The 133,658-nt window shown below is 34.3% G+C and overlaps 13 protein-coding genes and 1 pseudogene across 21 annotated transcripts; 5 read left to right on the forward strand and 9 right to left on the reverse strand.

Moving 5' to 3' along the window:
- The first annotated feature begins 1,257 nt into the window (after positions 1–1,257).
- Positions 1,258–4,019, forward strand: LOC142548889 (fe(2+) transport protein 1-like). Its single transcript, XM_075657517.1, has 2 exons — positions 1,258–1,906; positions 3,285–4,019. Exons 1-2 carry the CDS (start codon positions 1,274–1,276, stop codon positions 3,738–3,740), a joined length of 1,089 nt encoding a protein of 362 aa, XP_075513632.1. The 5' UTR covers positions 1,258–1,273; the 3' UTR covers positions 3,741–4,019.
- Positions 4,020–7,200: 3,181 nt separating this feature from the next.
- Positions 7,201–10,850, forward strand: LOC142548890 (E3 ubiquitin-protein ligase RSL1-like). Of its 3 annotated transcripts, none has more exons than XM_075657518.1 (4): positions 7,201–7,406; positions 7,801–8,302; positions 8,564–9,318; positions 10,170–10,850. In XM_075657518.1, exons 2-4 carry the CDS (start codon positions 7,913–7,915, stop codon positions 10,549–10,551), a joined length of 1,527 nt encoding a protein of 508 aa, XP_075513633.1. In that variant the 5' UTR covers positions 7,201–7,406; positions 7,801–7,912; the 3' UTR covers positions 10,552–10,850. The 3 variants fall into 3 exon arrangements, with proteins under 3 accessions (XP_075513633.1, XP_075513635.1, XP_075513634.1); XM_075657520.1 differs by having other exon boundaries at positions 7,890–8,302; XM_075657519.1 differs by having other exon boundaries at positions 7,893–8,302.
- A 4,177-nt stretch (positions 10,851–15,027) lies between these two features.
- Positions 15,028–19,018, reverse strand: LOC142548891 (ras-related protein RABF2a-like). The gene is made up of 7 exons (XM_075657521.1): positions 18,856–19,018; positions 17,634–17,711; positions 17,352–17,519; positions 17,095–17,143; positions 16,560–16,633; positions 15,736–15,829; positions 15,028–15,352 (listed from the first exon to the last, which is right to left on the reverse strand). The coding sequence occupies exons 1-7, from the start codon at positions 18,892–18,894 to the stop codon at positions 15,252–15,254; spliced, it is 603 nt and encodes a 200-aa protein (XP_075513636.1). The 5' UTR covers positions 18,895–19,018; the 3' UTR covers positions 15,028–15,251.
- Positions 19,019–19,737: 719 nt separating this feature from the next.
- LOC142548892 (E3 ubiquitin-protein ligase WAV3-like) lies at positions 19,738–22,863 on the reverse strand. 2 transcript variants are annotated; one of them, XM_075657523.1, is made up of 2 exons: positions 22,552–22,863; positions 19,738–21,807 (listed from the first exon to the last, which is right to left on the reverse strand). In XM_075657523.1, exons 1-2 carry the CDS (start codon positions 22,741–22,743, stop codon positions 19,960–19,962), a joined length of 2,040 nt encoding a protein of 679 aa, XP_075513638.1. In that variant the 5' UTR covers positions 22,744–22,863; the 3' UTR covers positions 19,738–19,959. The 2 variants fall into 2 exon arrangements, with proteins under 2 accessions (XP_075513638.1, XP_075513637.1); XM_075657522.1 differs by lacking the exon at positions 22,552–22,863 and adding an exon at positions 21,909–22,528.
- Positions 22,864–24,386: 1,523 nt separating this feature from the next.
- LOC142548894 (delta(24)-sterol reductase-like) lies at positions 24,387–32,701 on the reverse strand. Of its 4 annotated transcripts, none has more exons than XM_075657524.1 (3): positions 32,606–32,701; positions 25,377–26,643; positions 24,387–25,042 (listed from the first exon to the last, which is right to left on the reverse strand). In XM_075657524.1, exons 2-3 carry the CDS (start codon positions 26,622–26,624, stop codon positions 24,584–24,586), a joined length of 1,707 nt encoding a protein of 568 aa, XP_075513639.1. In that variant the 5' UTR covers positions 26,625–26,643; positions 32,606–32,701; the 3' UTR covers positions 24,387–24,583. The 4 variants fall into 4 exon arrangements, with proteins under 4 accessions (XP_075513639.1, XP_075513640.1, XP_075513643.1 ...); XM_075657525.1 differs by having other exon boundaries at positions 32,511–32,639; XM_075657528.1 differs by lacking the exon at positions 32,606–32,701 and adding an exon at positions 32,570–32,592.
- Positions 32,702–42,211: 9,510 nt separating this feature from the next.
- Positions 42,212–45,275, reverse strand: LOC142548021 (dihydroceramide fatty acyl 2-hydroxylase FAH2-like). The gene is made up of 7 exons (XM_075656390.1): positions 45,038–45,275; positions 44,534–44,592; positions 44,299–44,391; positions 43,609–43,805; positions 43,418–43,523; positions 43,178–43,324; positions 42,212–42,493 (listed from the first exon to the last, which is right to left on the reverse strand). The coding sequence occupies exons 2-7, from the start codon at positions 44,582–44,584 to the stop codon at positions 42,377–42,379; spliced, it is 711 nt and encodes a 236-aa protein (XP_075512505.1). The 5' UTR covers positions 44,585–44,592; positions 45,038–45,275; the 3' UTR covers positions 42,212–42,376.
- A 643-nt stretch (positions 45,276–45,918) lies between these two features.
- Positions 45,919–48,529, forward strand: LOC142548896 (tubulin beta-7 chain). The gene is made up of 3 exons (XM_075657529.1): positions 45,919–46,439; positions 46,988–47,257; positions 47,637–48,529. The coding sequence occupies exons 1-3, from the start codon at positions 46,046–46,048 to the stop codon at positions 48,308–48,310; spliced, it is 1,338 nt and encodes a 445-aa protein (XP_075513644.1). The 5' UTR covers positions 45,919–46,045; the 3' UTR covers positions 48,311–48,529.
- A 1,364-nt stretch (positions 48,530–49,893) lies between these two features.
- On the reverse strand, positions 49,894–52,836 carry LOC142548897 (AUGMIN subunit 2-like; annotated as a pseudogene).
- Positions 52,837–57,313: 4,477 nt separating this feature from the next.
- LOC142548898 (protein ALTERED PHOSPHATE STARVATION RESPONSE 1-like) lies at positions 57,314–64,299 on the forward strand. 2 transcript variants are annotated; one of them, XM_075657531.1, is made up of 6 exons: positions 57,314–57,451; positions 60,502–61,818; positions 62,215–62,399; positions 62,608–62,828; positions 63,267–63,603; positions 63,682–64,299. In XM_075657531.1, exons 2-6 carry the CDS (start codon positions 60,999–61,001, stop codon positions 64,108–64,110), a joined length of 1,992 nt encoding a protein of 663 aa, XP_075513646.1. In that variant the 5' UTR covers positions 57,314–57,451; positions 60,502–60,998; the 3' UTR covers positions 64,111–64,299. The 2 variants fall into 2 exon arrangements, with proteins under 2 accessions (XP_075513646.1, XP_075513645.1); XM_075657530.1 differs by having other exon boundaries at positions 57,360–57,509.
- Positions 64,300–65,378, reverse strand: LOC142548899 (photosystem I reaction center subunit psaK, chloroplastic-like). Its single transcript, XM_075657532.1, has 3 exons — positions 65,125–65,378; positions 64,946–65,026; positions 64,300–64,744 (listed from the first exon to the last, which is right to left on the reverse strand). Exons 1-3 carry the CDS (start codon positions 65,212–65,214, stop codon positions 64,517–64,519), a joined length of 399 nt encoding a protein of 132 aa, XP_075513647.1. The 5' UTR covers positions 65,215–65,378; the 3' UTR covers positions 64,300–64,516.
- A 5,668-nt stretch (positions 65,379–71,046) lies between these two features.
- On the forward strand, positions 71,047–73,323 carry LOC142548022 (protein kinase PINOID-like). Its single transcript, XM_075656391.1, has 2 exons — positions 71,047–71,866; positions 72,419–73,323. The coding sequence occupies exons 1-2, from the start codon at positions 71,298–71,300 to the stop codon at positions 73,176–73,178; spliced, it is 1,329 nt and encodes a 442-aa protein (XP_075512506.1). The 5' UTR covers positions 71,047–71,297; the 3' UTR covers positions 73,179–73,323.
- Positions 73,324–79,933: 6,610 nt separating this feature from the next.
- LOC142548311 (protein BREAST CANCER SUSCEPTIBILITY 1 homolog) lies at positions 79,934–86,082 on the reverse strand. Its single transcript, XM_075656619.1, has 15 exons — positions 85,929–86,082; positions 85,775–85,828; positions 85,609–85,679; positions 84,958–85,071; positions 83,737–84,197; positions 83,492–83,593; positions 82,517–83,411; positions 82,438–82,484; positions 82,233–82,333; positions 81,672–81,858; positions 81,490–81,590; positions 81,233–81,359; positions 80,986–81,151; positions 80,617–80,735; positions 79,934–80,371 (listed from the first exon to the last, which is right to left on the reverse strand). Exons 1-15 carry the CDS (start codon positions 86,018–86,020, stop codon positions 80,027–80,029), a joined length of 2,982 nt encoding a protein of 993 aa, XP_075512734.1. The 5' UTR covers positions 86,021–86,082; the 3' UTR covers positions 79,934–80,026.
- A 423-nt stretch (positions 86,083–86,505) lies between these two features.
- LOC142548900 (CSC1-like protein ERD4) lies at positions 86,506–90,672 on the reverse strand. Its single transcript, XM_075657533.1, has 6 exons — positions 90,083–90,672; positions 89,284–89,432; positions 88,899–89,174; positions 87,687–88,531; positions 87,353–87,608; positions 86,506–87,041 (listed from the first exon to the last, which is right to left on the reverse strand). Exons 1-6 carry the CDS (start codon positions 90,351–90,353, stop codon positions 86,664–86,666), a joined length of 2,175 nt encoding a protein of 724 aa, XP_075513648.1. The 5' UTR covers positions 90,354–90,672; the 3' UTR covers positions 86,506–86,663.
- A 20,969-nt stretch (positions 90,673–111,641) lies between these two features.
- On the reverse strand, positions 111,642–116,000 carry LOC142548901 (CBL-interacting serine/threonine-protein kinase 23-like). 2 transcript variants are annotated; one of them, XM_075657535.1, is made up of 15 exons: positions 115,180–116,000; positions 114,703–114,765; positions 114,513–114,584; positions 114,309–114,416; positions 114,135–114,215; positions 113,967–114,020; positions 113,754–113,879; positions 113,479–113,568; positions 113,156–113,275; positions 112,940–113,065; positions 112,723–112,839; positions 112,565–112,621; positions 112,384–112,458; positions 112,219–112,297; positions 111,642–112,004 (listed from the first exon to the last, which is right to left on the reverse strand). In XM_075657535.1, exons 1-15 carry the CDS (start codon positions 115,384–115,386, stop codon positions 111,988–111,990), a joined length of 1,392 nt encoding a protein of 463 aa, XP_075513650.1. In that variant the 5' UTR covers positions 115,387–116,000; the 3' UTR covers positions 111,642–111,987. The 2 variants fall into 2 exon arrangements, with proteins under 2 accessions (XP_075513650.1, XP_075513649.1); XM_075657534.1 differs by having other exon boundaries at positions 111,642–112,012.
- Between the last annotated feature and the right edge of the window lie 17,658 nt (positions 116,001–133,658).

Here is a 133,658-nt window from a genome sequence, read left to right on the forward strand (position 1 = left end):
GGTGAAAATATCTGATGTCATGCGAGACATCCCTCGAGTTTTACTTTTATGTGTCATCGCATTTCTCATACTTTTTTTAAACTTTGATGACAACGTGTTTTTTAGCCTCTTGTTTACGTTCTCGATATTTCTCATCGAAAAAATCAAGATTATAGGCATCGACATTGAATGGAGGAAAATTGTGATGTTCGAACTCGAGTGACATAAGGCCTTTTTTATTTCCTTTGTCACCCCTACAACTTTATGGGATATCAATATAAATATGAAAATAAATTAACATTTGACAATAAACTAATAATTGAGACTTGATATTTTGATAATGAAGAAAGAATTGAGAATTAGAGATTGAGAGAAAATTGTGTGATAAAAATGAAAAGATAGAAAAGTATTTATAAAATAAATTTCAGTAAAAAAATGTAACGGTCAACCATCACACAACAACCATGTCGTCGTGATCGTTGCGCATTAATAGTCACAAAATTGTGACCTTTGATTTCAAATGAATTATTAAAAATAGAAAAATGTAAAACGGTCGACCCGACTAATTGACATGCCGGAGTGACAAACAATCACTTAATGGTGGTAGTAGATCTCCGATTCCGATTCCGATATAAGTTGACCCGATCTTTGGCAAGTCTACGTGCACGCAAGCTTGATATAATTGCACATGCGACAAATTATCAATACCAAATTTAATGTTTTTTTAAAAAATTTGTTTGTCGCTAATAATTGAATCTCCAGGTAAAAATATTTAAGCTGGATTGTGATATTAAATAATATATTACAATAAAAATGTTTTTTTTTTCCACATAGAAAAGCGTGCTATAATTTATTATGCATGTGTTGTAATCATTTAGACCATGTGTAGCTCCATGGCTTCATGGATCGCACCAAGTGAAGTCCACGTGCTGTCAAATTGAAGTAAAAATCTGTGTGCGACAATATTACAGGTCGTATTTTATGAGATATATCTCTTATTTGCGTCATTCATGAAAAAATATTACTTTTTATGCTAAGAATATTAATTTTTATTGTGAATATCGTTAGGGTTGATCCGTCTCACAGATAAAGATTCGTGAGATCGTATCAGAAGAAACCTAATCTAAACTCAATCAGGATTTTTTCATATCATTATTACATTTATTAAACTTGGGTAAATAATTTTAATTTGTTCTTTTTTTTATATTGGAAGGATAGATTTATTTTTAATATTAAGAACTAGGTCAAGGGTATATATATAGTTGGAAATAAAATATAGTTATTTTCCATAATCATGGCTTCAAGAGGACCACTCTCGAAGCTACTACTCTGCTTAGTCTTCCTCTTCGCTTTCGACTTTTTGATCCACCGGGCTCTCGCCGTGGTGGAGAGCTGCGGCGCGGAGCAGGCAGATGCATGCGTCAACAAGAAGAAAGCTTTACCCCTCAAGATCATCGCCATCGTGTGCATCCTCCTCACAAGCATGATCGGCGTCTGTCTCCCGCTCGTCACGCGCTCCGTCCCCGCGCTCAGCCCCCAGCGTAGCCTCTTCGTGATCGTCAAATCTTTCGCGGCGGGAATTATTTTAGCAACTGGGTTCATGCACGTGCTGCCGGATTCCTTCGACATGCTCACATCCAGCTGCTTGGACGATAATCCGTGGCATAAGTTCCCGTTCACTGGATTCGTTGCCATGCTCTCTGCTATTGCCACGCTCATGGTGGATTCGTTAACCACGAGTTTTTATTCGAAGAAACAGAGCACGGGGGTGGTGCTGCCTGAGAGAGCGGGAGCCGCCGCCGCAGGAGATCAGGAGATGGGTGCGGCGGGCGGCGGGCATTCTCACTTCCATGGTCATGGCCACCACCACGGATCCAAGCTGGAAGTGGTGGGCACACAACTACTGCGTTACCGAGTGATTGCCATGGTTAGTAATCAGAGATGCTACGCATACACTTAATTGGTTTAAACCGAATGAATGCACCCCCACCCACACATGTATTGACAAAACCCAATTGAATTCATCGTACACGAAATCACGGATGATGATATTTGAAAAAAATCATAGAGATCACAAACATGAAAAAACATATTATTTGGAAATTAAGTGTTATTTGTTCACGAATGCATCGATATCTGCATTCAACATTCTAAACTATGTTTGTTTGCGGTAAGTTATAGTCCACATTCCTCCCCCATCAATGTCCAAACAGATAGAATCGAATAATTGTATCTTTATATGTGATTGCTTAAAGCTTACATTTATTGGGTCGGATCAAGTTTTTACCAAAATAACTAAATATGTTTGAATTCTACTTAAACTCAATAAATTTATATGCCAATGAAATCTTTTAGAAACCAGCTGTATTTTCTTTGAATCATATGGTCTTATAAAGAGTACACTTGGAGAGGAAGATTTGACAGAAACCAATGCATGCGAGTTAGGTTCTGAGGAGAATTAATATCCCATTGAAGTAAATACAACAATATGAAAGCATTAATTAATGTTGGAAGGCAGAGGTCAAGATTAATTTGCTAACCACTACCCATCTCATTATTTACTCAAAGATTTCTATTGAGAGGTCAGGCGGAGACTGGTGTAGGCACATTCTCTGCCGCCAGTCGTAGTTGTTCTAATAAAACAAAAAACATTAGAAAGGGACAAGGGTCTCTGTGCTTTTTGTGTAGTCTAAAGTCTTCCATGTGTCAACTTTTTTTGTTAATGGTTAGGACCTCCAATTCCACTAGGGCTTCGTATATTCTTGGTGAAAGTGAAGTCCAATGCCACCTATATGTTTATAAGTTTGTGTAATTTATCCGAATATAAGCTTTATTCATCAAGATACTTCAAAACTTCGCCTTGTTCTGCTGTAGTCTGTAGATATGATCAGAGTGTGAGGTTTGCCTTAGAGCAGACCCGAAATTTAAAGTCTGTATCAAGCCTTTATTAAGATCCAATTTCTTCGTCGACAATAACCTGTGATGAGTGATGACTATGGATCACTAGTTCTCTAAAGCAGTGAAGTTGGAGCACTTTTGTGACTTGTTAAATAGAACAACTCAGAGGGAAGTTCTTGGGTTAAAAATATGCTCTACTAAGTTTAACATGGTATTTTGTGCAATCTTTCGCGATAGAGAACTAAAGAAAAAAAATCTTGTATAAAATCTCCTCTGATACCAATTATGTGAGTGGTATTAAAAGAATAGAATTACGTGTCGATAATATTAAAAACTAGAGAAGTTCAAATTAATTCATTTGTGAAGAAGTGACAAAAACTTAAAGGATTCTATGCTATTAATTGCAGGTTTTAGAGGTAGGAATCATAGTCCACTCGGTGGTGATAGGCCTCTCCCTCGGCGCCTCCAACAACACCTGCACGATCAAGGGCCTCGTGGCCGCACTCTGCTTCCACCAAATGTTCGAAGGTATGGGGCTGGGTGGCTGCATCCTACAGGCGGAGTACGAGTTCATCAAGAAAGCTGCTATGGCGTTCTTCTTCTCCATAACAACCCCGTTCGGAATAGCTCTGGGGATCGCGCTATCCACCACTTACAAAGACGACAGCCCGCGAGCCCTGATCACGGAAGGCTTGCTGAATGCTTGTTCTGCCGGGCTCTTGATTTACATGGCTCTGGTTGATCTCTTGGCAGCGGATTTCATGGGCCCGAAGCTGCAAGGGAATATCAGGCTGCAGATTAAGTCATACGCGGCTGTTCTGTTGGGGGCCGGGGGTATGTCTCTCATGGCCAAATGGGCGTGATTGATTTAGTCGGATCATGTTAGAACATGCATGGGAAATTAAAAAGGTCATGCTACATGTAGAACTCAAGTCACGTGTTATGTTATAAAGTGTACTTGGAACGACAAAATTATCCCAAGTATATTTTTGAAATAGTGTTCCAAATAAAACGCAATGATAATTTTGTCGGTTCAAATGCATTTTTTAATTCAATTTGTAACAGTACTGATCACATGTTCCAAATAAAAATCAGACAAAAATTTGTGTGAAACGGTCTCACGGGTCGTAGTTTCTGAGACGGATATCTTACTTGGGTCATCCATGAAAAAGTACTACTTTTTATGCTAAGAGTGTTATTTTTTATTATGAATATCGGTAGAGTTAACCCGGCTCACGTATAAAGATCGTGAGATCGTCTCACACGATACCTACTCTGAAAATTAATATTGTGTTTCGGTTTTGTTTAGATATTAATCTCAAATTCATTTCAAGTCATTACCCCGCGAATAATGATTGTAATATCTATAGATTAATCACTTCGTTTGTGCGTACCATCTTATTCTAGATAGCATCAAACTAACGTAAACATTGCCTTACTCTTCTATTTCCGGATTTGTCGCATCGAATTAGTCCCATTTGATACACAAGGTAATTTTATTTATCATATAGTAAATAAATTCAACATTAATAGTAATAAACCATACCAATGTTGCACCAATTTTAAAAATTGTCAAATAATTTAAAGAGTAAGTATCATAAAATATGATTTTATGGATCTATATTCATGCGACAGATCGATTTGGTCTATATTTATAGGTTTCTGATATACAAAGAATATTTTTTTAAAAAAATTAAATCAAATAAAAATTTATCTCATAAAATTGACCCGTGATACTATCAAAGTTTTTACTTAATTTAAATCGATAGAAAATTCCTAAAATTGACTCGCGATACTATCAAAGTTTTACTTAATTTAAATCGATAGAAAATTCCTTAAAAAATTTGAAATTCAACCAACTAAACCTGCCCTGCCAAGCAATAATTGACACATTATCATTAGGGTCACCGCTCACCAGCTTTGGTGGTACAGATTCTTGTCAATATGCGGATAAAGTTTTTCTACAATGGGCCACATCCTTGAATATTTCAACACCGTCGCTGCAGAAAATTTTGTCCGATTATATAATATTAACATGTTTTTTTTAAAAAAAAAATTACAGAAAATTCTGTCCAATCATATAATTTCAAATGTTTTTTTAAATTTTTTTATATATATAGAAAAAAAATTGAATAAATTTATTTTTGAATTTAAGGATGATGTTCGGCTTTGCCATTACCTTATTTTTTTATGAAATCTTTTGCTAGATGAGTGAATCTATCTCCCCATATTAAAGTCCAAATTTTGTTCATATTATTAAACTATCAAATGAGTAATCTATTTTGGATTTTATTTCATTTTCCCAACAACAAACTATTTAATCAAACTTTTAATATTTATTTAGTTTACTATCAGAGAAGGTCTCTTATTAGACGATCTCACGAATCTTTATATGTGAGACGGGTCAACTCTACTGATATTCACAATAAAAAGTAACATTCTTAGCATTAAAAAAAAATAATTTTTATGGATAACCCAAATAAGAGATCTGTCTCACAAAATATGACCCGTGAAACCGTCTCACACAAATTTTTCTGTCTTAATATTACTGAGTAATTTTATTTCAATGTCGACTATTACATTATGAAATTTGTTGGATTGTCATGTGACTCATGAGTCATGTCAACGACAAGAAAGGAGAGGTTAGTTACGAGAAATTGCAAAAGATTAACCCAATTTATTCCAAGCGAAGAAAAAATAGTTGGGGGAAGGGGGTGTGTGTGCGCCATTTAATCACATGAATGTATATGAATTTTTTTTGGGTACAATTTTGTGGTGGACGATGAATGTTGTTCGACATAAGAATGATAAATCAATGTATATGAATAATATATAATAATTTGTAACTCTGATTTATTGTAAAAATTTTAGCTAAACGTCGGATAAAACAAATATATATAATCAACTAATGTCTTATCATTTGTATAAAAAAATTTTGTTGATATTTTATATCGAACAACATGTTTAAATGAGATATATAAAAATGTTATTATTATGTTATTGTCCATGCCCCAAAATAAATAATCCGTACAATTTAAACAAAAATTCTTATGAGACGATTTCACACGTGAATTTTGTGAGACATATATTTTATTTGATTTTCTCATGAAAATATTATTTTTTATTATAAACATGAGTATTGACTCGTCTCACAAATATAAATTTGTGATAGCATATCACAAGATATACTCACAATTAAAACGTGAAAATTAGTTTAAATTTAAATGATTAACCTTGTCTATTAATATTTTAACAAATTATTGTTTTTGAAACAAAGCTTACCACATGACAGCGCCCTGACACCAGGGAATAATTTAGAATAATTAAGTTATCTTATATAACACAAATTCTCACCGTCTCATGTATTAATTTTATTATATAAATATCTAATTCCATTCATCTAATGAAAAAACATTAATTTTAATGTTAGATATGACTCGATTCAACCTATCTCATAAATATAGACTCGTGAGACGACCATCTCACAAGAAATATTAAATAAATTTTAAATAACCCTCTTCTTTAATAAATTAAATTTACTTTAATTACTGAATTAGGACTGAATAAAGTAACATTAGGTGGAGGATAAATAGACAGTGGAAGTGGGATTCTCAAGTTATTAAAGGCTTAAAACAAACGCAAACCCACGTGCTATGAAGAATCTTTTTCTTCTATACATTTTTTTTTTGAAATGAACTTCATTGATAACGTGAAATGTTACAAAAATCCAAATGTTCAATTAAACAATCCGGGGTCTCAAAATAAATAGATGGACTAGCATAGAAACGAGCAGCCTGGGCAAGAGCATGAGCTGCTACATTTGCTTGTCTATAGACAAACTGAACCGAGATCGAGGTTCTTTGGTGCAAAAGATATTTGCATTGGTGCACAATAGCTCCAAATTCCGTACAGTCATTGTCTATATGAAATTGGAATGTTATTATTTATTCATGCCGGAATATTACATAAATCACTAATATTCACAATAAAAAGTAATACTTTTAGCATAAAAAATTATACTTTTTCATAAATGATCCAAATAAAAGATTCGTCTCACAAAATACGACTCGTGAGACCGTCTCACGTAAGTTTTTACTATTTTATTATTTACTTAAGAAATTATATATTTATAAAATATGTATCAATTTATATATTATAAAGTATTAATCTCTTTATTTATCAAGTAGTGAGATGATGGATATGGAGATTAATTATCGAGATTAAATATTCTGTCGTCTTCTAATATAATTATTATTATAATTAAAAAAAATTTATATACAATATATAATTTATAGAATAATATAACAATAATGGTAATAATCTTAATTAAATTAAGCAATTAATAAAGAGGTGAGTGCCAATGGAAGACCAGCAGGAACTGATGATCTCTCCTCCCTCATTCCTGCGTACAAAAATGCGTAGCAGCCTCCGAGGAGACACCGATAAGCATTTGTCAGATTAGGGTTCAATTGGTCTACTTACATGTAAATAATAATACTAAAAAACCATTGGGGGCCGCAACAAGTCAGGTGATTAATTCTTTCAAGCATGTTCTTGATTCTTCTTCCTTTTTTTTTTTGGTTCCAAATTTTCTGTTCACTGTATTTTTATTGTTTTTATTTAGATTTATTTGTTGGTTAATTGTGTGAATGAGTGCAAGTGTTGGTGATTATTTGGTGGAGGTGGGGATGTGGGATTTTGCTTTCTTGGGCTGACTTTTTTGTACGAAGGAATTTTGTCTCGACTTCTTTTTCGGCTGGAGGGAAATTTTTTTTTCTTTTCTCGAATTATGTTTCAAGTTTTATGATGATTTTGGATGTTGAAGTTGATGCTTACTTCAGCTTAGTTTAGAATTTTCTTGATGTGTGTATATGGACGGTTATTATTATTATTATTTTTTGTGTTTGTTTATGCTGGAAACAGGATCTATATTTCAAGAGCAATGATTGGATTTTTGTTGGATTTTTGAAATCTAATCAGTCATTAACTTTGAGTTGCTTCGAATTTTTGAGTAGTTTGGGAAAAATACTTGACGATGGAGGATCAAAGAGTGATTGTCGATGGTTCTAATGTTAATGAAATTAAAGCGAAGCTTGACGAAGATGAGTTCAGAAGTTGTTGTGAGGATGATGATGAATTGAAGGATTTAGAAGTCGAGAATCTTGATGAAATTACAGTGAAAATGTATTTCAAGGGTATATCTGTTGCTAATCTTGGAGATTCTGGTTCTGGGATTTCTGGAATCGGAGTGGTGATGGAGAAGTCTGGCGATGCTTCTCCGCTTCGAGTCCAGAAAAAGCTTGATTTCTACGTAGAAGAATCCACCGCAGATTATTTAGCTTTACTGGATGGTCTCTCTGTTGCTGTGGAGAAAAATATCACACGGGTGCTTGCCTTGACCGATTCTCAAGCCATGTATGATCAGGTGAGTGATCCTCAGCCAGAAATTCTAGTGTCTTCGAGCTATTGTAGTATTGTTATTATTCAATTTATCAATGGTACTGACTCATCATCTTGATCTTTAATTACCTGAAAACTTTCCTAAAATCTACTTTTATTACCACGATTTTGGACATTTATAATCTAAGCATGGCTTGGTGTATGAAAACAAATATCTTCCCGAGGTCTGATTTCCTCTTTTCATTTCATGCTTTTTACTGTTAAAATTGGTATGAACCTATTCCAGATCACCCGTGGAGAAGTAATTGCAAATCCCCTTTTGTTGGCGCTGAGACGAAGGATCCTAGAACATGCTGATAGTATGGAATCCTTTGTTCTGAAAATTGCCCCAACGGTAGACCAGGCGTTACAGCTAGCACAGGTGGCTATTGGTGTTGTCTCCTTTCCTACAGAGGGAGCGAAAGTTACAGAAATGTGTACCATCTGTTGTGAGGAGAAGCTGTCTTCTATGATGCTTACAATTAAATGTTCCCACACATTTTGTTCTCGTTGTTTGAGAACATATGTTGAGGAAAAAGTGCAGTCTTTCCAAGTTCCCATTAGGTGCCCTCAGCCGAAATGCAAGTACTGTATTTCTTCTTCTGAATGTAGGTTTTTTCTTCCAGTTACCTCTTATGAATCTTTGGAGAAAGCCCTTGAAGAATCCAAGTTTCTGATCTCAGATAAGATTTATTGCCCATATCCTAATTGCTCGGTCTTGCTTGATCCTAAGGAACGCTTTTCAACCCTAGCAAGTTCATCAAGTCAGTCAGACGACATTTGTATGGAATGTCCTGTTTGTCAGAGGTTTATATGTGTTGATTGTGGGGTTCCTTGGCATTCCTCAGTGACATGCGAAGAATATCAAAATCTGCAACTGGAGGAGAGGGATGCTGGTGACATAACCTTGCATCGATTGGCACAAAACAAAAGGTGGAGGCATTGCCAGCAGTGCGGGGGAATGATTGAGCTCACTCATGGTTGCTCCCACATGACATGCTGGTATAAAACTTGTTTCATTATTTTACATTCGAGATGAAGCATAATTCATTTTTGCATCATATATCGAGGAAAGATAATTCTCAAACCTTTTGTTTTGGGAACAATTTAACAACATCTATCAAGTTGTTCTGAGGGTTGTATTTAGTTTCCTTTGTTAGATCTTTACTGACATCCCGATGTGGAAAATATTATCTTAGATAGAATTGAATTTTCACGATCATCTTATGTCTCTTGACCGCCTGGAAGGAGAACCCCTGACCTATGTTTCCTTGATTAGGAAAGACACTTTCAGTGCTGAAACTAGGTATTATCAATAGAATTCAGTAATAAAGTATGAGATCTCGCGGGGCATAGTGAAGGGTTCTTGAATTGTTATGGGTTTAACCATTAGCTGGTTGAAAGAGTTTGATGCCCATTTAGATTCAAATCTTTCTCTGATTGAATCTTATCCCATCTAAACGTCCCTATGATGATTTCTTCTTCAGAGCTATTCAAGGATTCAGGAACTTTAAAACTGGGATTGAAAGTATGGTACAAGTTAAAAAAATTTCAAGCATGCACACAATTTTATCCCCAACAATATACGTCTATCTAGATTGGATATACATGGAGTCATACTTCACCAAAATGATAAATACCATCTGTGATTCATGTCATGTTGGTTATTTATTTTGACTTTCTTGTGTTGTACGTTGTCTTGAGCTTCATGACATATGCGGTCAGTAATAGCATTACAAAATGATAACATTAACCTGCAGAAGGGTTAAGCGGATGTAGAACCCAAATCATGCCCATGGATATAATTTATCACCTCAAAGCTCAATACACTTACCCCTTGTTTCTTGCTACAGGTGTGGTCATGAGTTCTGCTTTTCTTGTGGTGCGGAATATCGGGATGGCCAACAGACGTGTCTGTGTGCATTATGGGATGAAGATTACTCCGACGAATTGGCAACTTATCAAACTCAACACTTTGAACAATGGGCTTGGGATTCATTCGAATCACTTCCCATGACGATGGATGCATATTCAGAGCAAGAAAGATCACAACTGGCACTTATCCATAGGTTTCTCGCTGGAGGTTTCAGTTTGACCGATCACCAACCTTCCCATTCCCCACCTCGATGTACAGATTCTTACGTCGATGCCATGAAGGATCTGAATCAACTGCCTTGGCTCGAAAGATTCGTGTCTGTTATTAATGATAATTACTATGAAGACCTTATCCAATGAATTGTGGCCAGCTTGGAAAGTTCATTATTAGCCTTCTCGAAAGGCCATTAGCGTTGGAGGTAGAGTACCTCACTCTCACACTCCTCTTTTAGCAAACAGAGTTTTCTTCTTCTTTATATAGTTTTCATGTTATATCCAGTGCTCATAAGTCATAGCCTATGAGCTTGAATTACTTTGTTGTTGGATTAATTTCCATCCACTATCAGCATCTTCCTTATTGAGGAAGAGAGGAAAGAAATCAAAGGTAAACAAGATGAAAACATTTTCTTGACCAATTTAAGGTACCAAAATTTGGATTCTATCTCTGTAATATGCGCTATATTCTGTTTTATACATTCTAGTTAGTGTTATTTATACTCTAAAAATAATCAACAATTTAAAATATAAAATTTAGATTGATCACCCGGACTGCAATACAGTAATTTTCAAAAATAACAGTTCAATTTTTTATATTTAAAAATGTAATACCAAATACCAAAAAATTAGCTCTTGTAATCTTTATGTTTTATCTGTAGATATTACAGTCTACAGGTGTAAAAACAAAATGGTCAAATAAGAATTAATATGGACTGAGTGAAGGTGTAACCATTCCATATATTAATGATTTTTTTTTAAATGATAAATATGGAGGTGTAATCAATCCAGAGATTTAATGATTTTTTAAATGATGGATTTTTGTAGATTCGACATATTTTTACTGAGTTATATAAAATTTAACAGATTTGCAAATAGAAATTCATCGACTTCGGTAGATTTTCGCAAAACTTTTATAAATATTTGTTAGTTTTTCATATGTATACGTGTATTTATACCTTTAATTGTATCTTATTATTTTTCATTGATTTCTTGGAACTAATAATTATTTTATGTAAAAAAACATCTTTAGTTTGAAAACAATCAGATAAGATATATGTATATATCATGTAAAAACAATTCAAAACATTATTTAATAGTTTGTAAATATAATTTTTGTATAAAAATATAATAGCTAAAAATACTATAAAATAATTAAAAAATCAATTTTGAATCATATTAATTAAAAATAATTAAAATAAATTTTTATTCAAAAATTTAATAAATAATTTAAATTTTATTTATTACAAATTATTATTACTTTCAATTTTATGGGCAAAAAAGCCTTATAATATATGAAAATGAAGAGATAATAAATTTGTTATACATAAGGATGTTTTTGAAGATGAGAGAAAGTGAGATAGAGAATTGATGAGGAGAAGAGAGAAAAATTTATCTAAATATTTAGGTTTGATCGAAGATATTTTTTGACAGATTATAGTTATATTTTAAGCTTAATATTTGGACAAAAACTTGTGTGAGACGGTCTCACGTATCGTATTTTGTGATAAAGATATTTTATTTGGGTCATCCATGAAAAAATATTACTTTTTATGCTAAGATTATTACTTTCTATTGGGAATATCGGTAGGGTTGATCCATCTCACAGATAAAGATTCGTGAGAACATCTCACAAGAGACCTACTCTAATATTTGTATGTAAATGAATTCAACTGAGTTATTAAAAGTTTATTGACATTTTGAATACTTAGAGACTTTTGCAGAGTTTTTAAAAATAAATGTTGAATAACATTTTGACTTTTAAAACTCTACAAAAGTCTATTTCGAATATCATTATACTTCTATAGAATATATAAAAGTCTTGAATACTTTAAACTTTTAAATTCTATAAAAGTGAATAAAACTCATCAGATCTCCAACATTGAATACACCCAAGTTAATTGTAAAATTTGATTTGGTTATCTACGCATAATCTTATTATTGATTTTAAAATATAAGCTGTTTTATTTTAATTGATTGATTTTAAAAATTTTGATAAAAAAATTAAATAAAATGTTATCGATTTTCCCCAAAATGTATCTAATTATTTTTATATACTAGAATGCAAACACCTAAAAGGGCCCCTAAATTTGGTTCAAATGGACGGATCCGAGCTCACACCTAAAAGTACCCTAGCACTATCAGAAGTCAAAACCCACGATCCCTAGCACTGTCCGAAGTCCAAGCCCACGATCCTTTAGCTCTGTCAGAGGCCCAAGCTCACAAAAGGCCGGAAGACCCGAGCCCACCAATGGGTCAGGAATTCGGAGCCCCGACTTGACAAAGAGATATAAAGATATTATCATCAATAGATAAGGATCTCGATGAATCGAGATTCAGGTAAATCCAATCAAGATAAGGCTAGAGTCATATCCGCCGTTGGTATAGGAGTCCTAGTGTTTGAAGTTTCTATCTCAGGTAAGACTCCATATCACTATGAGTCCTACTCCAGCAAGGTGACAAATCCCCCTTGTAAATACTATATATTTATCATATTTAATAAGCAAAATTATAAAGAAAATATTATGATTCTAACTAATATGATATGAAACAACAGTATTAGGTTGACATCGAAATATTTCAAATTTTAAAAATTGATGTGGGATTCTTGAATTTGAAAATGTGTTTCAACTTTTACTCCAAAGAGAAGAAAAAACTGTGTTTCATTATCTGTGACGAAGTTAGACATATCATTTTGAGTAATAAAATAAATAAAAAATATTTTTATTCCAACCCATATTTCTTTTTAATTATGTTATGTGGTTCAAGAACATGGTCATGGATAAACTACAAATTAATGGAATTCAGATTCTTTCTTAACATATTTTAGGGGTGAATATTTCATGAAGATGTTTATTAAGTAATCAGTTAATTGGAAATAAAGTAAATGTAGAATACAGTAGGAATGCACTCAAGAATTACATGTGCAGAATGAACTTCCACCGAGAAAACGAATGGGGGATTACAAATTTAAAGCTAGTTAAACATAATACAGATGGAATCATTGACAGTACAAAGCACGACTAGTTGCGAAAGAGTCGACTCAATCATATGAATTGATTGTCATGAGACATTTGTACTTGTTGCCAGACAACACCATCAGAGTGCTACTCTCAATTGCGACAAACCTTAATTGACCCTTATTCCAACTGAATGTCAACAACGCTTTTCTGAATTGTGATCTTGAAGAAGAAGATTACATGGATATACCTCCAGGTGTTATGCCAGAGCAATGAAGAATAAAGTGTGCAAGCTCATAAACATTTGTATGTGCTGAAACAATAGCCTCGAGCATGGTTTCATCTTTAGTATGATCATTCTTCGTTTGTTAATTTTTTTGATGGAAATGTTATTGTTCTCATTGTCTATGTCGATGACATTGTACTTATTGGAAACCATAAAAGAGAGAGTAAAAATAATATTTTAAAAAAATAATAAGGAAAAGACCTTACCTCATAAATATTTTATGGGCATGAAAGTAGACAGATCATCATATGGATCTCAGTTTCTCAAAGAAAGTATATCCTAGATTTGTTGAAAGAAACAGGATGTAAGGTCGCAAACCAACTGACATCCCAATGAACAGAATGTCAAGATAGAAAATGTCAAGATAGAAACTAATGGAGATTGTGCCCCTGCTGACAAGGGAAGATATCAACATTTGGTGTGAGAACTCATATACCTTTCTCACATGTAAACTCGTATATTTTTCTCACACCTGACCTAATATTGGATTTGCCATGAGTGAGATCAGTCAACACATGAATAGTCCATCTGAGGAACATACGGAAGTAGTATATCACGTACTGAGATATCTAAAAAGAATCCCAAAAAAAGTTAACTCTTAAGAAAAACTGCTGTCAGGAATATCAATATTTACTGTGATTCAGATTCGGCTTGTTGTTCAATTGGCAGACGACCTACTTCCAAATACTGCTCTTTTGTATTGGGAAATCATGTGACATGGAAAAGAAAAATACAACCAGCTATAGTTCGCAATATTGCAGAAGCAGAATATCATGCTTTGTTCAATGGAATTTCAGAAAGAATGTGGATTAAAATACTACTCAACGAATAGAGATTGGAAAACAATCTTTCAATAAAATTGATGTATGATAATCAGACAGTCATACAAATAGCTAGAAATCATGTGCATCACGATAGAACCAAACATTTCGAGATAGACAAACACCTCTCATGTGAAAAGATCGAGAGTAATATAATCCCTCTTCACTACTTTCTTTTCTCACTTGCTTGTTGCAGATATCTTGGCAAAAGCTCTTGCTTAGCCTACTTTTGAAGAGTTGAAGTCCAACCTGGGCTTGACAAACATATACCACTCAGCTTGTGGAGAAATACTGAATATTCTGTTTATTAACAACCAAGACTCTCAACATCGTATTATTAGTATGTTATAAAGGTAAATTAAGTTGAGATTACTTTCCATATGATAGGACTGATGTTAGATTTATAAATTAGATTGTATTATTCATTCTTTAATCAATAACACGTTCTATTTAATATATTCTTTCTATATTCTTCTACACTCCTACGTCCTAATCTCTATAAATATTCAGATAATATCACACTTAAACAGTAAATATATCGGAGATCCAACAGAAATATAAAATTCAAATTTATTGATTAACAGAAACACTAGACACATTGAAGCCAGTAAGACGACAATTACTTGACCAAAGTCCGACCCCTATACATACATTTCGAGGAAAGTAAAAACAAAACAAATGTTTCAAAATACAAAACAAATGGGCAGACGCGGCCGAAGTAATCTGCACAATGACGTTCTTTTTGGATACATTTGACTCTGATGGGAAATGACCAACGCCTCAAGAGCAACAAGAAGTACCAGCTGCACTCCCCCCTGTTCGATCTACAAGAACCATGCCCGATGGGTTTGTTGCCGGCTGCAGATGTGGCAGTTTCTTTGCTGTCGATAGATTCAACCAACACATGTAAACGAATATGCAAGACAATATTGGCCAACAAATAACACAGAAGCAATGTTATTCTGACTGAAGAATTAAAAGATGAAAAGATGAGCTAAGGACGGACTCAAAACTGTTGACTGCAACTTGATGCAAAAGTACAACGATAAAAAAAATCAATCACAAGGAAAAACTAGAAGGAAAAAGCAATCGACCGAGACCAGATACTGTAATGTTCAGTGTGTGTAAGCAACTGCTCATTATATAATAAGTTATCAAGAATATATTCTGGCTATTCCATTCAGTTCAAAATAGTTACTTTTGGTTGTTTTCACACTGTTTCTGTCAAGGAATTTCACAATATTCTAAGAAATTATGAACCTACCTATTTCATAAAAGAGGTCATTGACATTAGTTGCATCCTTGGCAGAGGTTTCCATGAAGAAAAGACCATTCTCTTGTGCGTAAGTTTGTGCCTCCTGCATTAAATATTCACATTTTACAGCTGATAATGGTGGATTGATGCTCAAATAAAGGTAAGTACTATGCCAGAGAAAAAAATTTCTTGTCAGATAGTACATTTCGGGTTTGAGATGGGATTTGATATGGTGTGCATGATTATAGGCTATTCTGAGGCCATAGAATGTGGTGGGCAACCACAATGTACCAGTAAGTAGGAACACATGTCGAAAAAAGTGAAAATGCTAGTTAATTGAGAAAGAAAGAAGTTTCACGTTACTGAACTAATGATCACAAAAGATTCGTGTTGGTATAAAGTTTGGACCATACATCAAGAACTGAAGAATTTTCATGCAAATCAATCGCCTCATTTATTACTACCTAGCTATAGGTTCAGTTATAGTGTTCAAGAATGGAACCCCGCAACAGTGTCGCTTGTGTTGCTGTGATGACCTGAACAACAAAATACCCGTGCCTCTGGAAACACTTGTACCAATTGTATTAAGATCTCGCCTTCCTCACAGCCAGGGTTTGCTGGTTAACATATAGTATAACCAGTTTGAAAATTTTAGTCCAAAAAAACACTACTTATAAATTACACATGACTAAGGCTGCACAAAGTTCATGAGCATGCTCAACAAAATATTAGCTTATTCTAAGCAGAAATGCACGAGACCAAATAAACATTCAAGTAAATCGAAATCAAGGAGGCAGACACGATAACACAACAAAAAGCAAGTGACTCCTTGCCTCTGCTGCCACCTTCCTTGCTTCCAATAAATCCACTTTATTCCCAGTAAGGGCCATCACCATATTTGGGTTACCTTATGCCACAAAACGAAAAAAAGTTGACACAAAGAAATAAAACTAAATAAATAACAAATGAAAGCAGAAAACCTACGGTAAATAGATAGATAGATATATAGATAGATGGCGAGATTGAAATCTCTCCAAGAAACAGATACTAATCAGTAGCTTTTATAAAATCCTGTCTCCCATTTCCACTTTCAAAATTTTAGACAATATTGTGGTCTTCTGAAAAGAGGCTTTCTCTTTCCATAGACCATAAGAACCCTTTCTAAAGTAAATTAGGGGATAAAGAAAGATTCTTCTCGTAGGTAATGAAGAAAAAAACAAAAGGTTTAATCAATTCACTTTTTTCAGCCATCACTCTGATCCGTAAAATCATGAATATTAACACTTCCGACACAAGAAAAACCCACAAGTGAAAAAAGGTCACAATAGCTTCCAGCCAAATTAGCCTACTAGGTAAAAGGGAATTTACCTTGTGCTTGGAGCTCGTGAACCCATTTTTTGGCCCGATCAAAGGATGCCTACAAAGTCGACAGACTATTAAGACGAAAAGCATCACAATGTGCAATTTTAAATAACAATTTGTCAATTCACAACGAATAAAATCTTCCCTTTATAATAGTAAAAGCATATTGCTTTCCTAAGTGGTTCAGATCAAATTGTAACACAAAACAGAATAATTCATACATATCAACCAGCCAAATACAATTATGGCAGCAGCATCCTTACTTGATTTGTTATATCATAGACAATTATGGCTGCTGCAGCTCCTCTATAATACATTGGAGCTAAGCTGTGGTATCTCTCTTGACCTGCTGTATCCCATATTTCAAATTTGACAGTTGCGTCACTTACAGCGACAGTTTGTGAAAAAAAGGCAGCACCGATAGTTGATTCCTACAATATCAAGAATGTAAATTCAATCTCAAAAATAATGTAAATTCAATCTCAAAAAGAAAAGTATAAGTGCACGAATTACTATGAAATCAATGAAAATAATTTTAATCAAACCTGAAATTCGACAAATTGCCCTTTCACAAAACGTAAAACTAGGCTAGACTTTCCAGCTCCAACATCTCCAAGAAGCACCTAGAGGCATAAATAAATATCTAAAACTGGTAGATGGTGGTAAAATTAAAATAGGGATAGAATATAAGAATAATATAAACTAAAGTATAATATGCAACCTAATCAAGAGAGAGAAACAGATGGATACTTAACCATATTCTCATTGAAAAAATAGAAAAAATCAACATAATTAAAGGCATCAGTGCCTAACAAACCATAATAACTATTTTTTTTCCCTGGTTTGATCTAACTACAAAACATCCAATCCAATCGATCAACATCCTCGTTAAACAACAAAATACAAAATTATTCATTCTCACTCAAACATTTATAACTAACACGCGATGTCATCCAATCTTTCATACCAGAATCGTTGATCATGGTGAACAAATAGAAACTGATACACCACCAATCAAAGTGGATAAGAATCTACTTTAAACTAAGGGAATTTAGCTTCATACAGGTCAAAATGTGCGTTACCTTGAGCTGTTTATTAAAGTTTAATCTCAATAATTTCAAAGTCGACTACTTTGATTTCTTGATGAGACTGTAAAAATTATTTTTTTCAATCTTGGGTGACCAAAGTGAAGAAAAAAAGAAGAAGTTTACCTGCTGTTAGGACTCGTGTAACCTAAGCATGAGAGTAAGTCTCGATCTAGAATCATATTTGGTGACACGGATAATATCGAATACACAAATCCACAATTTAATGGGTCATTCAGAGTGATAAGAACTGAATTAATTGATTGCATTACCTACCAACAACTGACCCACAAATTGCATAGAAACAAAATCAGTAAAATATTATACCATCATCGGTTTATCATCATCATAGAAAAAAATTTACATATAATTGCCAAAGGTTGGAAATTAAGGAATCATGATTGATCAATCCACTGATCAAGAACTAGTGCGAACATAAATAGTCAAACTAAACCCAAATGTCTATAATCTATTTTTAGCATTAGCAACAATCCTTGTCGAGATACATACGATTTCAATTCTCGAGGTCAACAAATTAATTATATTCAGAAGAAAATAAAGGAACCCCATACAATTTGAAGCAGATAAAGCAGACCCAGATTGAGAAATGCACTGAAAAAAATGCATGAATCAACCCTAAGAAAGAGGGGGGGCACCAAAAGAGATCGGACAACGTAAATACCAGCTTCGAATTAATGTTCTTGTGTCCGCTGGAGGCCATGAATCGAGTTCAAGAGGGGATAGGGACCTCGAGTTGGATTGTAGAATTGGAGAACTTCAAAGAAAAGTATCGACGATCACAGGATGGAAGAGAATTATTTATTTATTTTCCTTCTTATTTATTTTTATTATATATTAATTAAAGTCGGCGCAATTTGAAGTTTAGCATCTATTTTTTAATATTTAGATTACTGTAGACGACAAATGGACCTAGGGTTGCAAATACAAATTACTCGCAAGTAATTCGCTGCTCGAGTGCATAATATATGTAATTATGTGATATATAATTATAGACAAAAACTTGTGTGAGACAATCTCACGGGTCGTATTTTGTGAAACATATCTCTTATTTAGTTCATCCATATGAAAAAATATTACTTTTTATGCTAATAGTATTACTTTTTATTATGAATATCGGTAGGGTTGACCCCTCTCACAAATAAAGATTCGTGAGATCGTCTCACAAAACCTATTCATAATTATATAATAAAATGAGTCTATTTTATTTTATTGATTACAAGTACCTAGATATGTGCACCACATAAAATAAATTATTCTATCAACTCTAAACAAAAAATAAATAAAATCGAGTCGAATCAAGTCGAGCTCGCATAGTGTGTTATTTGAATTCGACGTGACTCGATTGCCCTCTACAGCAGATACATAAAAAAAAAATTTGTTATATGAGATTATATGTTTAAAGGATTAAAAAAGAATAAGGTGCTAGGATTTGGAGTGCATTTTTTGTGCTTTTTGCCGTGCATTTCATTTCATTCATTTCAATTAATTATTGTTGATTATAAAATAATCACAAGAAAAATTCGCATTTCCCAGGCGACGAGGATAACAAAATCAAATTATCAAGAAGAGTGGAGTACCAAAATCTCTCCACAAGGGTCACCAAAACACGAAATAAAACAGCAAGAAAGAGTCTAATGCAAGAAACTGGAAAAAAATTTCCCACAGGAGGCTGTTGTTGAATGAGAACTAACTGATCAAGAATTATAAAAATTGTAAAATGGGCGAGGCTTGCTGACTTGATATGTTGTCGAGTATGAAAAGCTGGCTATGGTGGGTTCGGTAAACTCAGATTCTGTGATTTCGAAACCATCCCCACCATCGATGGAGTCTCATAACCCAAAGATGCAAGATTCCCCGAGTCACCCCGGGTTGTGGCTCTCTGCAAAGAGTGTGAACTTATACCTGATAGCACATAAGAACGGCCTGTACGATTGTAAATCTCCAAGTTTGCCATTCTTTCTCTAATTTCCATCAGTTCACATTGAAGCCAACTGCAGAGGCTGTCCCCGGCTTGCGCTGATGCAGAAGAAAGTAGAGTCGACATCCTGTTACTTAGCACGGCCTGAGCACCACTAAAATTTCCTGCATCGGCCATTTCTCGTGCCTCTGAGATACCATCAGCCACCCACAGTCGATTCCTCTGGCGATCTACCTCCAGGCTTAATATGTTCTCAGCCAGAGACAAAACCTTAGGTCTGGATACCTCAACCGATACGCCCTCCACCTGCATCGTCACCTTTGACACGATATCTTTAAACGAACATGTGATTTTCAGAAGCGACATTCTTTTTACCCATTCATCTCCTTTCAAAACTAGCCACGGTGGAATAGACAAATTGACAAGAAACTCTTTTTCCTCATCAGCATACATGTCTCCTATTTGTATAAGGCCTATTAGTCCCCCCTCTGAAATTTCCTTCGCATATCTTCCAGATGAAATCGATCTAATTCTCACTCCACTGGATGCTGATGAGAGAGTAAGCCGAAGCTCCTGAGCAGAAACACTGAGGAGACCACCAATACATCTAGCAAAAGCTTCTCGCATAGTGTCAACTGTTTCAATAAAGGAAAATGTGCCACCTGACGCATCAGATATGCCATTCATAGCTGAAGAATCATGATCTGCACCGAACCCAAATGTGTGGATAGGGAGAGTAGGTAGGTGGGCATCGTTTACGGGCTCTCCATTTTGAGAAAAAACAAAAGCCAACAATATGTTAAAAACTGAAGTTGCAGTCGAGCAATTATGATTCTTTCGACCACGAATCATAGCATCATTGTGATATGTATCTTTTCCATCGGATAAGAGAATGATGCTTCCAACTGAATTTCTCTCACGCCTTTCGTTGAGAACTCGGATCCCTTTTTTTAGACCCTCAATGATATTTGTTCCACCAACCGCATGTAGCGAAGTGACGGCCTGTTTGGCATCTTCACGACCTGTATCAGTCATCCTAAGCAGCGGGAAAATTCTGCTAGCACTGGATGAAAAGGAAACGAGAGAAAGCCGGTCACCAGGTCCTAAGTTATCAATGATAAAATAAACAGCATGCTTCATAAGGAACAGCTTCGCACCGTCCATGCTGCCACTAACATCAAGAACCAAAACAAGATCAATAGATGCACGGTCCACTTGATCTGTGGCATCTAAAAGTGGTGGTGCCCGCACACCTACAAGAACTGCAAAGTCAGATACTGACTCTGCAGCAGCAACAGCCGGAAATTCGGGGAAGGCCTTGATGACTAAATTACTCGAGGGAGCACGAGCATGTTCAAATGCTGGTGTCGTATCTGTACGGATGACAGGAAGGGGCTCATCATCCGAATAGCGAGAGGGCTCAGGCTGTGCACGAGGATAGTTGTGATTTTCAAATGTGGCCTGAGGTGGTGAGACTTGGCCTTGGCCATGCGTGTTATGATCGGCGTTAGCGTTGATATCAGGAAGTTGAGATGGGATCTCTTTCCATTTCAAGCGGCAAATGGGACAAAGATGATTTCCATGCTTGACACTGCAAGAGATACAGCTGAAGTGGAAGGAGTGTGAGCATTCAGCTGTGAAAATGGCCTGGCCCAGCCCAATTTTCACTATCCCCAGACAAATAGCACAAATCTTCTGCAATCAAGAAAATATTAACAAGATCAATTGACAGTCTTTGAGTTTAAACTAGAGTTAAACACAAGTGGACGTAACGTGACTCTATCTGTAAATTTTACCAACAGCATATCATTTATTTGAAACCAGAAACAAGGTGATGCCTACTAGTAATAAATTGTACGCTTAGTAGCTTCGATTATGAAAAACTGAGCACAAAAATAGAGGACAACTCATGGTAGAGATATGCTATGAAAAATCCACCCAATCACATCCCAAAAAGACCCTTGAATTTGATGATCTTTTTGAGTCACATGTAGTCATTTAAGATATCTTTTCCACTACAAGTCGAATTCTTTATTAGTAATTATTTAATATAAGTGGAATCACGAAACAGTGACGCCGCCACCGCTCAGTCTACGATTATTTATTTTATTTACCCCACCAAGAAACGTGACGAATCACAACACATCAATTACCAAATTTACCCTCACACCGAAGGCCACAATTAGACGCAAAGTCGAGGGGTGTTTGTGGCAAGCCAAAATTCATGCATTTCGTTTCGCTCTGAAATTCAGTTACCAAACACGCAAAATACTCGCAGATCTCTCGAGACCACAGCTGTCATTCTCGATGACGCACTTCTCAGTCAGGGGAGGAGAAAAGACAAAAACCACCGCGAGAACCAGTTACGCCGCCGGAAAATCGCGAAAGAACAATAATAATAACAACGATCAAAGAAGAAATAGATGCAGCGAAACGGACCTTCGACGAAGAGCTGAGACTGAAGCTGCTGGAGAGGCGGGATGAGAAGGAGGAGGATGATGATGAGGTGGGAGGCCGAGATTTCGACTGATCGGGGACAGTTGGCGGAAGCTTAGAAGAGGGCGCCGCGGCGGCGGTTCCGGTGGCGTTTATTGACAACGTCTTCTTCAATTTGCTCCACTTCCCAGACATTGTTTGCGCGAATAATGATTGTTTGGAATTTGGATGATATTCGGAGAGATAACAGAGTAGAATGAAATTTCGAAGGCGAGAATTTGGGTATCTGATCTGTCTTACGATGTTATGTAATAAATGGGCAATTCTATTCTACCATTTAATTTACTATAATATTAATTTAAAAGAATATTAGCATTTTTTTTGTATTTAATGCTAAGAATTTTACATCACATCGATATTAAACATCAATATATACCCATTTTATTTAATATCTATATTATATATAAAAGTCGAAGATATAGTTCTATTTTGTGATATCAATTGGTTTTTATAAAAATATCTTATTTATTTAGATAATTAAACTACATATATCATTTACTTTAAAATTTCAAGAAAATTAAGTATTATTTCTACGGATCACATATCTGATATAATTATATTATCTTCATTTAAATAATAATTAAAATTATAACAAAATTTTATTAATCAACCCATCTATTAACGATCATATCATGTATGTGTGTGCCTTGTTTGCTAATTATAATTAGAATAGGTATCTTGTGATACGGTTTCCAAAATACTTATCAGTCCATAAAAAATTAAGAAAAAGTAAAAAACATGAATTTATTTTTAAAAAAAATGAAGACAAAAAAATATTCGAATAAATATATAAATAACTACTATGCACAAAATTTTATAAATGCAAACTCTGCGTATCCCCGAGTTCTTAGTTTATATTAAGCACAGTAGTTATCATATAACTATTATCTAAATAACAATTAAGATATAATGTAGATCATTATTATAAAAAGTTATTTTAAGTAATTTCATTTTGATTTATAAATCCACCAAAATCTTTGTATCCAAACTCATATTCGGTGCATATTTTCTTAGGTATATTTGAGCGGCAAAAACTTGTGTGAGACGGTCTCACAGGTCGTATTTTGTGAGACGGATATCTTATTTGGGTCATCCATGAAAAAGTATTATTTTTTTCAAGAGTATTACTTTTTATTGTGAATATTGGTAGGGTTGACCCGTCTCACATATAAAAATTGGTAAAACCGTCTCACAAGAGATTTAATCTATTTGAGCTGAAGTTCTGAAATTATAGGACTTCAAATTTGTTATCTAAAACTATCGAGAGTAGATCTCTTATGAGCCAGTCCCACGAATCTTTATCTGTGAGACGGTTCAACCTTACCGATATTCACAATAAAAAACAACACTCTTAGCATAAAAATTAATATTTTTTCATTGAAGACCCAAATAAGAAATATGTCTCACAAAATACGACCCGAAAAATCGATAAAACATATGTGATCAGAAAAAAAAATGAATCAAATTGTGGTCAAAGTGGTTAGAAATCCAAGATTTCAAATACCATCCAATTCTGAAAAATGCTTATATAAATTCCATGATCTTATCTTATATGCAGGCAACCAAATCAGATTACATGCCTGCAATCACGCACACCGTTCTTCCCAAAAGTTCGTAAAATTAGTCTATTTCTACATTTGAGAAAATAAAATTTGCATGGATCATAAAAGAGACTTTATAGCAGAAAATTACATGTGTACTTCAGTAATTTAACCAAAGTGCAAATAATCGTCGTACAAGAGAGAACTCGCCATCTTGAGATAAACGTTAAAAGAGGATACAGAAAGGACGTTTATTCTACACCAGTTTGCCCACAAGAATGAGGCCTACACAGTCATGAACTACAACTCATCAAATGGAACTCAAATGTTAGAGGGAAGAAATGCAGAATAAGAGAAATAAAACACCAAACTCGAACCAGAAAATGGGGAGAAAAACTGATGACCCTACCAAAACCAATCAACAAGAACAACACTCAATAATCCCCGGGATTATCAGCTTCAGCATCAGGAGTCTCAAGTATCTCCTTCTCAGCTTCCTGAACCTCTTTTTCGGTCTTCCTGCCTTTTTTTGATTTGTAATATACGCTCATGAAAGTACCAACAGCTCCATACTTCTTCCTGCATTGCTCGTAAAGACCTGCATCAAACATTCTCCAGAAGTTCTTCTCACTGAGCTCAGATACAGCATACTGAGGCTGGAATCCATGGTTTTCAATCAACCAGTCCTCCATTTTACGAACTGCTCCAGCTCCATCAAATTCTTCACCCCTTAAGACGGGTCCCGGAGCATAGTAGACTCCAACATCAGTATACATTTGAGCGTAGTGTGTATCACCTTGCCTGTGCTGTAGCTCAAATCCTGGTTCTGGATACACCATGGTTTTAACAGGCAGTTTGAACAGTCTGTGAGGACAGAGCCAGAGGGGATACAACTGAAAAGAGGAACCATCAGCATACTTAATAATGGAACCATCGGTATACATAATAATGACATGTCATAGTTTCTTGCGATTGTGATCATGATGAAATAAAAAATCAAGCCCACGATCATCGGATCTCATCTCTCCTTACAAGGAATTTAGTTAAAAGTTTTTGGATGGAGTCAACGATTTCTAAGAGGTAAATTTTTACACGAGGATGGAGCATCTTTAACTCTCTCGATCACTCACGTCAAGAAGATTTAACACTTTGTTAAAACAGTGGAAAAAAAACCATAAGGAAATATATCGTGTGGGAATTATAGCACACAAAGAAAAACAAGCATACCTCCATCTCACGATGAACCCACTCCAAAGCATCTCCAACCTTATAAAGAGGAACAAGCATATCCTGAATGACGTGCATCTCATGGTAGTAGTTCCTAATGGCTTCTCCTTGAGTAGCCTTGAGCAGAGAAACCTTAGGTGGCATCAGCCAACCAAGCAGATATCTGAACCAACATTGATCTGCAAAAGGAAGGATGAGCTTTCCCTCCCAGTACAAGCATCTTGTATGCCTGTGATAATATTCTCTGGTAGGGATATATTCAACAAACTCCCCCTTTTTCAATGCTGTCTCGGCATGCTGGTAAAACCACGGTTTGAACCACCAACCAACACTATTGATTTTATTTCCCTTCTTCTTTGCTTCTTCTTTAGAAGCATACTTTCCTGTCATACACACAGCTTCTGTTGGAGAGTAAATCATGGTCTCAACAAAGTCTGGAACCTTGTCAGAATCATCCTGGTCTCCATCCCTGGGTGCAAGGGAATCCATGTACGCTTGTGCAAGCTCCTTTAGATTACCCACTACTGGCTTGTATGTTAGCTTCATGTACTCCTTAATAGGTATAAGCTTAATCTCAGCAGCCACAAGGAGTCCAAGTGTCCCCTGAGACCACGGGATAGCATAGTAAAGATCAGAGTATTCATTGTCTTTTGTGGCTCTAACCAACCGACCATCTGCCAAAACAATTTCATAAGCCACAACTGTATCCGAGAACAGACCATAAATATGGGAGCTTCCTTCAATCCCGTACCCATTGATCAGGCCACCAACAGTCAGATCATCAAGCTCTGCAACAACGGCGAGGGAAAGATTCATTGGAACAGTAACCCTGGAAATCTGACCCATGTTGACCAAGGGCTCCACTCTAGCAATCATTCGCTCCTTGTCAATGTCAAGAATGTTTCTGAAGGAAGAAAGGTCAACCTCATAATGTCGAGCACGCTTATAGTCTACATTGCGCATTCCAACAGCAATCCAAGGTTTTCGGGCTGTGCAGACTAAACCATCTTTTTGGGGGTTCCTCTCCTTGAGGCGTTTAACAACTTTCTTGACATTTTCATCATGCTCTTCCTGGCGCTTCTTGAATGATTTGCACTCAGACCTCACATCCCCAAGGTAAGTGAGGAAGTACAATGTGAAGGAAATGGGAAGAACGACAAAGATGACAATTATCCATCGTAATTGGACAAAGTAATCCACCCAGATCTTCTTTCTCTTGGGGCGTAATGGGGCCTCAAGATCTGACATTATGAAACAAAGAACAGGCCTACAGCATAAAAGAAACAAATGCAGAAGTAAGAAACTTGAGCAAAAATCACATTGGTAATGGTCAAATTTCAAAGGGATTGTTACAGATAAAAATGGCTGTGACAACTGCTAACAGCAAACCCGAACTTCGACATGCAAAATAACGTTAAACTGTCTGCTTACTATTTATCAGGGCCAGCAATGAATATGTGCATGAGAGTGGCAAATCCAAAAGTTTTATTTTTTTCCCCATTCAAATCAGTAGAATGCTCGCTGGTCAGCCTGCTGGGGGAGCTAGACTCTCTGTGCGGATGTAAGGGGACGGCAACTAATCTACCTTATACATCTAGTCTGATGCCACTAAGAAAGATGAAATCCGAGAAAAAAAATTAAAAAGAAGAATATGTGATCAAAATTTTTAAAATATATTTAAAAAAATCTATTTAATTTAGCTCTATTTTAAAAACTATAATAAAATCAGTGCAAAATCAAATGCGGGGCATATTATAGAGACTCTTACATGATTGAACAGATATATCGAATTTAAGACATGGAGTCCAATAATATAAAGCTTACATAAAAAATATCCAAAATCCAATAATATTGTAAGAGCTCTACTACAATAGAAAAATCTAAAAAGATATTTAAGATATTGGAAGATGACGAATGGAATGTTTTATTGAATGAAGACTCGATTGTTCACAATCTCTATGAGATAGGGATTCCGAATATGAATAAATCTGAGTTTCCAAAGGAGATTCAAACATAAAGCTTCTGTTGTCACTACTCGCTAAATTGTTTATAGCTAGTGCAACCTAAACTGTTGAAATTTGAATCAGTAACCAAACGATACATCGGTGACAAAGAATATTTCTTTCAAACATTTTAGAAAACCAGCTCAGTGAAAATATTTCCAAAATCTGAAACAAGAAAGTATTTCAAGTAAATGTTGGAATTATTTTGTAGGCTCACATAATTTAATTAATTGTACATGGACAAACTATCTAATAAAGGACCCAATAAAGTGATCTAATTAATTATGGGTTTCCAAAGTATTAAATAAATTGGTATAGTCCACCTTATGTGTAGAAACCCAGCCCAATTAGGTATTCTATGATGGGTTGAAGACTGCTAAGGTTATATAAGATTATGGTCCCTAAGACACAGAGAATATAACACAGAATATATACGACGCACTTATTCTAGATCTCTCTCCTTCTCCCATCAAAGGCAAGAATAAGGTGGTCGATTCTCTGTTGCCTTGGAAGATCCATAATTCTGAAGCTAGATCAATCAATGGATTCTGGTACGTGTTTAATGTTATTCATATTTTCTGATAATTCGACATGAATTTCTGGCGTGTTGTGATATATGGATTTAATCACATGATTTATACATTTATTTTATTGAATCTCCAACAAGAGTGGTATCAGAGCAACGTTTATGTTGAATTATGAGAATTTTTTGTTTATTGATAGATCGAAACAGAAAAGTATGTTTTATTCTTAGATCTGAGACGATTTTCTTGTCTGTAAATTTTTTTGGATTCAGATTTGGTTTTTTAAATTTTCTGAATTTGGATCTGAATAAATTCATGTTTTTTGGATCTAGTATTTTCGAATTTTACATCCAAAATTCAGATTTATTTTCGAATTAAAAAAATCAAAATTCGAATTTTTCGGATTCTGGGATAGGCCGCCGGATTCAGGGCAAATCGGTTGTTTGACGGCCAATTTCCGACGGCTAATTCTTAGGCGTTTTGTTCGCAACACTCAGGCGCTCCATAACCCTCAATTAATTAGCCGTAAAAGCTTCTATATCTATTGAATTCGGTCGCATTTTCTTCATGAATCGCGATCTCATGCGTGATTTACATCTGGACATATTCCGGCCGATTTCCGGCCTAAAGCGGACCGATGACAGTGCACCGGTGGTCGCCGCCTTATGGGCTGTCATTTTCCGGCAGTAAGTCGGAGTTCCGGCGACGGCCGCGGCGGATTTTATTGTTGGTTAGGTTATTTTTGAATTTGGGGATTTTTTTTGGTGATTTAAGGCCTTATTTGGTTTTTAATTTTGAACCAGATTTTGAAATCCAAAATTTTGACCATTTATTAAATTTTGACTTCCGCAATTCTGATTCGTGAAATTAAATTCGACCATTTCAAAATTTAATTGCATGAAATAAAATTAATATGAAATTATTCTTTATTTTATCGTCTTTGTTTATTTCGATAAAATATTTGTGGATGAATAATTATAAGGTGCAAATATTTTATTTCTTGCATATTTGGTCTCTATGTTTTATTTGGCCCAATCAAAGTTAAATTAATATCATCTTGTATCTCAAATTTGGTTAAATTTAAATTACATGTTAATAAAGTGATTTTTTGAGATATGTAGATATTGTTTAAGTTCAAAATAAATTGTGTTTCAATTTATGCGAAAAATAGTCGGCCCAAAGGAAGACTATTTTTTGGTCAAATTTCAAACACAATAGATGATTTTAAAGTGTATCTAGATCTATGCGGAAATTAATCGGCCCAAAGGAAGATTATTTTTTGGCCAAATTTTAGATTCAATATATCTTTTTCAAGTGCATTTATATCTATGCGAAAAATAGCTGGCCCAAAGGAAGACAATTTTTGGCCATATTATAAGCACATAATTATGAGGTCTTAAAGCGTGTCAAAACTATGCAGAAATTAATCGCCCAAAGGAAGATTATTTTATTGTCAGATTGTAGACACATTATATGATAGTAAATTGTGTTAAACTTATGCGGAAAATGATCGGACCAAATGAATGTCATTTTCTGGCCAAATTTTAGCACAATATGTGGTACTAAATATGTGATAATTTTGGATTTATCTATGCATGCAATTATGCTCCAAAGAAAGGCATATTGTTGGCCGGGTTTATTATCAATATTTAATAACCATGATGTTTAAGTGTACCACTAACAAATTGTTATTTTTGTTCAAAAACTAAATATCAATATGTGCTAGACACTTTTTTTTATGGGCCCACCACCAGCATGCTTATATTTTGTGATTTATTTAATTTAAATATATGCATGGACTATTTTATTGTGAGTTTTTTTGTTCTATTTTGTTATAGCATCTTTTATATCTGCCAATCTGAACAACATTCCGGTACTTAATAGCTCAAACTTCAAGAAATGGAAAGAGCATGTTATGATAGTGCTCGGCTGCATGGATGTGGACTATGCGCTAAGGGAAGATCGCCTTGCACTTTTGACCAGTTCAGGAACTGCTGAACAAAAGGGTTCTTTGGAAAAGTGGGAGCGATCAAATCGCATGAGTCTGATGATTATAAAACATTCCATTCCAGATACTATAAGGGGTGCAATTCCTAAAGAAAATGATGCCAAAAAGTTCTTTAAATAGCAGATCGTTTCGCTGCAAATGAAAAGGTCGAGACAAGTACTATTCTGACTAAACTTGTCTCAATGCGGTATAAAGAGAAATGAAACATAAAGGAGTACATAATGGAAATGTCAAATCTTGTGACTCGACTAAAAGCATTCAAGTTGGAATTGTCGAAAGACATAGTCGTGCATTTAGTCTTGATCTCTCTGCCTGCACAATTTAATCAATTCAAAATAAGTTATAAGACCCAGAAGGAAAAGTAGACTTTGAATGAGCTTATTGCGCAGTGCGTTCAGGAGGAGGAGAGATTGAAACAAGATATGATTAAAAGTGCTCACTTGGCATCTAACTATCAAGGTAATTGCATCAATAAGAAAAGAAAATGGAATAAGGTATGAAACTCTGGGACTTCACTGCATATGGAGCAACATAAACAAGATAAAGTGATCACTTGTTTCTTTTGCAAAAGGACTGCTGAACATGTGAAGAAGGATTGTCGCAAATACGCCAATTGGTGTGCAAAGAAAGGGTTGCCTAAGAAGCCGGTTGCCAACTGATGGTGAAAGATACATCTTATGGAAAATGACAATAAAATTGTTGGTGTTTTTTTTTTAAAGCTTTATTTAGGAACTGAATTTTTTTTATTTCTGGTATTTGAATTTGAAAAACGAAATTTGATTTTAGTTTCATGTTTGAACAAATCAAGTTTTTGCTTTATCCATGTGGTATTTTCAATTTTTCGAAATTCAAATATGTTTGGTATGAGTTCTTTGATTGATAAGCTTGATAAATTGAACATCAATATTTTAAATGACATTGACATTATGCATGCATGAAATTTTGAAATTAAATGCAAATTAATTTCGTATATTGATTTTAGTGGGAGTGAGTATATTGGAAAGTCAACATTGAGAAGAATATATTGATGTTTATGTCCACATATCTGGTGGTATAAATTTTATCATGTGGTAATCTCATTCAGATTTATAAAGAACATTGTTTAGATATTGTGAACATCATTAGAATTTTGAGCAGATATTTAAAAAACCAGACATTGGATTATTAATCGGGTTATGCGGTACATAAAGTGAACTAAGGATTTTATGCTCACATCGGAAATCTGACATTTGGAAATAGTTGGATATTTGGACTCTGAATAAAGTTGCAGAATTTTATCACCGGTAATGATCATTGGTCTAAGAAACCATTGAGGATCAATTGTGATAATAAAACCGCTATTTATATTTAAAGAACAACTGAAACTTGTCAAAGTCAAAAGATATTGACATGAAGTTTCTAGTTGGAAGGAAATAATTCAGAGTGATTGTGTGTCAATTGAGCATATTATTGCAAACTCTATAATTGCGGATGCGTTTGTCATGGGTTGGCCACCCAAGATTTTTGGGCATTTGACACACATTAGTGTTGTCCATATAGTTAATATGCATGTAATGCAGGTTTTATTCTGGGATCACATTTATGTATTTCCATGCTACACATCCATACTTGATCTATGTTATTGATTATGCTAATATTGTGATCATTGATGGGTCTAGTGATTTTAAATGTAGCGATGACTGCTTTGGTTCAATATTGGTGTAATTGATAGACCAGATTGTTAAGGAATATTTTGGTTTAGATAGCAAGAGCTCAATCCAGTTTTTTGCATGTACAATATCCGGATAACTTATGTGGCCCAAGTGGGAGATTGTTGGAATTATTTTGTGGGCTCACATTATTTAATTGATTGTACATGGACAAGCTATCTAATAAAGGACCCAATAAAGTGATCTAATTAATTATGGGTTTCCAAAGTATTAACTAAATTGGTATAGTCCACTTTATGTGTAGAAACCCAGCCCAATTAGATATTCTATGATGAGTTGAAGACTGCTAAGGTTATATAAGATTAAGGTCCCCAAGACACATAGAATATAACACAGAATATATACGGCGCACATATTCTAGATCTCTCTACTTCTCCCATCAAAGGCAAGAATAAGGTGGTCGATTCTCTGTTGCCTTGGAAGATCCATAATTCTGACGCTAGATCAATCAATGGATTCTTGTACGTGTTTAATGTTATTCATATTTTCTGATAATTCGACATAAATTCCCGGCGTGTTGTGATATATAGATTTAATCACATGATTTATAGATTTATTTTATTGAATCCCCAACAGTAAATTGTAATTGTCTTTTTTTTTACACAAATTTGACTTTATCTGAGATTTGAGCACTCAGCCACTAACAAAAACCTAATGGGTACTCCGAATGAAGCATAAAACACACCATCCACGAGTAGATCTAAAATCAGAACCGTAAGCAATAAAGCAACAATGCATGAATAAAACAGAAAGCATTAAACTTCGACACGAATAGATCTAAAGCATTGAAGTAAAAAAAACTAAATCATGCATCACATAAACAGAAGCAGGAAGAAAGAAAAACATCAAAAAAAATCCCATAAACGACACAAAATACCCAAAATAACAACCTTCTCTACCAGATTAGAGCTTAAAAACCAGTTTCGGGACAGTAGAGACAAAAAAAAACCGAAAAGAAGAAGACGAAGAAAGCCGCAGCTTGTACCCGTGTTGGAGAGTGGACTGTGGCACGACGTGACCGGAGGAGACGAGGTGGTTCGATATCTGCGTTATAAAGCCAAATAGGACAAGGGCATTTTGGGAAATCAAAAGTAGATTTATTTATTAATATTAAAAGTGAAATGGTGCCGCGCTGTTGTATTTGGATCCTGGCGGATCTGCCTTGATCTCGAGGTGAATTATTTTAAAAAGATTATTATTATATCGACAAGTGGTGCTTATATTTTTTTAAAAAACAAAAATTTGTGTGAGACGATCTCACGGATCGTATTTTGTGAGACAAATATTTTATTTGAGTCATTCATAAAAAAATATAATTTTTTATGCTAAGAGTATTACTTTTTATTGTGAATATCGATAAGATTGACTCGTCTCACAGATAGAGATTCGTGAGACCGTCTCACAAAAGACCTTTTTGGTTTTTTTCAGATAGGAATGATTTGTTGCAACACAAAAATTCACGTGAAACAGTTTCATGGTTAATTTTGTAAAATAAATATCTGACCATATCTGATTCATGAAAACTATTGTTTCTTTATATATACAAAGTATCATTTTTTTTGTTGGTTATCCATCTCACAAAAAATTAGCTAATTAGACGGTCTCACAAGAATATTTGTAATTTTGATTTGAGTGAAAAGTATTCGACTCATGAAAAATGTTATCTTTATATCCAAATTATTTTTCACTATAAAAGTATCGTTTTATAATTATGCTATAAAGATATACTGTGCAACATATGATAACTGAGTGAAAAATATTGATTTTTATCTCTAAATTATTATTTTTTATAAATAAAGATTGAGTCGACGTTTCTTATAGATATAGATCCGTGAGACCATTATACATTAGAAAAATTCTTATTACCATTAGATTTCGAGACCTTGAACTCGAACTCGAACTTTTCTAATTGTCCAGGTAATTGTTTAACTACATCCATGCCAATTTTTGTCATAGCTCATAGGAAATTGAGGATTCTATTGAACCCATAAAGAGCTATTGGTCATCTCAACAAGGACTTTTTATTCTAAAATGTAGATTTAAATACCTGTTAATTATTAGTTGTACATAAATCAATAAAATAATTAAACAAAACCTACCTAATCACCCCTAAGTGGATCTGTATTAGGTGTTATATCTAATATTTCCAAATACTGAACTAAGATATTTTTTAACTTAAATAAATATATAACCAATGAATTAAATATGAACTATGAACAAAACAATTACAAAATTGACGTGCTACTGATAAGAATAGTGAAACCCCCGAAGTAATTCTTGTGATATTTTCCATTCCATTTTCCACAAACGCTTCTCTCTACTTTGATTAAATGATAATAACAATCTTGAATTAGGGTTGCGGATTAAACCGAAATTTTTTTTTGCACTGTATTTTTATATTATATCATGTTATACAATCAATCAAAGTTCGATTTTCTTGTAGATTGTTATAATTGAGTCTCGATCTCAAAAATTTGTCTCAAAGTTGATATATTTGATGTCAGGTTAGGTTGATCTAGAGTTGTAAATGTTAGAGTAGATGCTCTGCAAGTTAACGGTTGGCTAGGGAATTTATTGACTCAAGTGTAATAAACAATCTTTATTTTAATATAATTTAACTTTTTATGGTCTTGTTATACTTTATCTGTATACCCATGCAAACAGCATAGATAAAGTCCTTGATTATGCTTTAATACAAATGAATCGTAATTCGATGTTGAAACTCATTTGTAAACAGAAACTCATTTGTAAACACTGCATATTCTAAATTCGTTCCTAGTCGATTCAGCCGCCTAAAACAGGGATAAAGGCCGCTTGAGCTCGAGACTAGCATCTGTGATGTTGTGTACTGCGTTTCTTGGTAAGGGCATAGAGATGTCCAAACATGCAGATGGGTAGTCATATGATGATTATACCGAACAACCCTCCCTCGGACTTTCCAAGTGGTTATCATTCATCGAGAGGATAAGTCCGTGGTTATGATTGTACACCATTAGTCCTTACGACCCAGGACAACATTGAGGCTCTATATGCTAGGGCTGTGCTTTGACTCGTTTACCGGCTCCAGGAGAGTCATCAGGTGGCGAGGTTGGGTACAGTTGCGACACATATAGGAGCTAGTGCATTGTAGTTGGGGATTCACCACTCACCTATGGGTGTGGATATCCTATGTGACCTAATGAAATAATAGTGCATGGAATCTCTGGCCAGAGTACGAGATGTACGTTGGAGAAGGAGTTCTCCAAATAGTACACGCGATGCCACTATTATAGTTATCACATAGTTATCGAATTAATATGCAACCCTCGATGAACCAATGGTTGCAGATTCGATCGGGATATATGAGATGAAGGGACCGTACTGTACGCTAATCATAATCGACTGGTTCTTGCAGGCACTATCAGTGATACCTAGGGGATCATGGGGCGATGCTACTAGACGCTCTTACCATGATCCGATGGGTGCAATCAGAAATGAGTTCTGACATTCTTGATCAAGGTGTTGATGAAAAGAATGGGGCTAAGTAGGGTAAGCCCGAATAAAGGATTATGTCCTGAATCACAAAGAGTTGTAAACCCACGGCTAGCTGTATCCCTGAACCATTGAGGGTCACACAAGTACTGGTTTACTTGTTCCCGTTGAGATAATAAATTCAATGAGTTGAATTTGTAAGAAATAAGTTTGATATGATCAATCGATAAGCTTATAAATAAAGTTTATAAAAGCTTACAGAAATTTTGAGAGCATGACTGTTAAGACATTCAAAAGGAGTACATCTGCCTTATTTAGACATTGATGATCTCAAAATTAAAGTGTGCATCATAATAACAAACAAGTTGAATTTGTCACATCGATGATATTGGATCATCGATCGGGATTATGATGAGATTAATGTAATGGGAGCATAGATCCTGGGCTTATAAAAGTATAAGCACATCATGCTAATTTATTAAAGTTCAAATGGGCTTTAATAATTGAATTATATTTTAATTAAGTTAAAATATAGCCCATTAAGTTTTTATAAAATATGGTATTGATTTATGTAATATGAAAATATTCATGATACCATAATTTAAAAACTTGCACACAAAGAAAATAATATTTGATGATTATGAGTGTGCTAATTTTGAGAGTCAAAGATTTATTGAAATATAATTACTTAATTAATGTGATTAATTAAGGAAATGATCATAGTTGAAATAATAAAATATTCATTGCCTTGGTTTAGATGAAAAAGGACCGAAACTTTAGAAAAATGGAGAAAGTCTCCAAGATTCCTTCAACCGAGATTTGCAAATATAAGAGATGCATTTAGAATCTTTTATTGACATGATTAGTGAGATTAATTAAAATATAAAGGATTAGAAATAAGAATAAGAATTTGATTCTTATTTTACAAGAGAGAGGCATCCGAAAGTTTAAGAAAGAGATTCAGAATTTTCGGCTCTTTCTTGCTGCTCTAAAAAACTCTCAATTGTTGCAAGAAGTTGATTTCTTCTTCGTGTATATCTCTACGCAAAACATCTTCTAATTTTCTAGTGCAAATTAGAAGAGGAACAAATAATCCGGTCGTGGACCTGATTTGAAGTTAAAAGAAGTAGATCGAAGAACGTTCGTAGGGATTTTCATCAAGAGCTATCTCCGCTAAACCCGGATTAGTTGGTTTCCAGTGATTTATTCACCAAAGGTATAATTTTTCTGACATCCTATATATGTTTGATTATGAAAACCATACGAGTGTCCAAATATTATTTTGTTTTTCAAAATAAAATAAAAAATTTTTAAATCTTCCACTGCGTTTGGGCACGTAGAAAACCGAGATCCAACAGTAAATGAATCGAGTCGGTTCGCAAGCTTTTTCAGTTGGCTTGATAAATGTCTTATTTGTATTCGAATTCGAGCCAAACTCTAATATATTCGTACTTTTATCCGAGCTGAAACAGAGCAAAAAAAATTTTGTTCGATAATTCGCGAGTCTCGATAATATTATTATATATTAAGTATACATACATTTCAAGTATATAAGACATTTGGATCATCGTTCTCAACCTTAATATCCGACAATAATTCGAATAGTTCGCGGATAGTTTCAAACTGAACGCAAACTTGAACTTCATTTGAGTCAAACTCGAGCAAAAAAAAATTAAAATTTTTAAGTTTTGAATGAAGTCCGAACTCCAATATATTTAATTCGAACCAAATTTAAACCTTAAATTTTACTATATCCTACCCAATTCGGTTGGAGTACACCTTGAGTTGGCCTAATACATGGACAACGAAGTTGAGTTTTTAATAGAGCGAGTGAAAACAAAGGAAGAGCTAAATCCGAAAACGGATCCCACGAGGGATACGTGCCCTTGCTGGAAGTCACGTTGTGGCGCAGTTGTCTGCACGTGATTTTGATTCCAAATGTCTTTTTCAGCCCACAGTCTTCTGTCCACATTTTTTCACCAACAAAACTTGTATTTATTCATGTCACTCCACCCAAAAAAGTGACTTAAATTTATCTAGAAAAGAATATTGGTCTGCTGGTCTACATGTCAAAAGTTGATTGAACGAGTTATTTCTCCATCTCTTTTGACATAAAATTGACAATAAAAATGTCCAAGATTGCATTTTTTAAATCTATTTTGCGACTGGAATTTTGGAGAAAATAAAATGTATTTTAAATTTTTATATCGAGTAAATAAAATTGTTAAGATGGATTTCAAATCATGTAAGAAATGGTTGGATAAGATAATTTTGAATTTTTTGATGGAGCTAGAATATAATTTGTTAATAGATTATATATAGGAAATGATGAAAGGATTATATTTGCTTTCATGTTAATAGATTTCAAATCATGTAAGAAATGCTATTGGGAACAACCTTTGTCTTACGCGTTGTTGCTTGTACTATATTCATGTAGGAACAGGATTATATTTGCTTTCATGTTAAGGTGGATTTCAAATCATGTAAGAAATGGTTGGATTAGATAATTTTCCAAGCTCTGAATCGAGTGTTGGAAATTTCAAGTAATTTTAAAAATTGAATAAAAATTATGTCTCATGAATGTGGGAGTGTCTTTTGGCGTGTATTTTTTGGTGTGTATTTTTTGGTTTATAAATAATGTGTTCATTTCCTCATTTCAAACATATGAAAATCTTATCTCTTTCAAGTATTCTCTTGCATTTCATATTGTTAGCTTTTCATTTGACATTCGTTAAATCTCGGTGATAAAGTAAATGTATATTTTCAGTTCGCCGTAGTAGTGTCTCGTGCTAAGTCACTGGTGGTTGTTCCGTTTGAAGAAATAGAGAGTGAGCGGAAAGCTCAAGTCGTAGTATTGTAAAACTGAATAAAGAATACAAAGCGAATATGTTTATATACCTAGGGTAAACACAAAAAGAATAAATGACTAATCTACCCTTGAGAGCTAACAATAATATATTATATTCTAACATCCCCCCTCAAACTCACGATGCTACAGCTAAAAGCATGGAGAGTTTTTCAGACAAAAAAACGGAAGCGCGAAGCGGAATGTGCCTTGGTAAACATATCAGCTATCTGCAGAGAAGAAAGAACGAAAGGTAACGTGATGGTGCCAAGCTGGAGATGATGACGAGTGACGTGACAATCGATCTCAATGTGCTTTGTCCTCTCATGAAAAACTGAATTGCGTGCAATCTGAATTGCACTCTGATTATCACAATATAACGGAGTAGGATGACAAAGAAGAATACCGAAATCCGCAAGCAACCAACGTAACCAAACAATCTCGCAAGTAGTTGAAGCCATAGCACGATACTCGGCTTCGGTAGAAGATCTAGAGATAACAGCTTGTTTCTTACTTTTCCAAGAGATAAGAGAATCTCCAAGAAAAATACAGAAGCCAGTGGTTGACTTACGATCCGTGGGATCGCCAGCCCAATCAGCATCAGAGTATGCACGCAGCTCTAAGGAGGAAGTAGAGGGAAACAAAAGACTCTGAAACTGAGTTCCCCGAAGATACCTGAGAATGCGAAGAACAGCAGCCCAATGAACTGTAGTTGGTGCAGTGACAAACTGACTTACTACATGAACAGCATGCGCAATATCTGGACGAGTCACAGTGAGATAAACCAAGCTGCCAACAATAGTACGGTATAAGGTAGGATCTGGCAAAGGAGGTCCATCTGACAGAGAGTACCGAGCATTGGTCTCAAGAGGAGTATCAACTATTCTGTTATCAGTTAGACGTGCACGCTCAAACAGATCTGCTATGTACTTTGACTGAGATAAAAGATAACCTTTTGGAGAATAGGCAACCTCAATTCCTAGAAAGTAACATAGCAAACCTAAATCCTTCATAGCAAAGCAGCGAGCTAACTCAGACTTCAAAGCCTCAATACCATCAATATCATCACCGGTGATTATCATGTCATCAACATATAAAGACAGAAGTATACGACCTGCAGGAGTACACTTGACAAATAATGCGGAATCATGATGACTAGGAATAAACCCAATCAAAGTAATCACTATAGAAAATTTCTCAAACCAAGCACGAGGAGCTTGTTTGAGACCATAAAGAGCCTTACGAAGTTTACAAACTTCACCAGGTTGGTGAGCAACACCAGGAGGAGGAGCCATAAAAACTTATTCATGAAGATCACCATTCAAGAAAGCATTCTTGACATCCATCTGAGAGATTTTCCATCGACGAACAGAAGCAACAGCAATTAGAGTACGAACTGTCGTCATTTTAACAACGGGGGCAAATGTTTCCTCATAATCCATGCCATGCTTCTGAGAGTAACCTTTAGCAACAAGACGAGCTTTGTAGCGTTCAATAGATCCATCAGATTTGGTCTTGATCTTGTAGACCCAACGAGAGCCAATGGTGTGCTTTCCGGGTGGCAACATAACCAAATCCCATGTATGAGTATGATGAAGAGCAGTCAGTTCCTAAATACATGTTAATTATTAGTTGTACATAAATCAATAAAATAATTAAATAAAACCTACCTAATCACCCCTAAGTGGATCTGTATTAGGTGTTATATCTAATATTTCCAAATACTGAACTAAGATATTTTTGAAATTAAATAAATATATACCCAATGAATTAAATATGAACTATGAACAAAACAATTACAAAATTGACGTGCTACTGATAAGAATAGTGAAACCCCTGAAGTAATTCTTGTGATATTTTCCATTCCATTTTCCACAAACGCTTCTCTCTACTTTGATGAAATGATAATAACAATCTTGAATTAGGGTTGCGGATTAAACCGAAATTTTTTTTTGCACTATATTTTATATTATATCATGTTATACAATCAATCAAAGTTCGATTTTCTTGTAGATTGTTATAATTGAGTCTCGATCTAAAAAATTTGTCTCAAAGTTGATGTATTTGATGTCAGGTTAGGTTGATCTAGAGTTGTAAATGAATCGAGCCGGTTCGCGAGCTTTTTCAGTTGGCTTGATAAATGTCTTATTTGTATTCGAATTCGAGCCAAACTCTAATATATTCGTACTTTTATCCGAGCTGAAACAGAGCAAAAAAAATTTTGTTCGATAATTCGCGAGTCTCGATAATATTATTATATATTAAGTATACATACATTTCAAGTATATAAGACATTTGGATCATCGTTCTCAACCTTAATATCCGACAATAATTCGAATAGTTCGCGGATAGTTTCAAACATTTCAAACTGAACGCAAACTTGAACTTCATTTGAGTCAAACTCGAGCAAAAAAAAAAATTAAAATTTTTAAGTTTTGAATGAAGTCCGAACTCCAATATATTTAATTCGAACCAAATTTAAACCTTAAATTTTACTATATCCTGCCCAATTCGGTTGGAGTATACCTTGAGTTGGCCTAATACATGGACAACGAAGTTGAGTTTTTAATAGAGCGAGTGAAAACAAAGGAAGAGCTAAATCCGAAAACGGATCCCACGAGGGATACGTGCCCTTGCTGGAAGTCACGTTGTGGCGCAAGTTGTCTGCACGTGATTTTGATTCCAAATGTCCTTTTCAGCCCACAGTCTTCTGTCCACATTTTTTCACCAACAAAACTTGTATTTATTCATGTCACTCCACCCAAAAAAGTGACTTAAATTTATCTAGAAAAGAATATTTGTCTGCTGGTCTACATGTCAAAAGTTGATTGAACGAGTTATTTCTCCATCTCTTTTGACATAAAATTGACAATAAAAATGTCCAAGATTGCATTTTTTAAATCTATTTTGCGACTGGAATTTTGGAGAAAATAAAATGTATTTTAAATTTTTATATCGAGTAAATAAAATTGTTAAGATGGATTTCAAATCATGTAAGAAATGGTTGGATAAGATAATTTTGAATTTTTTGATGGAGCTAGAATATAATTTGTTAATAGATTATATATAGGAAATGATGAAAGGATTATATTTGCTTTCATGTTAATAGATTTCAAATCATGTAAGAAATGCTATTGGGAACAACCATTGTCTTACGCGTTGTTGCTTGTACTATATTCATGTAGGAACATGATTATATTTGCTTTCATGTTAAGGTGGATTTCAAATCATGTAAGAAATGGTTGGATTAGATAATTTTCCAAGCTCTGAATCGAGTGTTGGAAATTTCAAGTAATTTTAAAGATTGAATAAAAATTATGTCTCATGAATGTGGAGTGTCTTTTGGCTCTCCGCATTCTTAAGTTAATTGAAGAGTTATGACTCTTCATATTCTTGAGTTAAATGAGAAGATTAATTGAGTTAATTAATCTTGCATGACTCTTGGTGTGTATTTTTGGGTTTATAAATAATGTGTTCATTTCCTCATTTCAAACATATGAAAATCTTATCTCTTTCAAGTATTCTCTTGCATTTCATATTGTTAGCTTTTCATCTGACCTTCGTTAAATCTCGGTGATAAAGTAAATGTATATTTTCAGTTCGCCGTAGTAGTGTCTCATGCTAAGTCACTGGTGGTTGTTCCGTTAATCCGTTGTATCATGGGAAACAGACGTTCAAGACGATCTTCAAAGCATATACATGAAGGATCGAACTGTTTTAAGGACATTGTACTTCGTACATGCCTCGGTTTGGTTTCTTTTAAGCATTGTACTACTGTTTTGTTCACCATACTGGTTCGCTGGTTTTTCACATAACTTTCTGTCTTGTTTCTTCCATATATTTTGTGTAACATTGAGTACGATTCGAGCTCGAATATATATATTTCAAACTTTAAATATTTCAACATATTTAGATCGTTTGAAACATTTATACCTTTTAACTGCATGAAAACTAATCACTAAAAAATATTCAGATAAGATTTTATTTTAATTATAGAATCCAACCACTATAAAAAAACAATAGAAACTTTAAAAAACATTTTTAAACCGAAGTATGTTTTTCAGATAGATATTGTGCATCCAAAATCACCAAAATTTCTTGTCACCAACATTTCATCCAGCCATATAGATTATGATTTTTAAAAATGGTAAAAAAAAATGCCTAGAAACGCTCTTTGTAACAGTCTGTGTTTATTTTACATTAAATCAATCTCTCAATAGTTTAATAACAAAAAAAGGTATAAAATCTAATGAACCTTTAACCTATAATTACTACGGCGAGTATAGTTGAGACAACGAAAGAATGGAAGAGATAAGACTAAGAAAACAAAAATCTACAGCCTGAGCTAAATTCCTCAAGTAGAAAGCAATGCTATGTTTGTTTGTCCGACTCGGTTACCTCCGGTTCAGAGAAAAAAATAATTCAAAGCTTTCCCTGAAATCAGCTACTTTTCTTAGCAGGTTTGGGAGGAAGTGTTCCAAATATCCTGTCCCAGAAAGCTGAAGTGATTCCAAATCCCTTATCTTGAATCTTGAAGTGATGGTTCATGTGATGTCTCTACAAAAATTACCATCCGATCGATAAATTATTCTTCAAATAAATATTTCTATTCGAGACGGATCTATCAGAACAAGTTTGAACACTTCAAGTACCCGAACTTGTCTCAATAAAATGGTAGAATTTACTATCTACTTAAACATTGTCCATCCAGTGTGAATTATAATCTAAAGCATTTATGAGAGTACCAATTTTAGTTGGAGTGATGATATTCCAACAACTAAATTTAGTCGTTATTACTTAACTGTGCCAAATTCTACGCTAGGAGTATAAATACCATTACTAAATCATCTCTCCTAAGCTCAAACTTCTAAAAGTGATTTCTAACTTGGTATCAGACAGTCACAAGTTCAAATCCTAGGGACGAAATTCCCATCGTTATTACATTATGGAGGTCCTGGTTACTATGTGTGAGCCTATCTTACCAAATACACAATTTCAAGCATATACACTAACTGGACATTAGTTTCAATTAGTATGCATCTGTCTCCGACTAATATATGCAACAGCGTGTACTGGGCCACCTCCCATTAGCACGTTTTTTGGGGAAAAAAGGTCCTTAATTGTATGCATAAAGGGCTAAAATTGTCTCTCGACTATAATTATGGGACAGATAAATAAAATTTTGATTAGAAAATTTGAAATTTATGGGCTCGACATAATTCTTGCCTAATGTTACTTTACCTTGAGATCGTGAGGAACTCCTTTGGATGGTTTTCCATAATGCAAGTAGTAATGAGTGCAATCATATATAACATATCCTAGTAGGGCGCCGGCAAGAAATGCAGGGGCACAAGATGCAGGTGCTAGAAGCTTAATCACATTCCACAACTGATATATATCACAGATACAAGGATTATAAAGGGATAAAAATGTTATAAAGTAAGAAAAATTGGATAATTTTGACGTGTTTTGTATACGTACAGGCACAAGTAAAATTGCAGTAGCAGCTGGAGGGAAAACAAGTCGGAGTCCATCCATTGGGTGCTTGTGATGGCATCCATGGAGGAGGTAATGAATTGTGTTTCCCCTGCGTGAAATTTTCAAACTATCAAAACTTCTTGCCTCATTTTGACAGTAAAACGTGATAGGGTAATGTAAGAAAACTGACTAACCAATAGCCAGTTGTTTTAATGTGGAATAAAAATCGATGCAAGGCGTACTCAAGCAATGTCCAAAAGCAGACACCGGCAATTAATGACATTGCTAGATGATATGGAGGAAGGCTATTCTTCACGGATAATGAGATTAACCAGCATACAACTGGTAGCCAGACCGTAGGAATCGTCCACCAAGGAGTACGAGTCATGAACTGTTCCAAGTAATCGAAATATATTCATTTTGATTACTCAATATTAATCTTATTAATTATATTAGACTTCAGTTGCAACATCTAATCCAAAACATATTGTTGAATTTTAAATAGTAATAATAAAATGAAAAGAGAATGCAATGCTAACACGGGATTAACGTGGTAAGGCCACAAATTAATTCCATATGCAGTGCATAGAGTATCGTAAATCTAATAATATCTTTTTATTTAGGATTCAGTCCTCACCCCTTTATAAAAAAAAAAGATGTAAATTTTCAACACAGCTAAATCACAATCAAAGAATATCAAAGATTAATCTTAATATTAAAGATCTCAATCTGATTCCAGAAATATTGTTTGGTTTCTGATATACATCCTTAATGAAATTATGTTGTTCTTGGGAAAGAAATGGCTGCCGTAATAACAAGGAAAGAACAGCTTATAAAATCTAAAAGCTGTACAGACTCATATAATGCAAAAATTCACAAGATACCTCAAAAACACCGTTGGCAAAAAATCTTGGGGTTTCCTTGCTCACTATAGGTTGGTGAACCCATTCATCATAAGCTTCTCCAAGACGGCCGACCTATTAGCACACAATTTCATCATCCAAGTTCCATTAATTTCCTTATGATCTAGCCATTCGATGGCACTGGTAATGTTGAATAATATCAACAAAAATATACTGATGCTACGCGAGAAAAACTGTAACAGGTCGTGCATCTAACCTGAAACACAAGTGGTTTGTTTAAATCCACCATGTAACCCTGATTGACCATCTTGGCAACTGTTGATGCATAAATAAGGAAAGATTTGAGTGTAAAAACGATAGTTCGACCAAATAAAATTGGGCATGAATTCCTTCGATGATTAGAAATCTGCACTTTCATTTCACATAGAACATTCTTCATAAATAATTTTCATTCCAGTATTTCACATAGACAAACTCAAAACAACTAGCATAAATTTAAATTTTCATATATAATATTTCGAAAAATTAGTTTTGGCACAAAATAATTGAATTGCACTCAACCACATGGCCCTTTTCTCGTTTATTAAAATTAAAATCGCATAAAAAAATAATCTACCAACATTTATTTATCTCAGTCACGTATCCTTCCATTAATACATAGATTTTTCAGCAACAGTCAATTTCTCAAGGCCGTGGTTGATTTTGTTATACACTTTATTTTCAATCATATCCCATGCATTTCCTTTGAACAACAATTTACCTTAGGACAATGGGCGAACTTCACAGAAGTCCGAGTTCGCTCTACAATCCAATAATTTATTCTCTGTATCAACGAAGTAGCTCGGGAGATTATGGACAACGTTGAAATGCGAGGGGTCCCGACCTCCAAGGAATTTTGGGCGGAAAAAGGAAGGACAGAAGTTGTGGACTCCATGCATTTCTCACCGCCAATCGCCGCAAAATCGTCGGAGGACCGTTACACCCAACAGCTGCTTCCGATAAATCATCAAAGAGAAATAATTTATTAGTGATTTTTTAATTTTAAAGAATAATTATTTTGTAAATAAATCAATGTCCACTCCAACCTATTATTAATTAATTTGATGAAGTTTAAAAAAAATTATGATTTTTTATTAATTTAATTTAATCACAATCAAAAAGATTAAACAAATTAATAATTTCAATCACTCATTCTTTTTGTTTGTCATGTTAAAATAGGAAAGAGTCATATATTGTGAGATAACTCTTTTATTTGAGTTATTCATAAAAAAATATTACTTTTTATGCTAAAAGTATTACTTTTTATCGTGAAATCCTTTTAAATTACGAAATGCTTGTACAGTTCGGTTTTTGAAAAAAAAAATAAAATAAATGATTAAATAAAAAATAATATTTTTAGCATAAAAATTAATATTTTTTCATGAATAACCTAAATAAAAGATCTATTTCACAAAATATAACTCGTAAGATCGTGTAGCATAAATTTTTATCTTCAAAATAAGGTTAATCTTTATGCCAGCAACAATTAGATTTGTGGTCTTACCATCTTCATGTATTTAATAATAATTATTATAATAATATTATCAATAAAAAGGAGAAAGGGCTATTTAGTATTTACAATAATAATTATTTTTAAATCCCCACCCTAGCTAAAGTTGGTCTGTGCAGATCTCTTTCCATTTTCTCTCATCCGCTCCTTCCAATCTACTGCAACAAACTCCCCATTTTCCATTTCTCCTTCTCCATATTCTGCCACCGATCCGTGAATATGAGAGAAATCCTGCACATCCAAGGTGGTCAATGCGGCAACCAGATCGGCGCCAAGTTCTGGGAGGTGATCTGCGACGAGCACGGCATCGATCAGGCTGGAAGATACAGCGGGGATTCCGATATACAGCTCGAGCGCCTCAATGTTTACTACAATGAGGCAAGCGGCGGAAGATACGTACCCCGTGCCGTCCTCATGGACCTTGAGCCTGGTACTATGGATTCCGTCAGATCTGGTCCTTTTGGACAGATCTTCAGGCCTGATAATTTTGTTTTTGGTCAGTCTGGTGCCGGGAACAATTGGGCCAAGGGGCATTACACCGAGGGAGCGGAATTGATTGATTCCGTCCTTGATGTTGTTCGCAAAGAGGCCGAGAATTGTGACTGCTTACAAGGTTTGATTTTGATTTTGGTTTTGTTTGGACAGGTCTATGCTTTTGTTGGAAGATCTCCTTATAAATGACCATGGTTTAATGTTTTTTTATAACCCTACTGTTGACAACGCGCTTTATGCGTTTAAGTTGCTTTGGTTGTGTTTTTTCGTTATGGTTGTTTGTTGTTTAAGCGTTATTTTAAGTTGTGTGCGTATGTGGTTCTGCGGTACGCTGTTTATGCGTTGATCTGATGTAATTTGGCTCTTTGTTGAAATTGTAGTTGTGTTGGCCTGACTCCAGAATTCCTGTATTCTCATTTGATTGAAGCATTTCTTAACTAACTGTTTTTTTGGTTTTTGCTGTAGTTTTGTGGTAGATTTTACTTGCATTTCTCGGGTAAATAAACACTTCATTTTTTCTACAGATTGCCATCCTATTCTTTTATTTTGGGGTTTCTTTTATTTTTACTAAACTCAATTTTATACCGGGTCTTCGCGGTTTTCTGTTTTTTAGGCGGTTGTGAAAGTGATTGCCCATGATTGTGTAACGTTAAAGTATTTTATTCACAGGATTTCAGGTTTGTCATTCTTTGGGGGGAGGCACTGGATCTGGTATGGGCACTCTTCTGATTTCCAAGATAAGAGAGGAGTATCCAGACCGCATGATGTTGACATTTTCGGTCTTTCCTTCGCCAAAGGTATCGGACACTGTTGTTGAGCCATACAATGCCACCCTTTCTGTCCATCAACTTGTGGAGAATGCAGATGAGTGCATGGTTTTGGACAATGAAGCCCTCTATGATATTTGCTTCCGTACTCTCAAGCTCTCCACCCCTTCATGTGAGCACATTCATCCATTTCTTTATCCACGTACTTCTACTTTGACCCAAGACTTAGTTTTGGGAGGGGGACCTTTTTCCTCGTCCCTCTTTGTTGGGTCTGCACATCAGCACATGCTTGTGTTATTATATCTTGTGCCAAAATCAGTTAGGATCTGGAATTTGGGGAATGCTACAACGGTTCATCTCCCCACCATCCATCCCCACCCATAGACACACCCTAATTATTACTAATTGATTGTACAATGTTTTTATTTGGCAGCGTAGTGTTGCCGATGTAATCAACATTGGCTATGTGATTTTTCATTTGGAGATCTCAACCTCCTAATATCACCTATATTGTTTCTAATGTAATTAACATTGGCTATGTGAATTTTCAGTTGGAGATCTCAACCACCTAATATCAGCTACCATGAGTGGTGTCACTTGCTGTCTCCGCTTCCCAGGGCAGCTGAACTCCGACCTAAGGAAACTTGCTGTTAACCTCATTCCATTCCCCCGTCTTCATTTCTTCATGGTTGGGTTTGCACCTTTAACCTCCAGAGGCTCCCAACAGTACCGTGCTCTCACAGTCCCCGAACTGACTCAGCAAATGTGGGATTCCAAGAATATGATGTGCGCTGCTGACCCACGTCATGGTCGCTATCTGACTGCCTCAGCCATGTTCCGTGGCAAGATGAGCACCAAAGAGGTCGATGAACAGATGATTAACGTTCAAAACAAGAATTCCTCATACTTTGTCGAATGGATTCCAAACAATGTTAAGTCTAGTGTTTGTGACGTCCCTCCTAAGGGCCTGAAAATGGCATCTACTTTCATTGGAAACTCTACTTCAATCCAGGAGATGTTCAGGCGTGTTAGTGAGCAATTTACTGCCATGTTCAGGCGTAAAGCTTTCTTGCATTGGTACACTGGCGAGGGAATGGATGAAATGGAGTTTACCGAGGCAGAGAGTAATATGAACGATCTTGTGGCCGAGTATCAGCAGTACCAGGATGCTACAGCTGATGAACAATACGAGGACGATGAGGAAGAAGAGGAGGTTGCAAATTGAAATGTGTGTCATTCAACTTGCTGACGGTGTGCCCAAATCTCAGTTTGTTACTGCGTTTTCTATGCGTGCCTTTTGTTGATGTAATATAAAGAAAAGTTAGATTTATGTTGTGTGTGATTTGTGGATCGTGTTGGACATTGTGTTATTTTTTTCTTTCTTCATTTGGGGCTTGAATTTGATATAAACATATATATATAATTCGATTCTGTTGTACTTTCATTCGCTGATAATGGTGAGCAGGAATTTTTTTGAAATTTTCCGCGATTTAAAAATGAACAAAAGAAAAGAAATGAATTGGAAAATCGTATTTTTTGTCTTTTATATTTATTTTTTTTATATTGTAATTTTGATAATTTATGTTATCAAATTTTTGTCATGTTACCGTATCTTCCAAATTTTGATGATTTCAGTTTTTTTTCATTTGAAGTGTTATTTTGTGATTTTAGTCTTTTATGATACCGAATTTCAGTTTTGATAATATATCTTGCCAAATTTGATCATTATAGTTCTTTTTCATTTGGAATTATAATGTGTTGGTACGGATGTCACAGTTACACCTGAGTTGTATCGATGTCGTATTAGATTTACCAAAATGAATAAGATAACGATAATAACTAAAATAATTAAGACAGAAAAGTTCGACTGAAAATTGAAAAATACACGATCAAAAGTGTTTAAAAAATAAACATGGCAAATTTCCTTTATTGTTTGCGCCCGCTGGTTGATGTCTAAAATGAGCTTTAGGACATGATCTATTTAAAACCAAACATTTTATTTCAATGTGATCGTTATCGAAAAGACATAAATACAAAAGTTGATGCAAAATTAAAATATTTCCCAGGCCCTGATAGTAACAAAAAATGAAAATTTGACAGTCCTGAGCGTTAATTTTTTTTTAAATATTTAAACATTATCCATGAACAATGGTCAATAAAGCTAGAATTCGAGTTCCAACTATCTCAAATAAGTGATGTTAAAATTTTTTTATCTTTCTAAAAAACAGAATGAAAATTGCTTTCTCAAGCATTATGCTAAACTTGGGTAGTTTTTCAATTGTTTCAACCATGAGGTTGATTGTATGAGTAACACATGAGGTCCAAAAAAGTTGAAGTTGTGTAACCTTCATCCGCCGCCATATTGTTTATCGCATTGTCCGTCGCTACTTGAACAACATGTTGCGGGTCAATCTCAATTATATATTTTTCAACAAACTCAAAGATATAAACCCCGTTGCGTGCCTCCATGGATTCTTCAAATTTTGTTAACTACAACTTAAAATGTTGATTGTTTCACCTGACTCGCCTGCCCGCCGCCATATCGCTTAGGCCGCCTAAAACAGCCACCTCATGCGTAGGCGGGATGGTCGAGGGCCGCCTATCGCCTAAGCGGTCGAGGCGGCCGCCATTTAGAACATTGATTTTTTATCGACTTTAATTATAAACTGTGGAGATTACTTATGGTTGTGTATTACAAGAACAATGAAACTCTTTCTGGTAAAAAATAAATAAATAAATATATAAATGAAAGTGTTGATTACTCATTCGGGTAATGGAAATTAAAATTTGAAAAAGTGAAGAAACTAAATTTAGTCAAACGCTGGACAATACAATTTCCAATGTAACAATTGAAAAAAAAAAAGAAAAAGAAAAAAGAATTTGAAAACAAGGGAGTACTGAAAATAGTGGATTCCAGTGGCACAGATAACACAGATCGGTAACCAACCGATTAACCCAAAGGTGGAACACATCACGTTACCTACGACTACACACGGATGCATTAGCATTTGTAAATTTCAAAAAAAAAAATTATAAGAATGAACAATCTGCACTCAAAGTTCTTTTGCAATTGATCAGACTCCAGTTTCTTTAACAGATGGAGGCCACCACAATCTGCTGTGGCTTGTGCCGTCAACGTAATCAGACTCACCACCTATATAACTAGATTCCACAGCTTTGCCGGAAACATCGTCCCCTTCTAGGCTTTTAACTGCTAAATCACCAAAACTTGATTAAGTTCTCCAAGGTGGGGTCACACAATCGGACTCTACCATCACTCTTTGAGAGGAAGTACCAACTCTCAGGGTTTGAAGCTTGGCAAACGACTCCCTCATAACCGTCATGGCTTCAAAGAAATGAGTGCAAGATGCCAATGCGGCAGGAATAGGACGGAGCATTTCCTAAATCATAAGGCAATACAGGGTCAAGCAAGGGTGTAAGTTAAACTCTTTTAGCTTACATTCTCAATAGATAATGACCATATTTTTAAAATCCGGTAAAGCAAAAGTGTGGGATGCTCAGTTAACTTACCCCCATACTCTGGGTGGTTCCTTAAAGTTCTGGGTCCATTGAAAATCAGCTGTGGAAGCCGTCAAGGCACCATAATCACTTGCTGCCTTCATAAGCAATTCTGAGAATTGTTTCTGTACAAATTATGAACAAAATCATAAGAATCAAAATTATCTTCCAATATTTTAAGTGAAGTGGAAGAGTGGTGATTGTTTTTTCAAAGCTAAATTTCTAGGTCATTCATATCCTAGTAGACATTCAGAACAATCCCAAGGCCAGCCTCCATAGTTACAACTTACGAACCTTGAAGGATAAATTCTGCCAGGTGTGTTCTCTATACTCATGCATATATGTAATGATTTGATTTCGAGAAAATAAGTCGAGCTTTAACGGGCGCTTTCACATGCAAATGACTGGGAGCTTTTGATTGTCTCAACGAAGGACATACCTGATACTCAGCTTCCACAGGAATGCAATCTAAGGAGTAAGGTTGTTGGAGGCGAGCTATAATCCTATCCTGAGGAGAGAGTACATAAGCACAAGACTTGTGTATGAATTACCATAAAAGGGCGTAAACAATACAGATTTTTTCCTTCACAGAAGGATGAAAAAAGATTATATCAATTTAGGACAGTTATATTTTACCTCTTAAATTCTCATTATAATATTTGCCACACAAATTCAAGTTGCTTTAATCACTTTACTGTAAACTATGTTATGATGACCCTCCTAAAAACTCGGGTAGGATATGTTATCGTGTGATATCCAGCCCACATTAAAATCCCATGTTCCCTCTCTTATATCTGTGTTATTTCATTTAGGTTCATTGATTCATTGTCCAAATCTGCCTTGATTTCTAGGGATCGGCTAAGATTTATTCTTTCCAAAAATAAGGAGATTACGATAATAACTATTCACATAATCACATCTCCATCTAATTAGTGTTTTTCTTTTTTTAGTTTTTGCCTAGATTGAATACTTTTTCCTTATCTTTTGTTCTTGATTTGAGGAAGTGATTGAAGCTTTCTTCTCTATTTAAACGTGTATGTATTATGCAGAATGATATGAGAAATATGAAGTTTTATTCAAAATTCCAAACTAGACCATAGCTATGACACCACCGTCTCTCAAAATGGGTGAAATAAAATCTGTTTAGTCTAATCTCTGATGAGAATAGAGATTTAAAACACTCAATTTAATATTCTCGAAGATCTGTAGATTTCCATTTCAAACTTCTAATCAAAACACGAAGCAAACGTGCAACAACATTCACTATGGTACATTACCTTGTTCAAAATTACATCTTTCAGAATAGTGGTGATCCGAGCTAAAGTTTCAATCTTCTTTTCCATTTCACTCACATGAGTTAAATGAGCAACATTCTTGTCCTCCTGATATTCCAAAACAGACAAGTTCAGTCCTCTTCGAAAGAAGCACTTAATCATAGATACGTCAATCGGGATTTACACAATCACAGGAGCACGTGATTCAAAATCAGCCATTCAAAAAATCAAATGTTGATGCCAAGGTCATTGTAGGAGAAAAATCGAAAACATCACCTTTCTTCCTTGAAGTTCGACTTGCAGATCCGTAATATTTCGATGCAAAGCAGTTAACTCTCTCAAAATCCTAATCAAGTCATCCCCCTTCTCACCGGAACCAGTTGACAAGTTCAGCATATCTTCCTAATCCAACAAATACACAAAAACAAAATACAAGATCCATAAGTTCATAACACTGCGTGTATCGCAATTCACAACAATGCCAATTTGAAAATCGTAAACAATCTTATGAAAGTATAATGACCTGTGATGGAGGCGGAAGCACGGAGAATCCTAGATCGGCGGCGACGGATCGGGCATCGGATAGTCCACCCACTCTTCTCAGTGGTTTCTTTCCCACCCAGGTCCTGTCGCCGCCGCCCACGGACATTTCTGTAAACCCGGAAGAGCGAGTGTATATCCCTAAAAACGCAAGTAAACTAAAGCGTATGCAGGCTAAAGGAGAGGTAGTGAACAGTGGTGGAAGGATGGCCGGCGGTGCAGAAGGTACCGGGCGGGTTTTACGGCATACGATTTTGAAATTTAGAATTAAGGACAGTGGCAGGCAGCCGGATCGCCGAGGTAGACCGCTGTCGAGGTGGGTTTACTCTTAAGCACTGTTTATTTTTTAAAAAAACATGGCAATTTTGCACTTGTTGGATACGGCGAGTGGTCTTTTTGTCTCTAAGAGCGCCCACAACGAGGGTTCTTAAATGAGTGTCCCTCCTCCGTTGTGAGTGAATGTTACGGGCGTTTGGTTAATTGTTTGAACATCCATCTCTCAATTTTTTTTGTAATGCATGGGGAGCCGCTTCCAGGCGAACCCCACGTGTTTTGGTTTTAAAATTTGTTTTTAAGCGGGCTCCACGTATTTTGAAATTATTTTTTTTAATTTTTTTAATTTTTTCATTAATTTTGAATTTTCGTACCGTTGTAAATTTTTTAATAATTTTGGGTTTTCAGACCGTTGTAAATCTTTTTAAAAAAAACATTTAATTAAATTCGAATTTAATTATAAAAAATCCAAAAAATTTGTAACAGCTATTTAACGACTAGTTAACGGCTAGTTTCAATTCTCTTCTATAAATACCCACAAATGTGTACACATATTTTCATTACAACTCACTGCACTCTCCAATTTTACTCTCTAATATTCTCCCATATATTTTTTTTTAAGTTCCAAAAATCTTATTTTCTATCCAAAATGGATGAAAATAATATTTTTTTATAAATTTCTTGAATTCTACACACAAACCGCAAGAATATCCATCTTCCCAAAATCCACAAATTCCACCAAATTCTCAATACCCACATGCATTTCCAAATATGACGTTTTCTCCCCAAAATCTTCAAAATTTCCAAGGTTTTGGAAATTCTATGAAACATCCGAATTATGCCCCTCGAGGTCCATATCAACCGATTCCAGCCGAATATTGGTAAAATATGAGTCATCCGTATTTCACGCCGCCGGTTGTTCATGGATATAGTACTCCGCACACAAATGTTATGTCTTTCACATCTCCAATGTCAAATGAACCTGCAACTCCGATTTTTGTCCCGGAGACGCAACTTTCCGAGTAAATCCCCAATTGAGGTGGCCAATTTAGAAAAAGCGGTTTCAAATGCTGAGGGTTCAAGAAAACGTTCAAGTTGGACAAATATTGATGACGAGGTCTTAGCGAGAAGTTTTGTCACTATCAGCGATAATCCAATAATCGACAATGATCAAAAGACGGATGCTTTTTGGGGACGTGTTGCAAGCTACTATAATGAGATCGTCCCTCAGGTTCAAACACCAGAAATGAAAATGTTATACAGTCACATTGGCACAATACAATCCAAAAGAAGGTATATCGATTCATCGCAAATTATAATAGTGTTTACAGTTCATATCGAAGTGGACACAGTGACGAAGATATATTGAGGTTTGCGTACGAAAAATATCGATCCGAGAACGATGGTGTTGCATTCAATCTCGAGCATGTGTGAAGAATTGTCAAAGACCGTCCGATGTTTACTCCACAGTCCACTGATCACTATATGGCCACAAAGAAGACGAAGACTTCAAAGTCGGGAGCAAGCAACACCTCCTCTAACCAAGAGGTAAGCATAGACCTGGATGATGAAGATACTCGTCCAATGGGACAAAAGGCAGCAAAAAAAAAGGGAAAAGATAGAGTCAAATCGACCATAGAAGCTCTGACAGTAAACTACAGTAATATTTTCGCAAAGTTCATCGAGTACACAAGCGTGAAGAAGTCCGAAGTCGATCTGAAACGTAAACAACTCGAAGTAGAGGAGATTAAGGCAAAAGCTGCCTTGTCCACACCTGAAGCTAAGAATCGACGCTTGAAATTGAAGGAGTACGAAATCTTGAACAAAGACACCTCGCAGATGACAGAGGAACATCTTATCATACATGAATGTCTATGCCAGGATATTAGGTCGAGATAAAATATCTAAACTATGTACTCAACGTTCATTTTTATTATTATTATTATTATTATATTTCAGAGTGATTGTAATTTTTAATTATTGTATTTGTCATTTCGATTAATGTGATTTTTAATTATTATCATCTTTGCAAAATTGTTATTGTCAACTAGCCGTTGCAAAGTAGCCGTTGGAAACTAGCCGTTATGGTATTTTTTCGAACATTTACCTTATTTAATAAATATATTTAAAAAACATTAATATTATTTATGAAAATTAATAAAATTATTTTATTAAAAAGTAAGATTATTTTAAAAATTAGAATAATGATTTAAATAATGTAACATATATTTAAAACATATTTATTTAATATGAAAAAATTTTAAGATGATTGAGTGGACTGTGAGACCCATAAAAAATGAGTTTGAATGTTAAAAAGAATGTGAGTAAAAGAGATATGTTGTTATAATGAGTATGTAGTAGTGGAGCCCACGCGTTTTGTGGCACGTGCCAAATACGAAAAAAAAATTTGAACGCCCCTCTCTAACTCCCACTTACAATGGAGGAGGGTATCCTCATTGTGAGTGCTCTAATGAATCATTCGAAAATATAATATTTTCTACTCCACGTGTATTATATAATTTTTTTAATATAATTAAAAAAATAATATTTTAGACGTAAAAATATAATATTTTTAATAATTTGAACATTTTCGCTTAAATTAATATAAATATAACAAAATATTTATTTATTGTATAATTAACAAAAAAATAGTATTTTTTCAGAGTAAAAAAATAATTTAAACATAAATATTTTTCATGAGTCGAGTCGAAAATTAGTCTGACAAATTGACCTGTTAAATAGTTCATATTTGAAGATTATAGATAATTGCGCTAAATATCTCCATAAAATTCTCGTTGATTTAATACCTAACGAATTTGAGCATTTCAGTTCATCTATTAATACCCAAATTGTGTCAACACTCGTGTTAAAATTCTCTTTGAGCTAATACCCTTCTGTAAAAGATTTGAATATTTTAGTTCATATGTTATATTTTTTTGACATACAACATCTATTTCTATGCGAAAATTACGTCAAATACCTATTAAAGTTTTTCGTATTTTATTTTTAGCAGAAGATGAGCATTTTTTGATCTCAACCAATGAATAACCAAAAATTCTTTTTTCTATAGCAAATAAAATATTCCACAATTGTTTCAATTTAATTGTATCGATTAATCATATATTTAAAGCGAAAAAAGAATGAAAAACACGAAAAAACTTTTATGTGTATTTGACATAATTTTTTCATAGAAATAGAGGTCTATATGCTCAAAAAAATTATAAAAGATGAACTAAAATATTCAAATCTAGGGATATTAGATCAAGTAAAATTTTCATATGAACATTTTGAAACAATTTGTGTATTAATTAATAGATGGCTGAAATGTTCAAATCTGTTACACAAAAATATTATCTCAACAAAATTTTTCTCATATAGTTAGCTCAATTATCTCTAATCTTCAAATATGGACAGGATACGAACAAATGACTTAAAAACCAAACATTTTTAAATTGTATTAAATTATTATCGTTTTAATTTTCGTTGAACATTTAATTATTTTAAAATAAATTTGCCCAAATAAGTATGTGCTTTGTAATGAACGCATTATTATTTGATAGGTTAAAATACACGGTTAATATTTAATTTTACATAATAATAATAAAAAAAATTCTTTTAAGTTAAAGAATTCTTTTTTACTATTAATGCAATTTGTCGGATTCGAAAGTAAATATGTATTTGTATGTAATAATCTTTTTAATTATATTCGATTTGCATGTTAATATAAAAAGTACTAATTGTATTTATATAGTTTATAAGTTCCAATTGTTCGAGAAAAATAAGTCAAAAAAATGAATAAATAGTAATAAAAATTATGTACACTTTACATATTCAAAGATGGAGATCAATTTTTTTTTTGAGATACACAAAACCAGTATACTAAAAAGTTCGATTAAGCTTGAAACTCGACAAAAACGTCTCGCTAATCTCACTTAAATTTGAAAAGCTTGGAGCTCGACATTCAATTTTCGAAGCTAGGGGTGAGCATTCTGTCGGTTCGGTTACCGATCGAACCGAATTAACCATAACCGAACCGAACCGAAATATTTAACCATAACCGAACCGACCGAATTAATTTTCATAACCGATGAAAACCGAACCGAATTAAAATCGATTAATTCGGTCGGTGATCGAATTAACCGATTAGTTTTTTTAAAAAAATTGTGATTTAACTTTAATTATATATGTAAATTTTCTTAAATACTACAATCTATACAAGTGCATAAAAATATAAAATCACATACATCACAAATGTATAAGTTTTGTTTGAACACAATTAATACATATTATATCGATTTTAAAATTTAAAATTTAAAAATATATAAAATTTTATAAATAATAAAAATTTATTAAATAATAATATTTATTATATCGGTTAATTCGGTTAACCGATTTCAAAATTTTGAAAACCGTAACCGAACCGAATTAACCGAATTTTTTTAATTTGGAAACCGAATTTTCGAAATAACCGAACCGAATTTCCGAATTGGCTCAGTTCGATCGATTAATTCGGTTTAACCGAAATTTTGCACACCCTGTTCGAAGCACTTACGTTTCTTAGAACTTGCACAAAACTATGCACAACGCATTATTAAATAGGATGCAATATTTTGACCGCAACGTTTCAATAAAGGATGGTGTAAAAGTGGATAAACCTTTTTTCATAAAGCAAGCACCTTTGCTTAGGATTCTTCCTCCAACTGAGCTTGGGAATTGAGGGGTCGTGGCCTCGTGGGTTTGCTTTCACATTTCTCCGTCTTGTACGTATATTCTTCAGCTTCTTTCTTGCTGTAGTCTGATGAAAGAAACCATACTCGAGTAAATCCTTTAGAACCTCTGATTTTATTGTTTCAAGATTATACATTTTGCTGTGGTTTTTCTTTTTTCTCCTTTATACGCTATTTTATTTTCGGCATTTGTCGTGTCTGGCTGCCGTGTCAGCACCATTATTTTGTAGCTGTCATCTGTTTGGTACTTGGAAGCAAAAAACGATGTATTATCGGTAGTATTTGTGACCTGTTTGAGGGAAAATTTGTACTTTAAAGAGTATCATTTGTTCGAAAGTTCTTGTACAGTGTGTTTTGACAGCGAACTTTATAATTTGTGGAACAAAAGAAGAAAACTATGCTGTTTTTGTCTGGAGATGGGCTTTGTTTAATGTTGTGAATGATTCCCAGTAACTCCTCTTCTGTAACTGATCAAGAACTCGACCTCGAATATGCACGCACCCAACACCGCATTCAATCGATATTCAACGTAAACTAAAGAATCAGAAAACAGGGAAAAAAAGAACACAAACACGGGGAATTGTAGTGGTTCGGCTCACTTTGCCTACATCCACTTTAGAACTCAGAGCAAGATTTATTGATCCACCGAGAGAGATACAAAAGTTTACAAAAATAGAATGAATTCCCTATCTTCTACAAGTCACGCTTATTTATATTCAAGCTTTCTGCCAACAGGACTAACTGTCCATTGACTAACTTAACTACTTAATTATATAAGTATTAGTCAACTAATGAGTTATTAGTAGCTCAGCGATAAACATCCAAGAACGACTTTGTACCGATCACATCTGATAATGATATGTTGATCTACTTTGGCTACAATTCTCCACCTGATCAGCATGTAAATATCCCTTGCTCTTCATTGTTCCCCTTCCCTCCTTCCTAAGTAGGCTTTCCAAGTTTGATCAATGACAGACAATGCTGAAACTTTGTTCCTGTCAACACTTTAGTGAACGTATCAGTCAGCATATCAGATGGATTATCACCAGTCCCAATCTTCCTTATCTTCACCCGACCTTGAGATACCATATCCTCTATAAAGTGAAGCCTAGCATCTATATGTTTTGTCCTCTCATGATGCACTGGATTTTTCATCAACTGCACAACTCCTTGACTATCACAATACACCAAAGTTTCAGCTTGTACTTCCTTCTAACTCTTCAACCAAGCCTTTTATCTGTAAGGCTTCCTTAAATGTCTGTGGCAGCAACATATTCTGCCTCTGTGGTGGGGAATGCTACAATAGGTTGAAGGATAGACTTCCAGCTGACAGTATTACCATATAGAGTAAAAACGTAACCCGTTTGCGACTTCCTCTAATCTCTGTCACCAGCAAAATCTGCGTCTACGTAACCTGCAATTTTCTCATTCATTTTCCAATTGTTATCGTAGTTTAAACCAACCTCTTTTGATCCTTTAAGATACCTTAAGACCAATTTCACAGCCTGCCAATGGTTAGGGCCAGGATTCGACATAAACCTGCTTACCAAGCTTGATGCATATGCTATATCAAGCCTCGTACACACCATGCCATGGATAAATACTTCAGGTGGCACTGGAGTATGGTCCTTTAAGCATTTCTCCAGCTTCTTCTTCACTCTTTGAGCTTTGTTCTGAAGATAGTTTAAAACGTGCTCCGATTGGTGTTGTCACAATCTTTGCATTTTGCATATTAAACCTTTTAAGGACTTTACCTATATATGCTTGGTGTGTGATGTGTAAATGAGCCAGAGATCTATCTCTTCTTATATCCACACCTAATATTCTTGATGCTTGGCCCATATGTTTCATTTCAAACTTCGTACCCAGTAGCTGATTTAGTCTCTTGATTTCATTGCTTGCAATGAGTATATCATTCACATATAATATCAAGTACAATCTGTTGTCATTCTCCAGTTTCTTAAAGTAAAAGTAGCCAGCATGGTTGCTCCTCTGATATCCACTGTTGACCACGTATCCATCAAACCTTAAGTATGACTGGCGGGATGACTGTTTCAAACCATATAATGATCTCGTTAAAAGACAAACTTTGTGTTCCTCGCCGGCTGATGCATACTCTTCTGGTTGGGCCATATAAATGGTCTCCTCCAACTCTCCGCGTAAGAAGGTCGTCTTGACATCCATTTGCTCTAATTACATATCATAATGTGTCACCAATGACAATAGTATTCTAATGGATGAGTGTTTTACTACTGGTGAAAAAACCTCTGTATAATATATTCCCTCGTGTTGAGAGTAACCCTTTGCCACTAGCCTTGCTTAATATTTTGCTTCCATAACCCCCGGGACTCCATCCTTGAACTTATATATCCATTTTTAAGCCTATAATCCTTTGTTTTCCAGGATTATCTACTAGTATCCAGGTGTGGTTGTTGTTTACTCCTCTTCACCGCGTTGGGGTGCGCGTCTTACATGAAATACCGGGAGCATCACCCACCTCGAGAGCTTATCAAAGATTTTTACCGTGGGCCCTCACCTCCTTCGTTTAAGCATCCGATGATTCCACCCACATGACTCGATATAGACGACGACTCTGATACCACTTGTTGATCCGTGATGAGCTCTCGAGGTGGGTGATGCTCCTGGTATTTTATGTAAAGCGTGCGTCCCAATGCATTGAAGAGAAGTAACCTCGATTGGAGGACAGATTGAATTCAGGGGAGGCCTGAACCATAAAAATAATAGTGAAACTTTGTTTGAGGGGAGGATTGATGGAAATGTAACCAAAGTCCTATATTGGAATATCAAGAGAAAGATAATGAGTTAATAAGATGAAATGATATCTCCATTGGTATAAGACTTTTTGGATAAAGTCTGAAAACAAATCAGTGAGGGTTTATAACCAAAGTGGACGATATCGTACCATTGTGGAGATAAGTAACTTCCATTGTACAACATTTAATGCTGAAAGCTTCTATTATTATTTAAGGGTGTCGAATTGCATTCTGAGCTCAAAGTGAAAAGGCTAATGGTTTTTGTTTTAATAGTCTTGTTTTCTGATTTTATTCCTATTGAATCTGCAGATTTTTTGGGCACTAACTGACGCATGTCTGAAGGACTTCAGATCTTTTATGGGTTTGCGAGCTTGGTAGAGTTTTTGAACTGTGTTATTTTAGTACCTTTCTGCACTTCAGTTCTTGAATTTGTCATGCTGTGAAGTGTCAGAATGGTTCTAAGGATTTAGTCTTAGGTTTTTAGCACACCGTTTCCATGCTTCTTTGAGAGCATAATCTATTTCGCTCGGTGTAGTGTCAGAATAGTTCTAAGGATTTCATCTTAGGAATGCCATTTCCATGCTGCTCTCAGAGCATCATTGCTGTGTGTATCACTTGGATATTTTATTATGCTGGGCAGAAGCAGCATTTCAAGTTGTCGTATGAACAATGAAATGTGATGTTAATCCTCTAGAACATGAAGATCGTGGTATAGATTCTGCAAGGAGGTAAATGTTGAAGAGATAGAAACTCTACCAGGTCAGCCTTTGCTACAATTCTTTTTAGCATATTCAGATTAATAAAAAATGGGATGTGTTGCATCAAGAATGGATCGGGAAGAGCGGGTGAGGATTTACAGGGAGAGGAAGAGGCTTATGAAACAGTTGTTGGGATGCAGAAAAGAATTTGCTGATGTTCTGTTGGTGTACTTAAGATCACTAAAAAATACTGGAGCGACCCTTAGACAGTTTACCGAATCTGAATCACTGGAACTTGAGGGAAACACTTTTGATTTTGCATTTCCTCCTTCGCCTCCAGTCCCCCCTCCCCCTCCTCCTCCTCCTCCTCCTCCTCCTCCTTTGCCGCCTTCATCTCCACCACCAACTTCATTCAGCCCTGATTCAAGGAAGCTTAAGAATAAACACGCTCATTCTGCTGTGGAAGAAGAAATAGAAATTGATGAGGACAACAATCACACTCCACCACCTCCACCTACCGGTTTTTCTTGGGATTATTGGGACCCTTTTGGTTCTTCATCACCCCAGTGTGATAGACAAAGTGAAACAATGGAACAAGAGGAGGAGAATTGGGCTGAGACAAATACTGAATTTATAGATGAAGATGAGGAAGCAGCCATTGATGCTACTAAAGAAATTGATCAGATTCCCATGAATCAGCAGAGGCTTGAACTCGCTGATGACAATTCCTCAGTGATGAGCTGGCATGCTAAAGACACAGCTGATATGGGTATGGTGGTTTGGAGGAATAACAAGACCTTGAGCAGTATTGTTAAGGATTTGGATGAATATTTCCTCAAGGCATTTGGCACTGTGAAGAATATAGCTGTTGTTATAGATGTCAATACGGGTGATTCTTTCCGTTATAATGGCATAAAAGAGAACAAGAGTAACTACTTTTTCCCTCTATATCGAAGCAAACTGTTTGGTTTTTCCCTTCATGGTTTATGATATCTCTTAAACTAGACATACCGAGCAAATTTGTTTGTCATGGTGTTATTTCCTCTATGCTTTTGTCGAATTCCATCTTATATGTTTTTATGTCCATCCAACTTTCCGAGGATGGCATTTTTTCAAATGCAAGAGTTCCTTTTTTTGGTGTATTGTGCTCAGCCTGATGATATCGAAATTCCCTGGGTTATGTGAAGGAAAGCATTTCTGATGCTAATTTGTAATGGAACATCATCCTTCTAATCTAAGTTTTAACTAATTATGGCAAGCTGTTTATTCTCTGGGAACCAAATAGGCAAGACATTTTTGGGGCTTACACCATCTATATTTGCAGGGAAGAGGAGCAACTCAAGAAAAGTTTTTCGTGCTCTGACTTGGAGTTGGTCCCTTAAATCACTTCACTCCTCAAGAGAAGCTGAACTTTTCTCCGAATCTAGTGAACCCTGTAAACCTGGAGCTCATGGCATCACTCTCCAAAAGGTCTATTCTGAGGAGAAGAAGCTCCATAAGGATGTTAAGGTAATGGGTTGAAAATAAAGTACAAGTACATTACCAAAGAATAGCATTGTACTATTTGTTGTAAGGATATATGATTTAGAAAGAAAATCATAGAGATTCAGCTGATAAAATGGATTCCCATGTTTGTCTAAACCTTGATAAAGTGACAAGTGTATTATTATGTCTATAAGCAAATTTAATGGCAAGCTTGCTTGTATATATTTTGAAGGAGGAGGTGAATGCGAAGGTGGAGTATGGGAGAAAATCTTTGCTGCTGCAGAGACAAGAGGAAGACCATGATTGGACCAAGGCTGAGAAAACTCGGCTAACCGTTGAAAGTTTGGAATCGTATATTTTATCTATACAAGAATCGATAAATGGGTCTTATTCGACTATATCAAAACTTATAAACGAGGAGCTACACCCTCAGATTGTTGTGCTGGCTTCAGGGTAAACTCGCAAGTTATTGAACTTTAGTGTGTTGGATGTATTTAGTTGCTAGCTGGGACGACAACCTTTGAAAGTGCGTAATAAATATTGGAAGAATTTGTTTATACCGAGTGTCAAATTGTTTTCTTGTATGGTCAGAAAGTTCAAATGAAGGGGAAAGAGCTTATAGCAGCTAACTGATTTAAATAAAATTGAAGCCTCTTTTGTTTTCCCGAGTCGATCTCTTATGATATATGTAATTTTCATCTAATTTTCGTACTTCATTGCGCATGAGGGATGTATTGAAGTATAAAAATTATTGTTGTGTCATCTTCCATGTGGTTGAGTTTTTCAAATTAATTTCCAATTCAGATGTCCCAGGATAGCCAATTTTCAGAATTTGAATCTCACTAAAGACTGCTTCCGGTCTTTTGACTCACTGTGTTTCTTCTTATGCAGATTGATGCATATGTGGCAGACAATGCACAAGTGTCATCAAGTCCAGAGCCATATATCTCAACAGCTGATCCATCTACCAGATCAGCAACACATCGAACCTACTTCTGAATACCATCTACAGGCTGCAGCTCAGCTCCATACAGAGGTCACTTCTTGGTACAGTAGCTTCTGCAAACTCATAAAATTTCAGCGAGAATATGTAGGTACCCTCAGAAAATGGACCGAACTTACCTGTTGCCCTGCAAATATCGGTGGCACTCAACAGAGTGATAACTCTTTAAAATTGGATGCCCTTCTCGGAGAATGGCTCCACCAACTCAATAATTTACAGGATAAGGTAACCTGTTTGATTAAATCTTGAAGCACCAGTTAAGTTTCTAACTTGGTTCAATTTTTTCCCATTATTCATCTGCAGATGGTGTCTGAAGCTATCAAGGGCCTGGTATCTGCTGTTGAAACCATAGCCTTACAGCAGCAAGAAGAATACAACATGCGCAAGAGATCTGAAAAACTGGGGCGGAAACTGGAAAGAGAACTCAATTCCCTTTCAGAAGTCGAGTTTAAGTTTGAGGGAAGTTTTTCTCTTGAAGAAGCAAACTCAGTGACCACGTCCAAGCATCCTTTGTTGATTAGGCGCGCCAAAGTTGAGGCTCTCAGGACGTTAGTGAATGATGAGAAAGCCAAGTATATAAATTGTGTCAAAGCCACTCAAGTCATGATTCTGAACCATCTAAAGACGAGGCTACCAAATGCATTTGGTGCACTAACGGACTATTCAAAAGCTTGTGTTCATAGTTTTGAGGCAATTCTTGATGGCCTCAATGCATCAGAGCAGCAAGGGTGAATTGAATATGATGTTCTGTGGACGTGCACAACTTATGGAAAACAGGCAGTCGTTGATTGATGTTTTAACCGATGTGCAAGAGTAGTTGAGTTGTAGATTAACTGCTTAAGTTCAAGACCATATACGTTATCCTATCAAAGCATGTCAGCTTTAAACGATCATCTTGAATATGTTTGATTAAATCTTGAATAGCACAGTGAAATGCCTTTTTTATTCCACGGTAAAAATTCAATTATTTAAAAGAAAATGAAATAACGATATCCTATTAACCTATTCTCCACCATTAACGTTGACTGGTATTGCATCATCATACAAATTACATCAATAATCTAACGAGTCGAGTTGATCAATATGCACATAACATTAAACATAACGAGATAAAGCATCTCTGCGAAGCAAAGACAATTTAGATGGCACCGATGTTTTTGAGACCAAGTACAACCCCAACTCCAATAATGTGGCCTACAACACCACACGCCAATGTATCAGCCAACGTGAACCCCGCAGGATCGCCAGTCTGCAGACCGGATTCCCTCACCTCCAGCTTCAACCCCGCAGTCGCCTTACGGTTCGCAGATGGAGCCAACCCAAACCGACCCGCAAACAACATTAAACTAGTTGCTGTCACCATTATCTGCATTTTGATTAGAAACAAAAAATATTGTTTTAAATTCCAACAATCAATTTTTTTTTTAAATCATACAATAAAAAACTAGCGTAGTAGGAAAAGAAATAGACCCAGGTCACTTGTTCCATCTCAGCTAATACAAGGACGACAAAGTTATCGACTTTCTTGAATTCCCAGAAAGATTTAATAGTATTTTAACAAGTTTACCAAATTAGTAGGTGATCCAATGAAGTCACAGCGAGCTCCTAAAGCTCCCTGCCCTCTGCGCTTAATGGGTTGAAGTGCTACCTGGAAAACCAACAAAAACATATGTTTCAACTCTTGGAATACAATCCCAGATCAAATTTCCGAATCTTAAGCGCCAACTTGAGGGATATTTGACTTACCAAGCTCTTCACATGAGAAACTACTGGTGCTGTTTGAGGCCTGAGCCCATTGAATTGTGGCAGAGAAGTCATCATCACTGTAGAAGCCATTTCTCTGCTGAAGAGATCGGTCAGATTATCTGATTTAAAATGCAAATAATCCTATACTCAAATAATCAAGATCTCGTGAAGCTCAGTGTTTATATGTTTGTGAATAGAATTGAAACAATGCCACACAAATAGCTCGTGGCCTTAGAGTTGCAGAAATGGATACACTGAAATATTTGCCGCTGAGATGGCAATGATGTATTGGTCGATCCTAGTTGGATAAGATATGCTGTGTCGTGTCTTTGTTAAACGTCTAGGCTAGCTTGTCATAGGCGAGGGCTTACTGGATCAAGTTGCTTTATAGTAGATATTTGCACTTGGGCCAGATTTTCCCATGCGACTGCCCAAGTTAACCTATTAAGGTTACCCAGTTGAGCTTTCGGCCCCTATTTTTTCTTCCGTAGGAGGAACCAAAGCATCCTAAAAAGTGTCGAGTAGTGACGATAAATCCATGCTGCTCGAGCGTCTTTGTGGTTCGTGTTCCGTTATAATCGAGGAGTTGGGAGGTCGGGGTTCGAACTTATCCTACTCGGCTTGCCTGGAGAACTTTGAGATCGGGTACAAGTACGACTGTTCGGGTCGTATGTACGTCATAAGTATTCATGTTCTTGAAGATATTGAAACTATTTTATAAGCTCACATAATTTAATTAATTATATATGAACAAGTTATCCAATAAAGGAATCAAATAAAGTGATATAATTAATTATGAGTTTCCAAAGTATCAAATAAATTGTCAAGATCCACCTTATGTGTAGACACTCAGTCTTATTAAGTCTTCTATGATGTGTCGAATACTGCTAAAGTTATATAAGGTTATGGTCATGAGTCACATAGAATAACACACAATATATATGTTACACATATTCTAGATCTCTTTCATTCTCTCATCCGAGACAAAAATAAAGTGGTCGACTCTTTGTTGTCTCAGTTAGATATTTGAGTGGTTCTTAGAATTTAATATCATGCCGACTCGATTCATAATAGAGCAAGTTTTTTTCCCTATCCATTTTGGTGACTCATCCAAATGACTTACTTAGATATAAAATTATTAAAAAATATATCATTAAATGTTCCTCTTTTATTAAATTCCATTTTGGAACGACTTAGATTCATATTTACAAGACTGATTCAAACTACTTCTCTAACAAAACCCATCAATTAATAATTTGGCAGATTATTTAATCACTTGACTAAACATTGTAAGAACAATGTCAACTTTCCTCGTCATTGGAAACTGCTGATCTCCTTTTCAATTGGACCAAAACATTAAAGAATCATACTTGAAAAATTGCAAGGTTTTTTTTACTACGAATAACGAAATAAAAAATTAAGAAGAAACACAGAAAGACTTGCAGAAATCATCGACCAAAACTAACGAATTAGATAAACAAACATATTATAATTTATGCCATATTTCGACGAAACATTGAAACAATGCAAACTGTTTTGGAGTTATTTTTTTTGTTAATAAATAATAGTATCCAGAATTATTAATTCATTATATTCTTGAGTTCCTTCTTGTTTGGTGATTATGTTGTCAATCATAATTAAATAAAAAAATTAACTTTTTGTTTATTTATTTTTTTAACCTTGGGAACTCTAAAACACAAATGCTATTTTATATAGTGCCTACAAGTTAACCCAAAATATTAATGTAATAATCTGTAAATCATATTAGGGTGATATACTGTATCAATATCGTACGAAAATTATATACCGTAATTTTGGTAAGTATAACTAGCATATCGATTATATCGAAATTATACGGTATACTGATATTTCGGTATAGTATCGGTATATACAATTTTATAATGAAAAAATCTTGCATTTTTTATATTTTATAATTTTTGTTTTAAAATTTTATATATTTTTCGATATTCCAATATATATATATATATCGAAATTTTCAAATTTCGTATTGTTATCGTATCAAAAATTCAGTATTGCTATAACATCGTATCGAACGTTTCGATATACTAAAAATCGATAAATTCAATATTTTTCAATATATTTTTATTTTGCATGTGAGAGCAGTGTTTGTGTGTTGTCGATATGAACATATTTTGTCCTCTTGTCTGCTTGGCCAAAACAGAGGGAATATTGGTATTGTGTTTTCTATCTCTCTTAATTTATATTATATAAAATAATATAATATAATTGATATAATAAATGTGAAAAAGACTACGTAATTAAGTCAACAAACATCTCATCAATGACGTATTAAAATCTTAATCACATGGCCATCTAGTTGATTTAATTACTCCTAAATCGATCTTATGAAATGATAAAGAGAAACATTAAAAGATGGTAAATCTTGAAAAGAAAAGACCGATCCCGCAAAAATCTCCATCCCAAGATTACCAAACAATAACCTCAATTATCCGCATTTGTACCTTTTTTTATATAACATAATCTAAGGACGTGAAAGACTCGAACTTGAGTTAATACATGGAGAATTCCCGTGAAACCACTGGGCGAAGCCCTGGATCTCACATTTGTACCTATTTAGTTCTTCATATACAATATTAATTAATGTACATTTTAGTAATTCCACGTCGTATGTTTGGCCTTTCCACAAATGATCAATATTTTCAAAATTTTATAATTACATGGTTAATAAATATTTTGTGGCATGCACGTGACTTTAACAACACAATTGTAAAATATTTACAATGATATTGATCATTTAATTACATGATGTTGACGAAAAATGAATAAAATCGATCGTCATAAGATTGTTACCAGAGCCGTATCTGTGGTTCACAGGGTCTGAGGCAATATGTTAAAAAAAGCTTGTTGTGATAAATAATCGTAAAGCTCATTTTGCAAATTAAAAATAACCAAAAAATAGATATAAGGAAAATATAATTTACAAGTTATATATTTATCTCTTTGCGATTTTTTTTTTCGTGCGCCACAACATCAACATAGGTCTAACATAATACAGTATCATATGAACAATTATATTGAGAAAAGATTGAAATTGACAAAAAATGTAAGATATGTTGCCAAAATTGAAATTTATCAATATAAACTATCAAAATAACAAAATGATAAATATAATGAACCAATATTGTAAAAATATATGATTTGTTTTAAATAATAAATATAATATTTTATTTAAGAAAATAGAAAATAAAGATATGTAAAATAGGTAAGTATCACAATTTTTTGTGTTTTATTTTTTGAAATGGGTCCAACTACGTAAATTCAAGAAAAGATGCCAAATAATTTGATTAAATCCACAATAACATGATCATCATATTTAATCATATTTTCAATGGATCAATGTCCAAATTTTTTTAAATGTTTGTTACACATACTATTTAGGTGTATACCTAAATAACATGAGACTTATGATTTTTTTGGGCCCCTGTGAGAGCCGGGCGCTGAGGCGATGGCCTCTCTGGCCTCATAAGAGGTACGGCCATGATTGTTACAAGTTTATAATTAATCCAAAAAAAGAAGATACAGAAATAAAAAAATGTAACATCCTAATACATAATGACCAAAATTGTATTTTGCCCAATTTTAATATGATCGTGTTTACGTGACAAATTCCTCAATTTTTAATTTTGATGACGGGGTGAATTCATAAATCTGTTGGTCACTGTATCGTCCCAATTATACAAGATAAAATTTGTGTGAGACGGTCTCACGGGTCGTATTTGTGAGACATATCTCTTATTTGAGTCATCCATGAAAAATTATTACTTTTTATTGTAAATATCGATAGGGTTGACCCGTCTCACAGACAAAGATTCGTGAAACCGTATCACAAGATACCTACTTTTTATATAAATTTTTTTTTTCATATAGATCAAGAATTCGTAGAAAATATCAATTATTCAATCAAAATTTCAATTTTACCATTTATTTGTATGATACGTGTTTATATGTTTGGGATTTTTTTTTAAAAAAAAAGAAAAAAAGCAAACGTGATCGAAGACGAAAAAATATTATTTTACTTATTTATGATTGAATATGTGTTAATTAATTTTGTTATTATTACATGTGTGATCACTGGGTCCATCTTTTGGTTCAGGAAATTACAAAAATGCACGACAAAATCTGACCCAATCAAACGGCAACCACGCCATAGCCGAGATGGGCAATCTCGACATTCTAAGTCTTCCTCGTCTCCGCGTGTCAGGATCTTGGCACTCCAAAAACCCGTACGTGCGAAGATGCATGTGTCATTCTGTCGCACCTAAGCATAGCTCTTGCCGGGAAATTATTATATTATATTATATAATAGTAATTATGAATGACATGGTCACATAAATATATATGAGTAATGATATTCGAGTAGTTCATGTGAATTTAGGTCCAGTATTTAGAAAATCCCTCAAGATCATCTTCATAATTGAGTTTGTTAGGAGGTCACCACATTCACACAAAGTTGGTGGGAGGTTTTTCGTGAGGTCATCTAGGTCGACCTTCCATACCTCTATAATCTCGTCAATCAGGAGGTGGTCGACCTCCCATCATGACTCGACCCGACCTTCACGCGTTTGGTGTCGTGTTGATTCGGGAGTGTTTCGGCCGAGCTCTCACATTATCCAGATTGTAGACAAGCTCCTGTCTAGGAGAGCTGTTACTCAGACATTAATGGGTAGCCACAAAAATAAAGCCCAAAAAGGTAAAGTCCGCAAAAATTTAATCTAATCTCGTCCAAGATTCTGAGAATCTAAAGCTACCAAATCAAGACTTTACTCTTCTCTTATAAATACCAGATTCGATTCATTGTTATATTTACTCACTCTACACACATAATATTCTATCTACTTTATATATATATTCTGCATTGAATAAAATGCAGCTGCCGAATAATTTTATTATTTTTATTTTTTCCTTCAAATTTTTAATATATTTTTGTCATCCAACTTTGTTTCTCTGACTTCGTCCATGTAATAGCCATGCAAATAGTAACATGTACTTGAAAAAAGAGGAAACAATCTTGGTGTGTTTTGTTGATTAAAAAAAATATATTTATTTTAATTTAGCTAACTTAAATCTAAGTTTATTATGAGTAATCTTAGTAATTAATCAATATTATTGATGAGAATAAAACAATGAGTTTATTAATGAGCAATTATTGTCGCATTCAGTTCATTAATATTTTTTTTTTGAAAACATAAAATAAAATATAATATAATGCACACAAATTATAACTGCTTGTGAATTGAAACTACGTAGCTAGTACTGTCCATTATTTATGGCTGCAGTTCAAAATTTTAAATATTTTAAACGAGAGGTGATGTACTTGAATATTATATTATATTAAATAAATGCACAAAGAAACATGACAAAAACGAAGACAGACTTGAATTATTCCATTTCAGAAATAGCAGTTTATTTTTTTTTTTTTACAAAAACTTGTGTGAGACGATCTCACGGGTCGTATTCTGTGAAACAGATATTTTATTTGGGTCATTCATAAAAAATATTTTTTTTATGCCAATAATATTATTTTTTATTGTGAATATCGATAGGATTGACATGTCTCACAAATAAAGATTCGTGAGACTGTTTCACAAGAAATTTACTAATTTTTTTAGGATGGTCTAAATTTATTTTGTATAATGAGTTGATTCGATTCATATTTAAAATAAATAATAGTAATATTTTTTATATATAGAATTGGACTGGAGATTTAGTGAACCTTAAATAACCCTCAACGGCCAATTTTTTTTTAAAAAAATCAGAATTGAAGCTTTCTGATATATTAATGTCTTCTGTACGGAAACCCTACTTTGCTGTTTAAGGCTGCTGCTCTTATTTAACACCCATCTATACTCTCTTTAAATTAAAGGGCTCTCCGTATTTGGATTGAGGATTTGGCTCTAGCGTGAATTGTTGACTTTGCGACCTCTTCCTGTGGCGGTGTTGATTGATTTTTTTGATATATAAATTAGCGTCTAGCTCTAATATTTCTTTGTATTTGGTTTCGAAACGGAAAGGAAAATTAAATCTCCTAAAGCATTCGTCACATTAAATGATCCTTTGTTCCTTTTAAAAAAAAAACTTTTGACTGGATGATGGTTGTTCAACTTTCTGGGTGAAAATTTCCTTTACCGTGCATGCAAACGCGCGCAGAAAGAATGGTAGACTCACGGAGGAATTTGGATGAGATGATTTTTGCACGAGGATTTTACTCCAGCAAAAGCTCCAAGAGCAGTGACACTACGATAAGCCATCGCACCAGCTTCAGCAGGCTTTCTTTCGAGCTTCCGACTAGCTCGCCGGAGAATCAGGCGGCGATGACGCCGCACCGCTCGTCGGGCTCGTCATTCCAAGTTATTTGTTCGAAAACGGGGATGAGTTTCCGGGACTTCAGCCTTGTCCGGCAAATCGGCAGCGGAGACATCGGTAGAGTTTATCTCTGCCGCCTCCGCGGCGGGGATGAGCTGCGGCTCTACGCCATGAAAGTGGTGGACAATGAAGTGCTGGCCATGAAGAAGAAAACCCAAAGAGCTGAGACTGAGAGGAAGATCATGAGATTATTAGACCACCCTTTTTTGCCCACTCTGAAGGCCGAATTCGAGGCCTCCAATTTTTCTTGCGTGGTGATGGAGTATTGTTCCGGCGGGGATTTACATTCTTTGAGGCACAAACAGCCGCAGAAACGTTTCTCTATCAGCTCGGCGAGGTAAATTAATAATAAATTATTATTTCTAATTCTCTTCTATTTTGTCAGCTTGTATAAATCCAAATCCAAATATATTTCAAAAGGTGATCATCTATTTGAGAAAAGCTGAGGTTGTGTCATCATAATGTAGAATATGACCCTGTTATAACTTATACGTCTGTGCTTTTGTTTGATTATGCTATATAAGACCGTTCATTCAAGTTCTTTTCTTAAACATGTACTGTGCCTGTCTCATTTCTTGCAAAAAATAAAGAACTCCGCAGTTGGCTGTGTTGAAATTTGTTCAAGAAACCTGAAAAAAGGAAAACAAGAAAATTTTAATTCTCATGTATTAACTTTATCCCGGATAAGGATCCCTGTTCTTTAATATTTTCCAAATCCGGGTTTTCTTGTTTAGTCACTTCCTTGAAATCTGAAACCAGAATTTACCACATCGGATTCTTCACTTTATCGTCTCCACCGAGCAATCAGAAACGGTTTTTTAATTTTTTTCACCCACCCCTTAAAAAAATTTATTTCTTTTCACTAAACAATTCAATATTTTTTTTCCAGGTTTTATGCAGCTGAAGTTTTGGTAGCACTAGAGTATCTTCATATGTTGGGTATAATATACAGAGATCTGAAGCCCGAAAATGTGCTCGTCAGATCCGACGGTCACATTATGCTCACCGACTTTGATCTTTCCCTATGCTCCGACGCAATCCCCGCCGTCGAATACCCTGACTCCTCACCCGAATCAGCATCTTCATCTGCGGCAGAACAGAGCTCCCGCTACCTCACACTATTCTCATGCATCTCGAACCGGCTCTTCCGGTCCAAAAAGATCCAGACTTTAGCCACGAACCGGATATTCGTGGCCGAGCCAGTCAACGCCCGGTCAAGCTCCTTCGTGGGGACCCATGAGTACGTGGCGCCAGAGGTGGCATCCGGTAGGGCTCACGGTAACGCCGTCGATTGGTGGGCTTTTGGTGTTTTCATGTACGAAATGATTTATGGACGGACCCCATTTGGTGGCGCAAATAACGAAGCAACGCTGCGTAACATCACTAAACAACCGCTGGCGTTCCCCAACGAGTGGCGCTGCGGCTCGAGCGAAGCCCAGGCCAGAGGACTGATAACCGGGTTGCTCAACAAGGATCCGGGTCGGAGGCTCGGGTCGAAGCGGGGGGCAGCGGAGGTGAAGACCCACCCGTTTTTCAAGGGGTTGAATTTTGCCCTGATTCGGTCCGTGATGCCACCTAGTGTACCGGGAATCAGGAGACAGAAGACGGTTACGTCACGTTGCCAAACGGCGCCGTTCAATGTGTTCTGAAATCATTTTTTTTTTTTGGGTGATGACTGGTGAGTGTCGGAGATTTTGGTTAGGAGGAAGCCACAGTTTATTTAATTAAAACATATTTATTATTATATGAAGATGGTTTTCTTTTTAAAAAATGTACAGGGAAATTCAAGTCACGTTATTACAGGGTGATATGTAATTTTCAAATTATTGACTTATCACACTTGTAATCTTTTTTACAATTTATCAGATAGAAGGTAACTTTTGAGATATCTATGTTCATGAAACGGATGTGGCGGAATCCCACGTCGTCGAACCACATGATAGATGTTGAGCATTTGAATGAGCGTGTAGCAACCCTTTATGACGTGTTTTAAAGCCGTAAGGTCTCGGGCCAAAGCGGACAATATCACAATGTGGATTGAGTTCTGAAATTTGATATCAGAGCCAGTGTGCGGACATCGTACGATGTGACACATTTTAAAGCCGCGAGGCCTCGGGCCAAAACGGACAATATCACAAGTGTGATAGGCCGTGAGAGTTTTATATTTTAAGTCAAAAATAAAATTTTTCACATAAAAAATAATTCATATTCATAGATCGTGTCAGGTAAAATATTCGTATAACAAAATTGTTTCATGAGACAATCTCACATAAATTTTTGTATTTACTGAATAACCCACCTAACAAGTGAAAAATTGCAAGTAATATATTTTATTTTAGAAAAAGATTTTTAATGTTGAGTTATTGCACTAATCCAACAATGAAATTGACGCATTGTTTTCACTTAAAAAACTCTTTATAACAACAATATTCCATAGTCGTCTTTGTTTTATTAGAAAAGAACTCCAAAAGGTGTATCATGAAACCATTACAACAAAGAAAACGAGAAATTTCAAGACCTAAAGACAATATTCAAACGAGAAGTTACCGAGTTGTCATAATTTATTGTTGATTAATCATTCAAGTTATCATTTCATAATTAGTTTAAAGGAGAGATATTTATATAGAATTACCAATTAATATACACACACCAAAAAGTGTAGAGGGGAGATTCCTCTTGTCCAAGTAGTACATAAATCTTGCCAAAATCAAGTAGCCTTTTGTCCAAATTAATGGTAATTATGTCATTCTTGTAGAGAGATGCCTAGTACCCCCACGTAGCCTCAACTTTGGGGTCCAGTTTCCAAATAAAATATTTTTTAAATAATTTTTTTTTTAAAAAAAAATATGAAAAATGTGGGCACAAATCCTTCCAAAATGTTGTTGCCAAGAGTTTGGTAAATCAAAATTCTTGCTTGGATGGTAACAACACATATGGGGAACCAGTGGGCAATACGCATCATGTGGAGCGTTTTTGAATAACGTTGGGACAACAAACAAGACCATGCATGGACGTCCACTCCCCAGGCCACAATGTTTATTCCATTATATATCATTGTTATAAGTAGCGATTGCGAGAAGAAAAGACTTGAAGACTAATTCGACGGAGAAGATCTGGAACATGCCGGCGGCGTCGAAGTATCTAAGCGAATGATGCCTCGTTTAATGTCATGCAATTAGCTAGTACGAAATAAAGACGTTCTCATGCATCAATAAACATATCATGTATGATATAAGGTTGTATTTAGATTGACGGATTTCAAATTGTTATTTTAGATAAAAAAAAATATATCATTAATTTCAAATCCATCTATGTGAAAGGTTTGTTTCATATTTTCAGACTATTGTAGTCGGATGGTCATAAAAAATATTAAAATTTTTGTAAGAGAGTTTCATGGTGTAAGAGCAACATTGCAGTATTTTTTTACATAGTATATTTTCTTCTACGTAGACTCAAATATAGACCTCAAATGAAAATTTAAATTTTTTTTATTTATACGTATAATTAAAAATAGGAAAAGGCAAATACCCGTGTGGTTGCATTTAAGACATTAACTTTGTCAAATTAAATTTAATAATATTCACAAAATCAAGAAGATCAAAATCACTTGTGACATATTCTTTTACCTTTTCAAACATTTGTTAGAACTCTTGCTGTGTAATTAAAAAAAATGCACATTTATTATTATTATTATTATTATTATTATTATTATTATTATTATTTGAGAATATTTATGATTATTATTATTATTATTATTATTATCGCTTGAAATATATGGTCACGGGACGCATTAATCATTGAAAATCAAGAAAAGTATTTGATAATTTAATTATTCATGTAGGCCGTTGATGTTTGACTACACATGGAATGTCTGGTCCCACCCTGTCAACCGATAATCAGCCCACCCTTTCGTGTCCAGTTATAAGCCCAGTTCAATCCAACAATTACTGGCCCATGGGCCCAATTTCCTATCATTATGGGACCCATGTTATGTTGCTAATTTCAAGCTTGGACACCTTTTAAAAAAATTGTAAATCTTTAATTATTCTATATTATTATAATAATATTTAAAATAAGACAGTGCTATAATAAATTAATAACTTTTTTCAATTAATTTGATGAAGCTCTGAGCATATTAAGGTTGCGTTTGGTTGAAGGATAAAATAAACTAATGATTAGTATGTAAATGATAAAGAAAATGATTGTCGTAAAAATATAACATATGGTGAAAAATAGTATTTTGTTTGGTAATATTTTTAAGTGTAAGATAATTTTGAATTTTTTTTTAAAGGACAAAATTGCCCTTTCTTCTTTCTTTTTCTTCTTCCACTTCGGCGACGGCGGTCCGGCGGCGGAGATGGTCGGCGGTCGATCCGGCGGTCGAGGTGGCGGCGACGGTCCGACGATGGTACGGCGACGGCGGTGCGACGGTGTCCGGCGACGGCTGTGCGACAATGGGTACGGCGGCGGTCCGGCGGTCTTACAGCTGCGACGGTTCGACGGTGGTCCGACAGCCGAGGTGGTTCAACAGCGGTGAAGGAGGAAGGGTAAAATTGGAAAGAGAGTAGGGATAGAGGAATGATTAATAATCCTACATAGGAAGGAGGTATTATTTAATCACACATAATATAACATAATCAGTTATAGAAGGGATTGAGTTGGTTAAATAAAAATCATACCAAACGTTGGATAAAGTGTGATAAAATAATCTATCCTACTTAATCTCATTAACCAAACGCAGCCTAAACTATAACTTTTTTAATTTTCACCCCTGGATTGAAGAGCTTTTTTTCCCACTTTAATCACAATCTCTTAAGACTCTTTCGAAGCATGCAAGTGAGTCAGATTACTCATAAGTAGCTCGTGAGTGATTCTGTCAAAACTTGACTCAAGCTTGATTTGTTCAAGCTCGATTCAAGTTCGAGTAGCTCGATTATTCAATCGAGTTAAGTTCGAGTTTTATTTATTTTTACTCGAGTAGGTTGTCAGTTACAAGTAATATATATGTTTATTATTATTATTATTATTATTATTATTATTTATAAAATATAATCAATTTATGGATATTTTTATCCACATATGTATAAATTCAAATCTTAAAATTATGATACCAACACTTTTTTGCTTTTTTAACTCAACTAACTCAATATTTTTATGAATCGGAGCTAGAGATTGAATTCAATACTCAATAGTTGGGGTCAAGCTCAAAGTTGATAAAATTAAAAGCGAGTAGAGGATTGGATTTGTGTGCACTTCTAAGATGGAGACGAGGAAGGAGTATTTTATTTTCTAATATTGGTCAACTATTTTTTTAAGAAAATGACCTCCTCAAATACATTTGAAGATGTCATTTTTTTTATAAAAAAACTTGATCGAGTTTATTTAACCAATTTCTCAGACGACGGGGAATGATTCAAATTCTTATTAATTAATAAATGATTGAATTTATGTTCCAAGTAGACTACCCAAAAGTTCAAAACTGAAAGATAAAATTCAAAATTTTAATTAATAGTTGATTTAAAAGATATAAAAAGCATTATTACAAAGATAGAATATTTATTATTTAACCTTAAACAGTAAAAGACGACATAAGTATGCATTGGTACTTGTGCCTAGCTAATAGCACACGAGTCTCTCAAAGACTTTAGAATTTCACAATAAAAAATGATCGAATAAAAAAATTATTCGTGTTTTTGTTTGATGGTAAATTTTCAAACTCGCCTCAAATTAGAATTTTTAAATTGTCTATTACTTGGATTATAAATTTGTAACTTTAGATATGTTTTTACAAATCTCCAAAGAAAATATGATATGTAATAAAAGATAAAATAGCCATGATTTTATAAAAATAATAAAATTGAGTAATTGTGGACATGAGAAGTTATATTTAAATAAAAAAATTATTTGTGAAAATTAATAAAGTGTATGAACATGAAACCACGATATTTTTAGGTAAAAACTTGTTTGAGACGGTCTCACGGGTCGTATTTTGTGAGACACATGTTTTATTTGGGTCATTCATGAAAAAGTATTAATTTTTATGCTAAGAGTATTACTTTTTATTGTGAATATCGGTAGGATTGACCCGTATCACAGATAAAAATTCGTGAGACCGTCTCACAAGATACATACTCTAATTTTTATTCACATTCAACTTTGAATAAATAATTTTTATAAGAACTCGAGTTTAATTAAATAGTTTTTCCGCATGTGAAACATTGCATAATTATTATCAACCAACTGAAGGACACACAACACACATCGCACAACTTGCAAACACCGTACAAAATATCAAATTTCTGGATTAATGTATATTCACCTTTTTAGCATATTTCCAAGAATTTTATGTATTTTTCATTCAAGATTTCAGCAAATTTTATTGAAAATTAGATTTTCATTATTTTCACTCACTTGACCTCATATTCTATTCGTTATAAGGTACTCAAGCACTAAGGAGTTTTAACTTGACCAGTGGATTACTTCGCTCATGTTTTAGTACGAGGAGTTGGCCCTCTGTAGATATATTTTTTTATATTAATTGGCTCGTGTGTGTGTATATATATATATATGATCTATCTTACAATTCAAATGATATTGATGTAGTCAAAAATTGTGATTATCCGAATTGCTCTGCAGGTTCATAAATGAGTCCAAATAACTGGTGGAGAGAAATCTTTGTGGGTTATCAGCTGCGTCACAAAAAAACGTCAGAAGCGCCGTGATTTGTCCAGCGTAGACACTCCGAAGCTCAAGTCAAAAATTTATATGAGAATCTTCTCCTATTTATAGATTTTTTTGGACTGTATAGAGGGCTTGGGCTTTTATAATTAGAGTAGGTCTCTTGTAAGACGGTCTTACGAATCTTTATCTATGAGACAGGTCAACCCTACCGATATTTACAATAAAAAGTAATACTCTTAGTATTAAAAAATAATATTATTGACCATATTTTCTTTAATTTTTATCCAAATTATTGAATTTTTAAATGATTATATAATTTCTTATATAAAAATTATCATAAGAAAACATTAAATTAAAAATAAATAAAAAATTAATACAAAAAATCGCATGAATTTTCAACTTCGGAATTTTATTCCAACCCTGTACTTAAAATATCTATGTAGAACCCATTAAAAAAAAAAAATCTGTGTAGAACAAGTTCTAAGATACTGTACAAAAAAATATAAAATAATAATAAAAAAAACCAATGAAATGCTACCGAATTCCTAATGCATGAAAATTTTCTCTCATTATTAATTATTTTACCCAATATTCGATTATTTTATATATATATATATATAGAAACCACTCCTCAATTTTATGCCTTACGAGTCACGATTGTAGGCAGCAAAATTTTGACTCTCATTTTCACTAACAAAAAATTTGAATTTTTTAAAAAACTTAAAAATATTCACAATATTAACGAGATAATGTCTATTTTTGAAATTCGATTTGTGGTTTTCACGACACGATGGCTTTTCACAATCTTAGTTCAAAGTGGCATCCGTATCATGCATTCCTAATGCACTTTGTTTTCGAAAATATTTATAGCTATTATATTAATAATCTTGTTCAAAGAACTTAATTGTTTAAAATGCATCTATTCACAATCAGAATATAATTAATCTAAATTTGAGACTTGTGAAATGTAAAGCTTCATATTCTTAAGGTTGCATTTACTTGGATTGATGAAATTTAATATGATAAATAATATTGTGATTATTAAAATATTTAAATTGAATGTGGAATAATGATTGATAAATAATAATATATTTACTTTTTGATTGATTTAATTACGGATAAAGCAATAAACTATTATTTTACATTTATTAATAATTAATAAAAATTAATAAGAATATATTAAAGATAATATTGTAATTTTCTTTACATTGACGTAGAATAAAAATTAAAATTGTAGGACCGAGTGCTTACCGCTTTATCAAAAATTATAGCTAGTAGTAACGGTGCAACTCAAATCTTTTAAACCGCACATCAGTTCAAGCACCACGGTTCGATCACTCTACCAAACAGAGACAATTATTACATCCAACAATCTCCCACCCAATAATTGAACTCCTTGCAATCAATGGGAATCGAACCCGTGACCTTGGCTCTGATACCAATAATAGGACTGAGTGCTTACTGTTTTACCAAAAGTTATAGCTAATAATAATGGTGCAACTCAAATATTTTAAACCGCACATCCGTTCAAGCACTACGGTTCGATCACTCTATCAAACAGGAACAATTATTGCACCGAACAAACATATAGATAAATAATGATTTCTGAGTAAACATTTGATGGGATTATATGGGAAAGTAAACAACACACCTTATAATATTAAATAGAAACCAACATTGTTTTTCTTTTAAGAAACATCCATGCAAGTATCGACTAGTGCTATGTTTATGTAGATTCAAGCCAAGGAAAAATACAATTCAATGTTATGGTGTTTTCTGAAATAAACGAAGCAAGGTAATGAATCCAACCTGATAATTATCCAAGATTTTGCAACTTATGACCAGCAATGGAATTAAGAATCCATGAATTGCTTGCCGCCGTTGCTCCAGTTGAACTGGCTAAAGCTTCTGCATCGCTAAGTCTACGCTTCAAGATCGAGTTATGTTCAGATGATTTGCAGTTCTCAGGAAGTTCAAGGTTGTAAACAATGTACGTTTTTGCAGAGCATTTCCAAGGTGGGATGGAATGGTCTTCCCCAACAGGCTTTCTATTGAGTACTTTCCCTCCAGCTGAGATAGCAAGGTCGTGAAGATGTCCTTTGTACGAAGGTGCGAAATCACCAGTGAAATAAAATTTGCATCCATTAAATAGCTTTGGTTGCTGCAATGCGTAGAAAACTTGTAATTGAACTTTCCTTTAGTGTAAATGGACTTGAGAATGGAAGAAAATGTCTGATCGTACTGGTTAATGTGAAGAAAATATGTGATAACCTACAAACATTAGGGTGTTGATGCAAATGCTACAAAATACAGTGTCATTTACAGGGAAGTGCAATCCCTTTTGTGCATTATATCACCCAAAAATTGTATAAGAAAGTTCCCTACTTTCATGGAGAGTAAAACAACCTTGTTCAGAAGTCTTAATCTTCCAAGTCTGGGGCCATCCCTGATTCCATGAATGTCACATGTAATCTCGTACTGCTGCTCTTCGACAAATTCTTTGACTTTCAAGCAAGCTTTAATCCCTGCTTGAGAAAAATAATAACGGCATTAACAAATGAAACATAATAGATTACCAACTGCATCGAATATATGAGTGTGCCACAGTAGTAGTTGATTTATTACTAATCTCTACGAAGATCATTTAAATACTTGAGCTAAAGTAGAACTCATCAACATTCAGGGATCAACACAATGATGAATATGTTGGTAAAATTCCAGCTTGGTTTCTGAATAACCTTAAAAGAAGGGATACAGATGATAATTAGTACTTACACTCTAAGCTTAAAATCCACTTTCCTTCTAACATGCCCATCAAAACTTTGAGGGTTCTTCTGCAGGCCCCATTCTCATCTGTAGATGCAATGACATGGGTGACACTTAGGTCCCAGTTCTTTAGGACTGTCACTCCAGACAACTTTTGAAATTCAGAAATTATTCCCTGCATTCACATTGTAGCGTATCGCATCAAATGAATAAAAATATTTCGAGTTTATGCATAATGAGCTACGAGTTTGTTTACCTTCTCTACGTTGGTTATTGCTGAACAGCATAGAACTAGGTTTTTGAGCCTTTTCTCAAACTTCCATTGTATAATTGTGCTACTTTCACATTTAGAAGTGATGTTTGGTTGATGGACATTAGATAGACTGTAAAAAAAATATTAAAAACAAGTTCAAATGTATAGAGATTTTAAAATGATCTGGAGAGTAAAAATTTAAAATCTAACCAGAGCATAGGTCTGAAATCTGAATACCAATGCTGGAAACAATTACTGACCTTTTGTTATAAATTTTTCTTCTCGGCTTAGTTTGAGATTCAGGTTCCTCATTTGGCAGCTGATGGGACGCATGAAGAGGGCACAACATGACAAAGTTTTCCTAGGATAAGTAGAAGACAACAGAAGGTTGTAAATTGTTTTGCATTGTTTTGACACTGAGTTTTAGTTATGCCACACTTACATTATCCCTTCTACACTCCGGAGTTAGTCTCGCACAAGGAACATGAAAGCTCTTCCGGCAAATCTTATCATAGCATCCAAGGGCAGCACCATTAATTCCACAGCAACAGCATCTATTTCTACGACTTCTAGATAATTCAGCTTCAAGGTTGATGACATTGTCTCCTTCAAAGTACACATTAGGTGCCCTGTATAAACACATTTGATTGACAAATATTAGTTGCTTACCAAAAAAACAGTACTTAAATTTTGCATAACACAAAAAAAACATCAGCCTAAATGACATAAACCTTAATTGAAGCATCGCTAGAGTTGATGCAATTTAGATTCAACACACAAAGATTTCACGAAGTTCTCTAAAAATCAAAATTACGATAATTTAACATTGTTTCTGAAGCCCATTCCTCATTAAAAAAGAAGTAGCTCAAGGCAAATTAAAGCAGGGAATGACAATCACAGAGTTCTGCTATATGCCAAACTTATTCTAGTGACCTGCAAAACAAACCATATATAAAAATTTTCAAAGGAAAATACATAAAAATGTTACCAAAAGAAATTGTACCATTCTGTGCAGTTTTTGTGCGCATGTATGATTTTTGAACTTGCAGTTTGACTGTCTGTAACTAGCTTCCCATTGTAGTATTTAACCATGGCCCCTGAAGCCTAAATTTTTATTTTGCATTCAAGAAATTGAATTTAGTTAGATAACCAATTATAGTTATCAGAACGATGTAGGAAATCTTATTTTTGACAAAAAAAATATGTACCTCAGAATCTTCAGATGATTGACCGAACGAACAATGAATTACAGCAGAGAGCATCTTGCATTTTTTCAATGGTGCCTACTTGGAGTGGGCAGTGTTTTAGAGATTTCTGGAACGACTTCCATTCCTCGTTGATAGGAATTACAATTATTTTCTTGGAAATATCGACCTCTCATTGCAGACTTTTCATGAAGACTTTCAGGGGTGATGCTACTACTGCTATTGGATGTGCCTTCCAAAAATTTCACCTTCTTTGAAGATTTCAAAGTTTCGTTACAACTTTCTTCACAAGTCATGTTTGGCATGCCCTGGCCTGCAAATTCCTTTTTGTCGCAAAATCGTGAGAAATTAACATCTGTATTAGAAATCAACACCTCATTGCATGGACCTTCCTCTTTGACATTGTTGCCAGTTTCAACCTTCTGAGTACTAATTCGACCACCTAATTTTTGCAGCTGATCAGATGTCTTGCTAATTTTATTACCTTTGACGCTTTTCAACTTACTGTCTCGTTGGTGATGTTTTGAAACTAAAGAATCGTCAAATGCAGTTTTACGTCTCTTTTGCAGAGGCCCCGTCTCGTTTAGGAGGGTAGAAACTTTGTCTGCCACCTCTTGTACAATGACATCAGAGCAGACAACTTTTTTATTTTTACCTGATATTCCCCTAGTATTCAGGGAGTAGTTCATTTCTCCAGATTTCAGCATGCTTTCATCATTCACTTTGTTTGACTCGAAACAAGTTGCCTCTATTTCATGCACAGTTTTCTTATTTCTCCTGCTTCCTCCGGTCCCAGTTAACTTATTAACTGTCTTATTAGCCGTTCCACTTTTATTTTGAACTACTTTTCCACTTTTCTTTGTTTTGTCCAAACCTTTTCTTCTCTTCGTACGTATCTTAGAACCTGAAGTTGTTGTATCAGTATAGGAAGCCTCGATCTCTTCTTGGCATCTAGGGTGTTCCATATTATCTTCAATCTACATAAGCATGTTTGGTTAAAAGTTAGTGTTGAGTGAAAAACTAAAATCTTCATGTGAAAATATCAAATATTAAGTACCTTCATAATGGCAGGGCTTGAGCAAAGTTCAGGAGAGCAAGGCCTCTGTGTCCAATCAAACATATCACTGTCAATTAAATCTCCCCTATTACAGTTGCCTCTCTGTACAAATTGTAAAGGAATATCACATAAATTTTCAAAGCAACAAAAATGTTTTTCGCCAAAGAGATTGTGCAAATGAAATCAGCCGATGGCATCACTTTCAGAAAAACAAAACTAGCTAGTGGACTTCTTTAACAAGTTACCTCATCATCTGAGTCCTTGATGTCACTGAAGCAAGGAGCATCTAAGGGTGTTCCAACGAGTTCATCCTCATAAGACTGCTGGGTTGATTTCTCAATATCCTCTTCCTCTCCTAGCCAGAAGAATGGAGTAAATACATGTTGACCCTTTTCGCACACAACAGGAGTGTTTCTTCCTGTGAGAGGGTATCCTTCAGGATTCTTTTTGACAGTTTCCCCAATTCTTTCTTCCAGGATTCCAGGCTGTCTATGCATATCTGTAATAGATGGAACCTGAACCCTTTTCTTGGTAGGAAATGAAGGTTTTCCAAAAGCTGTGGCAACTTGATTACTCGTTGCTGACCATTTTGATCTTTTATTTAGACGTAGTTCCTGATTTTTGCAATCTAAAGGTTCCAAATGGGATTCGCCTTTATCTTGGATCACACAGGTGTTGGCACCAGTTTGGTTGTCTTCGGCTGCGCCTAAGAGAACAAAGACAAAAGCAGTAAATTAGCATATTCAATTGCTGAACTGCATGATAAAATTCATTAAAAGTGAGAATTTTGCTAAAGATGACCTTTTAATAAAATTCATATGTCGGGAATTAGAATAGGAAGTAGATGTTCGTAAGACATAATTGCCTGAGATTCAACCAGAGTAGCAGAAATTCATCTTTATCATCAGGCAAGAAAATGTTTATTGTCATAATGCAAACTTTGCTATTTACTCGCTAAGGGAAAGATGTCTAAACATGCATTTCACATATTCTTCAATTTACAAAACTTAAGGTCGTGATTTGAAAAAACCATCACAATTACTATAATTAATAAATTTGACATAGAGTGAATTTGAAATTCACTTGAATTTTGTCAATCGAAACAGGTCAAGAATTTGAAATTCCATCAGTCCAATCACAATCTATTAGCTCTCTGATTTATTCACTATTGCTGATAAGTTCAAAACAAACTCTTTAGTTGTTTTTGTTCTTTCTTCTTTCGAAGTAGTGTAGCCGGAATTGCTTGAGGTAATTGAGGCTAGCAGCGATCTGTAGTTGAGGAAGATCAGTATTAAGCAATCTAGTAACATTATAACTGCACGTGACACTTGCTCCATCAAGAGAATCTAATGATATTAATTCGGTGTGGCATTGAAATATAATTGCTCAATACTTGTTCATCTTTACTAAGAACTAATTCTTCAGATTGACAACATAGTCAACAGAAAGCCCTGACAAATCATTACCTGATATTTTTGTTGAAGCAGTGGTTTGAGTGACGAAAATGTTGACCCCCATTGCAACTTCCATATTCCTATGAACACTGACCAAGTTATCCATGTGAGGAGCAGGTCGAATTTCTGCCACAAGAACGGGCAACAAATTAGTCGAGCTATTAAAATGCCCAAAATAAACAAGGTTGAAGGCATATCAAACCAAAAGAATGGCAAAAATTTAGGAAGAAGCAGCAATCTTGCTCTGTAATTTCAATAGTGAAGTGCACGACGCCATTGCAGTTTAGGCAGACTCACCACTTCTATCGTTCAGAAAATAATTATCCAAGTTCTGTTTTGGACAGCACTGACAATGATGCATTTTCATATCATGAAAGATCTAATATATGCACAAAAGTTGAAGCAAGGATGGTTCATGATTTCTGTATAAATGGTTCATCGACTCTTTTAAAACTTTTTTCTCCATGATTTCCAGCTCCTTCAGAATGTTCATAGGATTTAGTAACGATTCCAGATTGAGGAGCGAGCATGATTTCATCAAGCATATCCAACTAAACTTGTTTTCTTTGGTCCAATCATGCAATAATCGTGAAAACAAATACAGAAGCACATCCTATCGAAGACAACCATACAGTTTCAGAAGAGAAAAAAAAGCGCAAATACCTCTACGCCTATATGGAACCTTACAGACTGGACAATTTGATGCAGATTTCATGGATTTCTCAATACATGAACTGCATCACACAATCAACAGAGCTCATCAAAGTAAGCCCCAGGTACAGAATTAAGTAGAGACCAAAATAGAAAACACAAGTACAAGGGATCTCACTTGCAAAATACATGATTACAGTAGAGCGAAACCGCAGAACTCAGGAGACTCAAGCTGTGGAGAACATAAAGCATAACTACTTAAGCGCCGAATAAAATAGCCCCAATTTATGTTTCACAAGCGGAAAGATGAAGAAACAGGCAAAAATGTTTACCAGATGGGGCAGTTGAGCTCCCTTCCCATTCTTTCTAGATGCGATGCGTCTGCCATTTTTGGGGAATTGAACGGCGCCTCTTCCGTCCACATATACTTTATTTAAAATTTTCGTTTCGTACGTTTTCCCTCGGAAATTCTTGTCGTGTTTCACAAGTTTTGCGTTTTAGTCTCGCATTTCCATAAAACGCGATTTTCATTTCTTTTCTTTTCCTTTTTTCGGTTGAAAAGTAATAACAAGCGCTTATAAAATGTAAACGAAGTGGCATAAATATTGTTCAGGTCGTTCTCTCGTGTAAGCAGGGAGGGTTGTGCAAATTCTCATTTAAGTCGAGAAAACCGATCAAAATCAGAATTTCTGTTCGTTCAATCATTTCTTTTATCAGTTTAATCGATCGGTATTACTTGAACAATGTGATATCTTACACCGGATAAATCCTTAACCCTCCATCCTTTTACTGAGACCGGAGAATGTTCTTGTAAATTATGACCAATACTGGGCATATAAACAGTGATTTCAAATCATAAGTTCATGTACTCTGACAACTTCATGTAAAACACAGTTTGGTTTCGAAGAGTGCAACTGAAGCAAAAACATCAATAACATAAAACCCACAAGATAAATAAAGACACACCACTACTTACAAATTTTCTAGCAATTACAATAAATTATTTTTATAAATAATGATAATTATAAAAACAGTATCACTCAAAATAAAATTTCACAAAATATGCATCACAGAGTAGAACCCGATCTTGAGACATGAGATAGAGCATCTTCAAACTGATCTTCATCTGCTTTATCAGAGCTCAAACTTGCTGGAATGAATGACCTGAAAACAAGTTCCATGTTTAAAGTTTCTTTCACCTCGTGGCAGGCGACTTCGAGTGCCGGATGCTGGAAAGATCCGTAGTATTTTTTCCCACAGATGTACGCAAAGATGAGAGAGAGAATCAGGAGAGGGATTAGGAGGGGTGCATAGTAGAATTTCTTTACTCCAAAATAACCAAACATCGTGAGTTGGAACAAAAACAAGGCTGCTATGATTCGATTGTGAATGTGTGGCCACATTCTTCCGTAGCTCTCGTACGAAGGGACGTAAACTTTGAGTACCTGTTGACAACAAGAGACGAGAGAATAATATGGTTTAATATCGAGAGGATGCAACTTGTAGTTGTACAAATATTATGCGTAAAACTTCGATTTTTTTCCCGGCTTATCATTGCGATTGCTTCTTAATATGACGAGAAATCGAGAGATAACCTGTATAGAATCCCCATATGTTTTTTACTAGGTGCGTGTTTTAATAGGTCAGTAATTCGAGTGATCGCGTGTATGTATTCAACCATATGATGTCTCTAAATAGGCCAAGAATTCGATAGATAGATGATTCAAGTACATTGTGTAGAGTAAGAGAATGTCACCTGATTACGAAAAACGAGCCATGATAAGCCAAAGTACACCACACCAAATGGAATTATAATAGGTGCTATGACGGAATAGCAGAGAACGATAGTAGCGATCAGCAGATCACCCGGAACTCTAGTGGTGTATCCAAGATCTCCGGGAGCCCAAGCTTCTCTAACCTCTGCTTCAGTTTTACAGAGATACTTCCGCTTTAGGTGGAATATTATCAAGGGAACAATTCGTGATAACTCGAGCCCATATCCAACAAAGAACCTGAATGAGAAGGCACACACAATAAAAAATTTGCACTGTGTGAACATAAAAGGGGATGAACAGGGATAAAAATCTTACTTCAAGGCCACAAAGGTCAAGAAGAACGTAGCACTGCCAGGGAGGTTGGTTGCTAGTATATCGATGATAGAACGTGGCTTCTTCTCAATGGTCTTAAGTTCGGTGAAAAGAGACGAACTGATAGTAAAACCGATGAATACATTTAGAACCGAAAAGTAGAAATATTTTCCTGAAGCAGCCCTTTGGGCGTGACTCTCTGAAGGGATACCCTCGGCCTTGGATAGAAACAACAGAAATTTCGGCAGCAAAGCCAGAAATATTATCAGTGCGAGCTGAGGCAAGTACGCCTCAAGTACTGTATTTAGTGCGGGCTGATCAACTATTACTTTTAGAAACGGGAGAACCTTTCTCAAGTTAGGAAGAGTAGTTAACGCGGAAACGAACCCAATCGGGATCATGTAAAAGAATATGGTCAAAAACACGAGCAAGTAGATGAGGTATTGTCGAAGCTGCCTGCCATAAAATTTTTTGGGAAGATTATTCCATATCAGCTGCCGGGGTTCCGGAGCATCAAGTACCATCCAAGTGTTGACCATAGTGGCGTGTAGACTTTGTGAGGCAGCAGCTGCAGTTTTGCGGTCGTTAAAGAAGATGAGAGCTGAACGTAGCTGTTTGTCTTTCAGCGTGAGCTTTTGCTCTGCTTCTAGCTTCGGGATCAATTCTTGAATCTTTTCATCGTAGTGTTCTAGTGCATCAACCTTTTTACCAAAAAGACCGAGGAAGCCAGTTTTAGTAGTTGGTCTAGTTCCTTCTGGATTACCCGTTTGCTTCGACTCTGCATATATGACTTCTGCTCGTGCGAACTTCTTTCTATATCCTTCCAACTCTCCATAAATTTTATTCACCTGGTAATATAAAAAAATGTCAAGATGCAAAGAATTCCTAGCTTCACCGAATAAGTATTATTAAAATAAAAAGCTGTTCATCTTGAGTCTAGGATTTTCAGAAGGACGTCCTAAGTTCAAAACCCCTGGAACGCAATCAATCACCCTTATATTTGATGAAGTGGAACTTGTGTTTCTGGTAATTTACTTTCACTTGGTAATCTCGATAGTTAGCTTAATCACATGTTGATCGGGCTTGCTGCCGATAACTTTTTAGGAAAAAGTGAATCCCAACTAGTGTTATCAAACATTGCACACAAACACACACTGCGATCAGGAGCACCAAAGATGCATAACTAACAGATGAAAACACTAGAATTCGAAGTACCTTCTTATTGTCTGTGACCACCATGGACCTATAAAACGTCTCTGGATAGATGGTCTTAAAATATGAGTCGACTTGTTCCTTCCTAGTCTGACCCACCGGAACGGGAGGTATGTCTCGGACAAGTATAGCGAACTGCTCGTTCTTCACCTCAGCCGATAAAAGAGCCGTTGCTCTCATATCGGATACGTGTCTATACGCCTTCCACAGGAGGTAGTATGCAACAAACGAGATCCAATAGGTAGCGGCCAAAAACGCCCACAACCGCGAGCTCTTTTCCTGTAATCAACACGAAAATGAACCAAAAATTCTCGCAAAGATTATTGATGACGTCCTAATATATATGCATTGTGGAAGAAAAAAAGAAGAGAGAAGATGGAATTATAACTGGAATATGCCCCATAGCTAACTTGTCAAGGTCATTAAAAGATCCTTTACTGGTCGAATCGTTGACCTTTATAGCGCCGCGAGCAGTTGCCGCGATTGGCAACAGTACAGGCAGAAGCACGATTCCGCCCAAAACGAAAATTCCTAACACTGCGTGAAAGAACGCCATTGTTAAGTTCTGAGAAAAATAAACAAAATGGGAGTTTTGCATCGTCGTGTAGCACAAAGCAAACAATTCGCAGCTTTGCAGTGATAAGATTTTCACATTGATTTTCATGTTAATTTCTTCATTCAAAAAAACCTCCAGTGAAATGCATAATCTCTTACACAAAAAACCCAGATTTTCAAACCAAAGATGCTTCTTTCTTGAAAGGAGAACCCCCCCAACCCCCCCCCCCCAAAAAAAAAAAAAAAAAAAAAACTTTAACCATGCATAAGTTCCATCATCGAACACGACACACGATTCTGATATTTCTACAGGCAACAATGATGTTCAATAAGAGAATACTGATTTCCAGGCTGGGTTCGACAATCATTGGAGGTGACCGAACAATATTTTTTGGTTTCACATATACGTGGCAAACACACAACCAAACACAAAAAACATCAAAACCAATCTACGAATTTTTCAAGAAAAATAGGATATCAAAAATAATTTTTCTTCAAAGCTTACACGGATTTGAAACAAAAAAAAAAAAACCATAAATTTTGTATAAACCAAAATCAAAAGAAGAATCACTTTCCAAGAAACCAGAAGATAGAACTAAAAACCACGCACGTCACAACATGAAAGTAAATACCGGTTGTTAGGAAAACGAAGTAAACAGCAGAATCAACCCCCGACATTCTGATGACATCAGATTCAGTGGAGGAGAAGGCCTCCCTGATCCAATCAAATGGGTTGCGTGTGACCCGAATGCTCTCGTACGGATCCAAGCCCCTGAGTATCCGATTCGGGTAGTATATCATATTGTTTCCAGGTCGGCGAGACAGCAAAGTGAACAAAAACATCAACACCAAGAATATCACAAAAGACGTCCCCAAAGACGTCAAGAACGAACTGAAATCCATCTCTGATCCTCAGTCTTGAAATCCTCTCCCCTCTTCTTTTCTCTTCCTCCGTTCAATATCTGGATATTAGCGTAATATATATATATATAGACAGTAAGACTCGTTAAGAAGCCAACGGCATTTGAAGAAAAGGTCAAGTAACCGTTGAGAGGAGACGAAAGGTACAGAAGAGAGAATAGGCAGTTAAAGATTGTGATTTGATTTCAGAGTTTGATTGATTATTTGGGTTTGGGTCGTAAGGTTACAGATTTTTTGTTTTTATACACAGATCTTGGTGGGTCGTAGGATTAGAGGAAGTGTGTCGAAGGAGTGTGTGCGCCGTGTTCTTGTTCGGATTTGTAATAATGCATGACAGAGTGACACTGAAGCAGAATGGATTAGGATGGGAGAGAATGATGGGCCCCCCCTTTTCTTTATTTTTAACAAAATAAATGACTCGTGTAATTATATTATTATTATTATTAGGCTAACGGAGATATTTAGAAAAAATGAACATGATGAATCATTTTTAAAAAAAATTAAATATATTTGAAATATATCGCATGATGTCATTTTTTAAAAATAACTATCGATACTAAGATTTAGAAGTATGTCTTTGTTATAATGTCTCACGAATCTTTATCTGTGAGACGGGTAAATCATACCGATATTTACAACAAAAGTAATACTCTTAGTATAAAAAATGATAATTTTTCATGGATGACTCAAATAAGATATATGTCTCAAAAAATACGATCCGTCAGACCGTCTCATACAAGTTTTTGCAAAGATCTAGCGCATCAAGATCAAATTTTGAGAAATTAATTAACTAAAATTCAAAAGTTAACAAGTTAATATACCCAAAAAAATTATTTTCACTTGTTTGAAATTATAATTCACTGTTATTATTTCATTTTCTTCGTTTAGAAAAGATATTTTCACATTTATATGTTATCAAATGATGTGATGTAAGTTCAATTTTTTAAAATACATAAATATATATAAAGATGACATGCATGTCATGATCTGGGTTTGATTATTTTAAAATTTTTTAAATAAAATTAAAATAATCTATTATCAAATATCACGCGACCCACATTTGATTTGATTTATGATCAAGAGTCGGTCTCTTATGAGACGGTTTCACGAATCTATATTTGTGAGACGAGTCAACCCTACCGATATTCACAATAAAAAGTAATACTCTTAGCATAAAAATTAATATTTTTCATAGATGATCCAAATAAGATATCCGTCTCACAAAATACGACCCGTGAGACCGTCTCACACAAGTTTTTGTCTACGATGAAATAGATTTTTTCATCACCATATATATATGCTTAAACAAATGCTTTAAACAGATGCGTTAAAAAGAAAGCCGAAGACGAATTGGTTAATATTAAGTGATTTTTAATTTCTTTTAACTTTCTCGTTGACTGGGGAAATGAATTGGTTTATGGAATTCATTAAAATTGCATTTATTGAAGTTTTGGCCAGTGAAATTTGATATTTAAGAGACTGCAAAAGATAATAAAAACATTTAGATTTAATAAATGCACTTTTTCTCAGATTTATTTAACAGAATAATTAATATAAATTTGAAGAAATGTTTTGAATATATTTAAAGTGAGGGCTGAGAAACGAGAGCCGTTGCTCAGTGATATCACCTTTTACTTTTAGATAATTATTATTATCAAAAGTGATGTCCACTTTTACTTTTACATAATTATTATGATTATGAAAATAAATCCTTGTTTTAAGATATTGTAAAATAAAGAAATCCTTCTCCATTCCATGAATACTTTCTTACTGAGTTTAAAAAAAATAAATAAATATCTCGAGCGATCAAATTTATTTCTAACAATTTATTCGTGACAAAAAAATAACGTAATCTCGTCTTGCAAGTCAATTTTCGAAACAGATAGTTTAATCGTTTAACTTATATAATCTAACTTGATACATTTAAATAAATTTAGATTTTATTTCTATTTGCATTATGTGGCAGAGAATGAAAAGTGATATATTTTGTAATATAGTCAATTTATGAGATATAAGATATAATTATTTTGATATTTTAAGATATATATGACTAGCACAACCACTATTTTCCCCTTATTATCCTTTAAATTTTTTTTATTTATCAAAATCGTTGTCCACTGAACCAAAAATATCTATTCTTAAAATTAGTGTTGTCAATTGTTCATGATAAAAACCAATAATTCCATAAACAAAAAAATTATATTTAACCCAAAAAAAAAAAAAGATTCGTTTGATTTTCTTTAGAATTTATTTATTTTTTAAAAAAATCGATATTGGATTTTCTGATCATACAATTTTTGAATATAGTAATTAATCAGGTTGCAATTCATGTACTAATATAATAAGAGAAAATCTATCGTGAGACGGTCTCACGAATCTTTATCTGTGAGACGGGTCAACCCTACCGATATTCACAATAAAAAATAATACTCTTAGCATAAAAAGTAATACTTTTCATGGATGACCCAAATAAGATATTCGTCTCATAAAAAATTTGTGTGAGACCGTCTCACACAAAGTTTTGCATATAATAATGACAACTAGTGGATGTTGTACATATTAAAGTAGCTAATTATGCGTATAAGGTATAGCATGATGTTTAAGACTTTAAGCATCCCAACGTAAAAAAAAATTAATTAATAAAATAATGTTTTTTAAATTAAATAATTAAAAAGCGTAAAGAGACTGAGAATATAATTCAATTTGAGTTAAATAATTGATTTTATCATCAGAGAGAGAGAGTATTGAAAACGAAATTCTACATAGAATAGTTTATTTAAAAGATAAAGCATATCAAGATTATTTGTAGGTAATTATTAATTAAATCATAGTGGATCAGTACACGTAATGTTATGGCCGAGTATTTTCAATTTATAATTTTTCAATTTTCAATAAAGCTTATATGAAACATATCAAATTGATCTAATATCTTTGACTAATATTTGAGTTGATGAAACACGTGAGTTTTTGACTCATGATTAGGAGTTCGATTCTCTTTACCATATATTCTCAAACGAGAATGTCAAAAAAATATTGAATAACGTGTTGCAGACTACGCATTAATCATCAGAGTGTTTACCCATTGCATAATGTAGAGTAGCAGCCACGAATTTTCAACTCATAAAAAAGATAATGTTGTGAAAAAGTAAAAATTTATGGTAAAAAGTAAAAATCTCAAACTCTCAAAATTATCAAACTACACACTTTATAATATTTTTCTCTCAACTCAATTATGATTTTCTTCACAAATGATGGATCTGTTTATAGAAAATCTTTACAAATAATCCAAAAATAAATTCATCATTACCTACATCATCACACACTAATTTTCAATATTTACAACTCTTATTTTCAACATTCAAATACTCAACATTCAAATATTCAATACACACATTTTAAATATTATTTTTCAATACTCCCCCTTGTGATATTGATCATAATGATTGTCTTCATTACGTGTTTTTATACTGCCTCGTTAAAAACCTTACTAGGAAAAACTCATTGGGATAAAAACCATAGTAAGGAAAAAAGAGTGCAGTCACGTAAACTTTCCCTCATGTTGACACGAACAATTCTTCAAAAATTTCGTAGATTGCGCATCCCAATATTATATATGTGCTTTCTGAATATTGTCATAGGAAGTGCTTTTGTGAAGAGATCTGATGAGTTTTCACTTGATTGAATGTGACGAACATCAATATATTTATTCTTCTCAAGCTCCTTGGTGAATGCGAAGAAATTAGAAGTAATATGTTTAGTTCTGTCGCTTTTTATGTATCCTTCTTTCATTTGAGCAACACATGCAGCATTATCTTCATATAGTATCACATGCTTCTCGTCAAATGATAATCCGCATGAGATTTGGATATGTTGGGTCATTGATTTTAACCACACACATTCACGACTTGCTTCATGTAGTGCAATAATCTCGGCATGATTTGATGAAGTTGTTACGAGCGTTTGTTTCTGTGAACGCCAAGAAATTGCAGTACCTCCACGAGTAAATACATATCCAGTTTGGGAACGTGCCTTGTGTGGATCAGATAAGTATCCAGCATCGGCATAACCAATTATACTTGGATTAGCATCTTTTGAATACAAAAATCCCAAGTCTGTCGTTCCTCGTAGATAACGGAATATATGTTTAATTTCGTTCCAGTGTCTCTTTGTTGGATATGTGCTAAATCTTACCAAAAAATTTACTGCAAAAGATATATCGGGCCTTGTACAATTTGTAAGATACATAAGGGCACCGATAGCACTTAGATGTGGTACTTCTGGACCAAGAATATCTTCATCATCTTCACATGGACGGAATGGATCCTTTTCTATATTTAATGATCTAACAACCATTGGAGTACTTAAAGGATTTGATTTATCCATATTAAACGTTTAAGGGTCTTTTCTGTATAATTTTCTGGTGAACAAACATTCCACATTCTTTTTGTTCAATTTGTAAACCCAGACAATACTTGGTTTTTCAAAGATCCTTCATTTCAAATTCTTCCTTCAAGTATGACACAACTTCTTGAATTTCCTTATTTGTTCCAATGATGTTTAAATCATCAACATATACAGCAATAATTACGCATCCGGGTGTTGTTTTCTTAATGAAAACACAAGGGCATATTGAATTATTTACATATCCCTTTTTCATCAAGTGATCACTTAGCCGATTATACCACATTCGGCCGGATTGCTTTAACCCATATAACGATCTTTGTAATTTCACAGAATAACATTCTCTGGGTTTTGAACTTTGTGCTTCAGGCATCTTAAATCCTTCAGGGATTTTCATATATATATTACTATCAGGTGATCCATATAAGTAAGCTGTAACAACATCCATAAGACGCATTTCTAAATTTTCAGATACCGCCAAGCTAATCAAATACTGAAACGTAATTGCATCCATCACGGGAGAATACGTTTCTTGATAATCAATTCCATGCCTTTGAGAAAAATCTTGTGCAACAAGTCGAGCTTTATATCTTACTATTTCATTTTTCTCATTTCGCTTTCGAATAAAAACCCATTTGTATCCAACAGGTTTTACACCTTCAGGTGTAAGGACTACAGGTCCAAAAACATTACGTTTATTTAACGAATCCAATTCAACCTGGATGGCTTCTTTCCATTTTATCCAATCCTGCCGATTTTTACATTCACCAAAAGATTTTGGTTCATAATATTCATTATCATTTATTATGTCGATTGCCACATTATAAGAAAATATATCATCAATTTCTTCTATATCTTTTCGGTTCCATATTTTTCCAGTATTAATATAATTAATAGAGATTTCATGATTCTCGTCAGTTTGTGGTTCTGACAGAACATTTTGATCATCATGTGTTTCTTCAGGAACACCATTCTCTATTTTGTGATCATCATGTGTTTCTTCAGGAACATCATTCTTTATTTTGTGATCATCGTGTTTCTCTATGAATTTTCTTTTTCGAGGATTTTTATCATTGGAATCGACTGACCTTCCACGCTTCAGGCGTTTAATGACATCATGAGTATTTTCAATTTGTTTCTTCGGAATTTCAATTCGAGCAGGGGCCTTTGCAGCATGTATATATGATTTAGTTACCCCTTTTGTGTCTGCAAATGCATCTGGTATTTGATTTGCTATTCTTTGCAAGTGCACAATTTGCTGTACATCCTTTTCACATTGTTTTGTTCTTGGATCCAGATGTAACAATGATGATACATACCATGTAATTTCCTTTTCGGTATGTTTTTGTTCTCCCCCTAACATTGGGAAGATTTTCTCATTAAAATGACAATCAGCAAAACGTGCTGTGAACACGTCGCATGTCTGAAGTTCAAGATATCGAATGATTGATGGACTATCATAACCGATATAAATTCCAACCTTTCTTTGAGGTCCCATTTTCTTTCGTTGCGGTGGTGCAATAGGCACATACACCATACATCCAAAAATTCTCAGATGAGAAATGTCTGGTTCTTTACCAAATGCAAGCTGCAATGGGGAATATTTATGATATGCACTTGGTCTGATACGAATTAATGCAACAGCATGTAAAATTGCATGTCCCCATATAGAAATAGAGAGCTTTGTTTTCATAATCATTGGTCTAGCAATCATTTGCAGACGTTTAATCAATTATTCAACCAATCCATTCTGTGTATGTACATGAGCAACAGGATGCTCAACAATGATTCTCATAGACATACAATAATCATTGAAAGTCTGGGAAGTAAATTCACCAGCATTATCAAGTCTAATTTTCTTGATTGTATAATCGAGAAATTGATTCCTCAATTTTATTATTTGAGCAAGTAATCTTGCAAATGCAACATTTCGAGTTGACAATAAAAATACATGTGACCATCTGCTGGAGGCATAAATCAATACCATAAAATATCTGAATGGTCCACATGGTGGATGGATTGGTCCACAAATATCACCCTGAATACGTTCAAGAAACATTGGTGATTCAGTTTGGATTTTGGCTGGTGATGGTCTTATAATAAGTTTTCCAATAGTACATGCTTTATATTGAAATTTATTATTCTGAAAGATCTTCTGGTCTTTCAACGGATGACCATGTGTATTTTCTATAATTCTTCGCATCATTGTTGAACCAGGATGTCCTAATCGATCATGCCAATTGATCAGTATTGAAAAATTATCAACTACCATGTTTGATTCAATTGGACTTATATATGTATAATGCAATCCAGTAGGTAGTATTGATAGTTTTTCAACTACATATTTCTTTCCTGATTTGTATGTGGTAAGACATATATATTTCTCATTCCCTTCATTCATTGTTTGAGTATCATACCCATGGGAATATATATCATTAAAACTCAACAAATTTCTTTTTGATTGTGGTGAATACAAAGCATCATTGATCAAAAATTTTGTACCATTATGTAACAAAAATTGTGCTTTACCACATCCTTTAATCAAGTCTACAGGACCTGATATTGTATTCACCATTGTTTATGTTGGTTTTAGTTCCAAGAAATATCTTTTATCTCGGAGGATAGTGTGCGTTGTACCACTATCAGGTATGCAAGCTTCAGCTTTGTTCGTAGCATTTTCCATATTTGAACTTCAAAAAAATATACAATGAAAAAAAAATTATTGACAATACGTATGCAATAAATTGAAAAATACAACACATATCATACTTGTACAATGAAACATTATCATATGAGTACATGAAAAATACATTATTTTACAATTATATTCTACCAATATATTGTTCATTTTCAGAAAAATCATTGAGAAAATCTCCAACGTCAATATTTTTCATTTCTATTCCACCAGCATATTGATCATTTCCAGAGAAATCATTCAGAAAATCTGCAGCATCAAAATGAGTTGAATCATTCAAACGGCCATTGTGTTCAGTAAAGTTGGTCTCTTTTTCTTTCCCCTTTATCGATTCTTTATAAAGCTTGAAAAGGTGCTCGGGGGCTCGACAAATACGAGACCAATGTCCTGGAGTGCCGCATCTAAAACAAGAACTTTCAAATCTTTTTGAGTGATTTTCATTTACACTCATGTTCTCATGATGCCTTTTTGGTGGGTGGTTCGTGACGCCCTTTTGAGATGAGTTATAATAATAACTATCTCGATTGTTTTCAAAACCACGACCTCGACCTCGACCAAAACCTTGTCTCTGGATTTGATTTTGATTTCCAGGTTTAAATTCATTTTTACTCACATCATTTATTTCTGGAAATGCTGTTGATCCAGTGGGTCGGGACTGATGATTTCTCATTAATAGCTCGTTGTTCTTTTCTGCCACAAGAAGACAGGCGATAAGTTTAGAATATCTCGCAAATCCACGCACTCTATATTGTTGATGTAAAGTTATATTTGATGCGCGAAACGTGGAAAATATTTTTTCAAGCATTTCTGATTCCGTAACCTCATGTCCACAAAATTTTAATTACGAGATTATTCGATGCATCGCCGAATTGTAATCACTAACTTTCTTGAAATCTTGGAATCTTAACATATTTCATTCATCACGGGCAGTCGGAAGTATAACTTCCCTTATATGTTCGAATATTTCTTTCAATCCTTTCCATAGAGCCATGTGATCTTTTTCGATGAGATATTCACATTTTAAACCTTCATCGAGATGTCGACGCAAAAATATTATAGCTTTTGCTTTTTATTGTGATGAAGATATACCATTTTCTTTAATGATCTCACTTAGACCCAATGACTCAAGATGCATTTCTACATCGAGAGTTCATGGCATATAATTTTTCCCGTGATGTCGAGCGCAACAAATTCGAGCTTTGTCAAATTTGACATGGTGGTATTAAAAAAATTACGATGCATTTTATTAGTTAATTAATATTGCAATACAAAGTAATGGATAAACAACAAGTACAAGCATTCGTAAAAATAAAGAAAACTCACGAGGAGGATATTCTCCGATAAATACAAGACTCGTGAGTATGATAACCAAAATAATTAAAAATATCCTTGAGAAAGTCATCTTTTTTTTTTCGAAAATTTGATGAAGAATAATTTTTAGAGAAGAAGTGAAAGTTGGAGTGATTGAATATGTTTGTGAGATCTTATTTATAGGGCAAAAACTAGCCGTTTTGTTACCGTTTATGACCGTTGGTGTACAAAAAAATAAATGTATGTATTTGTATAATTTTATGGTAATAATATGGTGTATATAATATTAGTCATGTTTAAATAATTATGTTTATCATATCACATTATTATAATGATGTGTCATAAGTTATTTTGTTTAAAAATCTTATAGGCTTTTATACTTGTCGTATCCCTTACCAGGAGTGTGGGATGTCGTCTTAACATCCTCCCAGGATTTATAACAAGTTTTTGAAAAATTTATTTTTATTATTTCTAATAATAACATTATATTATATATTAAATATATACACAATAAATAAATAACAGTAAAATAAATATTATTACTTTTGTTACCTTTTTCTTCTGTTTGGAGCTTTGAAAAGTATGGAGGACTTTTAGAGCTTCGTGCTGATAACTTCTCACAAATAAAAATTCGTGACATTTTACTAAAAAAAATCAACGATATTTATTACTATTGTCCATATTAATGTTTTCAGACAAAAATAAATTTGTGCAGCTCTGTATAAAGGACAGGTGTCGTTAATGCCGACACGCATATCGGATTGGAAGCTTGTGATTGATTAGATAAAGGGATTAGGGGCCCAATTGTCATTTCAGTGTCTTAGAAAAGTAAACATTAAACTGTCGGCAGTTATTATTTTATTTAAAAAAATAAATAGTTTCTCTTTCCCATTTCCTAGCCAAACCACGTGTGATTGGGATTCCCCACCTCTCCACCTTTTTCCTCCGTTTTTCTTAAGGCCTAAGTCAATACAATTTTGTTTTTTGTTTTATTCAATGTTTCCCGATACACATTTTAGACACCGTTAAGAATGAGACTTGGACCTAACTCAACCCCAAAAGCTAGCTCAAGGAGGGAGAATTGTCCAAATCCATATATACAACTCTCAGGTATTGTATCCAACCGATGTGGGACAATTAACAGACACGTTCAATTAATGTTTGTTTTGCCATTTCCTCGTCTCACGATCCTATATCAATGAGATAAATTTAAATAAATAATACTAAAAAACGTATTCTTTTGGAAAATTTACAAGAAAATTGTGATAATTTTTCTTAGAGTAGGTCCTCTTGTGATATCGTCTCATGGATATACAAGCACGTGAGACGAGTCGATCCGACCCAAATCTACAATGAAAATTGATATTTTTAGTGTTAAAAAATAATAATTTTTCGTGAGTTGGGACAGGTTGGATTAGGAGTAGGTCTTTTGTGAGACGGTCTCACGAATCTTTATCTGTGAGACGGGTCAATCCTACCGATATTCACAATAAAAAGTAATACTTTTAGCATAAAAAATAATAATTTTTCATGGATGACCCAAATAAGAGATCCGTATAACAAAATACGACTCGTGAGATAATTTTATAGAAGTTTTTGTAACAGAGGTTGAATATTTTTATCATAAAATTAAATATCGGCGTTATTAATGGATGCTATATATATAAAGTTTTACTTGAAAGTTGACATTTGGCTTCAATTTCCTCGATCGCTATTGGCTATTAGATGTGTGGGCCAATCATCATGTATTGGGACATGTAACCATTAGGCTAATATCTATTCTATTTATTAAAGATGAGAATATGATAGCAATTATTTAAGTGACACCAACATTTTTTTCCAATTTTATTTTTATATGATACTAATATTAAATTTTTTTTTGTGTTTTTTTAAATTTCAACACACATTTTTTTTTTAACAATTCAAATATCAATTTAATCCATTTATAATTTGTCAAATTTCACTTTAGTCCATCGATAATGATAAAAAAAGACTATACACACACGCATCTCGTGTGCAAAATAACTAGTATCATGAAAGACTTTAGATAGGGTGAAAATGAAAAAATATCATATGTTTATTTGGAAATAACGAGAGATGTATAAAAAAATTTATTAAAATAATGATATATATTTGAATAGTTGTGTAGAGATTTTAGATTTTCATTTTGAAATATTAGAAATGAAGATATGATAGATATTTTGAAGGAGTCCATATGTGGAAAAAGTTTATCAAGAAGAAAAATACTATATTTGTTAAGATATACTTAATAATTTGATCGCGATATATGAAATAATTATCAATGAATTGGTATATGAAAATACTATTAAAATATTAAGATGTAGACTAGGAAACTAAATATTTTTGATGAACTTGGAGAGCATGTTTTTCACTATTTGAGAAAAGATGGCGAGTTACCGGAGAGAGAGCAATCCACGATTTTAAAGGGTTTCAGGTGAAAAAATTTGAAAACGAGTGGTACTCACTGAACAAACATTTATTAATATTGTTTAAAATTAGGGCAACAAGGTCAGAGGTAAATCCGATCATGATTTTCAAAAACTGTAGTATTAATATCAAAACTAAAATATTTCTTTGGTTTAATTTCCAAAATCAGAACCAGAACCTTGGACGTATGGTTCGGTTTCTGTCCCCGAAAATGAGGAACTAGAACCATAAGAAACATGAACCAGAATCGTAAATTAATTTAAAATTTTAAGATCTCGTAATATATAAAAACAATGACATAATTGTTAAACAATTAGTTTCATTGTCTCAAATTGCTATTATTTTGTTTAAATTTAACAAATAAATTTCAAACTGTAATCGAAACTATTAGAAATCGAAATCGGAATCAGAACCATATCCAAGTGATTTGATTTTGGTTTCATCTTTAACGAAAGGCAAAAGTTTGTGTGAGAGGTCTCACGGGTCGTATTTTGTGATACAAATATCTTATTTGGGTCATCCATGAAAAATTATTACTTTTGATGCTAATAAAATTACTTTTATTGTGAATATCGGTAAGATTGACCCGTCTCACAGATAAAGATTCATGAGACCGTCTCACAAGATACCTATTTTTAACTAAAACGGGAAGCATCAGCCTTCGAATTGTGTTCAAGCCTCTCGAGAGCGAGTTTCAAATTGTAAAAGTTCAATAAATGTTTGCAACAATATTTTTCTTAATGGATTAGTTGGATAGTTTGTGTGGCCCCATGGTCTAGGATGCACCTTAAAATCTACTTATCTATTTCATTTAAAGTTTAGTTACATCAAAAATAAAAAAATAGGTTTTTTGTGAGACGATCTCATGAATCTTTATCTGTGAGATGGGTCAACCCTACCGATATTCACAATAAAAGTAATACTCTCAGTATACAAATAATATTTTTTCATGGATGACCCAAATAAGAGATCCTTGTCACAAAATACGACCCGTGAGACCGTCTCACACAAGTTTTTGTCAAAATAAAATCTAAGTTTTTTCATTGCAAGTAGATACATTAAAATTACCTTATTTAATATGTAAAAAAGATACATTATTCTTAAGGAATTACAAGAATTTGTATTACTACTTCAAAATATGTTTATGAAGTGAAGAATAAATCAGACTCGAGATGTGAAGCTTGCAGTTTTTCAAAAAAATCCAAAATATTCAAGTGAATGACATTATCCAACACCTAGAATGATGATAGATGAACAAAAGAAAATCTAAAATGAAGATGATGAAGGGATACCACTGGAAATAAGAAATACAAATATTGATATAAAATAATAAGAACGTCTGTAATGAATACGATGAAAATATAGTTTAATATCATGAGAAAATAATAGACAAAAAAAAAAGAAAAAAGAAAAAAGAGAATCGAGTTATTAAGATAGATGAAAAAATATTTAAAACAAATATATGTTTTAAAACATTTCGTTTATTTCTTATTTTTAATATATTTAATAATTTAATGTACGAGTACCAGTGTATTTCTCATATTAACGTGAAAATGAAATAAATCTGATAAATAAATTACATTAATTTATTTATATAATTAATTTAACGTGTTCATCAACGCACGTCAATTGCTCTAATAAATATAAATATATAAAGGTGAGATAAAGATCACAAAAATTCTCGTGAGATGGTCTCATGAGTCAATTTTGTTAGACATATATTTTATTTGAGTCATTCATGGAAAAATATTATTTTTTATTTAAATATAAATATGTACTATCCATTTCGCGAATAAAAAAATGTAGACCGTCTCATTACTCGACGAATATTAATCAATACAATAGCTGGGCTCATTTTAGCTGGGCTCATTTTCTTCGTATGGATATTATATATGGTCATCCTCTCATATTTAATCGATGAATTTGAAGAGTCCATTGCTATTAGGACTACATAGATTCAATCATATCACTATGATAAATGAGAATTTTAACTCCTCAAATCAATTTTGGATCTTGAATTTACTATTAGGCAAAAAGCAAAAACTTGTGTTAGACGGTCTCATTGGTCGTATTTGTGAGACGAATATCTCATTTGGGTCATCCATGAAAAATATTACTTTTTATATTAAGAGTATTACTTTTTATTGTAAATATCAGAAGGGTTGACCCATCTCACATATAAAGAGCCGTGAGACCGTCTCACAAGATACTTAGTCTAGGCAAAAACTTATGTGAGACGGTCTCACGTGTCGTATTTTGTGAGACATATATCTTATTTGGGTCATCAATGAAAAAGTATTACTTTTTATACTAAAAATATTACTTTTTATTTTGAATATCGGTAGGATTGACCCGTCTCACAGATAAAGATTCGTGAGACCGTCTCACAAGAGGCCTACTCTTAGTATCATGGTACTACTCTTACGCTAGCATGAATTCTACCACATATCTCAACTAGTTCAAAACTTATTTTAAAATGTAAGTGCACATAAAAAAATTGTAATTTAAGCATTCAGATTTTTATATGCAACTAATCACTCTATTTATACTAACAGTGTTGGTACATGCGCATCGCACGTGTTAAAAATTAATTAATTAGTCGAAAATATTTTTTCGATTAGTATGGGTAGACGAGTTGATCAATCTTTTTAAGTTTTATGTGGATTAAGATATAGGATTAAGATATACGATGAAATAAATTGTAAATTACTTAAAAATAAGAGTTGTTTTTGCGATAAGTAAGTAGACAAACCAACTTACCAAAAATATTTACTATAAGAGCCACATTTTTGTAGAGAACATAATAATCACATTTTTGATAATATAATAAGAGAGAACTTTTGATAAGAATACATGAAATAATAGTATTCAATTACGATTTGTTACATTTTTAGATAGTTCCACCATGAAATTTTTATAATCAAACCACGAATTTTGTTTTGATTCAATTTGGGCTAATTTAGATGAATAATTCTAAGAGAGTTTTATAATAAATTAAAACATGAGATATTATAATTTTAAAAAATGACAATTTGACACTTGATAAAAACTAAAAAAAAAATTTATTAAAAACTTGTATTACTTATTAAATGTTACAAAATTTTACAACTTATAAAAAATTAACACAAAAATTTTTGTAAGACAGTCACACGAATCAATTTCATAAGTCGAATATTTTATTTGAGTCATCCATGAAAAAGTATTACTTTTTATGCTAAGAGTATTACTTTTTATTATGAATATCGGTAGAATTAATCCATCTCACAGATAAAGATTCATGAGACCGTCTCACAAAAAACCTAATCAAAACTATAATTTTTAGGGTTATAATTATGTATACATGTCAAAACGGGCTGACGGGGCGGGCCAGCCCGCAACCCACCGCAACCTGCCATTAGGCGGGGCGGCCTCTAAATGGCCAACCCAGCCCAACCCACCTTGGGCCGCGGGCTAGGCGAGCCAACCCGCTTATTATTTTTTTTTAAAAAAAATACTAAACAGTATTAAAATAAACATAGAAGAAAAATATATTTCAGTCAAATATTTTCATAAAAAACTTAAAAACATTGAAATAAGACATTGAAAGCATACAACAATCAACATAATACATAAAAAAAATAAAGTGTTTATTCTAATTCACACAAGATTTCATCGTACACATGTACTAAAAATTAACTCATGTAATATTATGTTTTCAATAATACAGATAATTACTTTATTTACTATATTATTTTGATAATTTTGGATTAGTTCGAGTTAAACATTAAAAAAAGGGAGGGAACTGAAGAGTATAACATCTTCAAAAAAAAATAAAAGCATATATATTTTACCAGAGTGATTGAAGTTAGGCACATGAGAAAAAATAAGGAAGAAATAGGAATTTTTGTATAAAACTTAAAAATATAAAATTCTACCCTAATTTGGCGGGCCAGCCCGCAACCCAAACGGGCTCAACCCGTTTGGCCCACCTCCAAACGGGCTGCTATTTTATCAACCCAATCCGCTCAATTTTATGGCGGGACGGGCCGACCCGACGGACCTGACCCAATTTGACAAGCCTATAATTATGTTTATTTATACAAAACTAGAATAAATAAATTATTAATGTATTTAAATTATTACAAAGGGCAATAATAAACAAAAAAACAAACTAAAAATAAAAAAACACATATATCCATGAAAAATCATACTTAATTAGCAACATTTATTCATGATTTTTTTTATATTAAAATAATCAATTTAGTTCGATTTATTTTTATCCAAAACTTAAATCATATTAATTTTTACGGTTTGACTGATTTCACCAATCCAACTAGTTGATAGACTGAAAATCAATCCAAATCAAACGTTTTGGTTTGGGTTTACGGTTTACATCGGTTTGATTCAATTTCAAAACACCCCTAGTATGATGAACTAAGTTTTAATATAAAACGCAAACCAAGTACAAATAAATATGGTCAAAAGAATGACATCTGTTGTGAAAAGTAAAAATTTATGGTAAAAAGTAAAACTCTCAAACTCTCAAAATTTACCAAACTACACACTTTATAATATTTTTCTCTCTACTCAATTGTGAATTTCTTCACAAATGAGAGATCTATTTATAGGAAATCTTTACAAATAATCCAAAAATAAAATACATCATTACCTACATCATCACACACAAATTTCTAATTTTATAACTCTTATTTTCAACATTCAAATATTCAACTATTACTTTTCAACATTCAAATATTATTTTCAATACTCCTCCTTGTGATGATGATCATGATACGATGATGTCTTCATTACGTGTTTTTGTACTGCCTCGTTAAAAACCTTACTAGGAAAAACCCATTGGGATAAAAACCATAGTAAGGAAAAAAGAGTGCAGTCACGTAAGCTCCCCCTCATGTTGACACGAACAATTCTTCACAAATTTCATAGATTGCGCATCCCAATATTATATATGTGCTTTCTAAATATTGACGTAGGAAGTGCCTTTGTGAAGAGATCTGATGAGTTTTCACTTGATTGAATGTGACGAACATCAATACATTTATTCTTCTCTAGCTCTTTGGTGAATGCGAAGAACTTAGGAGGAATATGTTTAGTTCTGTCGCTTTTTATGTATCCCTATTTCATTTGAGCAACACATGCAACATTATCTTCATATAGTATCACAGGCTTCTCGTCGAATGATAATCCGCATGAGATTTGGATATGTTGGGTCATTGATTTTAACCACACACATTCACGGCTTGCTTCATGTAGTGCAATAATCTCGGCATGATTTGATGAAGTTGTTACGAGCAGTTTGTTTCTGTGAACGCCAAGAAATTGCAGTGCCTCCACGAGTAAATACATATCCAGTTTGGGAACGTGCCTTGTGTGGATCAAATAAGTATCCAGCATCGGCATAACCAATTATGCTTGGATTAGCATCTTTTGAATACAAAAGTCCCAATTCTGTCGTTCCTCGTAGATAACGGAATATATGTTTAATTCCGTTCCAGTGTCTCTTTGTTGGATATGTGCTAAATCTTGCCAACAAATTTACGGCAAAAAATATATCAGGCCTTGTACAATTTGTAAGATACATAAGGGCACCGATAGCACTTAGATATGGTACTTCTGGACCAAGAATATCTTCATCATCTTCACATGGACGGAATGGATCATTTTCTATATTTAATGATCTAACAACCATTGGAGTACTTAAAGGATTTGATTTATCCATATTAAACGTTTAAGGGTCTTTTCTGTATAATTTTCTGGTGAACAAATATTCCACATTCTTTTTGTTCAATTTGTAAATCCAAACAATACTTGGTTTTTCCAATATCCTTCATTATAAATTCTTCCTTCAAGTATGACACAACTTCTTGAATTTCCTTATTCGTTCCAATGATGTTTAAATCATCAACATATACAGCAATAATTACGCATCTGGATATTGTTTTCTTAATGAAAACACAAGGGCATATTGAATTATTTACATATCCCTTTTTCATCAAGTGATCACTTAGCCGATTATACCACATTCGGCCGGATTGCTTTAACCCATATAATGATCTTTGTAATTTCACAGAATAATATTCTCTGGGTTTTGAACTTTGTGCTTCAGGCATCTTAAATCCTTCAGGGATTTTCATATATATATATATTACTATTAAGTGATCCATATAAGCAAGCTGTAACAACATCCATAAGACGCATTTCTAAATTTTCAGATACCGCCAAGCTAATCAAATACCGAAACGTAATTGCATCTATCACGGGAGAATACGTTTCTTGATAATCAATTCCATGCCTTTGAGAAAAATCTTGTGCAACAAGTCGAGCTTTATATCTTACTATTTCATTTTTCTCATTTCGCTTTCGAATAAAAACCCATTTGTATCCAACAGGTTTTACACATTCAGGTGTAAGGACTATAGGTCCAAAAACATTACGTTTATTTAACGAATCCAATTCAACCTGGATGGCTTCTTTCCATTTTATCCAATCCTACCGATTTTTACGTTCACCAAAAGATTTTGGTTCATAATCTTCATTATCATTTATGATGTCGATTGCCACATTATAAGAAAATATATCATCAATTTCTTCTATATCTTTTCGGTTCCATATTTTTCCAGTATTAATATAATTGATAGAGATTTCATGATTCTCGTCAGTTTGTGGTTCTGACAGAACATTTTGATCATCATGTGTTTCTTCAGGAACACCATTCTCTATTTTGTGATCATCATGTGTTTCTTCAGGAAGATCATTCTTTATTTTGTGATCATCGTGTTTCTCTATGAATTTTCTTTTTCGAGGATTTTTATCTTTGGAATCGACTGACCTTCCACGCTTCAGGTGTTTAATGACATCATGAGTATTTTCAATTTGTTTCTTCGGAATTTCAATTCGAGCAGGGGCATTTGCAGCATGTATATATGATTTAGTTACCCCTTTTGTGTCTGCAAATGCATCTGGTATTTGATTTGCTATTCTTTGCAAGTGCACAATTTGCTGTACATCCTTTTCACATTGTTTTGTTTTTGGATCCAGATGTAACAATGATGATACATACCATGTAATTTCTTTTTCGGTATGTTTTTGTTCTCCCCCTAACATTGGGAAGATTTCCTCATTAAAATGACAATCAGCAAAACGTGCTGTGAACACGTCGCCTGTCTGAGGTTCAAGATATCGAATGATTGATGGACTATCATAACCGATATAAATTCCAACCTTTTTTTGAGGTCCCATTTTTTTTCGCTGCGGTGGTGCAATAGGCACATACACCATACATCCAAAAATTATCAGATGAGAAATGTCTGGTTCTTTACCAAATGCAAGCTGCATTGGGGAGTATTTATGATATGCAATTGGTCTGATGCGAATTAATGAAGCAGCATGTAAAATTGCATGTCCCCATATATAAATAGGGATATTTGTTTTCATAATCATTGGTCTAGCAATCATTTGCAGACGTTTAATCAATGATTCAGCCAATCCATTCTGTGTATGTACATGAGCAACAAGATGCTCAACAATGATTCCCATAGACATACAATAATCATTGAAAGTCTGGGAAGTAAATTCACCAGCATTATCAAGTCTAATTTTCTTGATTGTATAATCGGGAAATTGATTCCTCAATTTTATTATTTAAGCAAGTAATCTTGCAAATGCAACATTTCGAGTTGACAATAAACATACATGTGACCATCTGCTGGAGGCATCAATTAATACCATAAAGTATCTGAATGGTCCACATGGTGGATGGATTGGTCCACAAATATCACCCTGAATACGTTCAAGAAACATTGGTGATTCAGTTTGGATTTTGGCTGGCGATGGTCTTATAATAAGTTTTCCAAGAGAACATGCTTTACATTGAAACTTATTATTCTGAAAGATCTTCTGGTCTTTCAGTGGATGACCATGTGTATTTTCTATAATTCTTCGCATCATTGTTGAACCAGGATGTCCTAATCGATCATGCAATTGGTTAATATTGAAGAATTATCTACTACCATGTTTGATTCAATGGGACTTATATGTGTATAATGCAATCCAGTAGGGAGCATTGGTAGTTTTTCAATCACATATTTCTTTCCTGATTTATATGTGATAAGACACATATATTTCTCATTCCCTTCATTCATTGTTTGAGTGTCATACCCATGGGAATATATATCATTAAAACTCAACAAATTTCTTTTCGATTGTGGTGAATATAAAGCATCATTGATAAAAAATTTTGTACCATTAGGTAACAAAAATTGTGCTTTACCACATCCTTCAATCAAGTCTACAGGACTTGATATTATATTCACCGTTATTTTTGTTGGTTTTAGTTCCAAGAAATATCTTTTATTTCGGAGGATAATGTGCGTTGTACCACCATCTTTTCCATATTTGAACTTCAAAAAAAAATATGCAATGAAATAAGATTACTGGCAATACATATGTAAATATAACACATATCATAATAAAACATTATTATATGAATACATGAAAAATAAATTATTGTACGTTTATATTCTACCATTATATTGTTCATTCTCAGAGAAATCATTGAGAAAATCAGTAGCATCAATATTGTTCATTTCTATCCCACCAACATATTGATCATTTCCAGATAAATCATTCATAAAATCAGCAGCATCAAAATGAGTTGAATCACTCAAACGGTCAATGCGTTCAGTGAAGTTGGTCTCTTTTTCTTTCCCCTCTATCGATTCTTTATAGAGCTTGCAAAGGTGCTTAGGGGCTCGACAAATACGAGACCAATGTCCTGGAGTGCCGCATCTGAAACAAGAACTTTCAAATCTTTTCGAGTGATTTTCATTAACACTCATGTTCTCATGATGCCTTTTCTGTGGGTGGTTCGTGACGCCCTTTTGAGATGAGTTATAAAAATAACTATCTCTATTGTTTTCAAAACCACGGCCTCGATCACGACCACTGCCAATTCCACGTCCACGACCACGTCCTCGACCTCGACCTCGACCAAAACATTGTCTTTGAATTTGATTTTGGTTTCCAGGTTTAAATTCATTTTTACTCACAGCATTTACTTCTGGAAATGCTGTTGATCCAGTGGGTCGGGACTGATGATTTCTCATTAATAGCTCATTGTTCTTTTCCGCCACAAGAAGACAGGCGATGAGTTCAGAATATCTCGCAAATCCACGCACTCTATATTGTTGCTGTAAAGTTATATTTGATGCGTGAAACGTGAAAAATATTTTTTCAAGCATTTCCGATTCTGCAACCTCATGTCCACAAAATTTTAGCTTCGAGATTATTCGATACATCGCTGAATTATAATCACTGACTTTCTTAAAATCTTGGAATCTTAACATATTCCATTCATCACGGGCGGTCGGAAGTATAACTTCCCTTATATGTTCAAATCTTTCTTTCAATCCTTTCCACAGAGCCATGGGATCTTTTTCGATGAGATATTCACATTTTAAACTTTCATCGAGATGTCGACGCAAAAATATTATAGCTTTTGCTTTTTCTTGCGACGAAGATATACCATTTTCTTTAATGATCTCGCTTAGACCCAATGACTCAAGATGCATTTCTACATCGAGAGTCCATGACATATAATTTTTTCCCGTGATGTCGAGCGCAACAAATTCGAGCTTTGTCAAATTTGACATGGTGGTACTAAAAAATTACGATGCATTTTATTAGTTAATGAATATTGCAATACAAAGTAATGGATAAACAACAATTACAAGCATTTGTAAAAATAAAGAAAACACACGAGGAGGATATTCTCCGATAAATAAAAGACTCGTGAGTATAATAACCAAAATAATTAAAAATAAACTTGAGAAAGCCATCTTCTTTTTTCTTCGAAAATTTGATGAAGAATAATTTTAGAGAATAGGAGAAAATTGGAGTGATTGAAAGAGTTTGTGAGATCATATTTATAGGGCAAAAACTAGCCGTTTTGTTACCGTTTATGACCGTTGGTGTACAAAAAAATAAATGTATGTATTTGTATAATTTTATGGTAATAATATGGTGTATATAATATTAGTCATGTTTAAATAATTATGTTTATCATATCACATTATTATAATGATGTGTCATAAGTTATTTTGTTTAAAAATCTTATAGGCTTTTATACTTGTCGTATCCCTTACCAGGAGTGTGGGATGTCGTCTTAACATCCTCCCAGGATTTATAACAAGTTTTTGAAAAATTTATTTTTATTATTTCTAATAATAACATTATATTATATATTAAATATATACACAATAAATAAATAACAGTAAAATAAATATTATTAATTTTGTTACCTTTTTCTTCTGTTTGGAGCTTGGAAAAGTATGGAGAACTTTTAGAGCTTCGTGCTGATAACGTGTTGTGAAAAATAAAAATTTATGGTAAAAAGTAAAAATCTCAAACTCTCAAAATATACCAAACTACACACTTTATAATATTTTTCTCTCTACTCAATTGTAAATTTCTTCACAAATGAGATATCTATTTATAGGAAATCTTTACAAATAATCCAAAAATAAAATACATCATTACCTACATCATCACACACAAATTTCTAATTTTACAACTCTTATTTTCAACATTTAAATATTCAACTATTACTTTTTCAACATTCAAATATTATTTTCTAACAACATCAGTGTCAAATTATTCAATTCCTTTATTCGAAAGGCGGATGGTTTCACAAAGAAACGAGGATCGCAAAAATATAAGAAAAGCACAGTCCACACTGAAAACTAGTCATGCCAAACACCAAGATCAAGACTTCAAGATACCTGCGCACCTGAAATAAGTAAAGATCAAACTTCTAATGATTTTACATGTTTGGAAAAAAGGTGAGAGCCTACAGGATGGACCAGACTTTAAACATGGCCGACATGTGCTCGCCCCTCCAAGTTCATCATCGAACATGAGGCAAATTACATCTCGTAAAATGAGCTGCTCATATGTATAACCAAAACAAAACTCAATTCGTATGAAAGAACTAACCCTCATTCGCCTCTTCTTTTATTTCACCGGTCGTCTTCCACACGATATCTTTCAAGCCAGTTGACAGGTTCTTGTAAAACTGCACTTGAAAAGAAATATAACTATATATGCTGCGATGATTTAGATCTTTGAAGTTGAATAAGAACTTGGCAATTGTAGTAACACCTTGTGAAATTCCAATGTATCTCCTCCAGTCTTGCGAAGCTCAACCATATGAAGTGAAGGTGCCACTTCAAGAATCTGCACGAGCATTTAGTAGAAGATCAGGCCAACAAACAACAATAATACTATTGATTTCACATCGACTCCCTGGGACTTTATCCAAGGCTGTTTACACAGTATATACCTCTGTAGCAACTGATAGATGACCCTTGCGTCCCGACTTCTCCCCATGAAGTTTCATCTAAAAACGATTAAACATTGAAAAATTAGTTAAGAGATGGAAAATTTGCTCAGAATGTTTTTGACAGTACAAGAACAAGTTTGTTGTGAAGATCAAATCACCTTGTAGTTGTTTTTCTTGACATCAAAACCCATCGGCGCAGCAGCTTGCTCGATTTTCGAGATAATCTCATTAGCAGGACACTTGGATGCAAATCTTGTTTCTCGTTTAACGAGCCCCTATAAAATCAAAGAATATATCAGACATCTAATTGATATTTTCATAATGGGGCGATTCAATGCTTATTTATCAAAACAAATGTAGTAAAGTAAACCTAACCATTTGTTTTTCAAAGAGTGAACTGAGATTAAGACCCTGGGACGTAGATATAAGCTCAAAGGCGTTCATGGTTACAGGTGTTGAAGGTCGTTCCTCCCGCCTCTCAACGACAAGGTTAGGAGAGTCCTGAATGTAAATTTGCGTACTTATAGAAAATCATTACATAACATTAAAACCGGTGCAAAACGTGCATAGGAGAGATGTATCAATACTTACAGTTGCTGCATTAAAAATAGCATCAATATCATCAAGATTAACATCTTCGCGTTCAAAAACAGGTAGCTTATATCCTTTCTTAAACCAATCATTTTCAAGTATCTCAGCAATTGTTATGCGCTGGTTCAAATGGAAAAACACACGATTATATAGCAATTATATAATCAAAATATTTAGAGCACAATGGTTGAAATAGCCATGAAAAAATTGATTTCTTCGATTGAAAGAGTTGAGAGTTTCTGATAACTTTTTTCTCATTTTAAATTTCTAATCCTGCTTGGGTCGGTGGGTTTTAGTGACAAGCCTAGAAAAAGTGAACATACAGTCAACGGATTGGGATCCAAAATTCTTTTGATCAATTTCTTTGCACCAGAGGAAAACCATGGAGGAGTGGAGAAGTCCGCCTTAAATATCTGCAGTCAATCGAATAGAAAATTACTTTAAGTTTGTATTTAGAAGACAAACAACACAAATGATCTCAGCCACCAAAATCCGCAAGAAATGCCAAACATAGGCAGAAAACAGGAAAAACATTTTTCTTAATGGAGTATCTGGCCAACTAGAATTATTAACAAGATGACAATCAATGACCAGTCACCTTCCTGTACAAGGTCACGAGGTTTGATTCTTCAAAGGGTAAATAACCAGCCATAAGAACAAAAAGAATAACACCGCATGACCAAAGATCTGCCTTAGCTCCATCATAACCCTTATCGTTTATAACCTAAACGATACCAAAATGAGATGATCAAAGAATAGTTGAGAAAACAAAAAATATGCTGTCTTGAACAAATAATTATTAATTGCAAACCTCTGGAGCAACATAGTTTGGTGTACCGCACGTAGTGTGAAGTAACCCATCTTCCTATCAACAAGATCGAGAATTTGGACTTGAGAATCATTTTGTCCATCTAATTCTAGAATTTACTACATAAACAAAACATTGTACAGAGAAGAGAGACGGAAGATTCAAACTAACCCGAACTTGCTGAGGTAGTGCACTCAGTCCGAAGTCAGAAACTTTAAGAACCCCTTTAGCATCAAGCAGCAAATTCTCCGGCTATAAATCAAGAAAAAATAATGAAATGACACCAAATTTTTAATTGATAAATTATCAGTAAACTACAGATAAATGAAAAAATGGCAAATTTGCCTTAAGGTCCCGATGATAAACGCCTCTGCTATGGCAGTAATCGACAGCATTAATGAGCTGGTGAAAATAGGTTCTCGCCTCGTCTTCTTTCAGCCTCCCTCTGGTAGCCTGGACTCACAGAGAACATCATAATATGCACTTGATTTATATAGAATATAATCGGATTGCCACTATCACATGTAAGCAAAAGTCTGTGGGACATACAATTTTGTCAAAGAGTTCACCACCGTTGACGAACTCCATAACAATGTATATCTTGGTCTTGCTGGCCATAACCTATAGGAGAAGATCTTTGTTTGTTTAACAAATAAATACCAATTTCGAATGCTGTAGACAAAATCTAAGAAAAATCAAGGGTTCCGAAAATCTTTTGTCTAATCAAATTTGTACCAACCTCGTACATCCGAATGACATTTGGATGCCTTATTAATTTCATGGTTGAAATTTCACGCTTAATCTGCAAATGGGATAGAAGATAAAAATTAACAGCTGATAAAATTAAAGAAAAACAAAGAGCATTCTCATCCCACGAGCAACTTCAATCACCAGCAAGTTGATCAGAGAATCAAATCAGGAAAAAAAGGAACCAATAAATTCCACTTATGATAAGGCAAAAAATATCAGAAACAATTTACTCCATCTTCAACAAAAACTATATATAAGATTTTAATTATTTTTTCGTTTGATCCAATCCAAATTTTTACACATTCAAAATCACTAACGAGATGAAAAAGGCATCAAATCCAAACAGACTAGCAAAGACGCCAATCGTCTAACAAAAGAGTCCAAAAGAAAAAAAAAAGGAAGAGAGTAAAATTACAATTCAATAATCTGGAAAGATCCCACCAAAAATCAAGAAAAACAACAGCACCTGACCGATCATCTTGTGCTTGAGAACCTTCTCTTTATCAAGAATCTTGATAGCCACATTCTCACCTGTCTCCAAATTCTTTGCAAATTTCACTTTCGCAAAAGTCCCTTCCCCAAGAGTTCTTCCCAGTTCATATCTCCCCACCCGAGTCCTCCCAGTCGAACTCCCAATCCCTCCTCCACCACTTGATCTCGATGCCATCACCATCTGGAAAAAATCTATGTATCTGTCTCTATACGTCTATGTAAAGATTCGACCAAAATAAATTTCCTTCTTTCCACAAATCCCACGATTTCCTTTCGACACACTACCCAGATTTCCAGATACAAATCCCATCCATTTATCCCCCTTTGACGCTCCTCTATCAACGGATAAGGGTCCCTTTCTATGGGTTTTTTTGAATACTCTACCCTAAAGCCTCTTCTTTTTGCAAGGTTGCCACACCTGAGACTTCGCAACACTCATCTTTTGTTTCCTGAAATACAAATTCTCTAACAAAGATATAAAAAGGAAGCAAGAAATCCGATAAAGGGGATTCAGATCACAAATTTTTCAAGATTTCCGCTCCTGACCCGGGAAAATTTTCCAAACCAGAAAATTGTAGCGCAGAGGCCATTAATAATCATCGGGCAGAATAGTTTCACATATACTTGGATAACAACAGAAAAGATACGTGAATTATTGGATTTGTGGTGGGATTCGGGTGTCTCGGATTGTGTCGGGAGTCCTGAAGTTTCTAAGAACCCGAAAATTCGAAACAATGAATTGCTAAAAACAAAAACTTTGGTTAATGTTCGCTTATGAAAGATTAATTTTTTTTGAACATACTTATGAAAGATTAACATAGGATTTATGTGAGAAAAACACACTGTATATATATAGACACATACAAATGTATTAGATTGAATTTGTCGCTTTCGTTTGTACATATTTAATTAATCTATGGAGATTTTTTAAACAACTATTATTAAAAAAATAATATAATCATAGGAGTTTACCAAAATAAGATCATTTTAGTGACGAATGTGGCAGTGAAAATACGTACATTCAGGCTGCGTTTGGTTTGGATGATAAAATAAACTAATGATTAATAAGTAAATGATAAAGAAAATGATTGTGGTAGGAATGTAATATATGATATTTTGTTTGGTATGATTTTTAAGTGTAGAATAATTTTGAATTTTTTGATGAAAGGACAAAATTGCCCTTTTTTTTTTTCTTCTTCCACTCCGGCAGCGACGGCGGCGGTCCGGCAACGTTCCGGCAACGTCGGTGCGGCCAACAGTCAACGGCGTCGACGGTTGCCGGCCGACCGGAAGTTATCGGTCGGTGGTCCGGCGTCGGCTGGTTCTCGGCGGCTGCCGGCGGCGGTTGTCGGCCAGAGGCGGCGGTGGCGGCGGTCGTGACGGGAAGTGGTGGTGAGTTTGGATATAGGAGAAGGGTAAAATTGAAAAAATAGGAAGAATTAAGAATTGAATAAATAATCCGGTGAGGATGTATTATTTTAACCCACCTAATATAACATAATCATTCATAGGAGTCATTGACTTGGTTAAATAATCACGCGTACCAAACGAGAGATAAAGTGGGTTAAAAAAAATAAACCCACCTTATCACCCATACCAAACACTCCCTTACAGTATAATTCCTCAGTTTTAGTGCACAACACTAACTAAAACAAAAAACAAAAAGTTGTTGATGAACATCCTACTTCAAAATACTCGATTGACCGAAATAATTTGTTAAAAGTTAAAACTAATAGTGAAGATTTTTCGTACATTTGACTTGTTTATTAGTACTGTCGGTAAGGTCTGAATTGGAGACGGAATGTCGAATTAAAATGATCAATATACCCTTGAACGTTGCTCTTGTTGAAAAATATATTTAAAATGTGAGTATTGAATATTTGAATGTTGAATATTTGAATGTTGAAAATAAGAGTTGTAAATATTGAAAATTAGTGTGTGATGATGTAGGTAATGATGTATTTTATTTTTGGATTATTTGTAAAGATTTCCTATAAATCTCTCATTTGTGAAGAAAATTACAATTGAGTAGAGAGAAAAATATTATAAAGTGTGTAGTTTGGTAAATTTTGAGAGTTTGAGATTTTTACTTTTTACCATAAATTTTTACTTTTTCACAACACGTTATCAGCACGAAGCTCTAAAAGTCCTCCATATTTTTCCAAGCTCCAAACAGAAGTAAAAGGTAACAAAAATAATAATATTTATTTTACTGTTATTTATTTATTGTGTATATATTTAATATATAATATAATGTTATTATTAGAAATAATAAAAATAAATTTTTCAAAAACTTGTTATAAATCCTGGGAGGATGTTAAGACGACATCCCACACTCCCGGTAAGGGATACGACAAGTATAAAAGCCTATAAGGTTTTTAAACAAAATAACTTACGACACCTCATTATAATAATGTGATATACATAATTATTTAAACATGATTAATATTATATTCACCATATTATTACCATAAAATTATACAAATACATACATTTATTTTTTGTACACCAACGGTCATAAACGGTAACAAAACGGCTAGTTTTTGCCCTATAAATATCATCTCACAAACACATTCAATCACTCCAACTTTCTCTTCTTCTCTAAAAATTATTCTTCATCAAATTTTTCGAAGAAAAAAGAAGATGACTTTCTCAAAGTTATTTTTAATTATTTTGGTTATCATACTCACGAGTCTTTTATTTATCGGAGAATATCCTCCTCGTGTGTTTTTTTTATTTTTACAAATACTTGTACTTGTTGTTTATCCATTACTTTGTATTGCAATATTCATTAACTAATAAAATGCATCGTAATTTTTTTAGTACCACCATGTCAAACTTGGCAAAACTCGAATTCATTGCTCTTGATATCACGAAAAAAAAAATTATATGCCATGGACTCTCGATGTATAAATGCATCTTGAGTCATTGAGTCTAAATGAGACCATAAAAGAAAATGGCATATCGACATCCCAAGAAAAGGCAAAAGCCATGATATTTTTGCGTTGGCATCCCATGGCTTTGTGGAAGGGATTAAAAGAAAGATTCGAACAAATGAATTTAGTGAGAAATCATCAGGCACGACCCACTGGTTCAATGACATTTCCTGAAGTAAATGTCGTAAGCAAAAATGAATTTAAATCTGGAAACCAAAATCAAAGTTATAAACAAGATTTTGGTCGTGGACGAAATCGAGGTCGTGGTCGTGGTCGTGGATGTGGACGTGGAAGTGGTCGTGGTCGTGGTCGTGGTCGTGGACGCGGCCGTGGTTTTGAAAATAATCGAGATAGTTACTTTTATAACTCATCTCAAAAGAACGTCCCAAACCATCCACAGAAAAGGCATCATGAAAATATGAGTGTTAATGAGAATCACTCAAAAAGATATGAAAGTTCTTGTTTCAGATGTGGTACTCCAGGACATTAGTCCCGTATTTGTCGAGCCCCTGAGCATCTTTGTAAACTTTATAAAGAATCATTAAAGGGGAAAGAAAAGGAGACCAACTTCACTGAACAAAGTGAATCTTTGAGTGATTCAACTCATTTTGATGCTGGAGATTTTCTGATTGATTTCTCAGACAATGATCAATTTGCTGGTGGAATAAATATGTAAAATATTTTATGTACCCATATGATAATGTTTTATTGTGTGCTATATTTTTGCATTTTATTGTCAGTAATTTTATTTCATTGCATATATTTTTTGAAGTTGAAATATGGAAAATACTATGAGCAAAGCTGAAGTTTGCATACCCGATAGTGGTACAACGCACACTATCCTCCGAGATAAAAGATATTTCTTGGAACTAAAACCAACAAAAACAACGGTGAATACAATATCAGGTCCTGTAGACTTGATTAAAGGATGTGGTAAAGCACAATTTTTGTTACCTAATGGTACAAAATTTTTGATCAATGATGCTTTATATTCACCACAATCGAAAAGAAATTTGTTGAGTTTTAATGATATATATTCTCATGGGTATGATACTCAAACAATGAATGAAGGGAATGAGAAATATATGTGTCTTATCACATATAAATCAGGAAAGAAATATGTGATTGAAAAACTACCAATGCTCCCTACTGGATTGCATTATACACATATAAGTCCCATTGAATCAAACATGGTAGTTGATAATTCTTCGATATTAACCAATTGGCATGATCGATTGGGACATCCTGGTTCAACAATGATGCGAAGAATTATAGAAAATACACATGGTCATCCACTGAAAGACCAGAAGATCTTTCAGAATAATAAGTTTCAATGTAAAGCATGTTCTCTTGGAAAACTTATTATAAGACCATCACCAGTCAAAATCCAAACTGAATCACCAATGTTTCTTGAACGTATTCAGGGTGATATTTGTGGACCAATCCATCCACCATGTGGACCATTTAGATACTTTATGGTATTGATTGATGCCTCCAGCAGATGGTCACATGTATGTTTATTATCAACTCGAAATGTTGCATTTGCAAGATTACTTGCTCAAATAATAAAATTGAGGAATCAATTTCCCGATTATACAATCAAGAAAATTAGACTTGATAATGCTGGTGAATTTACTTCCCAAACTTTCAATGATTATTGTATGTCTATGGGAATCATTGTTGAGCATCCTGTTGCTCATGTACATACACAGAATGGATTGGCTGAATCATTGATTAAACGTCTGCAAATGATTGCTAGACCAATGATTATGAAAACAAAGCTCCCTATTTCTATATGGGGACATGCAATTTTACACGCTGCTTCATTAATTCGCATCAGACCAAGTGCATATCATAAATACTCCCCATTGCAGCTTGCATTTGGTAAAGAACCAGACATTTCTCATCTGAGAATTTTTGGATGTATGGTGTATGTGCCTATTGCACCACCGCAACGAAAGAAAATGGGACCTCAAAGAAAGGTTGGAATTTATATTGGTTATGATAGTCCATCAATCATTCGATATCTTGAACCTCAGACAGGCGACGTGTTCACAGCACGTTTTGCTGATTGTCATTTTAATGAGGAAATCTTCCCAATGTTAGGGGGAGAACAGAAACATACCGAAAAAGAAATTACATGGTATGTATCATCATTGTTACATCTGGATCCAAGAACAAAACAATGTGAAAAAGATGTACAACAAATTGTACACTTGCAAAGAATAGCAAATCAAATACCAGATGCATTTGCAGACACAAAAGGGGTAACTAAATCATATATACATGCTGCAAATGCCCCTGCTCGAATTGAAATTCCAAAGAAACAAATGGAAGATACTCATGATGTCATTAAACGCCTGAAGCGTGGAAGGCCAGTCGGTTCCAAGGATAAAAATCCTCGAAAAAGAAAATTCATAGAGAAACACGATGATCACAAAATAAAGAATGACGTTTCTGAAGAAACACATGATGATCACAAAATAGAGAATGGTGTTCCTGAAGAAACACATGATGATGAAAATGTTCTGTCAGAACCACAAACTGACGAGAATCATGAAATCTCTATCAATTATATTAATACTGGAAAAATATGGAACCGAAAAGATATAGATGAAATTGATGATATATTTTCTTATAATGTGGCAATCGACATCATAAATGATAACGAAGATCATGAACCAAAATCTTTTGGTGAATGTAAAAATCGGCAGGATTGGATAAAATGGAAAGATGCCATCCAGGTTGAATTAAATTCGCTAAATAAACGTAATGTTTTTGGACCTATAGTCCTTACACCTGAAGGTGTAAAACCTGTTGGATACAAATGGGTTTTTATTCGAAAGCGAAATGAGAAAAATGAAATAGTAAGATATAAAGCTCGACTTGTTGCACAAGGTTTTTCTCAAAGGCCTGGAATTGATTATGAAGAAACGTATTCTCCTGTGATGGATGCAATTACGTTTCGGTATTTGATTAGCTTGGCGGTATCTGAAAATTTAGAAATGCGTCTTATGGATGTTGTTACAGCTTACTTATATGGATCACTTGATAGTAATATATATATGAAAATCCCTGAAGGATTTAAGATGCCTGAAGCACAAAGTTCAAAACCCAGGGAATATTATTCTGTGAAATTACAAAGATCATTATATGGGTTAAAGCAATCAGGTCGAATGTGGTATAATCGACTAAGTGATCACTTGATGAAAAAGGGATATGTAAATAATTCAATATGCCCTTGTGTTTTCATTAAGAAAACAACATCCGGATGCGTAATTATTGCTGTATATGTTGATGATTTAAACATCATTGGAACGAATAAAGAAATTCAATAAGTTGTGTCATACTTGAAGGAAGAGTTTGAAATGAAGGATCTTGGAAAAACCAAGTATTGTCTGGGTTTACAAATTGAACAAAAAGAATGTGGAATGTTTGTTCACCAGACAAATTATACAGAAAAGATCCTTAAACGTTTTAATATGGATAAAGCAAATCCTTTAAGTACTCCAATGGTTGTTAGATCATTAAACATAGAAAAGGATCCATTCCGTCCATGTGAAGATGATGAAGATATTCTTGGTCCAGAAGTACCATATCTAAGTGCCATCGGTGCCCTTATGTACCTTACAAATTGTACAAGGCCTGATATATCTTTTGCCGTGAATCTGTTGGCAAGATTTAGCACATATCCAACAAAGAGACACTGGAACGGAATTAAACATATATTCCGTTATCTACGAGGAACGACAGACTTGGGACTTTTGTATTCAAAAGATGCTAATCCAAGTATAATTGGTTATGCTGATGCTGGATACTTATCTGATCCACACAAGGCACGTTCCCAAACTGGATATGTATTTACTCGTGGAGGCACTGCAATATCTTGGCGTTCTCAGAAACAAACGCTCGTAACAACTTCATCAAATCATGCCGAGATTATTGCACTACATGAAGCAAGTCGTGAATGTGTGTGGTTAAAATCAATGACCCAACATATCCAAATTTCATGCGGATTATCATCTGATGAGAAGCCTGTGATACTATATGAAGATAATGCTGCATGTGTTGCTCAAATGAAAGAAGGATACATAAAAAGCGACAGAACTAAACATATTCCTCCTAAGTTCTTCGCATTCACCAAGGAGCTTGAGAAGAATAGATGTATTGATGTTCGTCACATTCAATCAAGTGAAAACTCATCAGATCTCTTCACAAAGGCACTTCCTACGTCAATATTCAGAAAGCACATATATAATATTGGGATGCGCAATCTACGAAATTTGTGAAGAATTGTTCGTGTCAACATGAGGGGCAGTTTACGTGACTGCACTCTTTTTCCCTTACTATGGTTTTTATCCCAATGGGTTTTTCCTAGTAAGGTTTTTAACGAGGCAGTATAAAAACACGTAATGAAGACAATCATTATGATCATCATCACAAGGGGGAGTGTTGAAAAATATATTTAAAATGTGAGTATTGAATATTTGAATGTTGAATATTTGAATGTTGAAAATAAGAGTTGTAAATATTGAAAATTAGTGTGTGATGATGTAGGTAATGATGTATTTTATTTTTGGATTATTTGTAAAGATTTCCTATAAATCTCTCATTTGTGAAGAAAATTACAATTGAGTAGAGAGAAAAATATTATAAAGTGTGTAGTTTGGTAAATTTTGAGAGTTTGAGATTTTTACTTTTTACCATAAATTTTTACTTTTTCACAACAGCTCTAACGTTATCGACAGTACAATTTTTTGGAGTTTTGAGTAATCGCTTTATTTCTTTGAATATACATTTACGTACTTTCGATATCAAATCTTTTTTTTTTTAATTGGTTTTGTCTCCCAAAACTAAACGACAAATCTTAATTTTGTTTTATTTACTATTTTATATCTAATTATTTAAAAAAGAAATATTATTTTATAAATTCCATAAATTGTATTCATATATATGTGAACATTTCATAAATTTTACATTTAATAATGTAATTTTTGTTAAAAATTTAAAATTTGGTCGGATGTTTTCCCTACTTGTTAATTTTAGTTAATTTTTTTGTATTCACAATATATATATATATATATATATATATATATATATATATATATATATATCTGTGTGTGTGTTTGTGTGTGTGAATATTTCCATAAATTATATATATGATCATGTATCAATTTTTGGTTAAAATTTTGAAATTTGATCGGACAGTAGTTTTTAATTTCAAAATTAAAAATATCGGATTTTATATTTCTAACAAAAACCGAAATAAACACTCGAAATCAAATCAAACCGACTGATGAACATCCAACTTCAAATACCACAAATTAAACTGGAACATATTTTAGTTGTTGATGTTTTGCTTTAATTTTTTTTTTCCCAAAATTGAAATAAACTTTTAATGTGGTGTGAATAGTAAATAACATAGAGAAGAAATATTCGACTTTGAATATTATATTTGTTATTAGATATTTTTATCTGTATGATACATTTACAGAGTTAGAATACTTGATAACATGATAAAATAAAAATCTTATCACAATAATCATCTACGACACTTTATCTATAATATAACGACAATGATGTTATTTTTTTTTAAATAATACTTCAAAATTGCATGCTAAACCTTACCTTTTTAAGCTAGTTAATTTAATATTCACACTTAAATAATTAATCTATGCCAACATGGACTGAACAACACTCGAACGTACGTAATTATGTTAGAATAATTCCAAAATGTTATTTTAACATTAATTTTTACATCCTTAGGCCAAAATATTGTGTCCGATCAAATTAAATATGCATGCTCCATTTATTTTCCATGTGCACTCAGTGCATCACATTGGGGGAAGCCTATACTTGTCGGCAATTGTGAATGCATTAAATGCATGTCGGGAGTGGGCAGAAAAAACGTGGGCTTCATCTGTTGAACAAAACGAAATTTCGATGAAATTTATCATATGCGTTTTCAACGCGTATTCACATGGAAAAGGAGTTCTACATCTTCATTTTGAAATCATCCCTTCTTCGAGTTTTCTCTGATTTTATAGCATTTGAGTGCTTAATTCTATAATATTTGTGAGGTGTTTGTTCTCCTGTATTAAGAGAATGTGTGTTCTATTTGAAACACAGTGAGTGAGTTGTACACCACAAATATTATAGTGGAATTCTTTTCATCTTGCCGTGGTTTTTACCCTAATAATTTTTAGGAGTTTTTCACGTAAATCTCGGTGTCCAGTTTATTCTTTATTTTCGAATTTATTATCTCAAATTATCGTAAGTGGAACCAACAATACTTACTAGTAGTATTCGTGTTGGTTTTCATTAATAATTATTGTTGAAGTTAATTTAATATTTATATTAAGATCAATTTGTATTTAAAATATTTTTATTTAATTGTTATAATTTGTAAATTACTAATGGTAATTTTTCACAAAAATTCACGCGTGACTGTATCATGAATCAACTTTGTGAGGCGGATCTCAACCCGACCCGAATCATGAAAATTATTATTATTTATTGTAAAAACATTATTTTTTAGTTATGTTATGAAAAAAATATTGTGTAAAATATTGATTTGAGTAAAAAAAATTATTTTTTTGCGAATATGACAAAATTCTCCGTTATATCTTATGTTTCAAATTTTGTTACATTTTGCTCACACAAGTCTTTTTGAACGAATTATTATAAATTGAAGCACTAAACACTATGTATAGATAAAATACAATTAATCAGAAACAAAACATTTTATTCGACAATAAATTGTATCTTAAGTGCCATAAATGATTAAAATAATATCTTGATGATTTTTAAAACTAAAAAAATAATTGAGTCGGATGTTTTTTTATATGATTTATTATATTTTTTTTTGTACATAGTGTTTAATGCGTTTATTTTTAATAATTCATTCAAATGTAATTTGTTTGAATAAAGGATAACATAGTTTGATACTTCGTCTAATATGTATGTTCATTAATATAATTGCTCGTCGATAGAGGTCAACTCCATTAATTAAATTATCCGGAATCAATGCATGACCGATTGTTAACCTTTTATTTTATTTAAGACAAAAACTTGTGTGAGGACGATCTCACGAGTCGTATTTTGTGATACGGATATTTTATTTGGGTCATCCATGAAAAAATATTATTTTTATGCTAAGAGTATTACTTTTTATTGTGAATATCGGTAGTGTTGACCAGTCTCACAGATAAAAATTCGTGAGACCATCTCACATGAGACCTACTATTTATTTAATTATTACATATTCGAGTTCCTTATATTATCATACATTAGATTTGTTGTCTTTATCCAGGCTTGGTGATAATCTAATGTTCTATTTCGATTGAAGATTTCAAATTCGATTTTAAATGTATTCAAATATATTTTTATAGTTTTATACGTAAAAAATCGTAAACTTCAAATTTATCTTTTATATATTTATATACGTTTTACGTTAATTATAATAGATTTTATGTTCGCTAAATAATATAAAAATTTGAAATTTATTTGATTTTGCCCAACTGATGTACCATCGTCAACGATTTTCATGATTCATTTGTACGTTGTACGACACAAATGGTGATTCCAAAATAGGAAATAGATCGAAAGGGAATCAAATGGCATTTAAAAATTCTTTTCGTTGATTATCTTTGTCAATTCATTTTTTTAATAAATTTTTTTATGTTTTGTAGATATACTTTCCAAATCGAAGTTTTATTTAGTATTTTAAACTATAGGAACCATGGTTGACAATTGTTGCCAAAAATGGGATGAGATACATATTTTAGTCAATAGTACACGCAAACACACAATTCATATATAATTATTATATATAAATTCGTCTGATTTTATTATTTAAATCTAGAAATTCGTCGAAGAGACAATCTGTAGGACCGAGCGCTTGTCGCTTTATCAAAAACTATAGCTAATAGTAATAGTGCAACTCAAATCTTTTAAACCGCACTGCAGCTGAAGCACCACGATTCGACCGCTCTACCAAGTAGGGACAATTATCACACCCAACAATCACTCTCCCAATAATTGTACTCTTTGCAATAAATGAGAATCGAACCCGTGACCTTGTCTTAGATACCAATTGTAGGACTGAGCGCTTGTCGTTTTACCAAAAGCTATAGCTAGTAGTAATGGTGCAAGTCAAATCTTTTAAACTGCACAACAGCTCAAGCACCACGATTCGACCGCTCTACCAAGCAGGGACAATTATTGCATCCAACACAATCAGGACGAAAACGACTAGATTTGTATTTGGAAATATTTAGTGATAATTATATAAAGTAAGTCCTACGTCGAGGAAAAAAAAAGAAAGAAATTCTACAAATGAAAATGTAGATAATAAGTTGTATTTGGAGATTGACTAGTTTGAAAAGAAATCTACATTGTTGTATTTAATAATAACCAAATATAAGCAATTGGGTCACTAAACCAGACCCGATAAATATTGATTCGGATTTATTATTTTGATTACTAGTATTTAGTAATTAGATAATAAATTGAAACGAACCAATGCAATCTTTCGAATTGAATCAATGTCCATTCAGAAACGATTTCATTCCTCACAAATAAAAATACAAACACAAAGGGATCTGTGGCAGGCTAAGGGCGAGATGACTATAGCTCGTTTGTGCTGATTCAACCCACGTAAATAAGCCAATCCGATTTCTGAAAGAGTAAACGTAATGCCCGAGATTTTGATTTTGTTAATATGAGATTATTGATTATGAATTGATATAATTATAGACGGGCTATTACGAGACCAGATTGGCCAAAACATATGAAGGGTGCAATTTTTAGACAGAACTATTGGCGCCCGAGCGGTAGAAAATAATCGCCCGAGCGCCAATGTTCAACAGGAGCATGTTTTGGGCAGAGGATGCGGCGCCCGAGCGGTAGTTTGTGACCGCCCGAGCGCCAATGCATCGCCAGATTGGAGTTTGGGCAGAAAGTCAGGCGCCCGAGCGGCAATCTTTAACCGCCCGAGCGCCAGTGTTTAACAAAAATATGTATCGGGCAGAAGGCTCCGCGCCCGAGCGGTAACTTATGACCGCCCGAGCACCGACTGAAAATCATAAAGAATGATGACACGTATCATTAACATGCAGCTGATATATATATACGTATCACGCCTTCAGAATTTGGCAAGAAAACCGAGAAAAGGGTCAGAGGAAAGTGATAGAAAATCCTTACGCCTTTTGTGAGAAATTCGTCCGTCTGATTGTAAATCCGACCTCAGTACTGTGTTCCTATCGACATAGGCTACAACTGGACGTAAGTTTTACTACGTTTTGACATGTTTTGAAATTATGTCATTGTCAGAATTGAATAGGATTCATATATGATGTTCTTGACATGTTAGACATCATAGAATCGAAGTCAGATTAAGAAACGGACTGGTTATGTAATTGTTATGAATTTTGGAGTCGATTTGACTGAGATTCGATATCAGATTTGTATTATCATTGAAATTATGAGTTATACCGGTATTGATTATGAGTTCTGATATTATTTCTGAGATGTTGGGATTTACGGGGTTATCGAGACTGTATTGTTATGTCGCCGAAACCTCAGTAGATTGATATTGACCAGATTTACGATTGACTGAGATTGTATTGTTGTACTATATGTCGATTGACATTGATCAGATAGTATGTTGATTTGAGTATTGATCAGAACAGGTTCTGAATTGAGTTACATATTGATATTGTGTCTGTTCGATATTGTTATTACCAGATTGAGAATGGACAGAGTTGAATTCAGGACTTCGTCTTCGTCAGACCGAGAAGATAAAGGTATAAGTCAATGTGGTATTGGGACATCGACTCAAGTAGGATGTACTTGAGTTTCCCTAAATCACATACTTTACTTTATTGCATTGATATTTGCATTGATTTGATTGATATACTTGTTCTCTTGAATTATAGATAGCAAGTATTAGACGAGTAATCTTGTAACAGAAGTGCCTGATAGTGGTGGGATCGCCACGGGACACATTGCACTATGTCACTAGATGGTGTAGAAATCTTGGGACAGATGTGCCTGATAGTGGCGGGATCGCCACGGGCACATTGCACGAGTCAGGCGATAGAGCTACAGTCCATGACGGATAGGTCAGGACACCGGATATTGGTTATATCGAGTAATAGGATTGGAATTCTTCTATTACGGAATTCGATATAGGAACACCATATTTGGTTATATCGAGTAATAGGAACAGAGTTCCTTCTATTACGAAATTCGATATAGGAATACCACATTTGGAAACCGGGATCCCTAGACTAGGATTGAGTCTAGTCTTAAATGTGACGTCATGAGTCTAATTGACAGTTATATTGATTCATGTTGATTATGTGCCTGAATATGGTACATATTGATTTATGTTCCTGATGATGGTACATGTTTAGAATAGGATTTATTCTTGATATGAATTTATATTCTGATTTGAATACACGTTAGACATATCTGTTATATGCTTTTATATTGTTTTGATGATTGCATGTATACATGATTTATACTGAGAATGTAATTCTCACCGGAGTTATCCGGCTGTTGTCTTGTCTGTATGTGTGCATGGCAACAGGTGGGATAGGATCAGGGTCAAGAAGAGAACGAGGCTGGACTAGATAGCGTGGAGATCCGGGCTTCGAAGCAACTTAAGATTCAACACTGATATATAGCTGAACCTAGTTGAATTCTTGTAGATAGTACAAGATTAATATTTTTATGTTTAATATGTAATTTGAATTGAATTACATTACGTTTCCGCTTTGTATTTTTTTAAAAAAATTTAGACCCTGTTTATACTAATTGATTAATTAGTCCCAATGATGAGTAAGAACATGATTAGCGTCCGGGTCCCCACAGTAAATATGAATGCCATTTGAACTAGAATTATTTGGAAAAAAGAGAGTAAATATAATCGTATAATTAATTAATTTTTTTTTTTTTGTAATTGATTCAAAGCCAACCCACCAAACAATCAACAAACATACGTGAAATCTGGGCTCAACAAGTTAGCAGTAATGGCACCATGGTTTTGTTTTGGCCCTTTTAAAATCCACCAAACGAACTCTAATTTGTTCGATCGGGAAGTCCGTGGCGGTTATCATTTTGGGTACGCCTTTGAGCTTAACGCAGTAGCATGCAATCCTTATCTCTTATTGCTCGATCGAGAAAATATTGATATGGGGAGTCAAACTCGTGATTATCTGATCTTGCATTTACCTACTCTACCAATTTAGACATCGTATCTATATAGCTATGGTATAATATTATATGATATTTATTTACCGGCTAAACTATAGTAATATTTATAATAATAATAATAATAACAACAACAACAACGACATTCAACATTAAGTACGTTATATAATTTTAATTCTAGCCCAACCAAAACCAAATTTTGATTCTTAAAAAATCTCTGGACCATAGGCATCATCCGACTGTTTGAAGATTGCACGACCACGAACTCATGCCCGGGTTCGCGTATAACTTTGTGCACATGCGAGTGTGTTGTGCAACTCGCAAGCCGGAATCCGGATCCATGCGACCTTATGCACGCTACATGCATGGAGATGTCCGGCTATGATCACCAGTACTCTGTGTACTTACTAATTTGCATACACAATCTTACACCGTGGCATGTCCACAGTTGCTACTGGGAACACATATATTAAATGGAAACTCTAACCTCGTAAGAATACCAAAAGCTAATACATATATTATATCCATGTTATATTCATAGCTTCTTAATTAATACTAGGATCACAATGCACGTGTTGTGTGTCCATACGATCTCTTTTCTTTTGTTGGTTTCATCGACTTTTGTAATTACTTCGTCGAGTATTGATAGATTTGTAATTTATCGAAGATAATAGTATTACCATTTATATATTATAAATTTTGATCAATATATCATAATTGTCAAAATTATAAGGGACACACTAATTTAACAATCGACCAGGAACCATACGACAAATTATCAATAATTATAGCTGATGCAACCCGGACGAAATGAATGAGTCGGGTCGAGTACTCTGCCGGATTTGCTATCAAGTTAAAGGAAATATGAGTTGAGCGTTTGAACTGAACTTCTTTCCTTCCCGAGATTTGAGAGATCTGCGAACAAGAAAGTAACCACGTGAATGGGCGCTGGAGGGGTGTCCGGCGTGGCCACTCCGATGCTTAAGTCAGCAGGGTACTCAAGCAATAAAATCAATGTAGCCAAGTGATGGCTGTGAGATTGGTGTTGAGAGTGGAAGTAAATGAGCAATAAATGAGAGTATTCAATGTGTGCATTCAATATCTGAGTAGGGAATCAATGCAAATAAAGAACCTGATATTTATAGTAGAGGATGTAATGATGACCTCGTTTTTTGTGTGTGAGCATTAATTATGGTAGGGTGGCTGATTATAACCTATTGTTCTGACATGTCAAATCGCATAGTAGTCACATCCAGCCTACTTGATTTGACCAAACCACTTGCACTGATGTCAGAGATAGGTCGGCTACATACATTCTGTTTATCGGCGGTATTAAATGCTTCCCTCATATCGAGGTGGCCCGGGTGGAATGCTTCCCGGGAAATAACATAGGAAACCGGACCCCTAACAGCCGGACGATCGGACTCCTCAGATACTCGCCTTCCCGGCTCCTGATGAATCCTCCCTGCATATTCTCCTTGACGACCTGTCTGTCCCACAGCCCGGGCATCAAATGTCCCGGCTATCCTTAGGCTCCTTTGTGGGACTTAATAATCCGTTTATCCCGATTCCCGAGTTATCCGTGCGACCCGGGAATAATCCATGCCCCTGATTCGGGCACTATTCTATATCTATGTCCCGGGTTATCCATAACCCGGGACATTATGGGGCATCATCACTCCCTCTTTAAATAGTCGGGCTAGAGTCTTACTCGCTATCCCGATTAATCATTTGTGCCCGACCAGGCAAAGCAATTTGTCGCTTAATCTCTCGAAACGATAAAGATGTCATCACAATCACTGATGTTGTCGTAAGCCCTAAAATTCTAACTTATCCAAAACGTTCCGTATCCCAAGGATAATCATTGTGATATCTCGATATCTGCGCACGTCTTTTCGACTATCTGGTACAACTTCCAATATCCATCCTGACCGTTCATGCATTCAAAGATCAACAGCTGTGATCAATTCCTTACTCCTATACATAGTAACCCATTTATTTTTCAATCATATCAGCAAATTATTACCCAAGCAGTATAATGGTCGGCACAAGTAGCTCAAGGACTCCTGATATGGCTGAGGCTTGCAAGGAATCTGCTTTGGAGGCTCGAAAAGCTGCTATGGAAGATGAAGTCTTCCATAAAATTCTTTGCTATTGGGAAGAGCTTCAGGGGCTGAAGTTTCTTTATGAAACTGGAGAAGCTACCACTTCCAGACTGGTGGTAAAGATGAAGAAATTTCGGGACCACTTGCACATAGCTGAGGGGTCGGACATCTTTACTGATGGACATGTCTACCAACTAATGTTTCGGAAGGAAAGGAAAATCCTCCACCAGATTGCTGATTCAGACAGCTTCCTCAAAACTTCCACTGGAGCCTTAACCGGTTGGTTGAGAAAATGGGAGGCTGCTGTAGAAGATGAATATTTTGATGTAATCCATGCTAATTTCTCTTAAACGGATAATATGAAAAATATTTCTTCTAGTTCGTCTATGTAGTTTATTTTCCCAGTATCTTTAAATTTCATAAGTGGATGCATATATCATGAATTGAATAACTGACAAAGCTAACTGACATTATTCGAAGATAAATAACGGATAAACGACAAATTGAAATATTGGGACCTCTTATATCCCGGGCTTAGAATAAGGTACCGGGGCCTCATATCGCCCGAGCTTAGAATAAGATGTCGGGGCCTCATATCGCCCGGGCTTAGAATAAGATGCCGGGGCCTTATATCTCCCGGGCTCAGAATAAGATGCCGGGGCCTCATATCGCCCGGGCTTAGAATAAGGTGCCGGGGCCTCATATCTCCCGGGCTTAGATTTCTCGTCGGTTAGGGTTCTCGGGTAGTCCACAGGGTGTCATTATGACACATGCTTTTAGCATTTATATTGTCGAAAATCGTTTCATATTCCGAGAATCCGATAAGTCTGACACATTGATATTCGTGCACGTCCTTTAGTCTGTTCGGCTCAACTTCCAAAATTAATCCTGAACGTTCATGTGTTCATAGATCAACGGCTGTGAGTAGCTCCCTCCTCCTGAATAAATGAGAAGGAGTTTCTGTAACGTCTACTAGTTTTAAAAGTGCGAAAATATTTTTTTTTCTAGAAGCATTTTCGATTATAATTTACATTTAAAATGATCTTAAATATTTGACACTAAAAATAGCGTCGTTTAAAAATTAACCAAACTCCTCCATAATCATACAAAAACATAAACTAATAAAAATCTTAAAATCATCAATGTATGAAAATATTCATCTCCTCTCAATCTCATAAATCGTAATGCGGAAAACATGTGGTCATCGGGTCGTGTCACCGCACCAGGTCTGCCTACTCAGAGTTCGGCACCTATAGTCTCCTCAACATTTAGCTCACCTGCATCACACACGCCTAGTGAGTCTAAAGACTCAACACACCTATACCAGGAATAACAAGTACATATACATAGCACACAGCAGTGAAAAATATCATACTCAACATATCTTTCATGAACTTAAAAGCATAACATAAACGTGTATTGTAAAATTATATCGTGTCAAAGCATGTCATCTCATGTCATCATATACTTATATGTGTCGGGTAAAATCATATCGTCTCAAAGCATGTCATCTCATGTCATCATATACGTATACATGTCGTGTAAAATCATATCGTATTAAATCATATCATCTCATGTCATCATATACGTATACATTTTCTTTTTAATTGAATTCAGTTCATTAGCTTTGACTTTCGTATCATCATGTCAGTCGATGGATCCATCTACGTGTAACCACGGTACCGGGCGGCGGGAACATCAGCGACACTCTCACCCGTCAACTGAGCCCTGGCGTATCATATCATCATATCATGTCAATGGAAATACGATCGTCGGGCTCTCTCTGGGGCCTTCTCCCGTAAACGGGCTCCCTCTGGGGCATTTTCCCTCACGATATCTCCAATCATATCATCATGTCATCGTGTCATCGTGTTAGTCACAACTAAATCACTTCCTTCAAAACGTGTCATCATATTCATCACTTAATAAAATTATGCATATACGTAATTTTTTTTCCTTTAAACCAAGCATGCACCGTATTTATCATAATTGCGTAAAAATCGTAAACATGATGCATAAACATTTAAAACATGATAAAATGTGCTCAGGGTACTGCCAGGACCAAAATCTCACCACGGGTGCAAAAGGACCATTTTGCCCCTGGAACCCAAAAATTTTCGTTTTTCCCCTAGATGTAAAACTCCATGTTTGACATTTTCTTAATTCCATTGACTCTATCATGTCCCAAATAATTA

Source organism: Primulina tabacum, chromosome 6 (assembly GCF_025594145.1).
Source record: "Primulina tabacum isolate GXHZ01 chromosome 6, ASM2559414v2, whole genome shotgun sequence".
Classification (NCBI taxonomy): domain Eukaryota; kingdom Viridiplantae; phylum Streptophyta; class Magnoliopsida; order Lamiales; family Gesneriaceae; genus Primulina; species Primulina tabacum.

Excerpts from the sequence above, each read along its gene's own strand:
- LOC142548889 (XM_075657517.1), top strand. The coding sequence starts at position 1,274 with ATGGCTTCAAGAGGACCACTCTCGAAGCTACTACTCTGCTTAGTCTTC. Across the intron at positions 1,907-3,284 it reads GTTACCGAGTGATTGCCATG|GTTTTAGAGGTAGGAATCAT; the intron begins GTTAGTAATCAG and ends TATTAATTGCAG.
- LOC142548890 (XM_075657518.1), top strand. The coding sequence starts at position 7,913 with ATGGAGGATCAAAGAGTGATTGTCGATGGTTCTAATGTTAATGAAATT. Across the intron at positions 8,303-8,563 it reads CTCAAGCCATGTATGATCAG|ATCACCCGTGGAGAAGTAAT; the intron begins GTGAGTGATCCT and ends AACCTATTCCAG. Across the intron at positions 9,319-10,169 it reads TGCTCCCACATGACATGCTG|GTGTGGTCATGAGTTCTGCT; the intron begins GTATAAAACTTG and ends TTCTTGCTACAG.
- LOC142548891 (XM_075657521.1), bottom strand. The coding sequence starts at position 18,894 with ATGGCCTCCAGCGGACACAAGAACATTAATTCGAAGCTG. Across the intron at positions 17,712-18,855 it reads AGAACATTAATTCGAAGCTG|GTGCTTCTTGGAGATGTTGG; the intron begins GTATTTACGTTG and ends TTATGCCTCTAG. Across the intron at positions 17,520-17,633 it reads GGCAATTTGTCGAATTTCAG|GAATCAACTATCGGTGCTGC; the intron begins GTTTGATTAAAA and ends TTGATATTGTAG.
- LOC142548892 (XM_075657523.1), bottom strand. The coding sequence starts at position 22,743 with ATGTCTGGGAAGTGGAGCAAATTGAAGAAGACGTTGTCAATAAACGCC. Across the intron at positions 21,808-22,551 it reads GTCTCAGCTCTTCGTCGAAG|AAGATTTGTGCTATTTGTCT; the intron begins GTCCGTTTCGCT and ends TCTTGATTGCAG.
- LOC142548894 (XM_075657524.1), bottom strand. The coding sequence starts at position 26,624 with ATGTCAGATCTTGAGGCCCCATTACGCCCCAAGAGAAAGAAGATCTGG. Across the intron at positions 25,043-25,376 it reads GGGTTCATCGTGAGATGGAG|TTGTATCCCCTCTGGCTCTG; the intron begins GTATGCTTGTTT and ends TCCTCTTTTCAG.
- LOC142548021 (XM_075656390.1), bottom strand. The coding sequence starts at position 44,584 with ATGGTCAATCAGGGTTACATGGTGGATTTAAACAAACCACTTGTGTTT. Across the intron at positions 44,392-44,533 it reads ACAAACCACTTGTGTTTCAG|GTCGGCCGTCTTGGAGAAGC; the intron begins GTTAGATGCACG and ends GTGTGCTAATAG. Across the intron at positions 43,325-43,417 it reads CTGCAATTTTACTTGTGCCT|TTGTGGAATGTGATTAAGCT; the intron begins GTACGTATACAA and ends GATATATATCAG.
- LOC142548896 (XM_075657529.1), top strand. The coding sequence starts at position 46,046 with ATGAGAGAAATCCTGCACATCCAAGGTGGTCAATGCGGCAACCAGATC. Across the intron at positions 46,440-46,987 it reads GAATTGTGACTGCTTACAAG|GATTTCAGGTTTGTCATTCT; the intron begins GTTTGATTTTGA and ends TTTTATTCACAG. Across the intron at positions 47,258-47,636 it reads CAAGCTCTCCACCCCTTCAT|TTGGAGATCTCAACCACCTA; the intron begins GTGAGCACATTC and ends GTGAATTTTCAG.
- LOC142548898 (XM_075657531.1), top strand. The coding sequence starts at position 60,999 with ATGGGATGTGTTGCATCAAGAATGGATCGGGAAGAGCGGGTGAGGATT. Across the intron at positions 62,829-63,266 it reads ATTGTTGTGCTGGCTTCAGG|ATTGATGCATATGTGGCAGA; the intron begins GTAAACTCGCAA and ends CTTCTTATGCAG. Across the intron at positions 63,604-63,681 it reads TCAATAATTTACAGGATAAG|ATGGTGTCTGAAGCTATCAA; the intron begins GTAACCTGTTTG and ends ATTCATCTGCAG.
- LOC142548899 (XM_075657532.1), bottom strand. The coding sequence starts at position 65,214 with ATGGCTTCTACAGTGATGATGACTTCTCTGCCACAATTCAATGGGCTC. Across the intron at positions 65,027-65,124 it reads TTTCTCATGTGAAGAGCTTG|GTAGCACTTCAACCCATTAA; the intron begins GTAAGTCAAATA and ends TTGGTTTTCCAG. Across the intron at positions 64,745-64,945 it reads TTGGATCACCTACTAATTTG|ATAATGGTGACAGCAACTAG; the intron begins GTAAACTTGTTA and ends ATCAAAATGCAG.
- LOC142548022 (XM_075656391.1), top strand. The coding sequence starts at position 71,298 with ATGCAAACGCGCGCAGAAAGAATGGTAGACTCACGGAGGAATTTGGAT. Across the intron at positions 71,867-72,418 it reads TTCTCTATCAGCTCGGCGAG|GTTTTATGCAGCTGAAGTTT; the intron begins GTAAATTAATAA and ends TTTTTTTTCCAG.
- LOC142548311 (XM_075656619.1), bottom strand. The coding sequence starts at position 86,020 with ATGTGGACGGAAGAGGCGCCGTTCAATTCCCCAAAAATGGCAGACGCA. Across the intron at positions 85,072-85,608 it reads GGTTCCATATAGGCGTAGAG|AAATTCGACCTGCTCCTCAC; the intron begins GTATTTGCGCTT and ends TTCTTGTGGCAG. Across the intron at positions 81,859-82,232 it reads CACAAAAACTGCACAGAATG|GGCACCTAATGTGTACTTTG; the intron begins GTACAATTTCTT and ends GTGTTTATACAG.
- LOC142548900 (XM_075657533.1), bottom strand. The coding sequence starts at position 90,353 with ATGGATTTCAGTTCGTTCTTGACGTCTTTGGGGACGTCTTTTGTGATA. Across the intron at positions 87,609-87,686 it reads TTGACCTTTGTGGCCTTGAA|GTTCTTTGTTGGATATGGGC; the intron begins GTAAGATTTTTA and ends CTTCTCATTCAG. Across the intron at positions 87,042-87,352 it reads GGCTCGTTTTTCGTAATCAG|GTACTCAAAGTTTACGTCCC; the intron begins GTGACATTCTCT and ends TGTTGTCAACAG.
- LOC142548901 (XM_075657535.1), bottom strand. The coding sequence starts at position 115,386 with ATGGTGATGGCATCGAGATCAAGTGGTGGAGGAGGGATTGGGAGTTCG. Across the intron at positions 113,880-113,966 it reads CAAACTATGTTGCTCCAGAG|GTTATAAACGATAAGGGTTA; the intron begins GTTTGCAATTAA and ends GGTATCGTTTAG. Across the intron at positions 113,276-113,478 it reads TGGATCCCAATCCGTTGACT|CGCATAACAATTGCTGAGAT; the intron begins GTATGTTCACTT and ends CATTTGAACCAG.